We start from the raw sequence: 142,241 nt of genomic DNA on the forward strand, positions 1-142,241 counted from the left end.
TAAGCACCTCACCTTCAATCAATCAATGGTATTCACTGAGCGCTTACTGTGTGCAGAGCACTTTCCAGGCACTTGGGAGATCATAATACAACAGAGTCAGTAGGCACGTTTCCCTCCCAAATCCTCTCCAATCTATTCTTCACTCTTCAGGTCATGTTTCCCCACTACTCAAGAACCTCCAGTGGTTGCCCATCCATCTCCACATCAAACAGAATCTCCTCACCATGGGTTTTAAAGCACTCAATCACCTTGCCCACACCTCACCTCCCTACTCTCCTACTACAACCCAGCCCACACACTTTGATCCTCCAATGCTAACCTTCTTATTGTACCTCGATCTCGCCACCGCTCTCTCGCCCACGTCCTGCCTCTGGCCTGGAACGCCTTCCCTCTTCATATCCAAAAGACAATTATTCTCCCCCCACTTCAAAGCCTTATTGAAGACAAATCTAAGCCCTCTTTTCCTTTTCTTCAACTCCCTTCTGTGTCGCCCTGACTTGCTCTCTTTCTTCATCCCCCCCTCCCAGCTCCACAGCCCTTATGTACATATCTGTAATGTATTTATTTATATTGTCTGTCTCCCCTTCTAGACTGTAAGCTCATTGTGGGCAGGGAACGTGTTTGTTATATTGTTATAGCGTACTCTCCCCAGCGCTTAGTACAATCACCATCCCTCGGTCTCACCTATCCCACCGTCGACCCGTGGGCCACGTCCTCCTGCGGTCCTGGAATGCCCTCCCTCCTCACCTCCGACAATCCAATTCTCTTCCCCTCTTCAAATCCCTACTTAAAACTCACCTCCTCCAAGAGGCCTTCCCAGACTGAGCTCCCCCCTTTTTCCCTCTGCTCCCTCTATCCCCCCCTTCACCTCTCCGCAGCTAAACCCTCTTCTCCCCCCTTTCCCTCTCCTCCTCCCCCTCTCCCGTCCCACCCCCTCAGCACTGTACTCGTCCGCTCAACTGTATATATCTTCATCACCCTATTTATTTTGTTTAATGAGATGTACATCTATTTATTTGCCATTGTTTTTATGAGATGTTCTTCCCCTTGACTCTTTTGATTGCCATTGTTCTTGTCTGCCTGTCTTCCCCGATTAGACTGTAAGCCCGTCAAAGGGCAGGGACTGTCTCTATCTGTTGCTGATTTGTACATTCCAAGCGCTTAGTACAGTGCTCTGCACATAGTAAGCACTCAATAAATACTATTGAATGAATGAATACAATGCTCCGCACATTATAAGCATTCAGTAAATACAATTGACTGACTGACTCTCCTCCACCTAACTTTCCCAGTACTGTGGACAATACCATTCTCCCTACCTCTGAAGCCTGCAACCTTGGCATTATCCTTGATTCCTCCCTCACTGTCAACCCCCATATTCAGCCTGTCACTAAATTCTGTTGATGTTTCTTCCACAAGATTCCCAAGATCCACTGGTTCTTCTCAATCCAAATATCCACCACACTTGTTCGACATTTCCCACCTTGACTGGGGCATCAGCCTGCTTGCTGGTCTCTGCCTCTAGTCTCTCCCCATTCCAGGCCACATTTCACTGTTCTCTAGCAGCCTTTTGGCCACCGACCGCCGACTTTAGCGGCTTATTGGCCGCCGACCGCCGACTCATCCACGCCGAGACCACCCCCCTCTCCCGGGAAGCTGAGCCTTGTCATCGCCCGGACCCTTGGAGCCATTACCTCGTGGGCCCGGGATCTCTGCTCCCCTGGGGCTGAATCAACCACCACATGGACTCGGGAGCTCTCCTCCCAGGCGGTGGTTCCTTGGGCTGCCTGCCCCCCGTTTCCAGCCTAGCTCTTTAGCAGCCTTTTGGCCACCGACCGCCGACTTTAGCGGCTTTTTGGCCGCCGACCGCCGACTCATCCACGCCGAGACCACCCCCCCTCTCCCGGGAAGCTGAGCCTTGTCATCGCCCGGACCCTTGGAGCCATTACCTCGTGGGCTCGGGATCTCTGCTCCCCTGAGGCGCAGCCTCGGCCCGCCCGGCCCCTGCCCCGATTCCCGACAAGCCCCCCTTCGCCTACCGCTCGCTGACTCCTCTGCGCTTCCTCCCCCTCCACCGGGGAGCTGAGCCTCGGACCGCCCGGACCCGCGCCCGCCTCAGCCTTTCACAACCTGGATCTCCGCACCCCCGCTCTGGAACTCCGACACTACGGATCTTCACCCCCACAGACCCCCAGCCACCAGCTTCCAGTCCACCCCCCCCCCCGCCCCGCTCGGGCCCGGGGACATTGCGCTCCCCTTCTCGATCCTGGGGACATTGTGCTCCCCTTCTCGGCCCCAAGGACATTGTGTCCTCAGGGGACATTGTGCTCCCCAACCGCTCCCCCACTCTGCCTGAGGCGGCCATTTTGGGAAGGCCTCACTCCCTCTTCCCTCTTGAGGTGATTCATCTCTCCCGCCCCCGCCCCGGGCGACGACGTCCTTGTTCTCACCATGTTACCTTACCTTAGCCGCCGCCCACGGCCGCCACCCACCCCGGACAACCTCAGGGCCCCCCCGCCGCCACAGGGTTATTTGGTCATGAGCTCTGGGACTCTCTCGGCCGCTGGCCGCTTGATTTTGAGTCTGATCGGGTAGGGTCGGCTCGTCCCCCGACCCTGGTCATCGCCTGCTTATTAACACTATTGTAGTGTGCCTTACTGTAGCATGTTGCTATATTAGCGATCTCGCTTGTCATTGTTTATTGTCGTCAGACTTTGAATCTGATCAGGTCGCCCCTTAATCGAGTCTACCCCCGACCCTGATCATCACCCCTTTTATTAACACGACTATATTGTATCATACTGTATCATGTTGCTATATTAGCACTACTGTATTGTATCATACTGTATCATGTTGCTATATTACCGATTTCGTTTATTACTGTTTATTGTTGTCAGTGCTGCCACCCACCTCTCTGGCCTTGCCATGTCCCTCCTCCCCCCCTCCCCCCTCCCGCCCCTTCCTATCCTCCCCTTCCCCTCTCTCGCTCAGCTCTTTCCCGCTCTCTCCTCTGTCTCCTCCCCCCCTCCCCTCTCCCGCCCTAGAACCCCACTTTACCAGCGCTACCCCTCTTCCCCCTCCCCCTACTCTTCCCCCCACCAAACCCCCTCTTCACGCCCTCCCCCCTTCTCTCTTCCCCACCCATGCCCCATCCCAGTCCTCTTGTCCCACCGCCACCCCTCATCCCCCTCTCCTCGTCCAGGGCCCCGCCACCTCCTTCCCATCCAAACCCTCCCCTCCCCCCGCCCTTCCCCCCCTCCTCCCCTTGCACCCACAGCTACTTTCAAGTGTGGCCTCTGGAACCCCCGCTCTACTACAGGCAAGCTACCTTTCATCCATGACCTTTTCCTCTCCCGCTCTCTCCTCCTCCTCGCCCTTTCGGAAACGTGGCGCTCTCCCGAAGACACGGTCTCCGCCGCCGCTCTCTCCAGCAGAGGCCTCTCCTTCTCCCACTCCCCCAGACTCACCGGTAAGGGAGGAGGCGTCGGCTTCCTCCTCTCGCCCCGTTGCCGCTTCCGCACTATCCCTCCTCCCCCCTCCCTCTCCTTCCCCTCCGTCGAAGCCCATATCATTCGCCTCTACCACCCCCTCCAGTTACTTGTCGCCGTCATCTACCGCCCTCCCGGTCCCACCTCCGACTTCTTCAACCACCTTGACCCCTTTCTCACCTTCCTTCTCTCCTTCTCTCTGCCCACTCTGATCCTCAGAGACTTCAACATCCATACGGATGTACCCGACGACTCCTCTGCCGCCCGCCTGCTATCCCTCCTCGACTCTGCCGACCTCCTCCTCCACCATACCGCGCCCACTCACCATCTCGGTCACACCCTCGATCTCGTCATCTCCTACCGCTGCACTATCTCCTCCCTCACCGACTCTGAAATCCCTCTCTCTGACCATAACCTTCTCACCTGCCTCATCTCTCACACTCCCTCCCCCTGCAAATCTTCGCTACTGCCCCACAGAGACCTCCGCTCTCTCGATCCCATCCGTCTTTCCAATAGCATCTCTCCTCACCTTGCCGCCCTGTCCTCTCTTCCCACTCTCGATGATCGGGTCTCCGCTCTCAACTCCACCCTCTCTACTCATCTCGACTCTCTCGCCCCCCTTTCCCTCCGCCGCTCTCGCTCCACTAACCCACAGCCCTGGATCACCTCCTCCGTCCGTCTCCTACGCTCCTATGCTCGAGCTGCTGAGCGCTGCTGGCGAAAGTCCAAGCACCGAGCCGACCTCACACACTTCAAATTTATCCTTTCCTGCCTTAACTCTGCCCTCTCCTCCGCCAGGCAAAGCTTCTTCTCCTCCCTCATCGACACCCATGCCCGTCACCCCCGCCGATTGTTCCAGACCTTTAACTCTCTCCTTAGGCCCCCTGTTCCTCCCCCTCCCCCATCTCTCACCCCCAATGATCTGGCCACCTATTTCCTCACGAAAATCAACACGATCAGGTCTGAACTCCCCAAAGTCACCCCTCCGCCTCTCCCCTCCCCCCCACCGACCCCCTCCCCTACTTTCCCATCCTTCCCTGCAGTATCCTCAGAGGAGATCTCCTCCCTCCTCGCAAGTGCCACCCCCTCCACCTGCGCCTCGGACCCCATTCCCTCTCACCTTCTTAAAACCATCGCCCCTGCCCTCCTACCTTCCTTAACTTCTATTTTTAACCACTCAATCTCCAAGGGCTCCTTCCCCTCTGCCTTCAAACATGCCCACGTTTCCCCCATCCTAAAAAAACCCGCTCTTGACCCCACTTCCCCCTCCAGTTATCGTCCTATCTCCCTACTACCCTTCCTTTCCAAAATCCTAGAACGAGTCGTCCACAATCGAAACCTAGAATTCCTTAACTCCCATTCTCTCCTAGACCCCCTCCAATCTGGCTTCCGTCCCCTCCACTCTACCGAGACTGCTCTCTCTAAGGTCACCCATGACCTCCTTCTTGCCAAATCCAATGGCTCCTACTCCATTCTGATCCTCCTTGACCTCTCTGCTGCCTTTGACACTGTCGACCATCCCCTCCTCCTCCATACCTTATCTCACCTTGGCTTCACGGACTCTGTCCTCTCCTGGTTCTCCTCTTACCTCTCTGGCCGATCATTCTCGGTCTCCTTCGCTGGAGCCTCCTCCCCCTCCCATCCTTTAACTGTTGGAGTTCCTCAAGGGTCAGTTCTTGGCCCTCTTCTGTTCTCCATTTACACTCACTCCCTCGGTGAACTCATCCGCTCTCACGGCTTTGACTACCATCTCTACGCAGATGACACGCAGATCTACATCTCCGCCCCGTCCTCTCCCCCTCCCTTCAGGCTCGCATCTCCTCTTGACTCCAGGACGTTTCCACCTGGATGTCTGCCCTCCACCTAAACCTCAACATGAGCAAGACTGAGCTCCTCATCTTCCCTCCCAAACCCGGTCCTCTCCCAGACTTCTCTATCACCGTGGATGGCACGACCATCCTTCCCGTCTCTCAGGCCCGCAATCTCGGTGTCATCCTTGACTCGTCCCTCTCGTTCACCCCACACATCCTATCCGTTACCAAGACCTGCCGGTTTCACCTCTACAATATCGCCAAGATCCGCCCTTTCCTCTCCACCCAAATGGCTACCTTACTATTACGGGCTCTCGTTATATCCCGGCTAGACTACTGTGTCAGCCTTCTCTCTGACCTCCCTTCCTCCTCTCTCGCCCCGCTCCGGTCTATTCTTCACTCCGCTGCCCGGCTCATCTTCCTGCAGAAACGATCTGGGCATGTCACTCCCCTTCTTAAACAACTCCAGTGGTTGCCTATCGACCTCCGCTCCAAACAAAAACTCCTCACTCTAGGCTTCGAGGCTCTCCATCACCTTGCCCCTTCCTACCTCTCCTCCCTTCTCTCTTTCTACCGCCCACCCCGCACGCTCCACTCCTCTGCCGCCCACCTCCTCACCGTCCCTCGGTCTCGCCTATCCCGCCGTCGACCCTTGGGTCACGTCCTCCCGCGGTCCTGGAACGCCCTCCCTCCTCACCTCCGCCAAACTGATTCTCTTTCCCTCTTCAAAACCCTACTTAAAAATCACCTCCTCCAAGAGGCATTCCCAGACTGAGCTCCTCTTCCCCCTCTACTCCCTCTGCCATCCCCCCTTTACCTCTCCGCAGCTAAAGCCTCATTTTCCCCTTTTCCCTCTGCTCCTCCACCTCTCCCTTCCCATCCCCACAGCACTGTACTCGTCCACTCAACTGTATATATTTTCGTTACCCTATTTATTTTGTTAATGAATTGTACATCGCCTTGATTCTATTTAGTTGCCATTGTTTTTACGAGATGTTCTTCCCCTTGACGCTGTTTATTCCCATTGTTCTTGTCTGTCCGTCTCCCCCGATTAGACTGTAAGCCCGTCAAACGGCAGGGACTGTCTCTATCTGTTGCCGACTTGTTTATCCCAAGCGCTTAGTACAGTGCTCTGCACATAGTAAGCGCTCAATAAATACTATTGAATGAATATTGAATGAATGAACTGTTTCCCCAGATCATTATTCTAAAACGTCGGGTTGCATGCAACTCCCCACTCCTCAGGAACCTCCAATGATTATCTTTTCCGCTTCACACTAAGCAGAAATCCCTGACCACTGGCATTAAGGCACTCAACCATTTCTCTTCTTCCTACTTATCAACTTTTTCTCTCACTACACCCCATCTCTCACCCTTCAGTCCTTTCAAGCCAACCTACTCACTGTGCTTTATTCTCATCTCTTCCACTACTGATCTCTTGCTCACACCCTTCTCCCTTCTAGAAATCTCTTCTGTCAAATTTGCCAGATAATGATGTGTATATACCTATAATTCTATTTATTTATACTGGTGCTATTGATGCCTACTTGTTTTGTTTCATTTTGTTGTCTGTCTCCCCGCTTCTAGACTGTGAGCCCATTGTTGGGTAGGGATTGTCTCTGTTGCCGAATTGTACTTTCCAAGTGCTTAGTACAGTGCTGTGTACACAGTAAGGGCTCGACAAATACGATTGAATGAATGAATTCCCGGTGCCTGGCTCCAGAGGCGGAGCACTCTCCCACCCCCACCCCCAACACTGAGGTGTCCCCCAGCCCTGGCCCTAGTGGAGAGAGCACGGGCCTGGGAGTCAAAAGGACCTGGGTTCTAATCCTGCCTCCGCCACTCATCCACTGGGTGACCTTGGGGAAGTCATATCACTTCTCTGGTCCCCAGTTACCTCATCTGTGAAATGCGGATTACGACCGTGAGCCTCATGTGGGACATGGACTGCATCCAATCTGATTACCTTGGGCCTACCCCAGCATTAGAACAGTGCCTGGCATATAGTAGGTGCCTAACGAATACCATTTAAAATTTTTTTTAAACCCCACCCTATCCCAATTTGGGATTGACCCCAGCGCCCTGGGTTCCCCCAAACTCTGGGTATTAAGGGGGCTCCAAGATGGTGGAGCAGGCGGACCACGAGGTGGGAAAGGCCCGTTGGAGGAGGGACTAAGAGCGATGACTAGGTACCATTGGAGAACGAGGGATGCCAACTTCTGCTCAACTGCCGGTGAGAAGCCAAGGGGACCTGGCTGACAGAAAATCCCACCGCTCCGGTGAACTTGCACCACTCAGTGCCTGGACCGGTGCTCAAGTGCTGAGCCTTCCCGGGAGGGAGTGGAGTTCATTCATTCATTCATTCATTCATTCAATTGTATTTATTGGATGCTTATTGTGTGCAGAGCACTGTACTAAGCGCTTGGGAGTTGCAGGTCCCTGACTTGGAGCGAACTGTGGTCTTTGTAATTTACAGTCCCCCCCTCTATCCCGGCTCTGCCACTTGTCTGCTGTGTGACCTTGGGCAAGTGACTTCACTTCTCTGTGCCTCAGTTACCTCATCTGTTAAATGGGGACTGAGGCCATGAGCCCCACGTGGGACAGGGACTGTGTCCAACCTGATTTGCTTGTATCCACCCCAGTGCTTAGTACAGTGCCTGGCACTGTAAGTACTATGGTAAGTGCTTAACAAATACCATTATAATTAATCAATTAGATCGTAAACTTATTGTGGGCGGGGAACGTGTCCGTTCTGTTGTAGTCTCCCAAACGCTTAGTACAGTGCTCTAAACACAGTAAGCGCTCAATAAATATGACTGATTAACCAATTTATTGATTGATTGACAATGAATTTTTGAACTGGTTGGAATGCCAGAACACTGTACTGAGAGGTCTTGCTCAAGGAAGTATCTGTCCCTTTCTGATTTGCGAGGTTTATTTATGATTTGAAAAATACTCACCCTACTGCCTAATATGGACAGTAACTCATATAGAAGTCACAGAACCTGAAAGACCAAAGGCATAAATGCCTCACCAACCACAGGGAATTGAGTGTCAAGGTACGGATAATGTGAACAAAGAACAATTAAAATTCCAGTTTCTCTAATCCTTTTTTTAAATGGCATTTGTTAAGCACTCACTATATGCTAGGCACTGTACTAAGCGCTGGGTTAGATGCAAGGTAATCTGGTTGGACACATTCCAGGCCCAACATGGTGCTCACAGACTTAATCCCCATTTTACAGATGAGGTAACTGAAGCACAGAGAACTGAAGTGACTTGCCCAAGTCCATAAAGCAGACAAGTGGCAGAGTCAGAATCAAAACACACGTCCTTCTGACTCCCAGGCACATGCTCTATCCACTTGAGGCCACCCTGATTCTCTACCTTCCTGACCGTTTCTCGTTTCCTTCATTCTAGAGAATCTTTAAGACCTTCCTCACCATCTATTGACCTAACAATGACAACAATAATGATAATAATGATAGTATTTGTTGAGCACTTACTATGTGCCAAACACCACTAAGTGCTGGGGTAGAATCAATATATGCAGATCAGACACCGTCCCTGTCCCAATTGGGGCTCACAGTCTGAGAAAACTGGTGCACAGGGATTTTAAGTGACTTGACTGAGCGCACACAGGCAAGTGGCAGACTAGAACCCAAGTCCCTTGACTCCCAGGTCTATGCTCTTCTCCCTAGGCCGCACTGCTTCTCACAGTGTGAAGAAAACATTTTCTAAGGGGATTGGGAAAGGTTGAATGAGCAAAAATGTGTGAGAATTTACGAAAATGAGTTTCAAATGAATCCTTGGCCAAATCATTGTCTTTCTTGAAATCATATGGAAATAGAGTCCTTAGGGTTTCACAGGTCCTGAAATTATCTAATCCATCCCCCTTCCCACATAAAGGTCTTTTCCAGAAAAAATATTTGGGCATTTTTTTCTCAAAAACCCAAGTTGGTGAGAAAGCTCTGAAACTTCCTTAATAATGCATTTCAGAGACTCGCCACATTTAGAAAGTTATTTCTAAAGTCTAATATCTATTCCTCTGGTTACAATTTTAAACCACCCTTTCTGTCCTATCTACAATTATGAAACTTTACCAGCTTCCATCCTTTCCCATGACCTTCCCTTGCTCATATCATTCTTTGGGTGCTATTGTAATCTTTACTAGTATATTTTCATCCCTTCTCCTCCTAAACTTCTTTTCTGTCCTCCTTTCATTCTGTTTATTCATTTTTACTCTCTTCTATTGTGTCTCCATTTTGCCAGCTGCCTGGGAGTTGTTTTTTGTGGTATAAGAGAATGAATCCCATTGAATTGAACCTTGCTGCTTCCAGACCTGACCTGATCCTGTTCCTATCGCCTGTGGACGGCCAGATAATTCTTAGCTCCAGGTGTCATAAGAGTGCGGCCAAGTCAATCCCGGAGCTAGTGGAGTAGCCTTCTGGACTGTGAGCCCATTGTTGGGTAGGGATTGTCTCTATGTGTTGCCAAATTGTACTTTCCAGGTGATTAGTACAGTGCTCTGTACACAGTAATCGTTCAAAAATATGATTGAATGAATGAAATACAATTGAATAAATGAATGGCCAGAGCTTTCTTCCAGCTTCCAGACTTGGACGGAAAGATGTTCTAACCTTAAACTCTGGTAAATGTTGTGCATGCTCAGGATATATTTAGCATTTCCATAATGCTTACCACATACATTATAACCCTGGAATGGGTAAGGACTAAATGGGTTGCTGGCTCTCTAAATATATGAGCCATCCATTGAGGAATTTGGGGTCCTCGAAGGGCTTGTAAGAACAGCCTACGAGTGGTAATCCAATCAACGGAATCAACTTTTAAGGAAGACTTAAAGACTTCTAGAAATCTAAACTGACTAGGAGTTATTGAATTATTATTATTATGAAGATAGGAGAGAACAAAATGGGATTAAGAACACTAGAGGATTGGAAAATTTGACTATCCAGAGCAAGAAGTCATTTATACTGTTGCTACTTTGGAGGTAGATGAATTGTTCTTTTACTATGTCCATAATCTACATGGATATTTAACAATAATAATAATGATGATGATGGCATTTGTTAAGCACTTACTATGTGCAAAGCACTGTTCTAAGTGCTGGGGAGGATACAAGGTGATCAGGTTATCCCACGTGGGGCACAGTCTTAATCCCCATTTTACAGATGAGGTAACTGAGGCACGGAGAAGTTGTGACTTGCCCGAAATCACACAGATGACAAGTGACTGAGCCAGGATTTGAACCCATGACCTCTGACTCCCAAGTCCGTGCTCTTTCCACTGGGCCAAGTGCTTCTCTAAATCTACATCATATTCTAAGTACTGGGGAAAACACAGAGTTCTACACATCAATCAACCATATTTACTGAGCACTTACTGTGTGCAGGGCACTATAGTGAGCACTTGGGAGAGTACAAACAACAATATAAACAGACACATTCCCTGCCCACATACACAGACATTCATATAAATTAATAAATTACAGATATGTATATAAGTGCTGTGGGGAAAAGCCATCGACAGAACCGGAATTAGAACCCAGGTCCTCTGACTTCCAGGTCCGTGCTCTTCCCACTAGGCCACGCTGCTTCTGCTGCTTCTATGTATACTTTCATAATGCATATTTTCACCATGTCTTTAGAAGAGAACACCATTAGGGAACATTCTTCCTGCAACACACATCTGCCTGGAAAGAACACAATCTCAGAGAGAATGGTTATGTGAATGTGCATGGTGTCTGTCAAGCAGGTGTACTATACCACATTTTCCTTAATGTGGGGTTCATCAAGAACACGGCCCCCGAGTTATAAGAGAACGTAGTGTACTTGGTAAAGCACAGTGTGCAGTTTAAACAGCTTCTCACTATTCTGGGGCCAGGTACTTGGGGCGTCATGGCCACTGATCTGCCCCTCTTTCCCCTCCACCCCTCACCCTCCCAAGAATGCCTCCTATCAGAGTAGAGGGTGGGTGAAGTACAGAGCAGCTTTAAAAATATTTAAGAGGTTGAGGACTTCGCAGTTTTAGTACTGGGTGATGGGGAAGGGTTAGGGTTAGTTTTGATGTTTGAAAGCTATTTTTACATACCTGTATACTTGTCTTACTTCTCCCTCCCCACCCCCCCAAAAAACCCACACTAGATTGAAAGCTTTTTATGGGTGAGAACTGTCTTTAATTTTTTATAAATTCCCAAATGCTTAGAACAATGCTCTTAGAACAATTCAAGAAAGGCACAGTCCTGCCCTTTACAAGCTTATTATGATTCCCCATATCCCTTTATTCATAAGAACATATATGGCATTTCTGGGTCAGATGAATGATCCATCCAGTCTAGTATTCTATCTCTAACAGTGGCAACACAAGGCTTAAAGGAACTGTGTATTGGCTGTGTTCCTTGGCATTCATGCTAATGTTAAGGGATGTACCTCTTCCTCCTTGATTTTCTCTCTAGTAACCTATTATGTCCCTGGATTTATTCAATCCCCCTCTTGAACCTGCTGATATTTTCAGTTTGCACAATTTCCCGCAATAATGAATTCCATATGCTTACCTCCTGCTATGTCAACAACTAAGGCCAAGCTTACAAGAGTTTAATATCTGATAAAAGAGGACCGAGACATCCTTGATCATTACTAATGCTGTTACTGCCAAGTAGGCTTACTAAATTTGAGTGATAACCAATACCGCTTCCCTATTCTAAATCTAAAGGCCAGACATTAGTTACCTCTTCACTGAAAATGAAATCAAGGAGAATTGTTAACATACATCCTATTTAGTTTGAGCATCTGAAGTGTGCAGGTAGTATGCATTATTGCTTTTCTATTTACTAGATCTAATTTTCATTTTGCCATTCAATTGAATGATCCTTGGCAGGACCTTACCTTTCCAGTGCCTGTTTCCTCGTCGATACAAAAGTTAAATAAAAATGAGAGTGGAATGAACTATCCTTTACTGCCACAGAGACCTCTGGACTCCGGACCCTGTTCACCTTTCCCTCTTGAGCCTCCTACCAACCTTGCCCTCCCTCCTTACAGAAGTCCACACCCTCAACCATAACCTTCCCAACTCCCTAGCCCTCCTTTCCCTCGGTTGTTCTAGCACGAGCAACCTACTTAGACCTACGTTCCCTCCACAGTCCACTTCCTACACTCCTGCACTCTTGCAGCTGAGCACTGTTATAGAAATCCAGAAACCAGGCCAACTGCAGTCATTTCATATTTACTGCCCCGCCCCCAGCCTATCGCCTCCTGCAAAAACTCTGCCCTTTCTTCAGCTCCCTAACAGCGGCATACCATCCTCGTTGACTCCCACACAGACACCCACCAACTATTCTAGGCCGCTAACTCTCTCCTAAAACTCCTCTGTCCCCAACTCCTCCCTCTCTAACCCCTGACAATCTTTGTTAACTATGTGCTGGCAAATATATGTACAGTGAACTTCCCCAAGGCCCAGCCTCAGCATTTTAACCTTCTCCTACCCTGTCTCCACAATCTCCTCTTTTCCAGCTGTCAACAACTCATCTCCCACCTGGTCTTAAACTCTCATCCCTATCTCTACCTCTGTTTCTGACCCCATTCCCTGTTACCTCTTAAAAATACTTGTACTTGGAGCTATATCATCCTTTTAACCAACTCCAGGGCTCATGAACATATTTACACCCACCTTAGCACCCATGCATATGTGTCTTAATTCCTTTATTTTTGAGCTCTCTAGTTGTAAATATTTTTGTTTACCTGCCCTGTAAGCTCCTTGTGGGCTGGAAATGTCACTTTCATTATTCTGTGCTTCCCCAGTGCCTAGTACATTCACACACCAAGGGGGCACTCAATAAATGTTACTACCCTTTGCTTCCGTCCTTCTTCCTTCGCTTAACTTCAATCATCATTCTCTGATGGCTCCTTCTTCCCCTCTGCCTTCAAACACACTCAAGTCTCCCTACATTAAAAAAAAAGTTTTCTGGGTTCTCCACCCCTCCCCTCCAGTTATCATCCTATCTTCCTGCTCCCCTACAACTCCCTGAATGAATTGGATAAAGGACTGCCTTCAATTCCTCTCCACCAAATCTCTTATCGATCCACTACAATCCAGTTTTCGACCACTTCATTTAACTGAGACGATGCTTATCGAGGTCTCTGATGAGATTCTCTGGGTCAAATCCAACAGGCTCTACACTGTCCTAATCCTCCTTGACCTATTAGCTGCTTTCATTCATTCAATCGTATTTATTGAGCGCTTACTGTGTGCAAAGCACTGCACTGCTTTGACCCTGTTGACCATTCCCTCCTTCTTGAAACACTTTCAGACCTTGAATTTGCCATTGCAGAACTCACTTGCATGCTTTATCTGTACATTTATTTGTATATGCAAATATTTATTCTGTCACCCTGAGATAGTTGTACTATTTCCTGTTATATCCACGTTCTTCCTCTTGTATCCACTAGTTGTGAATAATTTTTATCTGGCTCCCTCACTAGGGTAAAATCTCCTCGAGAAGAGGATTTCTGTTTCTTGCTTCAGTCGTAGGCTCCCAAGCATTTAGTTCAGTAAATAGCATGGGTCGATCAACCCCAGGTCGATCGACGACTGACAGATCTGTAGGGGTAGAGGACTGTTATGGGGGAGCGAGGGGGCTGTGGATGAAGTAGTAGGTTGGAGGGTTCCGGTCAGAGAGTAGCAGGTTCAGAGTCGATGAGGTTTGAAATGACAGCTTGGGTGGGCTTCAGATGGTGAGCCGAGAAAACCATCGCCAAAGGACAGCACACCACGTGGGGCCACCCAAAGACGACTGCCGAGCGGGATCTTTCTAAGACGGCTGACAAGCCGGGGCAATGTCAGAGGATGGATGACACGGGCACACTGTCGGGGCAGGTGAGGGCAGCACCGGAGCCTACGTGACCCCATCCAGGTAGTACTGAGAAACCTCCCAGTCCCACAGGCATCTCTCTTCTTCTCCCTCCACTACCACAGCGTCCCGCTGCTGACCCCGGACCCCTACCTGGGTCGGGCCGAGTGGGACCACAGCTGGGAGCCTAATGAGATACCAGAACCGTGACACCTAGTGGAGTCCAGCCCCCCGCCGGCAGCATCTGCCCTAACTGGCTGCCAGGAGCAGCATGTTTGACTGGTGGCTTTGTGTCTCTCCCCGCCCCAGACTGTAAGCTCGTTGTGGGCAGGGAAGGTGTCTGTTTAGTGTTATGTTGTACTCTCCCAAGCGCTTAGCACAGCGCTCCGCCCACAGAAAGCACTCGATAAATACGAGCGAGTGAATGCGGAGGTGTGAATGGGGCTTAGGTAAGTGAGGTGGAGACTCGGGGAACTCACCCCCGACGGTTCCGATTTTGACCACTAAGTAGTTGGTAAGGACACCTATGATTATGGTCTTCATTAACCGCTTTCTGGGTGTGACAACGCTGGGGCAGATCCCAGATAATCAGATTTGACCCAGCCTCCGCCCCGCGAAGGGCTGACGATCCGAAAGAACGGGAAGGGTAGGTATCCCGACCTTTCCGTTCCGGAGTTATCTCGTTGGTAAAATGGGGCCGAGCCGGGACTAGAATCCGGTCCTCTTGACTCCCAGCCCCGGCCCTTTTCCGCTCGATTATACAAGACCCGATGTACGCAGTGAGGCGGAGTAGGCCGGAGCGCAAAGACCCGTTGTTGGGAAAAGTAGCGGTGGGGGTCGGTCAATTGGTAACGTGGGGTTGTAGTGGGTGGGAGAGGCTTCTCTTCTCCCCCTCCTTCCTCCCATCCCTCCCACGTCCTCTCCCCCTCCCTCCTCCCGTCCCTCTCTCGTCCTCTCCCCCGCTCTTTCCCGCTCTTTCTGGTGGCCCCGCCCCCTCCCCCCGGGCTCCCCCCAGGTATCCCGCCTGTCCTGCCACCCACTGCGCATGATCGGTCTCCCCCTCACAGACGGTTAACCCTCCCGGCGCAGTCATGCGGGGAGGACCGTCTCGGGGGCGGTGGGAGGCGCGGTCAAGGGCCTAATGGGGAACAACGGGAGGCGTGTAGCTAAAGGCCGAAGGGACCAAATGCGTTTCAGGCCGGAGCCGGGGGGTGATTCCGACACGGGCAGGAGGGGCGAGGAGGAGGAGAGGGCCGACTTGACTGACTGGCGACGTGCAAGGAGGGTCATCGACGCCCCCCGCCCCGCTTTGGCTCTATTCACACAAGCACCGCCTCTTCCTTTCCCCCCCGGCTGGGTCTCCTTCCCGTGTAGCGGGCGGTACGTCAGTGCACTTTGCCTCCCCGCAAGCACTCCGCCTCCTCCGTCGCTCCTCCCACCCTCCCCGGTACCTCTTGGACCGAAGGAGGCGGCTGTGGCCGAGGCGGCGGCGGCGGCGGTGGCGGCAGATCCCTCCTCAGCCATGGATCTGTGAGGTAGCACATGGCGGCCGCAGCAGCCATGAGCCTGCCTCCGACTCACACAACTCCCCCCTAGACGCCGCCGTCCGCCCGGCTCTGCCCGAAACAAGCAGCCCGCCCGCTTGCCCACTGCCGTCGCCGCGAAAATCTCCAGCTTCTTCCCCGGCCAGCCCAGCTTCCCCTCTACTGCCTCACTAGTCGCTCGCCCCCAGCAACTCCGAGGAGGGTGGGCGAGGGAGTGCCCGGTCCCCTTTAAGCCGCCGCCCGCCCTCCCGCCAATCGGGCCCGGGAAGCGAAGGGAAGCGGGGAGTGAGGAGCTCCGGCGAAGGCTCGCCGTCCCGAATCCGGCCTTACGATATCCCCGCAGCACCGTCACCATGGGAGTGCAGGGCTTCCAGGACTACATTGAGAAGCACTGCCCGAGCGCCGTAGTGCCCGTGGAGCTGCAGAAGCTGGCCCGGGGGAGTCTGGTGGGCGGCGGCCGCCAGCGGCCCCCCCAGACCCCGCTGCGCCTCCTCATTGATGCCGACAACTGCCTGCACCGCCTCTACGGCGGCTTCTACACGGACTGGGTGAGCGGTGGCCAGTGGAACCACATGCTGGGCTACCTGGCGGCCCTCGCCAAGGCTTGCTTCAACGGCAATATCGAGCTCTTCGTATTCTTCAACGGGGCCCTGGAGAAGGCCCGGCTGCACGAGTGGGTGAAACGTCAGGGCAACGAACGGCAGACGGCCCAGCAGATCGTCAGCCACGTCCAGAACAAGGGCACCCCGCCACCCAAAGTCTGGTTCCTGCCCCCCGTCTGCATGGCCCACTGCATCCGACTAGCTCTCATCCGCTTCCACATTAAGGTGAGGCACCCGCCCCCTCGTCCCCATTCTCGGTGGGGGACGCCGGGCCCCGGCAGCGGCACCCCCTTGGAGCCCCCGTTTCTTACGCCCCCTCTCCGAATCGACCCCCCTCCTTCGCTCCCGGGTATCCGCTGCCTTGGCATCAGAGCGCCCCCATCGCAGCCGTGGCATCAGTGCACCGTCTCTTCCTTCCTTTCCTTTCCTTCCCCCGCCTCCCCTGCCCCCCCTCCCTTCCCCCTTGCAACGCGCCCCTCATTCCTTGGCACCAGAGCGCCCTCTTCTCATCTCCCCTGGCATCGTTGCCCCGTCCGATTCTCCCACCCCGTGGCATCGACGTTTTCTCTTTCAACCCCGCCCGCCGCCTCCTTTCACTGTATTACGCCTCTCCAGCCCCCAACTGCTCCTTTCTAGGGAAATTCCCCGAACGAGTTGGAGATGCAGCGTCCTCAAATGTCCGGCCGAACGCAGTGACGGCGGCGCTTCTCCCCAATGTCCGCTTCATGTCTTTACCTAGTTTAGAGAGACGGAGGGAGGTTGGGGGTGGAAGAAATCACGCCCCTTCCTTTCCTTCTCAGATCCGCAAAATGTCGTCAAAATTGGCGGTGCTAGGGGAGGGGAGAGGAGAGGCTCAGCAAGTTCCCAGGCGATACGGCCTTTCTGTTCGAAACCATCGAAGTTTCCCCTCCTAGTAGGGCTAAGACGTGCTTTGGCCTACGGGACTTCTAAGAGTTGGTCCTGAAATGAAGCTACCCAGCTTCCTGAAAGATAGCAAGATAGTGTGTTTCTCGTAGGCGCCGAGATTGGTTTTCTCTCTCTCTCTCTCTCTCTTTTTTTTTTAAAGAACCCCAAACCCTCCCTGTCCTTCATCTCCGTATACTTTTTCTTTTTATTGCATTTGGTTCGTAAAGTACAGGTTTCGCCCGTAGCATTTTCGTTTGTGGCGAGGTCTTATTTTGTTGTAGCTCAAGCTTTGTTTTTTGTTCTCTTCGGGGGTGCCTTTTGAATCCACGTATTTTTTGACTTGAACGGGAGCCCTTACTAAGTAGTAAGTAAATCCCAGTTTAAAATCGACCACAGTGCAGCGTCATGTACAATTTTTTCTGCCCCCTCCCCCACTCCCCTCCATCTTGAAGAGATGGTCCGGCTTTCTGTGATATTTAGTAAATACTATGATCATTTCTTCAGGAATTTCGGTTGCTACATTACTATCATCAACAGGTTCCGTATTGATGAAAGAGGGTAATTTGTAATCCCGTCGAATGAAGTCACTTCCCAGGGCCAAAATGTAGACGCTACACCGAGATAAACTAAGGCTGATCATTTGTTGAGATGAGAATAAATGTCGAAGAACTTACTGTAGAATATTTGGAGTACAATATCGCTTCTGGTTTGCATTTTCAGCTAATGTAGTTTAAATTGAGTTTTCAAGATTAAAAAAAATTGATTTAGTGTTAAGACGTGTTTTTGTTACTCTTAGCAGTTGGCAATTCCATAAACACGTTTTACATGTTTGTGTCATTCCAGATACTTTGCTAATCCTTTCGGTTAAAATAACATCCAGGTAAAATGGTAGAATATTAATTTTATTTTCTTAGGTGAAAGAGGTTGTGGTGTATACTGCCAGGAATCATTTTGAAATCATGTACGCAAAAAAAGTATTATACAGTTCAGGCATACTTTTCCTGCACAGTTAAGTGACCTTCAGAGTTGTGCACCGTTCAGTAATCAGAGCTTAACATTATCAGGCTTCCTACTGTCCCTTTGGCAGATTACACCATAGCTGTAACTGGGCCAAAGGATAACTTTAGAAAGCAGGAGTTCTTGTAAAGATTATATGTAAATTCTAAGAGTTGGTTCTTTAAAAGAAAATTAGGTAGGCATATATATGCATATATAGATCTATGTATTTCTCTTTGTATATATACACACACACACACACACACACACACACACACACACACAGAGTCAATCTTGGGGTTTTTTTGTCGAGGTGAGGAATAAAAGAAAAGCCGTTCTTTATTTCTATTGAAACTTCTATTTAACTCGGTTTGGGGGAATCTTCACATTTCGGAATAACTGCTTCTATAAAATGCATGATGATAGTTCAGCCTACAGTGATAGAGGAAGTCCCTCCCCATGGTCATCTGTAATTGGTGAAAAAATGTTTTTTAAGTTTCTGGGTCGATGGTCGATGTTGGAAGGATTGATTGGTTTACAGATAGAGCAAATGTACAGTGTGGCTTTATTGTCACTGAATTGGCGTGAGTGTAGTTCTAATCTAGTAGGCTTATATTTTTTGGCTTTAAACCTGAAGCACCTAATAGATGTGATCTGCATACCTCTTAAATTAGAAATGTGCAGAAGCTAGTTTTACTCTAGCTGGGGCTTCAAAACGCAAGGACAATTTAACGTGATGTAGATTCCTTTTTTATGGTAGCAGCATTTTCCTTCTTTACCTCTCTCAGCCATTCATCTTTGTGTATATACTGCAAGAGTGCCCAGATGCATAACTTTAAACTTGCCAAATATGAGGCTCAATATGTCTAATGATTATAATTTTTAGGAATTCGCTTAGATCTGTTTCCCTCGACTGCCAAATACCAGAGAGTTTAGGAATTTGATCATGGTGTGACTTCAATTAGGAACAAAATTAAAAGGCTAATCTTACAGGTAAGTACAAAAAAATGATTAGCCTGCTCTCCCATAAGGTTATGGTTTTGTTTTGTTTTTTGTCTTTTCTAGCTGTCTGTCACAAATTGTTCCTGGCCTTAAGTAACCACCTGCAATGTTAGGCTAAGTGTCCTAATTACTAGATCCCTCTCTCCCCCCACTTAAAATATTCATTATCATTCATATATAGCTATTCAGGCCCACCCCACAGTACAACAGGTTTATATTTTTTGAAAATGTGGTTGTTTGGTAAATGGTTGTGTTGTGGGATAGGCTTGTTCATAGATTTACATGGAGTTATGGGCAGAGAACGTGTCTGCCGATTCTTTAGTATGATACTCTTCCGAGCACTTAATACACTGCTCTGCACATAGTAAGCAGGCAGTAGGTACCATTGATTGGTTTAGGTTCTCTTCCAGTACCAGCCTCAACGTGACAGCTAAGTCATACAGGTAAGTGAAAATTACACTTTCAGTCCTTCCCTGAGAAGCAGTGGAAAGAGCGTAGGCCTGGGAGTCTGAAAGGAAGGGAGTCAGAGGACCTGGGTTCTAATTCCGGCCGAGCAAGTTGTCCGCTTTGGGTCCTTAGGCAAGTCACTTCTCTGGGCCTCAGTTTTGTCATCTATAAAAATGGGGATTAATCATATTCCCTCCTAACCTAGACCGTGTGGTCATAACCTAGGCATACCCTAAGCCATGCAAATTTGAGTAGCTCTTGCAGAGTATGGTTTTCTACCCACTTTTAGAGGAAGTATTCTTTGATCTAATTGAAAAATTCACTTTTCATTGCCAGGAAAATTGTATTTGGTATATTAGTGGTATTTATTGAATGCTTACTGCAAGGCACTGTACTAAATGCTTGGGAAAGTAATAGTAATAATTATAATTGTGGTAGTAAGCGCTTACTATGTGCCAGGCACTGTTCTAAGCACTGGGGTAGATACAAGATAATTGGGTTGGACACAGTCCCTGTCCTGCATGGGGCTCATAGTCTTAATCCCCATTTTACACATTTAGGGAACTGAGGCATAGAGAAGTTAAGTGACTTGCCCAAGGTCACAGCAGACAAGGGGCAGTGCCAGGATTAGAACCCAGGTCCTTCTGACTCCCAGGCCTATGCTCGGTCCACTAGGCTAATAAGCAAACCCATGTTCTTTGCTTACAAGGAGTTTACCGTCTAAAAGGAAGCTACAGGCAACAATTTGTTGCCGAGGAATCAAACTAAAGCCATTATCTAGTTTTGTATGGCTTGCTTTGTCATAACTTTTTACTTTTTAATAGTAATCTAACTAGGAACCTGATAGTTGAATCTTATTTACCTTAAAATCTTAACAAAATTTAATTATCCATTTGCTCATGTATGAAATAATATTTGTTTTGCATTCGTAGGGCCAAGACAATTCCTTTTGAACTAAAGTCAATTAATGGCTAGAATGTAAATTTCTTGTTGGCAGGTAATGTGTCTTGTGGGAAGTAGCATGGTGTAGTGGATAGAGCACGGGCCTGGGAGTCAGAAGGTCATGAGTTTTAATCCCTGCTCTGCCAGTTGTCTGCTGGGGGGCCTTGGGCAAGTTAGTTCACTTCTCTGTGCCTCAGTTATCTCATCTGTAAAATGGGGATTAAGATCGTGAGCCTTATGCGGGACTGGGACTGTGTCCACATGATTTGCTTGTATCCACCCCAGCGCTTCCACTGGGAAGTGTCTGGGACATAGTAAGTCCTTAAGTCCTTAACAAATACCGTTATTGTTATGGTTCTATTGTACTTTCCAAGAGCTTACTATAGTATTTTGTATTCATTAGGTGTTCAAAATATACCATTATTACTTTTGAGCATCTACTGTGTGCAGAACACTCTAGTAAGCATTTGGAATTGAGAATCAAAAAAAAAAATCCCTGCCCTCAAGAGGTTTACAATCCATGAAGAAGTAATTTGAGACTTGTTTTTGTGGTTTAAATGGCTGTTTTTCTAAATGATTAAATGATTTTCTAATGAAAATTATTTTTGTTAGATGGTACACTTCCATGAAAAATTGATCTGGATTTTTTTTATTGGAAAGTAAGATTCAAGCATTCTATAAATTTTGTAAATATCATGTATACTTTAAGAAAATTGGAATTATTATTGAAAAATTGAAATTATTATTGAATTGACAGGGGTCTGCTTAGAGAAGTTCAAATGCTCCTGAACCCCATTTTGTAGTTAATGTATTCTGTTTGAATGACTTTTCTCACCCTTTGTGAAACATTTTTGAGGCATATTTACATTTTAAAATTGACTATTTATCCATAGCTTCATGTAATCATTACAGTTAATGAAATAAGCCCAAGTTTGCTGATTTTATTATAGATCCTCCCTTCGCTATACAATTTTCTCTTGCATAGCTTTTATTTAGGGCTCCAACATACATAATACTCTTCTCCTATATCAGGGGTTTCCCTGGAGGACAAGAACAAGGGGAATCTTGAATGCATAGATGTGGTTTGAGGTAGACGATTTTGGGTATTTTGAGCATTTTCACTAGGAAGTGAAATTTTACTTTGGATATTTCTCTTCCATATGTGCTTACCAAACAAGTTTTAGGAGGCATAGAACAGGTTTTCCATTATTACTAATCTTCAGAAAGTCCTATCAGAAACAGGTCTCTGCTTACATTCCTGGGAACTGTCCACACCCACAAAATGTATTGTATTAACTTGAGGAAAGTCCAAATGGTTGCCACCCTGGGAAATGATTAAGCATGTTTAGAAGGCCACAAAGAGTAAGATTCTTATGATCTGAAATCATGCTTCCAGTATGTGGATGTGCAATTGTATCAACTTTGGTGGGGGAACAGTCCCTGAGTGTTAAGATCCCCCAAAATGTACAGTGACCTTCTGATCTAATTCATGTATTTTAATTATTTTCAAATAAATCATCTTATTAATAGTTCATATTGTTGACTGAATTGGAATATGCACCTTATATATTTTGTCCTTATCAGAATTTGAATCCTTAAGTGCATTTATCTTCTCCCCTTTTAACAGAGTAGCTTAAATTCCTCCCATTTAGATTATATACTCCTTGAGGGCAGGGGTCATGTCTTTTTCTTCTATTGTAGTCTCCCAAGTGCTTAGTACAATGTTTTGCACACAGGTCTTCAGTGAAGCAGATAGATTATTCCTATTCCAGATAACTACTCTATAATAGCAAGTGGAATCCATTTGATTTGCTATTTTTCTGTTTGGTGCCATTTTAGGAAGGTCAAGCCTGTTTTGAAAATTATGGCTTTTTAATTTTTAACTCAAGACAATCATTTAAAAACACCCTAATCAAATTTAGGGGATGCTTTCATCCTGTTTAGATGTTGATGAGCCTGGGGGGAAAAAAGGAAGAAGCAAGTCACAATTTCAGCAAAGAATCATCCCTTGTTTAAAAAAAAAATAAAAACCCATTTCAAGTCAACTCATTCTATTAAAGGTATAGACAACCTTTGGAATGTGACAGAGGGTGGCATTCCAAGCCATTTTGCATGGCATGTGAGCCTTTGGCTACAGCTCAGCCTCTGCTGCCTACACCAATAGTTGATTTTGTGCCCTGTGTCACTTACCTGGACACCCCTGTCATTTCCCCTTTCCCTGTTCCTATCTCTGGCAGTAGGGCCACCAAGGAGTTCCAGGACACTGTCATGAATGGTAAAACTGCTTTGGCACAGGTGGTGGCTACATCACTTGTCCATCCACATGTGCCACTTCCTTTGTATCTTTCATGAATAAAAATTGAAAGTTTGCTCTGGTTATTAAATACTTCATGAATATACCATAACCCAATTTTGTCTGGTGCTGGGATAGATTCAAGATAAACAAATCAGATTAAATCCCACAAAGGGCTCCCAATCTAGGGGGAACAGCTATAGAAGAGAGAAATAAATTGTACCATATTACAGATAGTGGGAGCAGTTAAAATGCAAAAACAAAATTAAGGATAATGACAGGATGATGAATAGTACTTTTTTTTAATGGTATTTTAAACGCTTACTATATTGCCAGGCACTGTACCGAATGCTGGGGTAGATAATCAGGTTGTACACAGTCCATGTCCCACATGTTGATCACAGTCTTAATCACCATTTTACAGGTGAGGTAACTGAGGCACAGAGAAGTTAAGTGACTTGCCCAAGGTCATACAGCAGACAAATGGTGGAGCCAGAATTAGAACCCTGGCCCTTCTAACTCCCAGGCCTGTGCTACAATCCACCAGGCCACACTGCTATTGATAGGACTGTCCTGATGTTCCTTTCCACTCAAGCCCTAGTCTTTGTGCCAAATCACTGCAATCTCCCCTAGATTCTAATAGTTTTAAAAGCATAATGGCCTGGTCCGGGCTTCATTACATCAAGAGCGTATTTTTTTTTTTGTAGTCCAGAATTTTTGTTTAAGTACATTTGAATCTCTGTGACTTCTTTGGTTATTAAACTTTATGCAAGGTCATCTTTATTTTTAAAGATTATTTTTGCCCCTTGCCTCTAGGCTGAATAATTTTGCATTTTCAAAGGAAAAGAATTTTTTATTAAAGTCCTGACTTAAGCTGATGTTTAGATGAGTAATTGCCAGAATTGTTAGGGAAACGAACCCAAGATATGAAATTTATATTGGAGTAGAGTTACAATGTTTGTAACAAGTGGTCTTGGTTGGGAGTTTTAACCCCTAAATGAAGTTGTAAATTATGTGATTTCCAAGGAATCTTTGTCATTAAATCCTTTACTACACTGATATCTCTAGAGTACATTACTAAATCTTTTTAAGCTTGGTTAATTCTAAACTCCTTGAGGGCAGGGATCATGTCTGTAACTCTCTTGCACTGCATGTAAAAGTCCTTGGTAAATACTATTGATGATGATGTTTGCATTGGAACCCAATTTAAAAAGTGCCAGTGAAAATACCGTGATTTTTACAATAGGCCTGAATTGTATTGCTATGCCTTTATTGGCTGGCTTCTATAATTTTCATAACACCGGTGAAAACCCATGTTAGTGTCACCTGATCCTTACCATTGTGGCGATAAGTCGATTCAGATGTAGTTTTCTGATTTCTTTTCTTGATTTGCTTGACTGATGCTTTAGAGAAAAATGTTTCTTAATTTTGATCTTAACTTCGTGAAAGGTTTGGGGTTGAGGCATTGATCAGGGTCTTAAACTCATTATCCCTTTGTAGTTACTACGGCATCTGCCTCCTTGCTGACCTTCCTCCCTCCAGTCTCTCCCCACTTCAGTCCATACTTCACTCTGTTGCTTGGAAAATTTTCTAAAAAAAGTTCAGAATGTGTTTCTGTTTCCATCATTAGATATTTCCCCACTCTTCAAGAACCTCCAGTGGTTGCTCATCCACCTCTGTATCAAACAGAAACTCCTTTACCATCAGCTTTAAAGTACTCAGTCAGCTCGCCTTCTCCTATCTTACCTCTCCGATCTCCTACTACAGCCCAACTCACACATCTTGGCTCCTCTAGTGCCAGCTTACTCATTGTGCCCCAATCTCATCTATCTCGCTGCTGACCCCTCTTCCACATCTTTCCTCTGGTTTGGAACTCCCTCCCCCTCCTTAAACACCAGACCGCCATTCTTCCCACTTCAAAGCATTATTATTGGCATTTTTTATTAATGGTATTTAAGCACTATTTATTAAGTCACATCTCCTCCCAGAAGCCTTCCCTGATTTAGCCCTCTTTTCTCCAACTCCCTCTCCCTTTTATATCATCTACGTGCTTGAATCCATACCCTTTGGGCATTTGGTATTCACCTCACCCTCTGCCCCACAGCACCTAGTTACACATTTGTAAATTATTTATATTAATGTCTGTGTCCTCCTCTAGACTTTAAGCTCGTTGTGGGCAGGGAACATGTTTGGGAGGGAGAGTGACGTGCCCAGAGCGCTTTTGCGGGAGGATGAGTCGGGCAGCGGAGTGAAGAGTGGACTGGAGCGGGGAGAGAGAGGAGGAAGAGAGATCAGAGAGCGGGTTGACACAGTAATCTAGCCGGTATATTACCCTCCCAATCCTCACCTTCCCCTCTCCCGCCCAGATCTTTCCCGCTCTCTCCTCTGCCTCCTCCCCTCCTTCCCTCCCCTGCCCTAGAAACCCACTTTACCAGCGCCACCCCTCATCCCCCTCCCCTTGTGCTCCTCCCACCAAACCCCCTCCTCCCACCCCCTTCCCTTCTTTCTTCCCTGCCCACCCCCCATCCCAGTCCTCCTGTCCCACCACCACCACTCATCTCCCTCTCCCCACCCAGGTCCCCGCCATTTCATTCCCATCCAAACACTCTCTTTCCCCCGCTCCCTTCTCCCTCCCTCCTCCGCCCCCACAGCTGCTGTCAAGTGTGGCCTTTGGAATCCCCGCTCCATTATAGGTAAACTACCTTTCATCCTTGATGTTTTCCTATCCTGTCTTCTCCTCCTCCTCGCCCTTATGGGGACCTGGCTTACTCTTGAAGACACGGTCTCTTCTGCTGCTCTCTCCAGCGGAGGCCTCTCCTCCCACTCCCCTAGACTCTCCAGGAAAGGAGGAGACATAGGCTTCATTCTCGCACACCAATGCTGCTTCCGCACTATCCCTCCTCCCCCTCCCCTCTCCTTCCCCTCCTTTGAAGCCCATATTATTCGCCTCTACCACCCCCTCCATATTATTGTAGCTGTCATCTACCACCCCCCGGTCCCACCTCCAACTTCTTCAACCACCTTGACCCCTTTCTCACCTTCCTTCTCTCCTTCTCTCCTTCTCTCTGCACACTCTGATCCTCGGAGACTTCAACATCCACATGGATGTACCCGGTGACTCCTCTGCCAACCGCCTGCTATTACTCTTTGACCCTACCAACCTCCTGGTCCATTCACTCACGCACACTCACCAACTTGGTCACACCCTCGATCTCATCATCTCTTACCGCTGCAATATCACCACCTTCACCAATGCTGAAATCCCTCTCTCGGACCATAAGCTTCTCATCTGCCTCCTCTCTCACACTCTCTCCCCCTGCAAATCTGTATTACTCCCCCACAGAGACCTCCGCTCTCTTGATCCCATCCATCTCGCCCAAAGCAACTCACCCCACCTTGCCTCCATATCCTCTCTTCCCACTCTCGATGATCAGGTTACCGCTCTCAACTCCACCCTCTCTACTAATCTCAATTCACTCGCCCCCCCCCCCCCCCTTTCCCTCTGCCGCTCTCGCTCCACTAACCCGCAGTCCTGGATCTCTGTCTCTGTCTGCCTCCTTCACTCTTATGCTCGAGCTGCTGAGCGCTGCTGGCGAAGGTCCAAGCACCAAGCCAACCTTATTCACTTCAAATGTATCCTTTCCTGCCTTAACACTGCCCTCTCCTCTGCCAGGCAAAACTACTCTTCTTCCCACATTGATGCCCATGCCTGGCACCCCCGCCAATTGTTTCGGACTTTTAACTCCCTCCTCAGGCAACCTGTTCCTCCCCCTTCTACATCCCTCACCCCCAACAATCTGTTCACCTACTTCATCACGAAAATTAACACAATCAGGTCTGAGCTCTCCAAAGTGAACCCTGCCCCTTCTGCCTATTCTTGATTCTTTTTAGTTACCAACGTTTTTACGAGATGTTCTTCCCCTTGACTCTATTTATTGCCATTGTTCTTGTTCTGTCTGTCTCCCCCGATTAGACTATAAGCCCGTCAAACGGCAGGGACTGTCTCTATCTGTTGCCGACTTGTTCATTCCAAGCGCTTAGTACAGTGCTCTGCACATAGTAAGCACTCAATAAATACTATTGAATGAATGTCTACCAACTCTGCTGTACTCTCCCAAGCGTTTTATACAGTGCTCTGCACCCAGTAAGTGCTCAATAAATATCATTGAGAAAAATGACAGTGCTCTTCCATCCTAACTTGTGCTCTTCTCTGCTTGCCGCAGGTACTCGACTATCTCATCTCACCCTATTCATCACATGAGCTGAAAGCTACTGCACTATGTGCAAGCACAGAGAGCAACAGAGCTTCAGTTTTTTCATCATGTGGTGATAACATGGGTATCCCTAGAATGCCCTAATACTGAGCCAGTGGAATTGACAGGCCAGAAGTTGGTTCAAGAGCTTTAGGCCACTGGATGTTTGGAACTCTGACTTCGCTCCAATATTTTGTTGTATTCAGGCCTTTCCAAGATGGTTCTGCTTTTAAAGTTTTCCAGTGTGATGTCTTGAAAACTTTAAATCCTGATTAAAAAGCCATCATTTCCCACTTACCACCTAAGAGTTCTTCCTGTTTTTAGTAGCTAGTCCTTAAGTAATTATGAGGGTTTTACGGTACTCGACATTCAAGATTGTATGGGTTCTCTGGTACTGCTTTGGAAGAGCGTGTTAAAAGTTGAGTTTAGTCTGGGTTCCCCTGAATGTTTAATTTTGTTCAAAATGCTACTCCCATCATGAATTGATATTTTAATGACTTGGTGCTAATTATAGAATCCTAAGGCCATTCTAGTCCATCCAGTACCTTGGGACTGAATTGTACTGACATATTTTTAGAGAGGTTTTGAAAGGTTGGAGCATGCTGGATTATTGAAGGAAAGGTGAGGTTTCACTTGTCCTTAATGTGGGTAGTGTTTGCTCTTTGCTAGCTCAGAGGCAGAACCTAGTGGGGTTCTTTTTGCTCTGAGCCACCTAGCCCTTCATCCTTCTTGTTCTGGAGGATAGGAGTACTGCAACAGCCTTCTTGCTCACTTCCCTGCCTCCAGCCTCTCACCTCTCCAGTCCATACTTCACTGCTGCCTGGATCATTTTTTAGGAAATTATTCCATACAAACTCCTTCCTCAGAAGTACTTCCATCTCTGCATCAAGCAGAAACTTCTCACCATAGACTTTAAGGCACTCAATCAGCTCTTTCTCCTACCTATCTTTGCTCTTCTCCCCCTGCAACCCAACCCACACACTTTGCTCCTCTAACACCAACCACTTTAATAATGATGGCATTTGTTAAACGCTTACTATGTTCAAAGCACTGTTCTAAGTTTACCGTATCTTGAGTTCATCTCTTGCCGTCAACCCCTTGCTCACACCCTCCCTCCTTCCTGGAGCTCTCTTCCCCTTCATAAATTACAGGCCATCACTCTCCCCATCTTCAGAGCCCTGCTAAAGTCATGTCTCCTCCAAGAAACCATCCCTGACTCATCTCCTTACCAAGTTTTCCCTCCCCTCTGAGTCACCTATTCACTGTCAGTATTCCTTAAACATTTAGATATTCATCCTCCCCCCCCCCGCACCCCCCAACACTTATGCTTATGTGCACATCCTCATACTCTGTTGCTTTCCTTACCTGTAATTTATTTTATTTGTCTACCCCACTAGATGGTAAGCTTGAGGGCCGGGATCGTGGATTCATTCATTCAGTCGTATTTATTGAGGGCTTACTGTGTGCAGAGGACTGTACTAAGTGCTTGGAATGTACAATTCGGCAACAGATAGAGACAGTCCCTGCCCAACAATGGGTTTACAGTCTAAATGGGGGAGACAGACAACAAAACAAGTAGTCAGGCATCAATACCATCAAGAGAAATAGAATCATAGGTATATACACTTCATTAATAAAATAGAGAAATAATATATACAAATATGCACAAGTGCTGTGGGGAGGGGAAGGGGGAAGAGCAGAGGGAGGGAGTAGAGGGAATGGGGAGGGTAGGAGGGACACAGGGGAGGGAGGGCACAGTCTGGGAAGGCCTGGAGGAGGTGAGCTTTCAGTAGGGCTCTGAAGAGGGGAAGAGAGTTAGTTTGATGGAGGTGAGGAGGGAGGGCATTCCAGGTCAGTGGTAGGACATGGGCCAGGGGTCGACGGCAGGACAGGCAAGAATGAGGCACCGTGAGGAGATTAGCGGCAGAGGAGTCGAGGGTACAGGGTGGGCTGTAGGAGAGAAGAGAGGTGAGGTAGGAGGGGGCCAGGCGATGGAGAGCTTTGAAGCCAAGAGTGAGGAGTTTTTGTTTCATGCAAAGGTTGATAGGCAACCACTGGAGGTTTTTGAGGAGGAGAGTGACATGTCCAGAGCGTTTCTGTAGAAAGATGATCCAGGCAGCAGAATGAAATATAGACTGAAGTGGGGTGAGACAGGAGGATGGGAGATCAGAGAGGAGGCTGATGCAATAATCCAGTCGGGATATTATGAGAGCTTGTACCAGCAAGGTAGCAGTTTGGAAGGAGAGGAAAGGGCGGATCTTGGGATGTTGTGAAGGTGAGACCAGCAGGTTTTGGTGACGGATTGGATGTGTCGGGTGAATGAGAGAGCGGAGTCATGGATGACACCAAGGTTCATTCATTCATTCAATAGTATTTATTGAGGGCTTACTATGTGCAGAGCACCATACTAAGCGCTTGGAATGTACAAATTGGCAACAGATACAGTCCCTGCCCATTGATGGGTTTACAGTCTAATCGGGGGAGGTTGTGGTTGCGGGCCTGTGAGCCGGGAAGGATGGAAGGTGCTGTCCACAGTGACAGGGAAGTCAGGGAGAGGACAGGGTTTGGGAGGGAAGATAAGGAGCTCAGTGCCTATCGTGGGACAACCTGATTCCCCTGTGTCTACCCCAGCGCTTAGAACAGTGCTCGGCACATAGTAAGCGCTTAACAAATACCAACATCATCATTATCGTACTCTCCCAAGTGCTTAGGACAAAGCAGGCTCCCATGAAATACCATTGATAAAGAATACTCAGATGAAATCTCAGAACAAGATGCATGTTTGCTATGACAATGTCACTTATATGTGAAGGGGCTAATACTGTGCGTGCACCCTAGAAAACTCATATGTTGTAAATTTGATCTAATGTCAATGTTTATGGAAAGAAAAGGAAAACCTAGATCTTTGAACGTACTTTTAGTTGCCCTGAAAAAGGTAACAAATTGAAACCTATTGATATGATTTTCCTCTTTATTCCTGTTGAAGTAGTTTTGATATGTGATCTATTGAAATAACATGGCATTATGCCTGTCTAGCTGTATGGAAATGTACCCAGAAATTGAAACTGAGTGGGTAGTGGAATGGAAAAAGTAAACTTTCTGAAAACACTAACTATATTTCATTTGACATAAGTACACTTTTTTGCCCGATTCATAACAAGGTACTAACATGCTATTTAGGTCAATCAAAATAATTTCATTGTCTAGGAGAGTGGAGTTATTTTTCCTGTTAGTTTTTAACACCCTGTAAACTTTTTCAGTGGGTTAACTGTTCTCAACCTAGGCATTGTTGAATATTTGACAATCACTTCTTCCTAGTTATATTGCAACATGGTACAGAATCCTTTAGTTGTACCCTGAAGATAATTCAAATCTATGTTCCTTTAGGGCCTTCTTGTTTTAGCAGTAGGCTGCCTGTATTTGTTGTAAAACCTGTGCTACAGGTTGGGCTACTTTGCATCCAGGAGTTTTCAGATTCCTTTAAAAATGTGAATGTGTATATCATTTTTTCATTCAGTAACAGAGGAGAACATTATTCCTTAATACTACACTTGATTTTCTTCTTCCTTATAGGTTGCACAGAGCATTGAAGATCATCATCAAGAAGTAATTGCATTCTGCAGAGAAAATGGTTTTCATGGCTTGGTTGCATATGACTCCGATTATGCATTGTGCAACATCCCGTACTATTTCAGCGCCCATGCCCTAAAACTGAGCCGTAATGGGAAAAGTCTAACAACAAGCCAATATCTGATGCATGAAGTTGCCAAGCAACTGGACCTGAATCCAAACCGTTTTCCAATTTTTGCTGCTTTATTAGGTAGGTGACATAGTAAGAAGTTTATCCATATTAAGTAAGAGTTACTTTCTCTGACAGGTAAACTTTTACCTTTTCTTTATGCTAATACAACACTGTTTTTTTAATAAGGGAAAGCAAGTAGATGCATGCACTCTGATTAGCTACTATGCATGCATAGATGGCACTTTTAACTTCTTCTCAACTATTATTTGTCACATGCACCCCCAAACTGGAACAGATTTTCAATGATTATCATAACTTGCCTTTAAGCAATGCATAATCGTTCACTTCCGTTTTCACACCACTTTAGTCAATTGAAGAATAAGTGAAAATAGTATAACAACATGAGCATACTTAGTAAGCATGTTTACCTTGTTTTCATTCTGATAAGTAATAAATACAATTTAAGCACGTGTACCTTTTATATTGAATTTTTTATTGGGCTTTTGGTGGACAGTTTTACTTAACTGGAATTTATATGGGTGAGAAATATTGAGCATAATGTAATCTTTTTGCCTGCCTCCAAATTTTAGCATGAAACAATGAAATATATAGGTGCCCGATTTTATTTATTTGTTGTAATTTGCCATACTCTTGTACACTACTCTTTTGGACGAAGCAAATATCCTTATCTTCCCAAGCACTTTTTTAAGCACAGTTCATGTAGGTAAATGGCTACTTAATTTGCTGTATAGTACTCTCCCAAGCGCTAGTACAATACCCTGCACATAGTAAGTGCTCAATAAATACCATTGATTGAATACATTTTCTTCAGGCAGCCTTCCCTCCATACCTTAGCATTTCTGCTAGAATGTCATAGTGAAGCAGCGTGGCTCAGTGGAAAGAGCACGGGATTTGGAGTCAGAGGTCATGGGTTCGAATCCCAGCTCTGCCACTTTCAGCTGTGTGACTGTGGGCAAGTCACTTAACTTCTCTGTGCCTCAGTTACCTCATCTGTAAAATGGGGATTAAGACTGTGAGCCCCACGTGGGACAACCTGATTCTCCTGTGTCTACCCCAGCGCTTAGAACAGTGCCCTGCACATAATAAGCACTTAAATACCAACATTATTATTATTAAAGAATCTTTTGTTATGTGACGATCACATTATAGTAACAGTTGATTTGATGGGAATTATTGGTCTTGCGGGGGGAGCTGGTTGAAGCTACCACTGTGACGTTTTTGATCCAAATTCTTATATTATCATCTCCCACTATTAAGGTACTTTAGAAACTCACATTGCCATTTTACTGTATTAAATATTGGAAAATTGCAAAAACACAAAGTACTGTCTGGTACAGTGTGGTAAGGCTGAGTGGGAGGCTGGAAGAGTAGCAGTGCATGTGCCAACTTGTGCCTTGCGTTATGTCCAGAACAATCTCTTGTGGGAAGAACATTACCTAATACTTCCATCGTGATATAGCAGAAGTGACTGTATCTTCCTTGTTCACTTCTCAGATTCTTATAGACAGTTTGAAAAATGAATTGAAAACAGTATTATATAATAGGAAATTCCCACATAGCACTTTTGGCAAGCTGTGATTTGTAGTATTCGAACTGTGTGTACGTCTATATTATCAAATATATACATACACCCCAAATTTAAAGGTGATGCTTTTGATAGTGAATTTAATCCATCTGGGTAGATATGGCTGAAAAACATGTCCCATCATCCCTGTAGCTCTTTCCAGTCTGAATGTGAAGAGCGTGTCCTTTGTTGGGCTGATTATTTTGCTATTTCTGGGTCTGACATTGTTTTAGAGTCTGTCTCATTATCATTATTCACTGGAAGGCTTTGCTCAAAACAAGTATCCCATTCCTGATCGCCACCCATGAGGCTTAACCTCAGTTGTTTTCCAGCATCTCACAGCTATGCCACATCATTTGAGGATGTGCTTCACTATATATTTAGAATGTTTTCATCCACAATTGCCTCACTTCAGTACCTAGCTAGCTGCTAGGGCATCCTGCTGTCATCTCACATGTCTCACGCATTGAAGTGTTGTGATGAGCATTGCTTTGCTACTGACGGACTGTATTCCAGAACCTTGTGGGTTGTGTTCCTCGATTGCCATTTTGAAGTAAATAGCCCACAGGCCACACAACCAAAAACTTTCAACAGTACTAAACTGTTGATTGTATACATTTCAGAGTCATCACTGAGGTCTTTTTCTGTGCCTGCACACTATCCAACATAGTGTTGATCAACTTATAAATCAAAAAGCAAATCAAGAAGCCTAATATAACTTTTGGGAGTCTTCCAGAGTTGGGTACCAATGTGCCAGCAAATTTTTAGTCAAAATTGACGGTTTGCCAAAGCTTCTATTTGGCTTCAAGAACTGGATATACCACAAATGTCACACCTGATTTTTTTACTTTGAGCCATTTACAAAGAGTTTTCATTTTTAAGCATTATAGATTTTTTTGTAAACATGCAGTTTTGCAAAAACATGCCATAGCAACTTTTTTGTTTTTTTAAAAAATATTTGAGAATCTATATCATCCAATTTTGATTATATTTATTGATTAAAATTTTATGAGATACTTGATGCTTAAGATGTGCTAATAAGTTTTCCTTCAACTCAGAAATAGTTTTGATGAATCTGGATACCGTACAGACTTTAGAAAGTTCAAGTTGTGGGGTTTTTTTAATAGTATTTGTTAGGTGCTTACTAGATGCCAGACACTGTACTAAACCCTGGGGTAGATACAGGCCATTCAGGTTGGACACAGTCCATGTCCCACATGGGGCTTTCAGTCTTAATCCCCATTTTCCAGGTGAGGTAACTGAAGCCCAGAGAAATTAAGTGACTTGCCCAAGATCACACAGCAGACAAGTGGCAGAGCCGGCATCAGAACCTGGGTCTTCTGACTCCTAGGCCTGTGCTCTATCCGGTAGGCCATGCTGCTTCTCTAGTGTTGGAAACTTAAATAGGTTAACAACTTTGGAAGTTGTATTATTTCAGTTTTTGGCTTAAGCAACACTTGTTCATTGGATTTCTTTCTTGATAAATATCACATCTGAAATTTAATTCATCAATAGTTGAACATTTTAAAGCCAGGTTAATGATAATATGCCCTTTTGGTCTTGCTTTAGTGTTTTGAATTATTTTCAGTTTTCTTTGTTTAATTGAAACATCCAAAATGTTATTACGTTTAAGCATTTTGATGATTTGCTTTATATTGCTCAAACTTCAAGATACTTAGCTTAATTTTTCTATTTCGGGTGCCATTATACATTATATATTATACATTAAAATAGCCAGTATACAAAACTTATACTCTTATAAGCTTTTAAAGACCACATATGGAATATCTTAATAGTGTATGGATCTCTCCTCATTTTCTCTTTCATAAAACTAGTTTAGAAAAAATGTGTAAAGCTTCAGTTCCTGAAGAATTTGTAAAACTTGTTAAGCATACCTATGTACTGATAATTTATTCAAAAATTAATTTTGGCATTCTCATATGGCTAAAATCAATGTATCAATGGTTTTGAGCACTTACTGCGTGTGGAGCACTCTCTTAAACACTTGGGATAGTACAGTAAGACAGGGTTGGTAATCACGTTCCCTGCTCACCAGAAGCTTACAGTCTAGAGGGAAACTTTACTTTCTTCATCTCTGCTTTCATGCAAGTAGGAATAGACACAAGAGGACTTTAATTTTATTTTCATTACCATCTGCCACTAGTCATAACTTTTAAAGTTCTCATTGATTGCTTCTTGTTACTTAAATGCATTTTGGTTAGAAGGGTAAATCGTCTTCTCATAACTTCTAATTCTGAAAGAGTTTTAAAGCATATATTTGAATTAACTGAGGCTTGGCTTAGAAACTAATAATGATTGTCAATTAACATGATGGGTAGTATTTTTTTTTGGGGGGGGAAGAAGAGTAGTCCCCTCTAAACGATTACAATATCTTAAAAAATGCCCTCATGTAGTAATTTATAATGAAAATTGGCTTTCTTATGCATATTATATATTCTAGGTAATCACATTCTACCTGATGAAGATTTGGCTTCTTTTCATTGGAGTTTACTTGGTCCAGAACATCCACTAGCCTCACTTAAGGTACAATCTTTATTTCATTTCTAACACAATAAATAATAAATTGTTTACTTTTATGTCACTTTTAGTACTATATATTGTGAAAATAAATGTCATTTTAGAGAGGAAAACCTAGCTTTCCCTATTGAATGAGTACATTTTTATTATGAAAACAAATACATGGCAGAGGCGGGGTGGGGGGGAGAATAGATTCCATTTTTTGCCCTAAATTCCTAAAACTTTTGATGAACATTCCATATATTTTATTGCACATTTTATCTTTTGGGATTTCCCCTCGATTTTGAGGTTTTTCTTATTCCCTAACCTTGTACGACCACTGTTAATATAGAATCTAATTAACTTTTGATTCTAAGAAGGCACAAAACCTTTAAAAAAAAGTACGTTATCCTTGTGGAAATTTGATATCTTTTTCCGTGTTACAAGCTTAAATTTGGAATCTACCCTTCTAGCTAGAATTTGTTTTTAGTCAATGGCGACCTGAATCGCATCAAGATGTACTAGATAAAAGTAGAATGTATTTATATTTCATTTTTTGCTACCATATTCATCCCCCCGTTCCTTCCCTCCATCTGTTCCTCTTCCTTGCTAAAGCTTGGGATTATTAGCCTTTCAAAAAGGGTAAAGTTGCCTTTCAAAAAGGGCAAAGTTATCTTTCAAGAATAATTTTGAAAAGTCATTTTTACTGGAGGGCTTATTTTACTCATTTAAAAAATTATTATTTTGGGCTTTGTTCATCAGCCTTTAACAAAGAATATGAAAACTTTATAAATTACTGAATTTAGTTGGAGCTTGGGTTTCAGATGTCCTTTGTGTAGTACTAGAATCAAACAGCATTATCTTTTCTTGCCTGTTTCTACTCCTACTGTGTGATGCTGGTTAAACCAGCACATGCCCTACAAACAATGGGCTGTTTCATACCTAGCACTACATAAAGCAAGTAGGCAGTTTGGGATGTTGGTCGTTTATGGCCTGAAGAGCCAGCAGCACTTTTTCTGCAGCACCCTGGGTATCTGAGCAGCCCTATTCAGAAATGCCTTGCTCATCCCTAAAGAGAGAGGGGGACTAGGAAAATTGTCCTTAAAAGTTGCTTGCCTCACCCAAATTAAACTGGATTCCCTAGAAGGTCATGATTGGTGAGTTTTATATTTTGTGGTAAAAACAAATGGCATAAAAAATAACAAGAAGAAATGAGCGGCTCTTTTCAAGAACCATAAGGAAAGGGGGTAAAAGGAAAAGCGGTGTTAAAAAAAAAAAAAAAAAAGTACCGCAGACCAACATTCACAACCCAGCAAGGAACAGTCTTGATATAAGTGCAGTGTTGCCAGGACTGGTTCCCCTCGTTGGCCTTTTGAGACACAAATCTCTGTAGGTAAGTGTTACTGTCAGTGGTGCCTTCTTCAAGTGTGAAACATCTCCCTCCTGCCCCCCCCAAGCCCTTGGGCATTCTTTTTTTTATTACTATAATTTTTTAGTGATTATCTCAGATTCTTCTTTTCCATCTTATTTATTCTTTACACATATTGGCATGGACTCATCTTCTTCTAAGAGATAGACTCTCTGTGTTTAATGCCTGAAAAGCATTCCTCCTCTCTCTCTCTAAAATTGAAAAGCAGCATGGCTTAGTGGAGAGGACTTGGGAGTGAGGAGACTTGGGTTCTAATCCTGGCTCCACCACTTGCCTGCTGTGTGACCTTGGACAAGTCATTTAACTTCTCTGTGCCCAGTTTTCCTCATCTGTAAAAATGTGAGTAAGATACCTGTTCTCCCTTGCCTTTAGACTGTGAGCCCCATAAAGGACAGCCTATATTGTGTCTATCCCAGCACTTTATACAGTGCCTGGTGCATAAGAACCGTTTAACACATACCACAATCATTAGTAATGCTGAAAGAAAATACTTTCTGTACTTATTGAAAGTATAAGTTGAACGAATGACCAATATACAACTACAGTGTACACTGAGAGCAAGAACCGGACTGGCCATTAGTAGAATGTAGAATTTGTGTCGGCAAGCATATATTACCTGCTGTGTGGTGAAAAATGTAATCAGGTACCTTTTAAAAGTGAAAAGAACTCAAAGTTTTAAAGATGTCTATTTGAAGCCATATTATTATCAAATACACTTTTATGCACAAAAATAGATTAAGTGTACACTTGGAAAGTGAAATTGCAAAGAGCGTTTGTTTTTGAGTATCATATCACTTTATTGGTCACATTTTTCTGCTTAACTTTGTATTACAGAAGATCATTCTCTGGGTAGTAGGTATAGTAACATTTATTGAATGCCCATTTGGTGCAGTGCCCTGTACTAGGTACTTGGGAAGTACAGAATAATGAAGTGACAAGTCCCCTGTCCACAATAACTGAATTTTCTAATTACCAATGAAATATAAATTGGGGAAGCTTATTTTAAATGAATATTATTATATTACCGTCTCCATGTTCCTCCACTCTACCCCTCTCCGCTAATTCTCCCCACTTCCAAACTCTTTGCATTCTGCATATATCTGAGTTTCCAGGGTATTCACCAGGTGAGTCATGCTTGTGCTGTCATATAAGGTGATTGTCATATAGCCCTTCCTACCTTACCTCTCTGATTTCCTACTGCAACCCAGCCCGCACACTTCACTCCTCTAATGCCAACTTACTCACAATACCTTGTTCTTGTCTGTCTCTCTGTCGACCCCTCGCCCACATCTTGCCTCTGGCCTGGAATGCCCTTCCTCTTCATACTGACAGATGATCACTCTCCCCATCTTCAAAGACTTATTAAAAACACATCTCTTCCAAGAGCCCTTCCCCGACTAAGCCCTCGTCTTCTCTTCTCCTGCTCCCGTAGGCGTCGCCCTTGCACTTTGATTTGTACCGTTTATTCACCCCATAACCCTTAAGTACATATCTGTGATATATTTATTCATGTTAATGTCTATGTCTCCTTCTAGACTAAGCTCCTTGTGGGCCGGGAATGTGTCTATCCCTCTGTTATAGTATATTCTCCCAACCGCTTAGTATAGTAAGAGCTCAATAAATATGATTGATATTAGTTTTAGTCCTCAGAATACGATTTGTCCAAATATGTGTGCAAATCTATCGGAAGTTTGGCAGTTGTCCAGTTTTTGTCATAAAAGCTTTGAAACAGTTTGCAAAAATTCCCAATACCTGTTAGCATTGCCTTGGACTGAATAATGAATAAATGCACAGGCAACATAAACCCTTGGTGGATGATGAATGCCTAACAGATATAGAGTACTTTGAATAAAAATAACTCAAAAATTAAAAATGAGAAGCAGCGTGGCCTAAGGGATAGAGCATGGCCCTGGTAGTCAGGAGGACCTGTGTTCTAATCCCAGCTCCACTACTCGTCTGATGGGTGACCTTAGGCAAATCACTTAACTTCTTTGTGCTTCAGTTGCCTCATTTGTAAAATGGGGATTAAGACTGTGAGCCCCATGTGGGACATGGACTGTGACCAACTCAACTAGCTTGTGTCTACCCCAGTGCTTAGTACAGTGCCTGGTACATAGCGCATAACATACTTTTTTATGGTATTTCTTAAGTGCTTACTATGTGTCAAACACTAGGTTCTGGGGTAGGTACAAGTTGATTAGATTGGACACAGTCCCTGTCCCTCATGAGGCTCACAATTTAAGTAGGAGTGAGAACAGGTATTTAATCCCCGTTTTACAGATGTTAACCGAGGCAAAGAGAAGTTAAGTAACTTGCCCAGGGTCACACAGCAAGCAGTTGGCAGAGTGAGGATTAGAACCCAGGTCTGTGCTCTTTCCACTAGGCCATGCTGCTGATTTTTTTCTTTCTTTTTAAAGTCTGAAAGGTATCAGTAGGGCTCAAAATCAATATTGTCAAAACAAATACCTTGACAATCAGGCATCAAATAGTAACCCATTAAAAGGAAAGAATACACATTAAATTATAAGGATTTATGCAATACTAAAATAAGATTTGCTGTATCGACACAAGTATAGTAACAGTTTTGGGTGATAAAGTAGTGGATTTGTTTACTCTTACTAATTAGACTTTTCACCATAAGATAGTATAAAAATTTACTTAGCTAGGTTACTGTCTAATGAAAATCACAAATGAGAGACATTGATGAGAGGAATGAATCACTGGTATTTGATAAACTTGACATAATAAAGTTGTGTTTATTTTGTATAATTGAGGTGGTGTTAGCAGAGTATATGAGGACCATGAAGTATCCTCATAATGTTCTCGGTGATAGAGCTGTCTTGAGAGAATGAAGGCTGATTTGGTCCTCCTCACCTTGAGAGATATAGAGATACAGAACACGATGGCTAGGGAAAAACCTTATGGAATTGAAATAGTTGGGTTATGATGGAAGTTGGGCTAAGTTAAAAGAACTTTGAAGGGTTGAGAGAAGGTAGCCCTTCAGTCTAAGAGATGAAGAATGAGAAAAATAGAGTTAAAGTGTATCAGGAGGAAATCAGATAAGGCCCCCAGAATTTAGCGGCTATTAAACGTTGTAACGGGATATTAAGGAAAGTTGTGACATTTCTTTCTGAAGTTTTTGCAAAAAAGAAAAAAAGAAATTTGATTCCCATCTGTATGCAACTGTTCAGGTGTGTTCCTTTCTAAAGTAGATGAGTAGACTGTGCCCCTCTCCTATGAATCAATGCCTTAGCCTGGCAGGAGAGTTTGTGTACGCCAATGAAGCTTAGAGCTATGCCATTAAGAGATTCTCTCATCAGGGTTACCCATAATTGAAAGGTCTAAGCTGAAGTGTCAGACACAGTTGATTCACCTGTGCTGGGCAGCAGCAGCCTGGGAAAGAGTCAAAGGCGAATGATCAAGCGAGCAAAATGTTGATAAAAGACAACGGCAGACACTGAAGTTTTTATTGCTCAGAAGAAGGCAATATTAAACCACTTCCATTTTTTTTTCTTTTACCAAGAAAACTCTATGGATGATAATCCATAAAGTCACTATGAATCAGAAACAACTCAGTGGCATTTGATCATCTTGATCAGACTGTGCCCTGTCCAGTCCTTCAATATTTGACAAAATAGAAGATATGCAACTGATCAATCAGTACTATTTATTGAATATTCGTTCATTCAGGGGTATTTATTGAGTGCTTACTGTGTGCAGAGCACTGTACTAAGCGCTTGGGAGAGTACGATGCAACAATAGACACATTCCCTGCCCACAATGAGCTCATAGTCTAGAGGTGGGGAGACAGACATTAATCCAAATATACGTATGTAAGTGCTGTGGGGCTGGGAGGGGGGAAGAACAAAGGGAGCAAGTCAGGGCGACGCAGAAGGGAGTGGGAGGAGAGGAAATAGGCTTAATCTGGGAAGGCCTCTTGGAGGAGATGTGCCTAATATTTAATGTGTGTTCAGCACTGTACTAAGCACTTGGAAGAGTACAATAAAATTAGCAGACTTGATCTTTACCACCAAAGTTTTTATCTAAGCCTTTAAGGGGAAAGATGATTCTACCCATTGCATAGAAACTCTTCATCACTAATCAGAAGGTCATTTGCACTAGATACACAAAGGCACTGGATATTTGGAACGTACACTACAGGTGACCAAGGAACACTGTCATAACTCCTCAGTGAATAAAGTATATTATAAATGTTCAGAGTAGCAAAGATCTTAAGAGCAGACCTGGAAGAGATTGGCCTCTGTTTCTGTGCTTCCATGTTGGTATGAAAGGCTTGTTAAAAAGAAAATAAATTTATTTTTCAAGAGAAAAAACACAAGACAAGTTCCTTGTTTATCAATTTACTTTGATGGTGATCCTTGGCACCAGAGTGGATACACGCAGTTCTTTCGTAAATGGGAGACTCCCTCATCAGTTTCCTGGTATCTGTACTGGTTTGATTTTATTTTTTCTCTGTCTTTTTAAATTTGCCTAGGATAGCAGGAAGTGCTCTAGTGTTTGTCTGAACCTGCTCCTGCTGATGCCCTCCTGCCCCTCTCTTGCTGCTTGCACTTTAAGGCTTTAACTGTGTGACTTAAACATTTCCTTTAGATCAAAACCTGCCTTCCTTTGGCAGCAGTAGAGAGGAAGCAGGGTTGGTAAGTACTGGGTTCAAATTATCTTGAATTCTGAGTTGGGTCTGGATTTTTGTGGTTTTAATAAGTGCTTAGGGAATAGCTTCCTGGAGGTAGCCAGAGCATCCGTTTCCAGATGGTGTCCTCTTTAAAAAAGAAATAAGTCATTGGGCCATTAACACCTGGGGCATTCAACCATACTTCATTTTAAAAATTGTGAAGTTGGTAGCAGGTTTCTTTTGGTTTTTTTCCTCATCCAGCACTTAAACAATTATTGTCTCATTATTCCTTCCTCATTTCAATTACTTATTAGAGGTTCTCTTATCACATCATATTATTGGTAAAGTTAAGTATACAAAGGTATCTTCCACTGAATTTTCTTGATTATAGAAACCTAAGTGGCTTAAACTTTTTGTTAGTCTCTAATCAGCACTTAGTGAAAGTTTTAGAAATAGTACCTTTTCTGCAAGTATAGTTTCTTGTAACATTATTTTCCCAGCTACCTTATCAATTAATGTGGAATTGTTCACCTAACTTTTTTTATTTCCAATAACCCATTACCTGGTATCTTGCATTATATAATTACTAGGGATTCAGAGGAGAATGATTGGATTAGTGCATCCATTATTCCCATCCCAACTGTAGTTAGTGGAATTTTGAAAAAACTGTAGTAGGGATGAGTTAGCTTTGAATTCATTATCCTAACTACTTTTGGCCATATCCTCCTTCCTGTAACTAAGATTTTGAAACAACATTCATGGGGGTCTTACTTTTCATATATCCTCAGTCATGGCGCATGTAAAGGGATGACTTTTCCCATACAAATTGGCTTTCTCTGGCCATCAAAGGCTTTACTAATGGGTACTACACAAGTCTTACACACTTCAGAAAGTAGGATAATTAAGGTCACTCTGGAGTGCTGTAATTAGCATTCAGTTTGAAAAAGTTAAGCTGCTTTATTATTTGGTAATGGTTGGGGTTGGTAAAAGGATATATGCACTGAAAGGACTTAGGAGAATCCTCTTAGATAGAATACTTGTCTGCATTTTTAAGTTTATTGTCTTGGTAAGAGAAAAGCAAAAGGAAAGGTTGGAATAATTCTGAGTGCATCTCTTGGAATCTGCTGAAGAGAGGGTAGGAGCAGTGGCATGTTGTTACTTGTTCCTTCACTTAAGGGATCATTTCCCTTTTGTTTGAGACACCATAGCTGGAGGACATTTCCCCCATATAATGCAAGATATCATCCCTACATGGCTGAGGTTGACCTAGCAAGACTTCTTTTAGAATTGTATTTCATTCATTAGCATTTATTGAGCGCTTACTATGTGCAGAGCACCGTACTAAGCACTTGGAATGTACAATTCGGCAACAGAGAGAATCCCTGCCCATTGACGAGCTTACAGTCTAATCGGGGGAGACAGATGGACAAAAACAAGACAACTTAATCGCAATAAATAGAATCAAGGGGATGTACACCTCATTAACAAAATAAATAGGGTAAGAAAAATATATACAAATGAGCACATTGCTGAGGGGAGGGGAAGGGAGATGGGGAGGAGCAGGGGAAAGGGGGCTTACCTGAGGGGAGGTGAAGGGGGGGGTCAGAGAGGGAGCAGAGGGAAAAGGGGAAGCTCAGTCTGGGAAGGCCTCTTGGAGGAGGTGAGCTCTCAGGGCTTTGAAGAGGGGAAGAGAGTTAGTTTGGTAGAGGTGAGGAGGGAGGACATTCCAGGACAGCGGAAGGACGTGGGCCAGGGGTCGACAGCGGGATAGGCGTGAACGGGGGACGGTGAGGTGGTGAGCGGCAGAGGAGCGGAACGTGCGGGGTGGGCAGTAGAAAGAGAGAAGGGAGGAGGGGGCAAGGTGATGGAGAGCCTTGAAGCCCAGGGTGAGAAGTTTTTGTTTCGTTCGGAGGTTGATAGGCAACCACTGGAGGATTTTAAGGAGGGGAGTGACATGCGCAGAGCATTTCTGCAGGAAGATGATCCGGGCAGCAGAATGAAGAATAGACTGGAGCCAGGAGAGACAGGAGGAAGGGAGATCAGAGAGAATGCTGACACAGTAATCCAGCCGGGATATTATGAGAGCCTGTTCCAGTAAGATAGCCGTTTGGATGGAGAGGAAAGGGCGGATCTTGGCGATATAAAGGTGAGACCGGCAGGCCTTGGTGATTGGAATTTGCCATGTTATTACCAGTAAGATGGTAGAGCGAGCCTTGAAAGGAGAGATGCCTACTCATCTATATTGTACATGAAGTTGAGATCCTTAGTTCCAGTGGGACGAAGAGCTGAAGAAGGTTGTGGTGTAATGTGTATACATACAGATAGATATGTATTATAGCATATTCATTCTCATAGACCTAAAATGAGAGCGTGCATTATTGACTCATTCAGTAATTGACTACCTACTGTATAGACAGAGCACTGTACTCTGTGTTTGGGGAAGTACAGAAACATCATGTCTTAGTGGCAGTGGTGGAATAGAGTCAGGGGACCTGGTTTCTAATCCCAGCCTCACCATTTGCCTACTCTGTGACAACTTCTCTGTGCCTTAGTTTCTTCACTTGTGGATTAAATAAGGATTAAATACCTGTTCTTTCCTCTCCCTTAGACTGTGAGACCCCTATCTGGGACAGGGACTGTGTCTGACCTGATTATCTTGTAACTACCCCAGTGTTTAGTACAGTACTTGGCACATAATAAATGTTTAACAAATAATTAAATATGGTACTACTACAAATAATTATGATCTTTATACCACAATAATCTGGAGTACTGTAATGCCAAAGTTAGTTACCAGTAGTAGTAAAAGTAGAAGTTAAAATGCTGTGGGAGTATCCACCCCCATCTTCCCCATTGAGTTGCTACCTGTGTCTGAAACATTTGAAAATGTACACATCAGTTGTAGATAATGAAGGTGTTTTCCATCAATGGATATTAAGAATTAAGGATAGGGAACAATCCAGAATAAATCTGGCAGTGTTTGAGGTTCAGTGTCTTGATTTCATGTCTAACTCTTGTATCCAACTAATAACAAAGGAAGCAAATAAGATTTTAAACTAGCAGCTTTTAATAAAATCATGCCTCAAATTACTGAAGAAAATATGGTGAAGTGGTTAACCTCATATGAAAGTACTTGGTGATGTGTGTAAAAATTGTAAGTGCTAAGTACCTTCCTAAAATGAGTTCATACGTCTTAGCAGACATTATCTCAGTTCTTTTAACACCATTCCATTCCACTGGACCAACTTCAGGGCTTATAGTAATCCTTGCATGTTTGTGAAATCTTATTTTTAGAGTTCATTATGGTAACAGTTGTTAAAGGTATACTTACGCTGTCCAGAGCAACATTATTTTAGTAGTCAATGCCTAATAATAATGTATTTGTTAAGCACCTACTCTGTGCCAAGCCCTGTACTAAGTGCTGAGGTGGCTATGAAGTAATCAGGTTGGGCACAGTCCCTGTCCCACATGGGCAAAATGATCATTTTGTAAACATGTTTTGAAAGAGTGGGAAATGAGCAAATAAAGGAGTTATTATTTTTATTGTAGATAAAATCTTTAATTTGAAATAATTAGTGTTAAGTGCTAAACAGCACTGGGATGAGTACAGAATAATCAACTCAGACATAATGGCTGACCATTATGGGGCTCACAATCCAAAAGGGAGAAATAGGTGTTTTATGTCCATTTTACAGATGAGGAAACTGGTTAGTAAATAACATGTCCAAGGTCACAGAGCAGTAAAGTGGTGGAACTGTGGTAGAACTCAGGACTCCTGAATCCCAGTCCTGTTCCCTTTCCACTAGACTATGCTGCCTCTTAAATGAAAGCGACATAAAATACCTGAAATAGTTTTTCTTGCTACTTGAGACTTAGGACAGTGGGTTGTTAAACCTAGTTTGTAAACAGGCGGCATATTAGGTTGTCTTGATGGTATTTACTGAGCGCTTGGAAAGCACAACCGAAACACAAAACACATTCCCTATCTACAAGGAGCTCACACTCTAACAGGAGAGATGTAGAAATAGCGAATCATCTTCCTGGAGCATTTCTTCAAAAGTTTCCACTGGCTTCTTATATGTTCGTATCAAACAAAAACTCATAATTGACTTCAGTGCTCTCCATCATTTGGACCCACCTTACCTATCTGTTCCCTTCACCTGCTATTCCCTAACTTTGTCTTTCTTCCTCCCAAGCCAACCTTCTAGAAGCTGCATGGCATAAGGGATAGAGCAGGGGCCTGGGAGTAAGAAGGTCATGGGTTCTAATCCTGGCTCTGCCATTTATCTGCTGTTTGACCTTGGGCAAGACATTTCACTTCTCTGTACCTCAGTTACCTCATCTGTAAAATGGGGATTGAGACTGAGCCTCATGTGGGACAGGGACTGTGTCCAACCTGATTTGCCTGTATCCACCCCAGCGCTTAGTACAGTGCCCAACACATAGTAAGTGCTTAACCAGATACCATAGTTATTAGATATACTTTATTCTCAATTTCACACCTCCATTCCCTTGCTCATACTGTTCTCCCATCTTGGAACTCCCTCCCTCCCCGCCATCAATCAGATTGCAGCTGTCCTCACATTCAAAACCCTCCTGAAATTCCATCTTCTCGAACCATGCTTTTTCCCAATTGATTTCCCAGCACCCTGAGCTATATTTATTATCCCTTCAGTCAACTATGATATACATATATATATATATATATATATATATATATATATATATAGGTTATACATATATATATCTGTGCTTCCCAAGCTTCTAGTGCAGTACACTGAAGCAAGTTGTCAGTTAAGAAATGTACTCAAAAACTACTGAGAATGAAGATAAATCCAAGTTTGAGAGATGGTTGAAGGATTCATAGGAACCTGGGCTTTGATGAATAATTGGGAATGACTTGTTTGAGGAGGTGGGACTTTTAGGAGGCTTCTGAAAGGGTTGGTGGTTGGGTAATGAAGTGGGAAAATGACTTCCAGGCCCTGGAGACAATGTGAGAAAGGGGTCAGAGGTGGGCAAAATGAGAGTGGGGTACAATGAGGAGGTGGATTTGGAAGGTGCAAGGAGTGCTAGTAGGGGAAGAAGAATGTTTAGGAGGGAACATGACAAGTTCTGTTTGGGAGATGATGAGTTGGATGTGCCAGAGGGACATCCAAGTGGAGGTCTGCCTGAGGCGGAAGGATAATAGTAATAAGGTGGTATTTATTAAAAGTTTACTATGTGTCAAGCACTGTTCTAAGAGCTGGGGTAGATAAAAGCTAATCAGGTTGGATGGAGCCCCTGTCCCACATGGAGCTCACAGTCTTAATCACCATTTTCCAGATGAGGTAACTGAGGCACAGAGAAATTAAGTGACTTGCCCAAGGTCATAAAGCAGGCAAGTGGCAGAGCCGGGATTGGAACCCAGGTCCTTCTGACTCCCAGGCCCATGCTGTATCCACTAAACCTTGCTGCTTATTTGGTAGCAGAGAAGTCATGGCTGGAGAGAGAGATTTGTGAATCATCTGTGCAGAGATGGTAGCTGAAGCCTTAAAAGTGGATGAGTTCTTTAGGAAAGTGATTGTACCGGGAAAAGAACAAGGGCCCAGTTCAGAGCCTTGTGGGATACCTCCAGTTACGGTCTGAGAAGTAGAGGAGGGACCAGCAAAGAGATAGAGAAGGAGCAGTCAGAATAGTAAGAGGAGGATCAGGAGAGGACTGAATCAGCCAGACCAAGTCTAGTTTGTATTCTGAGGGTGTGTGTGTTGGGGGGGTCCACGGTGTCACGGTGGCCACAAGGTTGAGGAAGATTTGGACCGAGTAGAGTCCGTTGGACATGGCCATGAGGAGGCCATTCGTGGACTGGACTAGTGGGTCCAGAAGAGAGTTGGTGGGGAGGAAGTGAAGGCAGCTGGTGATGCAATCCTTTCTAAGAGTCTGGATAGGAAAAGAAGGGTGATAGCTGCAGGGCACTGTCCGATCCAGAGAATATGCTTTAATTATTTCCTGACCAGTAATGTACTAGTAGATTGGGTGTAATTGGACTAGACATATTCACCTCAGAGATCAGTCAATTTATTGAGTGCTTACTGTGTGCAGAGCATTGTACTAAGCGCTTGGGAGAAGTACAGTACAACGGACTTGGTTGACACATTTCCTGCCCGTGAGGAGCAGCCCAGAAAAGACTAAAGAGATGAAAAGCCTGACCTTCAAGTGTATGAAGGGATATTATAGAGAGGATGGTGTTCATCTGTTCTTTTCCACGGAGGACTCAATTAGAGGAAATGAGATTGGATTGCATCATGAGGAATTTGGATCGCATATAAGGAAGAATTTCTTGACACTGAAAGTGGTTAGATAGTGGAATAAATTGCAGAAGATCTTCGGGAACCTCCTTCCTTGGAGATTTTCATAAACAGGGTAGCCTTTTTCAGTCTCAATATAGTTCTTTGGACCTATAATATTATTTTGTGCAAGGTGTCCAGGATGAGTTCTCGCTTGGCTTGCCATGCTAGAACACATGGTGAGAGAGCTCCTCCTAAAAGACTGGCATTACTCCTCTTTTTACTACACTCTGTATCTTGGAAAGACTTGAAGTAACTCCATAGTCACAATATCTGTTAGGTAGGCTCATATATTTGGAAAGTTTGGAAAAGTCCCTCTAAAGTAATCCACAGCACTGTATTCTGGGCTTCCAGACCATGCTTCAAAGAGGAAAACTTTGCTATTACTAATAATTGTTTGATTCCGTGTTTACATAATCATTTATTTTTTTGTTTAGGTACGCGCACACCAGCTAGTTTTACCACCTTGCGATGTAGTGATCAAAGCCGTTGCTGACTACGTTCGTAATATTCAGGATACCACTAATTTGGATGCCATATCTAAAGATGTTTTTCAACATTCACAGGTAAAAGGGAGCTTACACAAGATATGAGGTTGGGCGTCTATGTAGAGGGTGAAATAGCACCACTTTTAATCATGACTGATTCTCTGAGAGTAGGAGTTGACTGTAAGCTCATTGCGGGCAGGGAATGTGTCTTAGCAATTCTATTGTACTCTTCTCCCCAGCAACTTAATGCAGTGGTCTGCATTGGGAAAGTGTGTGGTAAATATGATTGAGAGAAGATACTAAAATAAGGTTTTTAATTGTAGGTGATAAGTAGTATCTCTCTCTAAACTAGTTTTCTTCCAAGAGTTTGAGCACTTGGCAAATATTCTAGTTTAGTATTATCTAAGTTTCAAGTATAGAACAGAGACATAGCAATCAAGTTAATGATAGAGCTGCAAATAGAGTGTTCCTGGCTTCCACCTCCATACCAGTTCAGACTGGCTGTCTTAAAAAAGAATTAGTACGAGATTTAGTTTTTAGTTGCAGATTCAGTTGCTGAATTTTCTTTGCTGGGTGATCATTTAAATTTTCTTGCTCATGTGAAAAAAATCAATCCATGCTATTTATTGAGTGCCAACTCTGCAGAGCTCTGTATTAAATGCTTCGGAGAATATAATAATTAGGCACAACTGCCCAATACCATATACAATCACATTAAATGTGCTAGGTTTAAAAATGTTATGCCGTTGTACATGCCTGGAAGTATATTAATTTACAAAGGGCTTCCTACCTTTATTTCAGTCCAGAACAGATGACAAAGTCGCTCGATTTAAGAGAGCAGTTGGATATTATTCAGTGAATAGTAAACCTATGCCATTTCACCCACCACATTTCATAGGTAAGTAACAAAGATGTATTTACAGTAGTATTAATGTTGAAAGTTTAATGTGAGCTTTAGATTTCCTTTTGATTATTTCTCAGGCCACTCTTTCTGAACTTAATATTAATTGTTTCTATTCTATACAAATTAGCATCTGGAATTAGTTTCTCCAAATATAGTTAGGATCCCCTCCATTTCTACATGAAGATACTGAATGAAGCACATTGAATAGAATTGTCACTTTTCAAGTTATGTGAATTAAAGAAATACAGATTGCAACTGAATCAGTCAGTAGTATTTGAGTGTCTGCCATGACTGCACTAAGTGCTTGGGAATGTACAATAGAATTAATAGACACGATCCCTTCCCTCAAGGAGCCTTTCTAGTAAAAAGACAATAAATTACAGATATTCCCCTGACATTTGTGGATTATTATTTTTTGTTTGTTATCCATAGTAAGGCTGCATTGGGGGCAGTGGACCCTGGTCCCTGGTCCCCTCCTTCAGCCCTTGCATCTACTCTTTCTCTAGTTGCTAGCACCTGTGGCTGGCTTGTCTCCTTTCATCCCACCCTCCCCTAGGAAAGTTCAGACTGCCTAAATTCTACCGTAAACTCTCTAGTCTTTTAAGTGCAGCGGCCATTAGGCCCAGGTGATATTCTTGGTTTCACCTCATTGGGTGGGGGAGGTTTCTGTAATCAATTCCTTATGAATATAAAGGGATATTGTATAAGATGCCTTGGCTGTTTTAGTGTGACTTTTAAATGAAAAAAATTCAAGGGAAATTCCCAAGAAATATACCAGAAATAAAAACAAAAAATATAACAGAAAAGTGGGGAAAATTGACCCAGCAGAGGTCGGTCCAGTGTATTATTTTTAATTATTTCCTCTTTTGCCTCCTCTTCATGGAAAGAGCATGGCCTTGGGAGTCAGAGGACATGGGTTCTAATGCCGGCTCCGCCAGTTGTCCGCTGTGTGACCTTGGGCAAGTCACTTAACTTCTCTGTGCCTCGGTTCCCTCATCTGTAAAATGGGGATTAAGACTGTGAGCCCCATGTGGGACAACCTGATTACCTTGTGTCTACCCCAGTGCTTAGAACAGTGCTTGGCACATAGTACGCTATTAACAAATACCATTATCATTATTATCTGTTATGAACTACCTGGAAAATACTTATCCAAATTAACTTTACTTACTTTATATTACTTTAATATACCTTTTGTATATTATGATTTTTGTGTACTCTAGTAGAAATCAATCTGAGTTAACTTATTAAAGTATATAGAACAGAGCATCTTACAGTTTTGAAAGTCAACAGAAGTTACAGCTAAAGTTAGCCATGGCAATAATTGAAATCCGAAGATAATCTAAGAAGAGAACGAGTTCTCTCCCTTACCCCTTCTTTTCCATCTCCATATTACTGAGCTATTAACCAGTGTCAAAATTGACTGATTTAAGTTTCGCTTCCCATAGAGAAGCAGCATGGTGGAGTGGATAGAGCACGGGCCTGGAAGTCAGAAGGTCATGGGTTTTTATCCTGGCTTTGCCACTTGTTTTCTGTGTGATCTTGGGCAAGTTACTTCCTTCTCTGTGCCTCAGTTACTTCATCCATAAAATGGGGATTGAGACTGTGAGCCCCATGTGGGACAGGGACTTTGTCCAACCTGATTTGCTTGTATCCACCCCAGTGCTTAGTACATTGCCTGGCACATAGTAAGCGGTTAACACAACACCATAATAATTAATCCCTCCCTTCTCATGGGCAAGCAATTGGCCAAAAGGGATAAGAAAAAAAAAACCAGAGGGAAAAGAGGGAAAGCAGATAACATCCATAAACTGGATATAGTCAGGCATAAATGACAGAGTTGATTTTTCTGTTACCCAGGAAAGGATTGGCAACAGTCTTTTTAAAAATGTTGCTCTAAGTACCTAAGCAGTATACACTGTTTTTCCAATAAGAATATTGACTGAAGTTTGCAAACTTCTCCCCTATTTGCTTTCCCATATGAGTCCCTGTTTAAGTTCATGAGCCCTTTTCATTACCCCAAAATAATTGCCTACTCTTGCTTCTGGAAAACTCCCACCCCACTCGGCATCATTCCCTGGCTCTTAGAATCCCCAAGTAAACCATCAGACATTCCACTTTGGGAAATGTTTCTTTAGAAAAATGATGAACTTATGAAGCTGCTCTAATTTATACTGTAATAGGCTCTCCTGTTATATGATTTGTGGTTTTTTTTGTATTTTAATTAGTGTTGCTTTACATAGGCACAAGATTGTGCAAATCGCAAAGTTTTGGTCAAGCATTTTGTAGTAGCATTTTCTTGAACAGTCGGGCTAGTTTTTTCAGAGGTATTGTAGATCATTTTGTAGGTTGACACTAAAAACTATTGGTCTGCCTTTCCCAAGGGAACTTTTCCTCTTACAAAACAAGCTAATTTTGGATGTAGTTAACAGATGTAATTCAACCTTTTATTAGCTATACAATCTTTTTCCAAAGAAGTATTTCTTCACTGAGCCTGTGACCAAGATATCTGAGACAATGTGGTTTTTGGAAAGCTTGATCAGAATGAATTTCCAAACCACCCCAAATGTCCATTGGCCTAATGTGGGTGTATTGCCCTTGTTGTTAAACTATTACTCTGCAGCTTCCCTTGTTGGGGCCAGTGTTTCTTAAAAGGCTGAGACCTGATCAGTGATTTACTCATAAGTGGTCATGCTTTTTAGCTGTGACCACTGTTAGCAAGGCCTATTGTTGCTTTGAAGCTCTTCCTCTTGATTTGCACAGGCTGTATAAAATTTGCTCAAGGTGAGCCACTTGATTTTGAGAGCTGTATGCCAGATGTGTTCATTGCTGTTAGAGCTGTATAGCTTGACGTTGAGTGTCAAACTGCTCAAAAAACTAGATTTAACATCTGTAGCCGATTGGATTTGGAGCCATTTAAGAGGTTGACCATCATCATCTTGGTGATTTAGGCCACTTTGCTTCACTCTGTTGCTCTCCTCTAGGAGGGGCCCTCATTCTTGATTCACTTATTAACAGAGAAAGGTAAATAGTCAGTAGTATTGATTGAGCGCTTTCTGTGCATAGAGCACTGTACTTCACATTTGGGAGAGGACAATACAACCGAGCGTTAGACATGTTCTTGCCCACAAAGAGCTTACAAGTGAAAACTGAAACTCCACCAATTATCATGTTGGCTGTACCCAAAAGTATTCACTGTTGTTAGATTTAGTGCAAACGGGCTTGGAGGCAAAGGCAGCAGGAAGAATTTGACTAAACAGATCGAGCCAAAGGATATTAAAGCAGAGTTGTGCATTTGCCATTTTCTTCCCATCAAGAATTCTTCAGCAGACAATAGAAACCTATGCTCTTGAAAAAAATGGAGTAATGGTAATGGAGTTCCAGTTGCTTATTGTGCTATTTCTGATAGTCTTTCATTTAGTTCTTACCTTCTTGATGAATGGAAGAAGCAATGGTTTTCAGACTCTCTGTTACTGCATTTATACTTGGAGCTCCATGAAGCCTTGAGTGAGAGGAGAGACTGAAGATGTGTACTCTGAAATTCCATTTCCTGATTTTGGAAAATGAAATGTTTTTATTGAAAGACAAAATTTGTCTTAAATTTTTTTTTTGTTTAAGAAAACTGTAGCCTTTTCAAATACGTGGAACAGGGATTGTGTCTGACCTGATTAACTTGTATCTACCCCAGCACTTTGAACAGTGCTTTGCACATAGTAAGCGCTTAACAAATACCATAATTAGAATTAATTTTTTATCATCTTAGGTATCGTTGATTAGTAAATCAACTTATTGGTTAACTAGGTTCTACCCCTCTGAAATTTATAAATATTGAAACTGAATGGATCCATATTTTGCTGAATAAGAACATAGATACTGTGAAAGTGAAAAAATGTAGATCTTAAGAAAAAACAAAGCAAAGTAACTGAAATAGATAATTTAGAAGCGTTGTGGTTATTTAAAGCATAATGTTGGGGGATTGGGTGAAATGTGTACTGATGTGTACTACAAAACAAACCAAAAAAAAAAGTGACCAGGCAGGCCCTGCATAGCTAGCTGCAGAGTTATGGACAAGTGTCATCCTTTTAAACAACAGAAAGCTCATCCAACTGAGAACAGAAAAGCCTGTAAGGTGTAGAAAGACAAGGGCAAAGAAGAAATTAGATAGCTCAGAAATGAATTTGAAGAGCACTCTGCCAGGGATACCAAAACCAATAAATAACAAGAGGGTTTTAAAAATATAGCCAAAGCAGGAACCTGGTTAAGGAATCAGTGGAACCATGTCTCCCTCATCCTAAAAAAACCCTCTCTCGACCCCACTTCCCCTTCCAGTTATCGCCCTATCTCCCTACTACCCTTCCTTTCCAAAATCCTAGAACTTGTCGTCTACACTCGCTGTTTAGAATTCCTCCCATTCTCTCCTGGACCCCCTCCAATCTGGCTTCCGTCCCCTCCACTCTACCGAGACTGCTCTCTCTAAGGTCACCCGTGACCTTCTTGCCAAATCCAACAGCTCCTATTCCATTCTAATCCTCCTTGACCTCTCAGCTGCTTTTGACACTGTCGACCATCCCCTTCTCCTCCACACCTTATCTCACCTTGGCTTCACGGACTCCGTCCTCTCCTAGTTCTCCTCTTATCTCTCTGGCCGGTTATTCTCGGTCTCCTTCGCAGGCGCCTCCTCCCCCTCCCATCCTCTAACTGTTGGGTTTCCTCAAGGGTCAGTTCTTGGCCCTCTTCTGTTCTCCATTTACACTCACTCGGTGAACTCATTCTCTCTCACGTCTTAGATTACCATCTCTACGCAGATGACACCCAGATCTACATCTCTGCGCCTGTCCTCTCCCCCTCCCTTCAGGCTCGCATCTCCTCCTGCCTCCAGGACGTCTCCACCTGGATGTCTGCCCGCCACCTAAAACTCAACATGAGCAAAACTAAGCTCCTCATCTTCCCTCCCAAGCCTGGTCCTTTCCCAGACTTCCCTATTACCATGGATGGTACGACCATCCTTCCCGTCTCTCAGGCCCACAACCTCGATTTCATCTTTGACTCCTCTCTCTCGTTCACCCCACACATCCGATCCGTTACCAAGACCTGCCGGTCTCACCTTTATAATATCGCCAAGATCCGCCCTTTCCTCTCCACCCAAACGGCTACCTTACTGTTACAGGCTCTCGTAATATCCCGGCTAGAATACTGTGTCAGCTTTCTCTCTGATCTCCCTTCCCCCTCTCTCGCCCCGCTCCAGTATGTTCTTCACTCCGCTGCCCAGCTAATCTTCCTGCAGAAACGCTCTGGGCATGTCACTCCCCTTCTTAAAAACCTTCAGTGGTTGCCTATCAACCTCGGCTCCAAACAAAAACTCCTCACTCTAGGCTTCAAGGCTCTCCATCACCTTGCCCCTTCCTACCTCTCCTCCCTTATCTCTTTCTACTGCCCACCCTTCACGCTCTGCTCCTCTGCCGCCCACCTCCTCACCGTCCCTCAGTCCCGCCTATCCCGCTGTCGTCCCCTGGGCCATGTCCTCCTGCGGTCCTGCAATGCCCTCCCTCCTCACCTCAGACAATCTAATTCTCTTCCCCTCTTCAAATCCCTACTTAAAACTCACCTCCTCCAAGAGGCCTTCCCAGACTGAGTTCCTCTTCTCCCTCTGCTCTGTCTACCCCCCCCTTCACCTCTCCGCAGCTAAACCCTCTTCTACCCCCTTTCCCTCTGCTCCTCCCCCTCTCCCATCCCATCCCCTCAACACTGTACTCGTCCGCTCAACTGTATATATCTTCATCACCCTATTTATTTTGTTTAATGAGATGTACATCACCCTGATTCTATTTATTTGCCATTGTTTTTATGAGATGTTCTTCCCCTTGACGCTGTTTAGTGCCATTGTTCTTGTCTGTCCGTCTCCCCCGATTAGACTGTAAGCCCGTCAAAGGGCAGGGACTGTCTCTATCTGTTGCCAATTTGTACATTCCAAGCGCTTAGTACAGTGCTCTGCACATAGTAAGCGCTCAATAAATACTATTGAATGAATGAATGAATGAATTTGATGATCGGAGTGTAAAATTTGCACTCAAAGATAAAGAAATAGTCAAGAGGCTTAATTTTTTAGTGAGGTTTTAATCGAGAAATATATTTACAGATTGCCTCTGTCCAAGTTGTGTTGTAGTGTGTTAAATTATAATCCTCTGCAAACAATGATCCATTCAACCTCAAAAACTCCCTTCTGCCACTCTCCGACCATAGCCTTCTGATCCACCACCTCACCCACATCCCCTCTAATTTGATCCTAACCCACTACTGCGGCTACAGTCTCCTGGATCCATTCAGTCTATTCTAGGTTTTCCCATCCTTTTGGACTCCATGTCCCTAATCCCTTTCCATAATGCAAAGCTATGTACCCTCAACTCTTTCCTCCATCAGATGCAATTCTTTTGCCCCACAAATGCTGCCACTTCAGATTCATTCTGTCCTACTAGAATTCAGCTCTTGTTTTCCTACTCAACAACTGTTCTATTCCACCCTCTTTGACTCCCATGCCTACAGTCCACTGATTTTTGCAAACCTTTAACTCCCACTTGGATGCCTCCACCATCACCTAACTTCTGATGACCTAGTCAACAACTTTGCACTTTGCCACTCTACCGTCCTCTCCTCATCTCTCTCTTCCTTCTCTGCTGTTTATCAATAAGAAATCTCCCACCTGCTCTATAAATCTACCCTCTTTGGCCTATTCCTCTCATCTCCAAAAAGAACTAGCAAACACTCATCTCCCCTCCTTCACTGATATTTTCAACCCCTTGCTCTCTGAAGGCTCCATCCCTTCTGACTTGAAGTATGCTCAAGTCTCTGAAATAAAAAAGCCTTTTCTCAATTCCACAATCCTTTCCAGCTATCACCCTCCTCCCATTTATATCTGAACTCCTGGAATAGGTCATATACACCTGATGCCTTCATTTTTTGTCCACCAATTCATTCATTCATTCATTCAATAGTATTCATTGAGCACTTATGTGCAGAGCACTGTACTAAGCACTTGGAATGAACAAGTTGGCAACAGATAGAGACAGTCCCTGCCGTTTGACGGGCTTACGGTCTAATCGGGGGAGACAGACAGACAAGAACGATGGCAATAAATAGAGTCAAGGGGAAGAACATCTCGTAAAAACAATGGCAACTAAATAGAATCAAGGTGATGTACATTTCATTAACAAAATAAATAGGGTAATGAAAATATATACAGTTGAGCAGACGAGTACAGTGCTGAGGGGATGGGAAGGGAGAGGGGGAGGAGCAGAGGGAGATGGGGGGGGAAAAGAGGGTTAAGCTGCGGAGAGGTGAAGGGGGGTGGTAGAGGGAGTAGAGGGAGAAGAGGAGCTCAGTCTGGGAAGGCCTCTTGGAGGAGGTGAGTTTTAAGTAGGGTTTTGAAGAGGGGAAGAGAATCAGTTTGGCGGAGGTGAGGAGGGAGGGCGTTCCAGGACCGCGGGAGGACGTGACCCAGGGGTCGACGGCGGGATAAGTGAGACCGAGGGACGGTGAGGAGGTGGGCGGCAGAGGAGCGGAGCGTGCGGGGTGGGCGGTAGAAAGAGAGAAGGGAGGAGAGGTAGGAAGGGGCAAGGTGACATAGAGCCTTGAAGCCTAGAGTGAGGAGTTTTTGTTTGGAGCGGAGGTCGATAGGCAACCACTGGAGGTGTTTAAGAAGGGGAGTGGCATGCTCAGATCGTTTCTGCAGGAAGATGAGCCGGGCAGCGGAGTGAAGAATAGACTGGAGCGGGGCGAGAGAGGAGGAAGGGAGATCAGAGAGAAGGCTGACACAGTTCTTGACCTCCTAAATTAGATTTTCAATTCTTTGTCTATTGGGACTTCATCTCTTAAGGTCACCAATGACCTCCTTATAGCCAAATCCAACAGATTCTATTCTGTCCTAACTCTCCTTGACCTCTCAGCTGCCCCCACCCCCCCGCCTTTTTTTTTTGTATTTGTTAAGCACTTACTAGGTTCCAGACACTGTGTGCTGGGATAGATACAAGCTATTCAGGTTGGACAGAGTCCATGTCCCACATGGGTGGGGCTCGTGGTCTTAATCTCTGTTTTACAGATGAGGTAACTGAGGCACAGAGAAATGAAGTGACTTGCCCAAGGTCACACAGCAGATAAATGGTGGAGCCAGGATTGGGACAAACCCAGGTCCTTCTGCTTTCTAAGCCACACTGCTTCTCACTGTGGGCCACTCCCTCCTCTTTGAAATACTCTCAGGCCTTGATTTTGCTGACCCAATGCTCACCTGGTTTTGTTCCTATTGCTCTCCCCACTCCTGAGTTTCATTCATTGCCACCTCTTCCTCCTCCCAGTCCTTTACTGTGGATTCCCTGTCAGGATCTATTCTGAGTTCTCTACTCATCACTTCAGACTTACTGTTTTGGGGAGCTCATCTGCTCACATGGCTTTAGGTATAACCTGTATGCCAATCACTCCCAGATCTACATTTCAACTTGGGTGTCCTGCCAGCATCTTGAATCCAGCATGTCTAAAACTGAAATTCGAGTCAGTGCTAAGCACTTAGTACAGTGCTTTGCACTCAGTAAGTGCTCAATAAATATCATTGATTCATTCCCTCCAAAACACATTTCTCATAATTTTCCCATCTCACTTAATAACACCACCACTTCCCCGTAAAACTGTTTTCTACTCCCATTCTTCCCCAGAGATCTCTGATCATTAGACCCTTCCCTCTCTTTATGCTCAGACTCCCTACCCATCCTTTCCTCTCTTTATTCCCAGACTCCCTACACATTCTTCCCTTTTTTTATGCTCAAATCCACACACTCCTCTGTCAGACTCAAGTCACTCATGCCACTACTCTTCTGCTGATTTCACACCACCAACCCTCAGACCTAGATCCCTACTATTGATTGGCTGTGAGTGCATATGTATGTGGCCAGTTCAGAAGTGCTGAGGTGGTAGTTTACCCATTTCTCGGTAAATATTTTAATATGAAAAGGCTTTTTAGAATCATTTCCTATCTTCATGTACTTTGTCCAGCAAAGATAACAGTAAACCAGAAGTTGCCCAAGAGCTTTCTGAAGCAGCATGGCTTAGATAGAGCGTGGGCCTGAGAGTCAGAGGACCTAGGTTCTAATCCTGGCTCGGCCACTTTTCTGCTTTGTGACCTTGCGCAAGTCACTTCATTTCTCTGTACCTCAGTTACCTCATCTGTAAAATGGAGATTGAGATTGTGAGCCCCATGTGGGACAGGGACTGTGTCCAACCTCATTTGCTTGTATCCACTCCAGTGTTTAGTACAGTGCCTTGGCACATAGTAAGTGCTTTAAAAATATCACTATCATTATTATTATTTTTTAAAAAATATTCCTACTCCAGTTTGGAGAAATGAAACATCTAAAAGGTAGACTGGCTTAAGCCAAAGAACCACAGAAAGCTTTTGTACAGTATGTGTAATGACCAGTTCGGCCCAACCTTTTGATTGGCATTATCTTCCATATTCAGAGAGAAGAATACCAAAGTTTAAGGTATTTGAATTAAAACAAAGTACACATTTTTCTCCCCAAACATTATAAGGGAGGAGTTTGAAGCTTGTCTTAAAGTTCTAGATCACTCATTCTTCTATTCCTTGAGAACGATTAGCGTTTTAAATTAGTTTAAAAGCACACACATCATTAAATGGAGTGGTTAATTACATTGATTTACACAATGTGACATCATTAACAAAGTGTAGTTTGATGTCATAACTACTTTTAAACCACTGTCTTATTATTTAACTGTTCCTAATTGAACTTTTTGACTTATCCAAAAAAATTGATATTTTGTTACTATAGGTGAGTCCTTGCCTGTTTTGTTGCACAGAATCGTGACCCAAGAGCAGAATAAAAGGTCTCATTTATCATAAAACAATCACTTCAGTTATGACCATAAGTGCTAGCTCAGATGTCTGTTCCTTTTCCCTTTCTCAATCCTTAGAAAAATTCCTGTCTGTGTGTGTGTGTGTGTGTGTGTGTGTAAGAATGTATAATTGGGTTACTTAAAGCACATTAAAAAGTTGTAGGGTTTTTTTGATGCAAGAATTATTTTTCAGTTTCTGCTTTCTGTCTGCCTCTCACAGGCCTACCTTTTACAGCAAAAGCTTACTTCTCCAATAAGTATTTATAAAGGAAGGGAAATAAGAAACTGGTAGTGTTAATCTCCTTTCTGTAAGCCCTTGTATCTTTTCTGAGAAAAATACTCTTGTCATCAACAAGACAGACAGTGGCTCTGCATAGTTAAGCTTTAGTATGAGAACAAGATCTGATTTAGAAGAACATGTATAATACAGCACGAAAGCAGACTGCCTTATTCAGCATTTTGGTAGAAGATAGAGAAATTGAGTAATAAGATGGTCTTCTTTCAGTGTAGTTAGCAGTTACAGTCTTTTGATTTAATAATCTAAGGTTTTAGCTTTAAATATTGTTCAAGGAGAAAAATCACAATTTCTAAAAGCAAAATAAGAATGGAATTCAAGTTTGTCAAAAAAAAAAAGTCATATTTAAACTATATCATCTCAACAGAGATACAGAAATTGTTCATTTTCAGTTTAGTATTAGTGTTACGATTGTGATTATCATCCGATTTTTATCTGAAATGCTTAATTTTAATAGCCTCCCCCATACTGAAAAAACCTTTTCTTGATTCTAGAAAACATAGTTACTGGATATGGTGCCAGATGGACTGACATTGTTAGTTCATATTGGGATCGTTGTGTCTTAGAACATAGACTAAGATGGAAGTTTATATTTTTCTCTTGGGAAGTTTAGGGCATTTGCCTACAATATCTCAGTGTACCTCAACAAATGCCATAATAATACTAACAATACTAATGCTGTTGACTATAGTATTATTATTATTATTGTTGTTGTTGTTGTTATTCATTAAGCCCTTACTATGTGCCACACACCATGCTAAGTGCTTGAGTAGATACAAGATAATCAGGTCAGACACATTCCCTGACCCACATAGAACTTTGTCTTAAATAGTAGTGCCAGCAGGTGTAGAATCCTCATTTTATAGACGAGGAAACTGAGACAGAGTTGTGGCTTTCCTATCGTCACATAGCAGGCAAGTGGCAGAGCTGGGATTAGAACCCAGGCTCGTGCTCTTTCCACAAGGCCATGCTGCTTTTATATAAAAGGAGAGCAGTGTTAATCTAAAAGCATGAAAAATGTTGTGGCACTGTATGACTGTGCAGGAGTGATTGTGAGTTTAACATTAAAGAATAATATAAGGATTGTAAGCTCCTTTGAGGGCAGGGTCTTTCTCTTGTGGAAATCTTATTAGTCCTAAACTACTCATACTTTGGCCTTGTTTAAGAAAAGAAATTGCAATCATACCAATAAGTACTCGAATGTGTAGTTAAATTAGAAGTCTTTTAAAATTTCTGATTCATGTGATTTAGGACTAGAAAGAAATTTGTTAAATTTCTGGGGCTTCACATTTGTGGTTGGATTTTAAACCTTGTTAAACTTCTTGGGGAGGAAGTGGCCTAGCTGTTAAACAGGAAATTGGAATCCTAGGTTCTTTTTCTATCTCTGCAATTAACTTGTATGAACCTAGGCAAGAAGCAGTCATCTTCCCAATTTAGTTTGGAAAAAGTGACCTAGTTGGGATGCTGTAATATTAGAGAATGTTTTTAAAACACTTGAGGTGGGTAGATGAAAAATATAAATATAAAATGGTAGTTGGAATGATCCCAATAGTTATCTCTTTAAGGATTTTTAAAAGAGATTATTTTATCTAAAGCCAAAAATATGTTCCATTCAAGTAATTTGGAATTACCACAGGTGCCTTGTTAGGAGACAGACAGACACACACAAATAAATAAATAAAAGGGTCCCAGATACTTGGAGGTTAAGGCAAAACCCAAGAATTGAAAAATACTTTTGTGCATATTTTCACATTTTAAAATGCTATTTTTTCTAATCAGTCACTTTTAGCTATGCTTAATGCTACCACACCTGTACCATTGGTGAGCTCATACGTGATACTGATATAATTGTCTAAGATACCAGATGTGATATCTGTATTAAGTCTAGGTTGCAGATTACCAGGGCTTTGTAGTTCTTTTGATTGGTAAGGAGGTTAATGCCACATTGGCTTTCTACTCCTATCTAGCAGGTTTCCACAAAGGGCATGCTGGTCTCTTCAATTTATGTCTCTGAATCCTGTTCAGCTAAGCAGCATAGTATGCAGTGATTATTGTAATTGGTTCAATTAAATGTCAGCTTTCAGCTCTGAATTGCTTTTGATAAACCTTAAGTTTACACATAGGCTGATAACCATAGTTTTTTTTCAGTAATTGATCTTCAGTCCTTATCCAGTCCACAACACTGTACTGACTAAGTGGTTTATCATTTTTAGCATGACCTCTTGCATGGGCGCTCCTAGAGCGCAGTCACCTGTATATGAGCTCATGAATGACTCTCGGCAGGACTTTTGATGATGATAACCTATCGAACCTGAAGAATTTCCAAAGAGACCTGAAGCATTTTTCGAATAAAGGTGTTCACATTTGTTATGTCTTGAAGGATAGAATGTCTGGCCATCCTTAGCACTTCTGTACATATATCCACGTACTCTACTATTCACTTTATTCATCTATTCGTCTTCCCATACTCTTGCTTTTACCAGTTGTCTTTATCCTTCCTCCTACTCCCACCTTTTGTAAATACTTTGTGCCTTCGCTATTAGATGGTAATCGCCTTGAGGATGGCAAGGTGCACTATACTCTGCCAAGCTCTCAATACACAGTGGTTGGTTCCCAACAAAGCAAATTGATGATCTTAATACCACCCTTTCTACTGAACTCACTCGCTCCCGTATCCCTTCGTTGGTCTCTTACCACTACCCCACAGTCCTGGATCACCTCCGCAGTCTGCCTGCTTCACTCTTGTACATGACCTGCGGAGCACTGCTGGTGGAAATCAAGATATCAGTCTGACTTCACCCTCTTCAAGTGTATCCTTGCGTGCTTTAACTCTGCCCTCTCCTCTGCCTGGCAAAATGATTTCTCTGTCCTTATTGACACCCATGCCCATTGCCCTTGCCAGTTGTTCCAGATGTTTAACTTCCTCCTCAAATCCTTTGTTCCCCTGCCTCCCCCATCCCTTGCCCCTAATGTCCTGGCCACCTACTTAATTGAAGAAATTGACTATTAGATGTGATCTCCCTAAAATCTCCCCTGCCCCTTCCCAAGCCCTCTCCACTCTTGCCCCTTTAACTTTCCCATCTTTCCCAGCAGTATCTCTAGAAGAGATATCCTGCCTTTTCTCAAAATCCACCCCTTCCACCAGCACATCCAACCCCATTTCTTCACACCTTCTCAAAACACTTGCCCCCTCCATACTTCCTTCTCTCACTGTGGGCAGGAAATGTCTGTTATATTGTTATATTCTCCCAAGCACTTAGCACAGTGATCTGCACCCAGTAAGCACTTAATAAATACAGTTAGCTGATTGACAGCAGGCACTCCATAAATACTTTCAATTAATTGGTCAAGTATGGCTACTTAAAGTAGTCTCAGCTTGAGGGAACCTGTCCTGCAACCCTGCTTTATTACAGTTCCATAAGGCTCCTTCAACTCTGGCACACCACACCACTGTGGAGCATCATTAGGATCTTGGTGAACTTCTCAGAGCAGCCAAACTTGCTGAGTAGTTGCCACAGCTCAGGTCTCTAGGTGATATCAAATGCTAATATTTTTAGGTGACTGAATATAATAGTCTAAATGATAATCATTGTGGTATTTATTGTGCCAAGAACTGTACTAAGTTCTGGGGTAAATACCAAATAATGAGGTCAGATATAGTCTCTAGCCCACATGGGACTCACGGTCTAAGTAGGGAAGGATCACAGTTATATAAGCCCAAATTTATAAATGAGGGAACTGAGCCACAGAGCAGTCAAGTGATTTGCCCGACGTTTCATACACTGGACCATGCTGCTTTGTTGATTTCTGAACTTTTATGGCAAAGATCAGTACTACAATTTTGCCATCTAAAGCCTCATTGTGACTGCATTGAACATTGATAGGAATGCAGTCCAATAACTGGTTGAGAAGAATCCTGGTAAACCTTGCCAGCAGTAGGACATGTAAGGTGCCTTGATAGCTTCCATAGACTTCTAGCTTCTCAAAAATGTTGTTTGTAGTTGCTCCTTAGAAACTTTGTCACATAATTTTTGGTGTTCCACATGCTGAGGAAAATTTTGTGCAAAAGTATGACTACATCCCTCCTTGCTTGTATATCTTGCCAGTATGTCATCTGATCTGGAAGTATTATTACCAGTCTTTATGACACTGGCTGTTGTAAAGGCCATCTTTTCATATGCTATTGGGTCCTCTCTATTGGTCTTAGAGAGAGAGAGAGAAAAAAAGAAAAAGAAGACTATTAACTCGAGCAGGGCCAGAAGTACATGGAGGGCAGTTTGGAGCCAAGTCAAACTGAGCCGGCTCCCCACTGTTTGGGGCAAGGAAGCTGGGGTCGTGTCCATGGTGTGCAGTATAAGTATATACTGTATATTTACCTGTATATATGCATGCACACACATATAAACAACGCACACACATACACACCAGGTGGGTTGGAGAGAGACCGGGGAGTCAAGGGCATAGGGAGCTAGGTTTGGGGTGCACAGGGGTCAAGAAAGTCCCTAGGAATAGTGTGGGGAGGAGAGAGACCGGGGCAGGCGGATAGTGGAGAACAACCTACAAAAGTAATTTTTACTTAACTGTTGGACTCAGTTGTCATATCAGGGCTGGTTCTGGAAGAGAACCTAACTAATCGCATGTAGGACTATGGGAAAACAAATACCATGATGTGACCATTCACTACACAGCCACATATTTGAGGAACATATTACGGATGTATCTTGGGCCGTACCTCTATTTGCTTTATGAGGTTGAAGTAAGCTGACCACCAGCGAGGGGAACACTAGAAGAAAAATTGAAATGGCATGAAGCACAACTTCAAACAATAGGAAATAGATGTAGACTCCTGGGAGACTGTACTGGCAGGACAAGCTACTAGTCTGTAGTAACTAGCATTTTGCTCAAGGAGGGCCTCCCTATTTGTGTCAAAGCTAATCATTCCAGATGCTGCTGCTGCTAGAAGTGATGCTGCAGCCTGCAAGTTAAAGGATAGCATTTGTGTGCAATTGCAGAAGCAACTACTGATTGTACATTGGTCTTTCCAGACAAGTCCACACATACAAACATACAAAAGATGGTGTCACCTAACACTTGAAGACAGGGCTGTTTGTTCTCCTGTATTATATGTCATTTTACCCTTAGCCACTCCTGCCATGTTTTTCCTCCGCTTGAATTCCACATTACATAAAGCACGATAAAATTATTGGTTGTTCCCTTTCATAATATGACTTGTAAATTCTCTCCTGCCTTTTCTCAGCTTTTCCATTTATTGGTCCTCAGTTTTTTCATGCAGTTTCCTCTGAGTCAACTCAATTTAGAACAGTTGCTGTTCTTTATAATGCTAACCATTGGTAGTTGGAAGGAGAAAATGACTGGCAAATGGTCTATAAATGGCTAATGATTTTATAAATTGAATCTTGTGGAGTGATGTCAGATTCCCGGTCCATTGGCCTAGCTGTTCCTATAAAGAATGTGAAAGCTTACATTGTAAACTTGAGCAAGTTCAAAAGAACCTTTATGATTAACTCCAGAAAAACAATGTACAGTAATTCCCAAGTAATGTCATCCTTTAGATTAGATCCCTGCCAGACAAGGAAGAAGTTTGTTTTAGTTGAAGTGTCATCAAACTTTAAAGATGCCTCCTAATAGTTGCTCTAAGAATTCAGGAGGAATTACAGGTTTTGTTTTCTTTGGTTAAAGTAATTCACCTGCATTTTGGTTAATGGTAAATGAATTAAATATGAATACTGAAGATGCTAAAGAGAAGGAATGCCAAAGGCAGAATGGAGCAGAGAATAGAGGAAAAAATGATGTAGGAAAAAATGTTGTTTAAAGTAACACAAACGAGGTATTAAAGCTGAAGAATAGCAGAAATAAAGAAACCATTTAAATGGATCCTGTAAAAGCAGAAAATATTCTTCAAATTAGAGTATGTGAGAGTGATGGAATAGAGAATCTGAAAAAGCTGAAAGGTGTTATTGATGCAAATTTTTCTAAATCTCAGTAAAAGGTTATAGCAAGGATAGTCACAGATCCCAAATAACACATGGAATTCCCAACCATGTCCTCTGTCTGCTGAAATGAGGGGATGTATGGAAAGTGTGGGAGGAGCAGTGAAAGAAGATAGAAGGAACCTTAATTGAACAAGTCTGATCTGGAGAGAAGAATCAGAGCAGGGGAAGGCCAAGAAAGGAGGCTCTGGGACATGGGATAGGAAAGGTGGAGAAGTGGTGACCCAAAGGCAGAGGAAGGAGAGGGGCAAAGATCTGGTTTAATCCCCAACATGCCAAGCTACACAAACCCATCAGCCATTCCAGCACAAATTTTTTTTTTACACCCATTCCCTGCCCTTGTGTATATATGTTTATCCAATTATCTATATTCAATTACTGATTTTGATTTTCATCTGTCAATACTTTTATTATTTTCCCAAGCACTTACTGCAGTGCTGTATACTCAATAAATACCATTGATTGATTGATTAATTTATGTCTTCCTCTGTTCGAGTGTAAACATTTTGGTGGGAAAGCATCAGTTTTGTGTTATATACTCCCCAGGGCTCAGTACAGTGCATTGCACCGAGTTTGCTCTCAATTAATAGTATTACCACTGCTGCTACTCATGGGAACTGTAGAGAAGGAGGATGCCCCCAGGACAATAACTAGTACTGGGGGAAAAAGTTTGAAAAGGGGCAAAATAGAATTGCTGACAAGCAGCGAGAGAGAGCTTATCTCTAAGTTCCCTGTGAATTCTGCCTTTAACCTGTATTTTGTTCAAATGGTAGATGCTTAAATGATGCTTACATTTTTGGTAATTTTTTTTTTTAGTGCACTGTGAAAGTAAATGCTCCCCTTCTCACTTTTGTCTTTTCCTTTTCTCCCAATACTGATGAAGCAGCCCGACCAAATCAATTTGGAATGCCTGGGATAGTGCCACCGTATATTCCTCAGATGCTTAACATTCCACAGGCCTCAATACATGCAAAATCTGGGGTAAATATTCATAATCCTGTTGATGATCTGAGTTTCTAGTTCTTGGAAAACTATAATGTACAAACCCTGATCTTAACAATCACATATGCATGAACTTATTTTAATTTATAAAACAAGTGAGTTTTCAGACTCCAGTGAAAGTTGTTTTCTGAAAGCAATAGGTTATTATTATGCGTAAAATTTTTAAAAAAGTAAATCTTTTTGCAAGGTAGCAAGCATGTAAATTAAGAATTGCCCAGGGCCTCCAAACTGCATTTTACTCTGTCTTTGTGAAATGTGTCCTCTATTTTAGGTTCAACAAATGTCTAACCCAGGTGTTGTTCTGGGTCAGGGTCCATACCCATATAGCCTCTCTGAGCCGGCCATCACTTTGGAAACAAGTGGAAAAAATTTGTCTGAGCAGAACAACTACAGTAACATTCCTCATGAAGGAAAGCATACTCCACTGTATGAGAGATCCTCCCCAATAAATCTAGCTCAGAGTGGCAGCCCCAACCATGTGGATTCAACCTATTTTCATGCCTCTTCTACATCATCTTCCTCAGATAACGACGAAGGCAATGGAGGAGCTGCAAAGTAAGTAATGCATTTTATGCTCTTTGTCGAATAGAAGCTTATGAGCTGGAGAACCTTGTTTAGAAATTGCAAAAGCATAATTATATGTTGAAGAGTGCTTCGTGCTCTCGATAGGAAAGGCATTATATCAGTTAGAGGTATTATGTGCCCCAATTCACTTTGTTCTGTTAATTATTTTCAACACTGATTTTCCTGTTTTGTTTGAGGTGAGTATTTGTCCACTAGGCAGCATGGCCTAGTGGAAAGAATGTGGGACTGGGAGTCAGGAGACCTGAGTTCTAGTCCCATTCTGCCACTGGCCTGCTGTGTGACTTTGGGCAAGTCACTTAATCTCTCTGTGCCCCAATTTCCTCATCTGTGAAATAGGGATAAGAGACCTGCTCTCACTACCTCTTAGATTGGGAGCCTTGTGTGGTTCAGGGACTTGGTTTGAGCTGTTTGTTTTGTGTCTACTTCAGTGCTTAGCACATAGGGAGTGCTTAATAAATCCCACTTCTAATAAACAAATGGGGGGGAATCTCATAGCTATCCTTTACAATTGTAAATAAAATGTATGATCAGTGATCTTTGCAAGTATTCTGACTCTTTATTAGACTACCTTTCTCTTCTTCCCTTCATCCTTCACTAGTAAAAGCAGGCCCCCTAAAAGTTAAGAAATAGCTTAATAGTGGGAAATTACCCCATAAAATAAAAATTTCTACAATTATTTATCATTTTAAAAAACAAATAGAAGGCTAATCTTGTAAACTTTTCAGGGCATCACAAAATACAGATAACATCCATGATTCTCAGGGGATAATTATCTAGTTTGTGGATTATCCAGGCCCTTAGCTTCTCATCTTTCTAGCTTCCTGCCTCTTGGCTATTGGGCTACTTATGGATTTAAAAGTAGATTAGCTTGCAGCTCTGGCAAGATTTGGTGGCAGATGAAGTTGAAATTTTTGTTTTTCCATTACTATGTTTTTCCTGTCTCGTTACTCAAGATTTGACTATTACAAAAGAGCGCATTGCAAGGTACAAGGGGCATTAAGGTGGATACGCAGAACTAAGCCTCACATATAAGCATGAAATTGCTAATATAGCATAGAGGTGTTCACCTGGGAGAGAATTTTTTTAGGCCCCCTGGTTAAGGTGCTGTCTCATACCCAGCTAGACTTTAGGCTCCTTGTGGGCCGGTAGCTTGTCCTCTGTTGAACCCTCCCAAGCACTTAATACAGTGCTCTGCTCGTAGTAGATGCTCAGTAAATGTGATAGACTGATGTCCCCAGATCCCCTGCTGGTTTAAAACAAATTTTAATTGAAATGGTTGCTAAAGCATGTAGGTTTCTGAGGCTTAAGAGATCAGCATTCCATTCCAGAGACATTGCTGTTCTCACATCAATGAGAGCACTTTTTATCAATTCCTTTTGATGCATTTTTAGAATACCTGTTTTCAGAGGTTTTTAAAAAAATTATTAAAAGAGTTCCAGGCAAGACAGGAAAAGGAAAGTGGTATTTATCCCTATTTTAAGAGTTGGCGAATCCTAGACCAGTGTTCTCTTGTGGTGTCTCACTTAAAAATAAATAAATAAATAAATAAAAATCAGTGGGCATGTTGGAATCAGAACCACAGCCTGCTGGCTAGTCACAGTGTCAGTTGTGCTGCCTGTCTTAAAAGGGAAAGCATGGGGATCTATCTAAATAGCCTATATAAAGTTGATGTGTCCCAGCAAGACTCCAACTTTGCATTTCACCTATACTTTGTCACTGGGTTATTTTTATTCTCAGATGCGGTACTTTATTGTGTAGATAGAGTATTTGCCTTTAAAGAAAAAAAACCCTCATTTTATATGAGCTTTTTCACATTGATATTTTCAAAATGTGAATATTAAAGCCAAAGGCAATGCACTTTCATGTGCCTGCACTAATAAAAGGGAGTTTCAGTGTGTTCAATAGAGTCATGGGATGATAGGTATACCACCTCATACCCATTCACCTGCCATCCACTAAGTTTTTGTTGTGGTTCTGCTGCAAAGGGTTGCAGCCTGAACCAACATGCAGCCACATTACCAGGATAGGAAAAAGGAGAGTGGGATGGGTTTGGACAATGTGTCGCACATGATCACCAGATATACACAATTACTGCCCCTACGTTTCCTCACCTTCAATTCCGTATTATCCTCTTGTCGCCCCCACTTCTGCTTTTACTACCTCTGCACCTACTGGGTAGGAGAGGCTATTTGGAAGCATATGCCAGAGTAGAGCCAAAATCCCCTGCACTGACCCTAGGGAAAACCCTATGATAATTCTAAGGAAGCGGTCACTTTAGGCTGCTTCTCTCATCCTGTACTGAGACAGTTCCATCAACGCCATATACTGGCCATATGCAACATCAAGTGGCAGCAGAGGATCACAAACAACGATGCCCTGGTTCAAAGTTAATCTGCTAGCACTGAAGGTGGTTCTGGGTGGGGCATAGGAGAAGAATGGATGTCAGCAGGATACCCAGACAGTTTCTGGGTACTGGTGAGCTGAAATTGGGCAGCCCAAATCAAAGGGGGCAAAGAATGTTTTATGAGTGCAATAAAGTGAAACTTCAGATAATATGGCCTCGTGGCTGAAAATTGGAACACAGGCCTCCATGGTGTGCTGCAATCAAGAAAGGAGCAGCTCTTCTTGAGCAGAAATTCTTGAGAGAAACGTGAAACCAGGAAGTGAAAGCAAGAATGGCACCACGCACTACAATCAAACATGAAATCACAACAAAGGATAATCTTGTAGCTGGGATTGCATGTCCTGTAGTGGCTTTCAGCCACACACCCAAGCATCCATAGATGAACCTCCCCATCAGTAGCATTGTCTTAGAGTAAGAAGGGCATTTATACCTACGTATGCTGAAATCATAGTAGAGAACTTCTCTGTTTTGATCTTGGCCATGATTTTTCCTTTTCAAGTTCCCCTGTCTGTTCTTCCCCCCAACCCCGGCCCTTTTTTTTTTTAAGTATGTTTGGTGTGTGCTCTCTCTTTTTTAAAAAACAAAATGATCAGGGAGCATAAAACTCTGCTGTCTTCCTTGCCAGACTTGGAAGATTCTCTGAAACGTTGGTCATGATATATTTACCTGTCTCCAAGAGTCAGAAATAAGTTTTTACTCCCATGTGATAAAATGTCTGACCCAGAATTACTCACCGTTCCTCACTTGTAAATGAAAACACGCAACATATTTTCATTCTTTCCTTCTCTTTTTCCCTTTCTCCTCCACCCTCCCTGTCTCCTTTTATCCTAACCCTGCTTCAGTTATGTTAGGAAAAGAGAGAGCAAGAGATGACTTAAAAGCCTTAGGGGGTGCTTTGTAGCTAAACAGTACTTTGAGCTCCAAGGAGTTCTTTCAGCTTCATGACAACTACCTTGGAACTAAATTGAAACCAAAGATGTATTATGTATTTTTTGTAGAGATTTTTGCTCTGTTATTTCCTAAAGATATCACCTATGTGAAAGGCCTATTGATCTACTTTTCCTGGAATTTTACCTTATTTCAGATTATATGCTTATATTGTTCCAGAGGCTTTATAGTTATTCTCAAAATCAATTGAAAAAACTCTTTAGGACCTGTAGTTAATCCTCAGTTTCAAGGTTATCACTGCAGGCACTTTGAACTTTTACTGTGCTTTTAAAATTACTGTTTATACATATTTTTTCTTGATTTAATAAGTCTCCTGGTCAACCTCTTTGTGGATTCCATAAAGAGGGAAAAACCCAAAGAAAAATTTAACTTCTTGTGCATTTTTTGTATTTCACCTATATATTGTGGTATGTTTTATTTTGTAATTGTATAAAGCAAGGACTATGACTTGTTCCAAAAAGCTCATTGTCATGAAAATACTCTTTGTGTTTTTACTTTTTGTAGTGATGCTTTAAAATATAATCCATTTTATCTTTACAACATCCCTGTCAGGTAGAAAGGGGCAATTATCCTGAGCCATACCAAGGTTAAATGACTTGCCCAAGGCCCCATAATCAGTGATCATGTGAGCTTTGATCTACTGACTTACACTCCTGTGCCTTTTCCAATAAATCCAACTCAGCAAGTTAATTCTGCTAGGCTCAAACATTGTTAGTTATCTACTTCTGGAGTCTCTTATTTCCCTCAACGTTCAGTAAATAAAATGCACTTCTCTTTTAGACTCCTTTTTGTTAGATTGTAGGGGGAGCCAAACTGGGCTATGATCTGCATGAGCGTTAGAAAAACTCACGGCCTATGAAGCAAGGAAAAGATGTTCTTCCAGAGACCCTGTGCATGAGTCCTGCTTTTTTGGCTTCTGAAAAAGTGGGAGCATACAAGCAACTTCAGCCACATATCCTGCTCCCCCTGAAGTCTTTTCCTTATTCTAATCTGTACTTACCTTAAGGCTGTTGTCCATATGAATCTTTCCCTGATGTCAGCTACCAATAGCCAGTAGCATGTAGAAGTTGATGAGTGTCCTTGGCCATCCTCCTCCCACCCTGGCTAGGCTGCACAGCTAAATTGTAGATGCCTGAGCTTTGGTCCCCACATCCTCCCAACAGCATTTATGGTTTTGCAATACCACTAACCCTAAAAACCAGGTGTGGGCAGAAGACACTGTGGCCTGGGCTGCCAGAAACACTGGCTGTGTTGTTTGGAGAGGTGGATCTACATATATAGACACATATACAGATGAGGTATGACAGACATGCACACATGGCCAATATAGCCACATACTCAGAAATAGGGACTGTCACACAGGGTTCCAGATGCTCCCAATATGGGGAAAGGGAACAGAGAATTGTTTCTGGGTACAAGTCAGAGGAAGAAAGATAGGAAGGGGAAACAGAAAAGGAGACTTATTCCGGTGTGTTGGATCGTTCTTGGCACAGAGTAAGCCCTTTAACAACTGTCATCTTTTATTAATGGTTTTGCTCATATGTTCTAAAAATGAGCTATAATTCACTGACCTGAATATTCAGAATGTTCTTGTATAAAGAATGATACCTCTAGTTGGTTGGTAGTTGGTTTCTCTGATTTCATATATTTTTCCAAGGCTGTATGTGTTTATACATACATATGCACAGCATAACTTATTTTCTCAGGACAGCATTCGGAATAAAATGTCTTCAAAACAAAGAACAACTCTACCATAATGATACAGTCCAGTACTAATGAGTTTCTCAGCAGAAACATGCTATTTGGGTGTGATTAACATCTGCTGTGCTAAATTATCAACCTTTATAGTCAGTACTTGCCAAAGCAGTACAGCATCAGGAAATGAGGACTTGTCCTAGCCTACCTGAAATGGGTTGAAATGATTTGCTGCAGGAGAGGGGTGCCAACAGCCACTGACAAGTAATGCGGAAATGGAATTCCTATAATATGCAGCTTCAGAGTTTTCCCAACAAGATTGGGAGGGTTTTTTTAAGGAAGTGACAATGTTTGTTTTCTAAAAACCTGTTGGATTCCCAGCCTCACCTGTGTATGAGCACCTCTGGGAAAGAGGAAGATGAGCTGCAGAGAGAGTGTTGTTTCTGTCGAGTCCCCTCCCCGCCTATCTAGTGAGCATCTCCACCTCAGTATCCAGAGAAGCCTGCCATACAAGCCCTCGTAGGCTCACCAGGCAGCTACCCATCTCTCTTCATCAGACAGAAACTTAACCATTGGTTTAAAGGCTCCATTAAGAGCCTTTTGATCCATCCAAGTTCGCCTAACCGAACCCTGCTCTCAACACTTCAGTCACCAACCCGCATGCCTGGAACCCCTCCCCTCCAATGAGTCTGCCTTACTACAGCTCTCCCTGTCTTCAAAAATCCTCCTGGCATCCCACTTCCTCCAGGAGGCCTTCCCTGATTCATTTTAACATAGAAGCAGTGTGATCTAGTAGGTAAAGCACGGGCTAGGAGTCAGAAGGACTTGGGCTCTAATCCCAGCTCCACCAGTTATCTCTGCTATGTGACTGTGGGCAAGTCATTTAACTTCTCTGAGCCTCAGTGACCTCATCCATAAAATGGGGATTCAGACTGTGAGCCCTATATGGAACATGGACTGTGTCCAACCTGATTAGCTTGTATCTAGCTCAGCACTTAGTACAGTGACTGGCACATAGAAAACACCTAACAAATTGCATGAAAAAAGTCATGTCAACCCAGTAAGTTCCTTGGGAACACAGATAACCCCATTGTACTTTGTCACGCACTTAGGGTTCTGCACACATGATTGATTGGTGTTCCTTGAGGAACCCTAACTACCACTTTTTGGCTAAAGAGCAAGTGTAGATGACAGTTCCTTCTGAATGGGAACTCAACACTCGAGCTCTGCACTATTCAGGGAGCTGTAGCTACAGATAATGCATGCGTGGAGAGAGCTGGGGTTGTCAGCTCCCCTTCATCCCTGCGGTGCAGTGGAAATCTCACAACTCTGTCCCCTAGCCTCTATGGGTAAATGCTACAGGAAAGTGTTGGGGTACATACAGGAGAACAGTGGTGAGTCAAGGAATGAGGAAGGACCCAAAAGAAAGGATAAGTGAATTCCTGCCATCAGCTTCTAGAAAAGCAAGAGAGACTTAAAAATCCAAGAAGGCAAGCACGAATAATCTGGGGGAGTGTCTGGAGTAGGGGACCCAGTTGGGCAGCACAGTGATTGTCTGCTCTCCCCTCGGAAGCAAGAGGCAGCGTTAGAGGATTTGTCTCCACTGCAGGACTGGGCTGAAGTTGCACCCTAAATTCTGAAGTTAGAATCCCAAACTGCAGGAGTCCTAAAGAACAGATCCTTCAATATCCAACCCACTCAACACTGTCAGGGTCCCTAAATGTCCTACTTGGTAGAAATGACAAAAATGACTCCTGGACCAAACATGTAGCCCACCAACATTTACAGTGGAAATTCAGTGTTAAGAAAGGACCCCCAAAAAAGGGTAGGCCAGGTATTTTCTGAGCTAAGGTCATACATCCAGCTCTTTAGTGCATTGTTATGTTCTTGCAGAGATCCCCGTGTTAAAGGAAAGTCACATTGAAATACTCATCTGGAATGACACTGTGTGCGTGCTTGTGCACAGCTGTTTCTCCCAGCAGTGTCTCTTGCTGGGCCCAGGCAGATGCATATTGTCAGAAGAGCATACCCTAATTCTGTCACATTTTATCCAGACGTTTAGTGAAAACACATATTCTGGCCGAACCAAGTGTATTTTTAAGTTTTCAGTTTGCGTGTTTAAAATCTCAGTAGCATTGCAGGAATAGCTGAATGGGGGTAAGAACTGTCCTTGACCTCTTCTGGGAGAAGTATCTGGCCGTTGGTATCAACTGCTTGACCTCTTCTGGGAGGAATATCTGGCAGTTAGTACCAACTGCCAGGCTTCTTTCTGACCCTTCTCCCCATGTCTACCTCCTCGCCACAATTCCCTTCAGCCTTCTGAGACTCACTGGGTCGGGTTTCTCATGCCAAAGAGAACTCAGCTGCTACTAGGGGAGTCCATTAAAGCGGTGGGTTCACTGAAGACTCAGAGGCACTTAGCTACCTCCAGAATATGATCTCTGCCCTTTCCTCCATGCTTCCAAAGATGTTATCTGGCCTTATTAGGAGTAAGGTTTGGGTGTGAGACCTTTCTCCCTGTACATGATGGAAGAGGCAGATAAGTATTGAGGCTGAGCTAATAAGGACAAGAATAGAATGAGAGTGAATAGAGCATAGAATGAGTCTCAACCTGTCAACTGGCCAGTAGTTTTGATGGGCCAGACATTGCCAGAGCAAAATAGAAAGTTTGTGTAGCACTCTTACGCTGGTAACCTCAGTTTTTCATTCCACTGAGTGGCTCAAAAATTGGATCCTGTTATATATTCAGAGTCCTTGTATCTTGATAACTTTGTAAATATTCCAGGTATATTATGTAAATCATAGCAATTAAACAATATAATTTTTTCATTTTCTGTTATTTTGTATGAATAAGCCTATGGTGCACTGTTTTAAATTTGTGCCAATTCAAGGCATTGCCTAATTCGTTCAGTCGTATTTATTGAGCGCTTACTGTGTGCAGAGCACTGTTTGAGATTTCAGCTGTCTACGGTCAGCATAGTAATGTCATAAAAATATCTCATAGATCTAGTTTGAGACTGAGCCCTATCCACATATAATTTATATTTGATATTCTTTGGAGGAGGTCAGTGTGATCCCTTCAACCACTTTTCTGGAACATCTGCTGAACCCAGCTGTTTCTGAAATCTGGTAGACCTCAGCTCAACCTCCACTGACCACCAGTCCTACCTTCCTTATTGTGCCAAGACAGTACGGCCTTATTTTTTTCCTTCCTTAGCATAGAGGGGGAGCCAGCGGAGGAAGAGATTTGCATGCACACTCCCAGCACCATTTCTGAATTAGTCTGGGAGTTTGGGGTCCTGGTCAGGAAAATGGGACTGAGTTCTGGTGACCTCATTTACTCACTTGCAAAGGTCCAAAGTAACCAGACATTCAATTTTAAAGGCACTGGATTACTGGGTAAATGCATTTGTACTTAAAAACTACAACCAGTTATTAAAGAAGTAAAACCTTGTAATCTAGGCTTAATGATCATGTTTAACTGAAAGCAAAAAACATTTAGGGGGCCAGAAGTATTAGGCATTTTTATTTGGTTCAATCTGACAGTGAAGCAAGGTGACTAAAATGCTTTCTGACTAGTCGAAGTTCTAGTCGAAATGACTTAGCCAGAAAAAACTAGCTTGCCTCAACTGTGAGTGAGCTTTGCTTCCAAACAGGAGTAACGTTTACGTTACCTTCCTCTACCCTTGCATTTTGCTATCATTAATGATCCCTGTTCTTCCATCTTAAATCCCCAAAGGAACATTAGCACACCCTGAAGAGAAGCAGTGGTGAGGAAAGTATCCTTCCTCCACTCCCTCCCTTATTTTTAGGTAGAAAATCACCACCTGTGGCAGCTCCTTGTGCTGACTCTTGCTTTGCTACCAGTTATCTCACCTCTTTTGAAGAGGGTTGAGAAGATTTTGAAGGGAGAGGGGACCGATGGCAATCTTACTGCGAGCAGTGTCGTGGGAAACGCATGCATCCTGCTTCACCCTCAGCCCTCGTGTTCCATCCTGAGCCATAGAAACATCCCCCATGCAAAGACATAATATAATGCCTCTATGCTGGGCAGTCGCCGGACGGCGATGGGCTCAAACACGTTCTCCTGCCCCTCCCCGATTATGTCTGCCCAGGGATGCTTACATGAACATAAATCAGCCCTTTTTTCCCCTACACAGTGGGCAGGGTCAGGCTCAATATATTTTCATCATGAGAGAAATGCTAAGCAGAACAGAAATACAATTTTAAAGGTAAGAAATGTCTGGATATTAAAAATAAAAGCAGAAGGACATCTTTCACCATATCAGTGACACAGAGTTCTAACTGAAGCTTCACTCTAAACTAAAACTCTGAAGCAAAGTTTGTACTGCTGTTTTCAAAAGAATATTTTCTCTTGGGTCCCAAAACTCAGAAATCTAGTTACACTCTTAAGAAATACTACTGTTGCAGGTAATTGTCAGTGAAGGTACTGAAAACCATTCATAATTCTCTCCATTGATATTGCCCCCATTCCAGTATGCCTATTGGATGTAGTAGAGTAAGAAAAAATCCTATTAAATTGGTTTTTAAATTACAGCCCATTGTTTGACCGAAATAGGACTTTTATCAAGTTATAATTTTATAGAGGATTTTAAAATGAGAGCTGTTGTAGATAAAAATCAAACTTTCTTAGGCTGCATGGTCATATACATTTTGTACTAATAATCTTCTTTTTGTATTTAGTCATGTCAGGGGGAACAAAGTTAGCTGGGAGAAGACAGGAAACCAGTCAGAAAATCAAGCTCGTGGAGATTCAGGAGACCAATTTAAGGTAGCCCAACCAGAATATTTTTTAAAAATCAAAAGATCTGAATCATTTGCATCATATGTATTAGTAATCTATTTAAAGAGAAGATGCACCGTTTTTTTTCCTCAAAGTATCAATCAGTAATATAGCAGTTGGCAAGAAAAGCTTTTCTTCTCTCCTCATTCCTTCCTGTGTCCCACAAGGCCCACCTGCTCTGATCATTCTGTTATACGAATGAAGAGCTGCTCAGTGGTTGCTTCTACCCTTCTTCCTTTATGTTTATGGAATCCTTTGAAGAAATGGAATTTTTGTGGATTATTGATACGAGCATGCTCTCTTACACTGTCTCTTTGTCAGCTCTAAAATCCCCTTTTGGTTTGGCTCCCGTGTAATGGCAGTGCTCCTGCCAGTCCTCCAGATTCGGGGCCATAGCATACCCTGCAAAACTGCCCCCAGATATGCGGGGTTTGGGAGCTTCCTGGAGCTGTGAGATGGGGGATGGAGAAGGTCTCAGAGCCATGGGATGGGGGTAAACCGTCCCCAGGAGCCACCTGGTGCCATGGTAAGCCTCTGGATCCTGGTGAGTCAAAGATTTGAAAGGATTCCAAACCATTGTTAATGATCGGCAATGCAGATAAGGCACCCATTGCCACCCGGGTATATCCCCACTTGTTTAGGGGAATGGATCAGAGTTGTGGCGTGCTGGCCAGGTGGGGATATTTTACCTTTCAAGGTTGACTGAGATCTAAACATAACTTTCTAACTAGAACAGAATATCAGTAGGTCATCACTTAATGCTGTTACATTTCAACTGCTTAATTGCTGTCGCTAATGATGATATTGAAAAGCACCTTAATAATAACCTGTTTGTTTGGCACCTATATGTCAAAACATTTTCCCTTGTATTATCTCATTGTAATACTCGCAACATCCCTTTGAGGTATTACCCCTATTTTACAGATGGGAGAATTGAGGCACAGAGCATTGAAATGATTTGCCCAAGTTCACAAAGCCAGTGGTTGAGTTTGGATATTATGGAATTTGAACCGAGGGGGCAAAAGCGTAGATGAGAACATTTTAGATGCTTTTTTAAAAAGTCCTTATGCATGTCTACTGTACAAATTTAAGGCAATGTATTTTTTTTTCCTTTTCCTTCATACGTTACCTTGCAGGCTGAAGGTTCCTCTATTGCCTCTTCAGGAAGCCAGGCAGCTGAAGCTAAAGGGAACCCAGCCAATACTGCACAAATCCCATGCCTATTGTCAATGCCCACCAGGAATCATATGGATATTACCACGCCTCCATTACCTCCTGTAGCTCCTGAAGTCTTGAGAGTGGCGGAACATAGGCATAAGAAGGGGTTGATGTATCCCTACATCTTTCATATCCTAACTAAGGTATTATCTAAACTGTAGTCTGTCACTAGAGTAGGTGGTTTTATGGACAACTATACTTTTTCCATTACTTCCTAAAGGCATCAACAGAATGTATGCTGAAAGTAACTTAATCAAAGAGCGAAACTCTGTTTTCCTGGTGAACGAATGGAATCGACAGTATGAAATGCCAACCTTCCCCTTCCTGAATATCGTAAAGCAGCTGTAGACCACTCCATTTACTGGTGGTGTGAGCAGAAAGTTATTCTTCCATATAGTTTAACGGTATCACGATCACAAGCATCATTTTCTGATTTCTTGGGGTTTAACAGATGTTTTCACATTTTCAAATTTTCTACACCACATTGATGTACTGTGCTTGAGGTATGATATTTTAATGGCTTTCTGATACAGAATCAATATAGGAATTTTTAGAAATACCTGAATTTCCGACTTTTGGAAACTTATGCCCCGTGTACTTTTGTACGTTCATTTCATTGCTTGATAAGAATGGTTTTTGTGATTTAAGTGCAAGAAATGGATTCTTGCGGTGTTTCAACATCAATGGTAAACATGTGGCAAATTAGGAAATATAAGTTTCTTTTCACCCAAATGAAGAATTTTGAGTTATGAGTAGCCTGCCAAATAGCCTGCCTGAGTACATATTCGGAATGTAAAAGTATTTTGAAGGAATTTTAATTTTAGATCTTTGTGCTTTTAAATTTCATCATTAACTTTGAACATTAGTTTTCTTCATATAGGAATATACGTTCCTAGGTCCTCAATACAAAAAAATCTAAGCGACTAAACATGTCATGAAGATTTGATTTGTGAGTAATGTGTAACATCAAGAGATTGTACTATAGGAACATTGCTATTCAACAGCATTTGTGCTCCTGGACCTCACAAAATCAAGAAATTGCTGCTCTTTCTGTATTTTTAATCCCATTTGAAATCTATATGCGACTATTATAGTAGATGAATGGAAAAAAATGCGCCTATTCCTCGAAGTTGCTCGTAGGAAAGGCAACTTTTCAAAGTGCTGATTCACCATTCCTGCTTAATTTTTAAATCTAGAAGGATGTTTAGACTAGTGCCGTTCATTTTTTTTTAGCTACCCACCAACTGTTCCTTTAATTGCAATTGCCTTGAGTATCACCAGTTCATTAGACATCATATATGTGTGTGTGCACACACATGTATACATGTATATATATGTAATATTGGTATGTGCAATGCCCTTTTAAGATGAAAGGTTTTTAAACTTCAATTTCCTTTGAAAAAGAGAAGTCTAAGATTGTTTTGAAAGCTATTATGTCTTATACGCATAAGACATATCTATTTATTATATATGCTCTCTAAAAAAGGAGATAGCCAACTCTTCACTATATACTCTTGGAGACATCAGTTTCTTTCCAGCCTCCAAGTTGTATCAGATTAATCAGTTAAGCACATTGTGCACTCAAGTGTTATACCATGTCCAAGTGTGTTGCTTAAACCAGCAAAGGAACTTAATGTCAATTGATTATGCTGTTTTCTGTGAGTTATGTAATGCCCTATTTCTAAAATTATTTTGGTAAGGCACTTTTTAGATGAGATAAAGCAAGCTATCTTTCATTTTCTAAAGGGATCTATTTGTGGAAAAATTCTTGATTTAAAGAAGGGTATTTACCAGAATGACCACCTCAAATAAATGATTTTCAAAGCAGTCTAACACATGCCAAACCAATCAAATGTGTTTTTAAAAGAGGGTTATAAGAGCTCACCATATGGTTTACATAACCAGCTGCCCAAGAATAAATTCAAATTTTATACAAATAGCATTTTATCCCACAATACTGGAGAAGCCTTACTGCTAAAAATGTGAAATTTAGGAATAACTGAGAGAAAAATTGTATTTGGGAAGAAATAATAGCATATTTCACAATACATTCAATATACACATATAGAATATGCATACATAAACTATTTCACAATACATTCAGAGAAGCAGCTTGGCCTAGTGGAAAGCACAGGCCTGGGAGTCAGAGGATCTGGGTTCTAATCCCATCTCTGCCACCTACATTCTGTGTGACCTTGGGCAAGTCACTTAACTTCCCTGTGCTTCAGTTCCCTCATCTGCAAAATGGGGGTTCAATACCTGTTCTCCCTCCTACTTGGACTGTGCACCCCATGTGGGACCCGCCGTCTTGTTCTACCCCAGCCCTTGACACATAGTAAGCACTTATCAAATACCACAATTATTGTACAGTATGCAATGAAAATGGCAGGCTTTTCCTCTTCAATTATAGTATGGCATAAATAAACTAGAAAATATGCTAACTTGTTTAATTGCTGAAATGTGAAAACGCTGTAGCTAAACACCAAGAAGTTTGGGTGAATAGGAAGGGGCTGGAGCATCTGGTTGGTAAGTGGGCCAGGCACGTTATTCCCTCTTCTCCTTTTTCCCCTCTTGTGCAGTCAGAGAGCAATGTCTCTGTTGTTGGGAATACTGGCATGTCTGGATCTAATTGACCAGCAGGGGCTGAATACACTCTGCAACCAGTTGCTCATGGTGACTATACCCTGATTATCAGTCAGTGGTATTTATTGAGTGCTTACTGTGTACAGAGTACTGTACTAAGTGCTTGGGAGAGTATGACACACTCGGTAGACACATTCCCTGCCCAATCACACTCCAATTAGCGCTATTCATATTTGAAAAATGGTACCCTGATAGAATTTGAGGGCTACATGGTACTCTTGATGGGCCCATTTCTTTTGGTAGTAAGCGCTCAATAAACACGGTTGATTGATTGCTATTACTAATTTTTGTGCATCAAGGTTGAATGGTTTTCAGCTAAAAGAGCAATAACTGATACAGTATTGATAGTATACATACAGATATAATCCTAGAAAACATAATAGAAATTAGGTCCACAAAACTAATAAAGAGCATGATTAAAATGCACAGTTATGATTTTTCAGAGAATTTGTCTTAAGGAGGTCATTTTTAATGCAGGGATAATTTGTGATAGGAGGGAATAGCTAAATAGACTGCAAGTCAGAACTTCTCAGGAAGCCCAGAATTAAACACTCAATTTCCTAAAGTAAACAAAGTTTAAAATGATTTGTACAATAACATATATTAATAATATTTCTAATATTTTAGTTGATCATAATATTTCCTCCCATTTCTGAATTCTTTTTGGAACTGTTTCTGAAATTTTAAAATTCTGTGGCTTAGTTCTTAAATTGTTTACAGCTATTACAAAGACTAGTAATCAGCTACATGGATTTTTAATAGGTGACAGCTTATTTTAAGATTTCAGAACGTTTTCAATCGCAAATTTTTAAACAAACTCTTATTTAATATTGATTCATTTTCAAATTATTTCATTCAAATAAGGATGGAAATGTTTTAAAGCAGGATTATACCGTATATTTCTGTACCCTTTGTAAATTCAAAATGAAAAATGTGCAATATTATTCTGCTTTCTTCCATGCAAAGGGTGAAATCAAAATTGCTGTTTCTATTGAAGATGAAGCCAACAAAGACCTGCCTCCTGCTGCTCTGCTTTATAGGCCAGTTCGTCAGTATGTTTACGGAGTCCTGTTTAGTTTGGCAGAAAGCAGAAAGAAAACTGAAAGACTTGCTTTTAGAAAGAACAGACTTCCACCAGAATGTATGTACTGTAAAATCCATTGTTTGTTTTCTTCAGTACCTCATGATCTTTTGTGCATTTTCACAAGTTTTAGAAGAGATTACTCAATTAACAGTTAGGTTCTAGTATTATAACATGACATTTTAAAAGGGCCAAAGTGCCAGATTTAATGGTTTGTAGGAAATAATGCAAGAGTAATGGGCTTTTTATTTGACTATATGATTTTTAAGGCAATTTTATGAATATAAGCCCAAAAATGTGAAATTTGTAGTTTGAAGTGCGTGGACATGATAAATGCATTTTCTGGTGTTTGATTTCCCTGTCTTTTTTTTTCAATCCAGTGTATTAGGACTCGATGTATATTTTTTTCCATGTGAGCTGGAAAATGCCTATTTTTAAAAAAATGATCAAGGGGAAAGTGACTGCTATTATCCTGGTTACTTAATTTTGTGATATTTTAAGGTGTGTCCCTCCATAAAGCTTTGAAGTAATAGCAAATATTAACACAATCATAGTCATTTTCCCTAGTTGTGCTTGTAATTTGTGTACAGTCCAGTGATTGAGAGACACCATTTTGATGGGAGACAGGATGAGACAGGAAAGTGTTTCATGAAGTGCTGATTTTAATCATGAGTCATTAACATTTTCCATCCCTTGATTGCCATGAGGCCACTCCATTCCAGGAATTTAATTTGCTAGTGTCTATGGATTTTAAGGCTGTTGAGTGTAAAACACAAATAAGATGACTAGAAAATAGACTATTTTAAAATCTATCAGCATGAACTGAAAACAAAATATTTTGTTCATAAATAGTACATGAGGTTATTTGGTAAGAGTCTGAGGTTCTCTAACATAAATGTGCTTAGTATTTGATTTATAACCTGAAAGGGGAGGGGAATGTTTTTTAAACTTGGGCTTTAAACTCTCAAAATTCTTGGAAACTCTAGGAAGCAGTTTCATTTTTTACCTAAATACATTGTAAGGTAGTAAATGGAATATGGATGTGACATTGTTGAGGCCCCGAACTTCATTAATTGCCTTTATTTTGGTAAAACTTGTAATTCTGAAGGCTTTTTTGTTTTTACTGGCTATATATCACTGCCCTTCGGATTCAAAATTAATTTTACAGATTAAGATCACTGTCCAACCGAAAAGAATGGTGTGAATAGTTAAATATTATTCCTAGGTTTGTGGCTCAGCCAAATTAGCTCTGTGGCTGCCTCTATACGTTTGCTCAGAAAAAAAGGTCTTTCCATTTTTATTGCTGATGCCACGTTTGTCTTCTGCTGTGTTTGTTCCCTAGCTTCATTCCCCAGACTTCATCATTAAAAGTCGTCCTCCAACACTTCCCTGAAGTGTGTCTTCTTCCAAACCCTAGGTGTAAACTGCTCCTTTTAGTTCACCGTGCAGGTGCTGCTTTGGTATTGTACTGCTATCTGTTCTACAAATGTGAGGTTGTTTTGCAGCCAAAGCCTGACTGCATCCTGGACAGTGAAGGATGTTAGAGGCCTCAATATTGGGATTTAAATAGATTCTTGAATGAGGGGCCCATAATGGACTTTGAGTGTCAGTGAGGGTGACTCTCAAACTTTTTCTCTAAGTGTCTTTTCGTGCCACTGTTGGAGGCAGAATATTGAGTCGGATGAACTATATTAATCTGACCCAGAATGTCATGTCCTGTGGTGTTCATAAGTAACACTTAGGAAACTATTCAAAAGACCAAATATGACATCAGTAGCTAATTCAGAGTTGTACAACTAGAGGGTTGACCAGACCACCATTCTGTAGACCATTACTCTTTAGTTGGATCTGAGGCCACATTCAATGACAGCTTAGTCTTGTTTTGCCAGTGAAAATCTTTGTCTCCATGTAGTTTTTATGGTAAAGGTTAATATGTTGTCTTGACGTTTTGGGGCTTATTGTCCAAACATAGTGGTGCACCAATTCTGAAATATGATTTATAATTTGGCATTCCATCCTAATGTGACCCTCAATGTATGCCAGCACACATTAGGACTTGAAGGGTAAATATCTTAATGAAATATCTTAATGGCAACCCTCTCTGCCATTAGATATAGCTCTTATTAAGCACTTCCTCTACCACTTCCTTCCACAGTTCCTGCTGGGAATCCCAAACTTGAACTGGAGCTCTTTGAGCTCGACTTTGCCAGGTTAGAGCAAACTCTGAAGGGATCCCTAAAACTGAGGAGTTGGGTGACTGTAATGTTTCCCCACTGATGGTTCAGAAAGTGGGGCTTACCTGCCTGGACAGGATGACCATGGGGAGGTGAATACTGGTAGGTAGATTCCCAAAAGGGCTAACTGGAGTGTGAATACCCAGCCTGTCAAGGTAGGGAGAGGGATTCATGGATTGCTTCCTTTCCTTTCCTGGCCTGAAGTAAGACTTAACTGAGTTGAATCAAAGCTATCCTGAAAGTTGTGGGATTTTCTATAGGAGAGGAGTTGCTTCTGCTGCAGTTAAAGAATTGTGGAAGGGAGGAAGCTGACTTGTAGAAAGACCCCTGTAAGGGCAGGGTGTGAGACATACTTGGGTGGTCCCAGGTCTTTCAAGAAATTACATTTTGAAGCTTTATAGCGCTGAATCTTCCAGGCTCTTATCATCATGGGCTGACGAGGCCACACACCTTCAGCAACTGGTTAATGGTTCAGTTCTCTGCCAGTGCTCCAGAAGTGAAAGATATCCTGTTGCTCTTAAGCCAGTAAGTCTTACAAGTTAGATGCCCACTTACAATGGAGCCGTGATTACTTGCTCTATAATTTAGACTTGATTGTAGCTGAAACGTGCCAGAATTTAGTTATGCTATACATGTATTACTTTTCAAGTTTTTCATGTTTAATAAAAGAATATCAGAACAGTGCATTTAGTCCCAACTGCTTTTACCCTTATTGTTGAATTGCACTTTCCAAGAGCTTAGTACAGTGCTCTGCACACAGTAAGCGCCCAATAAATATGATTAAATGAATGAATGAATGTTGCTAAACATGAACAGATAAGTAAAATACATGGTAAACTGGGAAGAAATTTGAAGCCGATGTTGTTTAAGCACTGTAAGCACTCATGAACAGCAATTGTAATAATGATAACAGTAATAATTGTGATATTTATTAAGTGCTTACTATGTGCCAGGCACTGTACTAAGCACCAGAGTGGAAACAGGCTACTCAGGTTGGACACAGTCCCTGTCCTACATTCATTCATTCATTCAATAGTATTCATTGAGCGCTTACTATGTGCAGAGCACTGTACTAAGCGCTTGGAATGTACAAATCAGCAACAGATACAGTCCCTGCCCATTGACGGGCTTACAGTCTAATCGTGGGAGACAGACAAAAACAGTAGCAATAAATAGAATCAAGGGGATGTACATCTCATTAAAACAATAGCAATAAATAGAATTAAGGGAATGTACATCTCATTGACAAAATAAATAGGGTAATAAAAATATATACAAATGAGCAGACGAGCACAGTGCTGAGCGGAGGGGAAGGGAGGGGGGAGGAGCAGAGGGAAATGGGGGGAAAGGGGGCTTAGCTGAGGGGAGGTGAAGGGGGGGTGGGTAGAGAGGCAGCAGAGGGAAAAGGGGAAGCTCAGTCTGGGAAAGCCTCTTGGAGGAGGTGAGCTCTCAGTAGGGCTTTGAAGAGGGGAAGAGAATTAGTTTGGCCGAGGTGAGGAGGGAGGGCATTCCAGGACAGCGGGAGGACGTGGCCCAGCAGTCGACGACGGGATAGGCGAGAACAGGGGACGGTGAGGAGGTGGGCGGCAGAGGAGCGGAGCGTGCGGGGTGGGCAGTGGAAAGAGAGAAGGGAGGAGAGGTAAGAGGGGGCAATGTGATGGAGAGCCTTGTAGCCTAGAGTGAGAGGTTTTTGTTTCGTGCGGAGGTTGATAGGCAACCACTGGAGGTTTTTAAGAAGGGGAGTGACATGACCAGGGTGTTTCTGCAGGAAGATGAGCCGGGCAGCGGAATGAAGAATAGACTGGAACGGGGAGAGACAGGAGGGAGGGAGATCAGAGAGAAGGCTGACACAATAATCCAGCCGGGATATTATGAGAGCCTGTACCAGTAAGATAGCCGTTTGGGTGGAGAGGAAAGGGCGGATCTTGGCGATATTATAAAGGTGAGACCGGCAGGCCTTAGTGACGGATTGGATGTGTGGAGTGAATGAGAGAGCTGAGTCAAAGATGACACCGAGGTTGTGGGCTTGAGAGATGGGAAGGGTGGTCATACCATCCACAGTGATAGGGAAGTCAGGAAGAGGACAGGGCTTGGGAGGGAAGATAAGGAGCTCAGTTTTGGACATGTTGAGTTTTAGGTGGCGAGCAGACATCCAGGTAGAGACGTCCTAGAGGCAGGAGGAGATGCGAGCCTGAAGGGAGGGGGAGAGGACAGGGGCAGAGATGTAGATTTGTATGTCTGGAGGATGTCCTCCTACAAGGAGCTCAGAGTCTTAATCCCCATTTTACAGATGAGATAACTGAGACAAAGAGAAGTTGAATGACTTGCCCAAGGTCACACAGCAGGCAAATAGAGTTAGGATTAGAATCCAGGTCCTACTGACTCCCAGGCCTGTGCTCTGTCCACTAGGCCACACTACTACAATTTTCAAAAGTTTTTCATCTCTCGTATTCACTGAGAGCTACCAGGATCTCCTACTTTCCTGTGCGCTCAAACATACACTTAAACATTGATAGCTGCTTGGGATTGCAGCCAGGGTTACCAACTTTCGATTTTGTATGTAACGGTGAAGTTAGGGTGGAGCTTTAAGTGGGTGTGGTGTCCAGGAAGCACGATTTGGAGGGAGTGTGGTTTCCACGTACCCAAGTCCCCAACCTGACCTTCAGTCGGGGCTCAAAAAGCCCTGCCCTGTCATGTTGATCCTGCTCAGTCCCTGCTAGGCTCCACCCGGTCCGCTCCCCTGACCTGCTCTGTCATTCTGTCTTCTATCTACTCATTCCATTGTATTTTCCTAAGTGCTTGTTAGAGTGCTAGGCATATGGTAGACACTTAATAAATACTGATGGTTGATTAATTCGTCATTGCCAGGGTTGGGGGAGGAAAACCAGAATCCATTTCTCCAGAACGTGTCTCCTTTCCAGCCAGCGTTCAAAAGAAGAAATCTAATCCAGCTTCTTTGAGGATTGGAGGAGGGGTGGAGGTCAGGTGCCCTTCCCTCTGTTCCAACACTCCTTGACAATATTATCAGTGCTTAGTACAGTTTCTGGCACATAGTAAGCGCTTAACAAATATCACTATGATTATTTCCTCCCCACCACGTCCCCAATGATCCTCAACCATCCCTACTCCCATCCTCCTGGTCCTCACTCGCTGCTTTGTATTCCTCCTGCTCCCAGACCCCCAGCACGCTCGATCCCTTGTTTTCCTGACATAAAGTCAGGATTAGAAGGATCTGATTCTAATCCTGGCTCCACCACTTTTCTGCTGTGTGACCTTGAGCAAGTTACCTAACTTCTCTGGGCCTCAGTTACCTCATCTGTAAAATGGGGATTAATAATAATAATAATAATAATAACGGTATTTGTTAAGCGCTTACTATGTGCTAGGCACTGGGGTAGATACAGGGTAATCAGGTTGTCCCATGTGGGGCTCACAGTCGTACTTCCCATTTTACAGATGAGGTATCTGAGGCCCAGAGAAGTTAAGTGACTTGCCCAAGATCACACAGCAGACAAGTGGCGGAGCTGGGATTAAAACCCACATCCTCTGACTCCCAAGCCCATGCTCTTGCCACTAGGCCATGCTGCTCCTAGTTAATACTGTGAGCCCCATGTACGATATGCACTCTGTCCAACTCTGATTAGCTCATATCCACACCAGCGCTTAGTACAATGACTGGTACATAATGAATGCCTTACAAATACCATAAAAAAATTAAATAAAAAGAACATGTGCCTGAGACTCAGAGGACCTGGTTTCCAGTTCTGGCTCTGCCACTTGCCTGCTGTGTGGCCTTGGGTAATTCACTTAACTTCTCTGTGCCTCAGTATCCTCATCTGTCAAATGTGGGTTGAGTATCTGTTATCCTTCCTCCGCATAGAACAGGGAATGTTTCTGACCTGATCATCTTGTATTTACCCCAGTGCTTAGAGCAGTACTTTGCTCCTAGTAAGCACTTAGCAAATACCTCAACAACTTATCTGTGGGGATTTTGACCTTAGAGCACCGTGAAGTGCAGTTTGTATATGCACTTGATTCTGTGATCTTTGGACATTTGATTTTCGCCCCATCCCCAATCCCAAAGCATTTATGTACATATCTTTAAATTGAATAATATAAGTTATTCATTGATATTAATGTCTGCCTCCCCCTCTAGACTGTAAGCTTGTTATAGGCAGGGAACCTAATTCTGTCATATTGTACTCTCCTAAATGCTTAGTACAGTGCCCTGTACATAGTAAGCACTCAATAAACATGATTAATTGATTGAAGTGAGAACCTCACTTTAATCCTATCAAAGGTGGTTGGTAGCAGTCTTGTCAACTCATTTAAAGAATTCCTTCAGCGAGCTCCTGAAGATTTGGAGGTGTAAGAGCTTGAGGGCTAGTCTGCCATCTGGGCCCAGAGGTAGGCATAATTTGGGCTGGAGGGTCACTTAATGAGTGCCAGAATGCTCCTGAGGATCATACACATAAAATATGTTGTACCCATTTCCTCCCAGTACATGAGCAAGAGATCAGCGGCAGGTGAATCTTGAGAACAAGACCCAATGAGTAAATTGGCTGAAGAGGTGACTTGGGAGTATAGTGGGCAGAAGAGCAAGGATAAGTAGCAAGCTGGTTGAGCTGATTGAATGCTTTAAAGCTGATGGTCAGGAGTTTCTGTTTGATACAGAAAGGGATGTCTAACCACTGGGGGGTTTTGAGTAGAGTCCTGGGCAGAATGATATTTTAGAAAATTATCCAGGCAGAGTGAAATATCAACTGGAGTAGTCAAGCCAGGATATAAAAAGCGTCTGGACCAGCATAGTGGCCGTTTGGTTGGAGAGGAAAGGGCAGATACTGAAAATATTGTGGAGCAAGCATCAGAAAGATTTGGCAACAGACTGTATAAGGGGGTTGAAAGAGTGGGAGGCCTTAAAGGTAATCTCAAAGTACTAGGCTTGAGAGACTGAGAGGATAGTGGTGGTGTCACCTGTGATGGGAAAGTTTGGAGGGAAATTGAGGAGCTCAGTTTTAGATATGTTGATCATGAGGTGCTGGTAGGGCATCCATGTAAAGATATATTGGGAGGGTGGAGATGTGAGATTTACTACATCAAAATCACCTGCACTAATCCTCCTAGCTAATGTGCATGAAAATTCAAAGATCATTACAAGTGTTTTTTCACAGTCATTTAGCTTTTACTGTAATTTTTTTGGAGGTTATTCCAGTTTTATTTATATTGTATTTTTATCGGGTAATTTTTTATGCTCAGTTTCATTTCACAAGAACTTGAAAAACTGTAGCATAATTCCAGGCATTCTGTGGGTACTGAATAAATGGTATTCATATGAATGAATAAGAAATGCTTTTGGAGGAGGCCTGCTGAATTTTTACTGCAGAATGCTTAACTATTGAGGATTACTATTTCCTTCCAACAAAGCCTTTGTACTTGAGTAATCATTCTTTTATTCATGCTATAGAAAAAATATGAAAGGAAAATGGAAAAGTATGGGAGGTGAGTAATAAAACCTCATTTGCACATGCTGTTATATCATGAATCCCTATTTACTGTGTTGGCTAAATATTGTATTTATGTGAGTACAGATGGGTTTCCCAGAATTCTGGCCTAAAGGTTGAAAAAAGAAAATTAATATTACTACATGTTAATGCACTAGGGTACTAGATGGCAAAGATTTAAGTTTCCTGATTTGAGCATCTGCACTAACAAATTTGCCTTTTAATTTAAAGGGAAATGGGAAAAATAACTCTCAAAGAAATTCTGTTTGCAACACTATCTGCTGGAGGGTTCATCAGAAAATTACCCCATTCCAGAATGCTTAGAAAAAGCAAGTGGAAAATATGGAGAGTATTGTAGCAGGCAGAGTAGATTTTTTTTTTTACAGTGTAAGTTCCTCTAGACTGCAAGTTCCTGGTGGGCAGGAAACGTGTCTACAAACTCTGTGGTACTGTACTCTCCCTAGAACTTAATACAGTGCTCTGCACACAATGAGCACTCTATAAATACCATTGATTGATTGATTAAAATCACATCTCCAAGAGGCTTTCCCCGACTAAGCTCTCACCACCCCTAATCCCTTTCCATCTGTGTTGCCTATGCACTTGGATCTGTACCCTGTAAACACTTGATATTCATCCCATCCTTATGTACGTATCGGCAATTTGTTTTAATGTCTGTCTCCCCCTGTAGACTGTAAGTTCCTTATGGGCAGGGACTGTGTCCACCAACTCTGTCTATCGAACTCTCCCAAGCTCTTAGCACAGTGCTCTGGACACAGGAAGCGCTCAGTAAATGCCATTGAAACAAAGGGATAGCTGAACTATTTAAATAATAGGGTTTTGACTTCTGGATAAACAATGCAAGGTATAAGAAATCCATCAAGGAAGATGATACTCATTTTAGCTTTAAGAATCATTAGAGTATTACCCAAACTTTTTAGGTGCACCTAAAACCATTTTCTTCTGAGCTAGAGAAGCAACGTGGCTTAGTGGAAAGAGCACAACTTGGGAGTCAGAGGACGTGGGTTCTCATCCCAGCTCCGCCACTTGTCTGCTGTGTGACCTTGGGCAAGCCACTTAACTTCTCTGTGCCTCAGTTCCCCCATCTGTAAAATGGGGATTAAGACTATGAGCCCACATGGGACAACGTGATTACCTCCATAGATCTGTCCCATAGAGCTGGCAGGCAAACTATCCAAGTGTCAAAAGATATTACTAATTAGTAAGACCAACTAGATCAGGATAGAAAAATATGAAAATCTTAGGGGCAAGATTTCCCATCATTCCAAATATAACAAAATCCTGAGTGCTTAGGCTGCTGCTTTACAGCTCTTTTTCTTCTGTAATTTCCTTTCTTCACCCATTTACTCCCTCCCCCTTTTTTATTCCCCTTTCTCATTCCTCTGCTGGTCTGAGCACTTGTTATATCTCAGTGTGACTACTGCATCAGCCTTCTCACTTTTCTCCCTGCCTCCAGTTCCTCCCCTCTCCAGTCCATACTTCTACTTGCTTCCCAGATCATTTTCTCAAATGTCATTCTGTCCATTTATTCCCCACTCCTCAAAAGCCTCAAATGGCTACCTGTTTTTCTTCTCATTGAGCCAAAATCCCTGACCATTGGTTTTGAGGTACTCCATCAACAATCTTCCTCCTACTTACCACTGTCTCCTCCCAGCTCGCACTCTTGGTTCCTCTCCAGCTGTCTAACTCAATATGCCTGTTTTCTTCCCTCCCACAGATGACCTTGCATATACCTTCCCCCTGCCTGGAACTCCCTCCCCATTCAAATCCATCAGACCACTGCTCTCCCCATCTTCAAAGACCCTTCTGAAATAACATCTCCTCCAGGAAGCTTTCCCTGGTTAATTTCTCTTCCCCCCAGTGTATATCCCCCATCTACCTACCCGGCACTTGTGCCTACCTAAGTACTTAAATATTCACAAGCTGTCTTTGTACCTATGTATATATCTTAGATACCCTATTATTTAAGCACTGTCTCATGTACGTATCCCATTTTCTTTCTTCTTCCTCTCTGTAATTGATTTTAATGTCTATCTCCCCCTCTAGATTTTAAGATTGCTGAGGGCATTTGGACTTTTTCCACTCTGGGCTTTGATCTTTTATTGCTTAACCAGATGCAGTATGGAGCTGTTAATCTGACAAAATCAAATTCCGTTTATGTGAATGGGTTGTTTTAAACTCCTTGTGGGCAGGGGCCATGTCTACCAAATATGTTATATTGTACTCCCCCAAAGCTTAGTACAGTGCTCTGCACACAGTAAGTGCTCAATAAATACCATTGATTGATTGATTGATGTGGTCTATCAAAATGTGTTGGTATATCCCAAAAGAAATAAAGCCAGGATTTTAGATGTCCACTCTTATATGAATCACATACTGTTAAAGGTTGTTAATTTTCTGAAACACATTCTGTGACTTGGTTTAGGAAAAAAATCATCATCTTGTTTTTGGATTAGGGAACATCAAACTTAAGTGATTTAGAGTGTGAACCCAGTGGGCAAGGGACCTGTATTGTATAGCCCTTAGCTTGCATTTGGCATTTGATAAATGCAATAACACCTGTGTGTGTAGATGTGTATACATCTGTATATGTATATGTAGACGCTTTTGTGTAATTTGATTGTAAGGGCTGGACACATTAAGTGTTTATACATAAAAACAGACATGTTTCAGTATGACAAAAAGGAATTTGCCAAATGATAGCTAAGTAGCAAAATGCAAACACTGTACTAATTTTATCCGTGGCTGTTTGGTCTTGTGAAAGTACTTACGGTCTGCTTTAAATGAAATGGCGATAAATACTGTTCATATTTAATAAGTCCCTTCAGCAGGAAAAATAGCCTGAGGTAGATATTTAATCCATTAAATATTACCTCATTTTCTCTGTGTGTTTATGTACTGGCCATGTTACATCTCACATTTTTTTCAAAAGTATCTTAATTTTCATTGCAAAATACATTAAACTGGTATAAATCTGAGAGAATGATAATTTTCAAAACATTTCCTGATTTTTTTATGTGTTCTGTCTTCAGTATGCCCCTCATTTGTAGTTCATCCATTCCTGTAATAGTCAAACAAACTTTGTTGTCAATATTTTCTTTTTGTAAATCCTATTACATTTCAGCATTAATGTCCTGAGTTTCAAATTAGAACTCTAGCATCATTATAGTTTTCCCACCACCACCAGAAAGATTTACAACTGCAGAGTCACCTAATTTATGTCAGACAGCCAAATTCAATCTTCTATACACTTAGAACTGGTCTATCTGGCCATCTAACTGACTTTCTCACTATGTTTAAATGACTTATTTTTTGTATTTGTGAAAAATGTACACATGATATCATCAAAGGCTTAAGCTAATTGAGATTTTGAGGTGCTTTTAAGTCATTTTGAAGTGATGTGATTTAACATCAACTTTTTTTCCTAGTAGGGGACTGGACTTATAGTTTATCTAAAGTTGAAAATCTGTGTTTTTGTTATAGGAATAATTAACTGACCTAATATGCTCTTTTCATTTTGAATATATGTATTACTGTTGTTTTATACCAACGTAGACCTTTTCTTCATTTTGAAGCGATGTTAAAGAAATGTAATATTTATCTGGTGCTTGGAGTTTGTAAATTAATTTTATATGGAAAAGATTGTGGTGTAGAATTTGAGTACACATGGGTAGATTAGTAGTATTGGATTGTGTTATTAGGACTACGTATGACTAAGTAAATTGCTCAGTCAGTGTTTGCCTCTTGTAACGGCAAATGGGAAAAGATGATAATAACTGTATGTTAAATGATTTGCGGTCCTTAGATGAAAGTATAACAAATATCAAGTGTTTATTTCTCTAATTCTAATGAAACTACAAACAGGAAAGGGGAATGAAATCAACTAAATTAGGGTAGTATCCCATAGCTTAATATATCTTTTTTTCCCCCCAAAGCCTTTTCAGTAATGCACACATTGTGATTGTACTGTCATGCCTTGTTTACACATAAATATAGTAAAATGAAGAGAGTTGACTTGCCCAAGAAGAAACAGAAAATTGATGGCAGAGCTTAAATTAGAAACTGTTTCCATCTTCCAGGCCAGGCAGTTCCTAGAAGTCATTGGCTTTCCTGGAAGTAGTAATTTGGTTTGATTGAAGAAAAACAATCTGCCGTTGAGTATTCAGAAACTCATGCACTAACAAATTCTATGTAATTTATATAGCTCATCTGAAGCTAAGGTGCAAATGAAATAGTCACCTGGGATTCATTGTTTACTAAGAGTTCTAAGAAATTATTTCTTTTGAAAATGTAAAAAGCAAAAAATAATTAGAACAGCTTTTTTATTAACACAACCATTTTTATGGTTAAAAAGATACCCAACTGAATAGGGCCATCTTGAAAAGATGTTATTAATTCACAAAGCAGGTATTTAAATATTTTTCCTTAATTTCTTTATTCTGTAGTTTCACCAGTAATCATTAAAGAATGGGCTGCTTATAAAGGAAAATCCCCCCAGACTCCAGAACTAGTGGAAGCACTTGCTTTCAGAGAATGGACTTGCCCCAACCTGAAGAAACTGTGGCTGGGGAAAGCAGTAGAAGATAAGAATCGAAGAATGAGAGCATTTTTGGCCTGTATGAGATCAGATACACCAGCAATGCTCAATCCAACTAATGTGCCCACTCACCTCATGGTGCTCTGCTGTGTATTACGGTAAGTCGTACAGTAAGCTTTGCTACAACTGAGTAAGCGGGAGAAATTGCTCACAGATGTGGATGTAGGAAAGGCCTGTGTGGGATAGACGATGCCTACTGCCCAGCGGCATCCCCTCTTGAGCAGACATTTGTTCTTTGCCACTGGCACCCTCCCAACTTTCATCCTTTTTTCAGTTAACGGGGCACCATTTATTTTTTTTTAACCTCTGTGCACTTTTCTCTTCTCCTCTGATGACTGTTGAAAAGCTTACCACAGGCCCGCCTCGGGTATTCAGCCTCCATGGCTGTCCCCCTTCTCGTTCCTCTCCCCCCCACCCCCATTCCACATGATGCTGTCATACCATGCTGTACTCACAACATTATGTAATAATGCCATGCACAACATTTTGCAAAAGATTATTTCCCTGCTGCCCTTCAACTGAGCGTCCTGGGCAGCTTGGCTTCCCAAGGTATTCCTCACAAATAGATCACTTCCATCTTGCTGCCATCTTTGAGAAGGTTAGCAGATTTGAGAACGGCCGGGTGGCCTGGGGATGTTAGGAGGAACCAAATGCCCATTGATTGTGTTTCTGTGTTTACTCTGCCTGGATCAGAAGTCACTGACAAACTAATTTGGAATAACCATAGTTTTATGCTATGTTTTTCACCGGCTGTCCCACCTTTTCCAAAACAACTGTATACCTGTGAGCTCCAGCCTTCATCAGAAGTACCCTCCCACTCCCAATAACATACCTATACCTCCTAACCATCATTTCTATCATGCCCCTCTCCCCACAACCCCCCTCCAGAAATACTCCGTAGAGCCTGCTGTGACTTGCTGTCCTGCCCTTCTTCTCCCAGTTCCCATTATCTGTCCCCATTGTCCATCACAGTAGCTCTACCCCTATCTTCCTTTGAAGTATGCCCAGGGGTTCTGGAAGTTTGGAAACTCTGCTCCAAGGTATGCAGAGTAACAAATATTCTTCCATAGGATTTTTGTGGACCAGCCGTCAAACAATAATAACTGCATTTCTGGTCAATTTAACTACACTCTAGGTATATGGTGCAGTGGCCAGGAGTCCGGATACTGCGTCGCCAGGAGCTTGATGCCTTCCTGGCTCAGGCGTTGTCTCCCAAACTTTATGAGCCTGATCAACTACAGGAACTCAAGGTAATTCAAAAGTCAAATTTCATATCCTGGAGATGATTTTCTCCACATATAATATCCCATGGCTCATGTTCTCTCAAGGCAGCCCTAGCTAGTACAATGACCTGTCCTAATTCTCCTTGGCCTTTCTGTTGCCCTCGACCTGGTTGACCATCCTCTCCTTCTGGAAACTCTACCTTGCCTTGGATGTGCAGACCCAGTGCTCACTTGGTTTTCATTCCACCACTGCAACTGTTTCTTCTTAGTTTCCTTTGCTGACTCTTCTCCTCACCTTTTAGCAGTGACTGTCCCACAAGTCTTAATTCCTGGTCCTCTATTCTTCTTACTGGATCTCTTAGGATGCTCATCTGCTCTTGGCTTCAACTCCCACCCCTAAGCAGATGATTTCTAAATCTTCATATCTATCCCTAACCTTTACAGTGCTCTGCACACAGTAAGTGCTAAATAAATACTGTTGAATGAATGAATATTTCTATGTGCCTTCAGGACATCCCCTTTTGGATGACTTGTCGGAGCCTTGAACTTCAGTTCTGTATGTTCGAAAGTGCATCCTACAGTTTTTCCTCCTAAGTCCTCTCTTCTTCCTTGCCTTGCCATAAGTAGGTCTTAGTTGCTTAGTCTTTTACCTTGCTTTGTAGAGGTCTTCCTCATAAACCTTAAACAGTGGGTTTTATTTTTCCTTTTCTCATTCCCCAAATCATATCCCTTTCCATTTTAGTGCTTTACCTGCAGATCTTTAATCTGCTCCTTGCAAACATAAAAGATGGTTCCTTTTTCACTCCTTTTAGAGGATTTTTAGTAGGAATGCGTTTAATGCTTTATATATTGTCTGCTCTTTACCTACACCTAATGCTCAGTACATTGCTCATTTACCCAAAATTTGCTTTTTTTGCTGTTGGAGTGAACTTAATTATCCTGTGCTGAGACCTTTACATCCGTAATTTGTAGTCACTAGGCTTTTTGCTCAGGTTCATTTTCTAAAGCAAGAATTCCAGCTGGATTTTTCCTTTTTGATCAGAACTGTTTCTTTATGTGACATAAATTTGCATAACACATATAAAGATATTTTGAACTTGGAGTTGGGGGATAACAACTGCAATTACTCTTTGTGTTCTCTGTCAACTTTCTCTGCCTCCCTCCTCATCACAATCAGTATCATCATCATCAAAACCATTTATTCAGCACCTACTATGTGCAAAGCACTGTTTTAGGAGCACTGTTCACCACCGGTGCCTATTTTAATAGTATTGTATTGTTTACAACAGTATGGTGCCATCTCCCAAGTCTATTTTTATGTTTCTCTCATATAGATTTTTTGCATCAATATTGACGTTCTACTAATAGTCTATTGAGTATACCCACAAGTAACTTTTTTTGCATTTATCTATTATTCCCTTTGTGGATCGACAGCTAGGGTATATTTTTCAAATGAACTTATATTCCTAACTTGTGATTTTTGTTCTTTTGAGCTTTTCAACATTGGAATGAACTATAATATGCATCTTTTTGTTGTTATTTAAGATAATAATGTTGCATATTATAAGTACTATTACTAATAATATAATGGTAATTGTTAAAGTGCTTACTGTGTGTTAAGAACTGTTCTAATTACAGGTTGGACACAGTTCCTATCCCACATGGGGGCTCAGAGGCTAAATAGGACTTTAAGTACTTCTTGTTCCATAGATGGTTAGGACTTGGTCTTTAAAGACACTATTTGCCGGGTAAGGAAACAGAAAAAGCAGAATGCAGGGGGTCTTACAAGAAAATGTCCTTTTTTGCAGGTTAAAGGGTCTGTCTCTGTCAACTTGAAAAGCAGTTGGCTTAGTGGAAAGAGCATGAACCTGGGATTCAGAAGGACTCGGGTTCTAATCCAGATCTGCCCCATCCCTGCTCCATGACCTTGGGCAAGTCACATAACTTCTGTGCCAGAGTTACGTCACGTAAAATGGGGATTAAAGCTGTGAGCCCCATGTGGGACACGGATTAGGTCCAACCTGATTATCTTTTATCTACCCCAACGATTAGTATGGTGCCTGGCACATAGTAAGCTCTTAATAAATGCCATTATTTAAAAAAAAAACTTGAGAATTTTCGATGGACTACAGTGATAGTCGCTTTTGAAATTTACAGACTAACTTGAACAGTTCTAGTTTTGAATAGCTGGGTCCCTCTAGTCTACAAGCTCCCTCTATTCATTCATTCATTCAATAGTATTTATTGAGCGCTTACTATGTGCAGAGCACTGTACTAAGCGCTTGGGATGAACAAGTCGGCAACAGATAGAGACAGTCCCTGCCGTTTGACGGGCTTACAGTCTAATCGGGGGAGACGGACAGACAAGAACAATGGCACTAAACAGCGTCAAGGGGAAGAACATCTCGTAAAAACAATGGCAACTAAATAGAATCAAGGCGATGTACAATTCATTAACAAAATAAATAGGGTAACGAAAATATATACAGTTGAGCGGACGGGTACAGTGCTGTGGGGATGGGAAGGGAGAGGTGGAGGAGCAGAGGGAAAAGGGGAAAATGAGGCTTTAGCTGCGGAGAGGTAAAGGGGGGATGGCAGAGGGAGTAGAGGGGGAAGAGGAGCTCAGTCTGGGAAGGCCTCTTGGAGGAGGTGATTTTTAAGTAAGGTTTTGAAGAGGGAAAGAGAATCAGTTTGGCGGAGGTGAGGAGGGAGGGCGTTCCAGGACCGCGGGAGGACGTGACCCAGGGGTCGACGGCGGGATAGGCGAGACCGAGGGACGGCGAGGAGGTGGGCGGCAGAGGAGCGGAGCGTGCGGGGTGGGCGGTAGAAAGAGAGAAGGGAGGAGAGGTAGGAAGGGGCAAGGTGATGGAGAGCCTTGAAGCCTAGAGTGAGGAGTTTTTGTTTGGAGCGGAGGTCGATAGGCAACCACTGGAGTTGTTTAAGAAGGGGAGTGACATGCCCAGATCGTTTCTGCAGGAAGATGAGCCGGGCAGCGGAGTGAAGAATAGACCGGAGCGGGGCGAGAGAGGAGGAAGGGAGGTCAGAGAGAAGGCTGACACAGTAGTCTAGCCGGAATATAACGAGAGCCCGTAATAGTAAGGTAGCCGTTTGGGTGGAGAGGAAAGGGCGGATCTTGGCGATATTGTAGAGGTGAAACTGGCAGGTCTTGGTAACGGATAGGATGTGTGGGGTGAACGAGAGGGACGAGTCAAGGATGACACCGAGATTGCGGGCCTGCGGGACGGGAAGGATGGTCGTGCCATCCACGGTGATGGAGAAGTCTGGGAGCGGACCGGGCTTGGGAGGGAAGATGAGGAGCTCAGTCTTGCTCATGTTGAGTTTTAGGTGGCGGGCCGACATCCAGGTGGAGACGTCCCGGAGGCAGGAGGAGATGCGAGCCTGAAGGGAGGGGGAGAGGACAGGGGCGGAGATGTAGATCTGCGTGTCATCTGCGTAGAGATGGTAGTCAAAGCCGTGAGAGCGGATGAGTTCACCGAGGGAGTGAGTGTAAATGGAGAACAGAAGAGGGCCAAGAACTGACCCTTGAGGAACTCCAACAGTTAAAGGATGGGAGGGGGAGGAGGCTCCAGCGTAGGAGACCGAGAATGATCGGCCAGAGAGGTAAGAGGAGAACCAGGAGAGGACAGAGTCCGTGAAGCCAAGGTGAGATAAGGTATGGAGGAGGAGGGGATGGTCGACAGTGTCAAAGGCAGCAGAGAGGTCAAGGAGGATCAGAATGGAGTAGGAGCCATTGGATTTGGCAAGAAGGAGGTCATGGGTGACCTTAGAGAGAGCAGTCTCGGTAGAGTGGAGGGGACGGAAGCCAGATCGGAGGGGGTCTAGGAGAGAATGGGAGTTAAGGAATTCTAGGCATCGATTGTAGACGACTCGTTCTAAGATTTTGGAAAGGAAGGGTAGTAGGGAGATAGGACGATAACTGGAGGGGGAAGTGGGGTCAAGAGCGGGTTTTTTAGGATGGGGGAGACGTGGGCGTGTTTGAAGGCAGAGGGGAAGGAGCCCTTGGAGATTGAGTGGTTAAAAATAGAAGTTAAGGAAGGGAGGAGGGCAGGGGCGATGGTTTTAAGAAGGTGAGAGGGAATGGGGTCCGAGGCGCAGGTGGAGGGGGTGGCACTTGCGAGGAGGGAGGAGATCTCCTCTGAGGATACTGCAGGGAAGGATGGGAAAGTAGGGGAGGGGGTTGTTGGGGGGGAGGGGAGAGGCGGAGGGGTGACTTTGGGGAGCTCAGACCTGATCGTGTTGATTTTCGTGAGGAAATAGGTGGCCAGATCATTAGGGGTGAGAGATGGGGGAGGGGTAAACTTGTTGTGAACAGGGAACGTGTCTACCAACTCTGTTGTATTGTACTCTCACTGTGCTCTGCATACAGTAAGTACTCAATAAATACCATTGATTGATTATTTCATGCTCTCTATGTGCCAAAGCACTGTGCTAAGTACTGGGGTAGATGCATGATAGGCAGATCAGGCACAGTACCTATATCACATGGAGCTCACAATCTAAGAGGTAGGGAGATGAAGGGATTTTCTCCCCATTTCACAGGGGAGGAAACAGAGACAGAGAATTGAAGTGACTTGCCCAGAGTCACACAGCAGGCCAGTGGCAGTGCTGGAAGTAGAATCCAATTCTCGTGATTCCCAGTCCCATGGGTTTTTCACTGGGCCAGGCTGTTTCCCCATGAAACTGTAGCACACTCTTGCCAGGAGTCCTGCAACTTCCCTTTTGAGTTCCTTCAGCATTCTCATGTGGATGCCATCTGTGTTCCTCGTGATCAGTTTGGTCCAAAATAACTTGTGCGGTCATTGTAATTTGATCCAGTTCCTCTGGACTTTCTGTTTTAAGAAACATTTTGCTCATAAGATTCTACCATCTTCCTTAGCGAAGACTGAATTAAAATCACTTTAGCTTTTCAGCTATCTCCCTTTCATCCCTGAGTGCACTTTTTAACTCAAGATCATCAAAGGGCCACACTGAGTCCCTAGCCAACTTTCTGCTTTTGAAATATTTGAAAAAATATGTTGCTCTTGGCTCTGGCATTCCTTGCAAAGCATTCTTCAAATTCTATTTTGGCCCACCTCATTTTCTCTTTGTATATATCTGACCTGAAACTCTTTCCGGACTTTTCTGTTCTCACTTGGGTAAACTTTCTGTTTTCCAAAGGTGAGTTTTTCTTCTGATAACTCATTTATTCTGTGAATTATCCATGCATGATTCCTTGTTGACAATCTGGCATTTTTATTCTGTGTGATACATTTTCCCTGGGCCACTAAAATCGTGTGTTTTAACAATCTCTGGGCTTCTAGGAGGTCACTTGTTATGAGCTTCCTCTTTCAGCTTTTTAACAAAATTCTACATTTTTTCAGGTTCCACATTATCTTTTCTAGCCATAACAAGCAAAGAGGTAATGTTAGGACTACACTTAGCTCAGAAGTTACTAGTTCATTCTGTAGATCAGAGCAGTTACGATCTAGTTAGAGACCATAGCAAATATTAAAAACACTTTCCCTGTCCTCTACTTCTGTGTTTATTCACCTAAGTGAACGTTCTACTTGCCTTTCATTGAGTAGGAGATTTGTTTTACCCTGATTTATATCAATTGATTTGCCATTCATTGCCTGTTAATTCATTACCTTTTCACTTCTTTCTTGAACCTCCCTGTAGGTCTTCCTTTTTTCTAGCCGCCACTGTTTCCGCTGATGACTTACATGAAATGATTTTACTTTGAAATGCTTTCAACTGTGACCTATATTTTATGGTGTTTGTAATTAAAAGGAGTAGTACTCAATGCCCCGTTCCTTCTAATTGGTTGTGCAAAGGATTAGCACATCCAATTGGAAAGGGAAAAGGGTGAAAACTTGTACCTCTTCTGAAATTAATTATAAGGCTGTTTGCATAGTATGTGTTGAATGCACTCCTGAACAGATGACATTTCAGGCCAGAACCAGTACAGGAATCATACTCTGAAACGTCATCAAGTTGAACATGTACATTTATAGTTTTAGCACTAAGCTGCCCTCCCATCAGTTCAGCTCCCTTGTCCCAAGTGAGAGACACTTGTCTGTAAGAACTGGAAACCTGTGAGGTCAGAAGGAGTTTTGAGTAGCTCTCTGATGTTGCTGAAGCAGAGGAAAAGTGGGTTTCTTTGCTGTGAAGTCCTCCTCTTTAGATGAAGTACTTTTTGTGCTGTCTCTATAGGGAGGTTTGGGAGATTCTTAGCTAAAGTGGAGTTTGTGGGTGTGGTTTTTTATCATAGAGAACCTGAATTTTTTTTTAACTGATATTCCTGTCTTTCCCCTCTCAATAATTGTGGTATTACGTGCTTACTATATGTCAAGAACTGTACTAAGTGGTAGGGTAGATATAAGGTAATCAGTTCAGACATTGTCCCTGTCCCACATTGGGTTCACAGTGTAAAATGGAGGGAAAACAGGTATTGAATCCCCATTTTACAGAGGTAGAAACCAAGGCACAGAGAAGTTAAGTGACTTGCCTAAGGTCCCACAGCAGGCAAAAGATACAGCCAGGATTAGAACCCAGGTCCTCTAACTCCTTGGCCTGGGCCGTTTCCACTGGGCCATGCTGCTTCACCTACTGTTATTAAAATATATCTTAGCTTTTCACACCACCTTTTCTCTGAAGAATTCAAAGCACCAACCTGAATGATCTCAGCAATGTTGTGGAGCAGGTAGTGTGGGAGCTGTACATGTAATCATTTATTCTGATCTCACTGTTTGTAAAACATTATGTCCGCCTCCCCCCGTTAGAGTATAAGTTCCTTGTGGACAAATCCTACCTGGGTTAACGGCATAGGGAACCTGAAATTCACAAGAGAGTCAATTCAATTTTGTTCGGACCCTCTTTTCTCTGCAACGAAGGATGTTTAGAGAATCCCCTACCATATGACTATTTAATTCAGTATACACAGATTTAATCCAATGAAGTGAACAGGATCAACCAATCAATCAGTCGTATTTATTGAGTGCTTATTGTGTAAAAGTACAATAGACAGTTACTGAGCACTTAGAACTTGTTCTCCCATTAATGTTATAGAGCAGGTATTTTAGTAGATGAAAAATGAAAACCAGTCTTGAAAATCGTGCTGATACCCATTTTGAGCATAGAGTTATTTCTGCATTTGATTGATGTAATTCAGATACTATGAAAGTAAACCACAAATCATTGCTTGAAAATTGTTCCTAGAAAGTAATTCTGGTACTATCCCATGAAACTAGAAGGAAAAGATAAATGTTTTCGGGTACCAGGAACATTTAGCGCAGAACAAAGATTTTCCTTTCCTTTTTTACTGGTTATTTTTTATTCCCCGACATCCAGGTGAATTTTCTTTATCTTCCGCTCCATCACTCTTTCCCTCCGCCCATATTTAAAAATACTTCAATCGTTTGGTGGCCGATTCGTAGGTCAAATGTTAGGAGGCAGGTATTTGAAAGAAAGCATCCTTAAACTAACAGAAATACAGTGCAAATGTATAGAAGTAAATATGCGATTTTAAAAGATTCATGCTCTAACATTTAGGGTGTTTGTTATTCCAAAAACTTTTTGGTTGTCATTTTGCTAAATCATTTAAAAATGCATGTAATTTTTAAGAACAAAAAAATTCATTAATTACAGCATGAAATAGTATTCAGGTAGTCTTTAAGCTATTCATCTTTGCAACCACTGATCTTAATTTAGTACAGGACTATTTTTCCTTGTGGGATTTACTCTTACTTTAAAGCAATTTCACTTAAGGTGAACTTTTGATCCTCAGAGAGCCAGCCCAAAAGAGCTTAGGGGAGGAGAGGCAGGATGGCCAATAAGAAATTAGAGAGCTCTTCCCTGAGGCTAGTTCTCTCTCTGTCCCTTCTTCTTCTTCCAGAGAAGAGCATGCACAAGAGTTTCTGATAACCAGCAAGCATTCTTGATGTATTAATGGTAGTAGATATCTAATATATTCATTTCATAAGCTCATTGTTCTAACCATTTTTTCATGAATATTCTCTTTCGTATGACATAATTGGGTACATTACATTACAAACCCTTAGGAAAATGACGTAGTTCAGAACCTTTTGTAGTACTAATCTATTTCTGTTTTCAATCCAGGGTATATTATATCATGATTTTTTTTTTTCTGGAATTGGGGGCTGGGGTAGGGGTGTAACATACTAGTCCATGGAAATTCCCTAATTTTTTTTTTTCTTAAACTTACGAAGATTGAAAACCTAGATCCCCGAGGAATTCAGCTGTCAGCTCTGTTTATGAGTGGTGTGGATATGGCACTCTTCGCAAATGATGCTTGTGGTCAGCCAATCCCTTGGGAGCACTGCTGTCCTTGGATGTATTTTGATGGAAAACTTTTCCAGACCAAACTTATCAAAGCAAGCCGAGAAAAAGTTCCACTCATTGACCTCTGTGATGGTCAGGTATGTAATTAGAAGTGTAGTGTTCTGAGATGCCTATAAATCGTACAGATGTTTTTGTTTCTTTTGCTTTGTAGTTTTTGCTGTCATGCTCTAAAATAAATAAATTGTACTTTAGATTAATCTGTCCCCTCCCCCCATTTTTTTTTGCAAAACTGCATTAGAGTTTGTAAACCAGCCTAATTGCAGATATTTTAGCACAATTGACATTATAAGCCTAAATGAATTCCATGTTGATCAGACACTGCCAGAATTTTGAAAGCAGGGTAACTAATGTTGACAGAGGGTATTGGAGACAGATCTGGACCCCTGATTCTAAGAAGGGAAGAAAATGGTGAGCTTTGTCAATATGAAGACATTTGCGACCAATGCCTCATTTATTTCCTTTGATATGATAATACCTCTATTTCATATGGAATTGTAAAATGTGACTATGGGCTTATAATTCATATATTTAGGTGGCTTCATTTCAATGTACCAAGGAATTTTGGTACATGAAATAGTCTTTATTAGGGATTTCCTTTTCCTTAGTTTCATTATAAACTTTTTTTGTGGGGGGGGGTCTGAAAGACACCTTGAACAAACTTGGGAGCTTACATTTCTAAATGTTCTAAAAGAACTGAAATTTACAATTTATCTGACCTTGAAGATTTCTTGCAGATCTATGAAAAAAAAAATGTAACCATGACTCAGCTGATCAATTTTGTAGAGAAGGAGATGGATATATTGTGTTTTTTTTATTTCAGTGTTCCACATAGGCTCAAACATTTGCTTAGTCCAAATGTAGAATTTAAATAACATTGTCCACTTGGCTTTATTTTTAGGCTGAGCAGGCTGCCAAGGTTGAAAAGATGCGTCAGAGCATCCTGGAAGGGTTAAATTTCTCCAGGCAGAATCATCCGCTCCCTTTCCCGCCTCCTCCTGCCATGCCTTTCTACCCAGGTTCTATGTATCCTCGACACTTCGGGCCAGTCCCACCACCTCAGGGCAGGGGTAGAGGCTTTGCAGGTAAGCGTATGTGGTCTCAAATGCATAAATGAAATTATTTGCAGTTACTGAAATATCTTTAGGCTGATTGCAGATTGTCACAAGCTCAGAAAAAGTGGTTGAAATGAGATATGGATCGTTCTAGAATTCTGCCAGTTGCGGTTGTATATGTTGGAGTACGTGTGTATTTAAATATTGTGTATGTTAATTACTGAATACCTAGGTGGATATAATAGAAAAAATATCTAAAAAGCTTACAGACATTTTAAACTTTGGCTGAAACCAAGCTATCAGTCCTTTATTTCCAAATCAAGACCAAAGCCAACTTTCCAGTTTGGTGTAACTGTTAGCTTTTTCTAGAGACAATCCAAATTCCAGGGATTCTTTTTAGACTTCTGTGGTGCTCAAATGAGGTGCTCTCTGGGAGGACTTTGTGATGAATGTCCTTCAGTTTGAAGACGACGCTGCTGACGATGAGCTTGTATCAATGAGTCACACTGAGGCTCTCTTGCCCTACAGAGTGATACACAGATAACGGTAATACTTCAGCTAAGGCTCCAGCGTCACACTGGAATGCCTAGTCTTCTTTAATCTCTTAGCACAGTGATGACAAGCCAACTTTGAACGTCAGTCTTTTGTTTTCAAATAACTAATGTTAAGAAATTTCGGTTCGCTATGACTTCAGGCAAAACACAGCAGTGGCTTCTCTCAAGGGAAAAACACTCCCTTATTCCTAGTCCCCTCATGGCTTTTCCCCTGTTTCTCTTTACCCCGGGTCTAACAGGAGTCTATGGCTTTGGAGGCCCTTATGGGGAAACAGTAGCAACAGGCGCTTACCGTGCCTTCCGGGTGGCGACAGCACCAGGACCCTGTGGAGCCTTCTCGGGCAATGACAACAACAGGACTAGCAAGTTACAGGGCGGTAATTATACCCAAACCCTCTTCTTAGAGCTTCTGGCAACAGCTTTCTTCACGCCACAATCTGATGGCTCCCAACTGACTCCCAAATTTTCTGCTTCTTACTTAACTTGCTTCAACTGCCACATTTTCTATAAACTTTCCTCCCTTTAGGTCCTTGTGACACCATTCCCTCAATGTTGCACTATCCCAAAACCTCTTTCTTCAGGTCTCCTACAACAACCTGACTCCAGCCAGTCTTTGCCTTGTAGCATAAACTCTTGGTTTGTTCTCATTCAAATGATTTTAAAATGCGTTTAGCTCTCTTAGCCAAGAGGTAATGTCTGGATAAGTAAGGGAATGATATGGGCTGTCGTCATTTTGATGTATTAAATGTCATTTTCTCCAACTAGAGGTGGGTAATTTGCCACAGAAAGTTTTAATGTCGAGGTAGAATTATTAGTATGAAAACTTACTAATTATTTTGCAAGAGTGTGTTATAGTAGAGTTTTGAGTTCACATATATGGAGATTCTATTATAAAAGGTCCCATTCTCTTCTATGATGAGATTGTAATGGGTCATGAAAATCTGAATTCTCTGTGAGCTCGTGGTGGGTAGGGATTCTGTCTTTATTGCTCTGTTGTATTTTCCCAAGTGCTTAGAACAGTGCTCTGCCCACAGGATGCGTTCAATAGATAATACGATTGAATGAATGACTATCAAAACAGTGTTCTGCTGCAGAATTTGCTGATTTTGTAGATTTTTAAACTGTTTCATTTTTAGGAGTTTTGTGGTAAGGCAATTTAATTTATTGGACAGATTGACTTGTGTTGAAACCAAAGATTTAGTTTTTCACACATGAAGGCAAGTGCTTAATATAGTGCTCTGCACACAGTATCAGGCAATCATATTTACTGAGTGCTTACTGTGTGCAGAACATGGTACTAAGCTCTCGGGAGAGTACAGTGTAACAGAGCTGGAAGACACATTCCGTGCCCACGGCGAGCTTATGGTCTAAAAGGGGAGGCAGACATTGCTATAAATACTAAATTACAGATACTCTACATAAATGCTGTGGGGCTGAGGATGTGATGAATAAAGGGTGCAAATCCAAGGGCAGCAAGCACTCAGTAAATACCACTGATTGATTGATTGATTATAATTAGCACACACAGAGAATTCCTAACTCTTCCTTGCGCTCTCAGTATATTTTTTCCCAGACTAATTTAGTTGTATATTTACCCAGTATAGTTGTACAACCTTCTAGGAGTGAACTTGCAAGATTCGAATATCTAAGTAGTGAATAAGTCCTTTAGGTATTCAAACAGTTAAGATTTTGGACTTTTGTTCTTAGCATTGTTGATATTGAGTACCAAAATATGAATAGCCCTGCCTCTCAAAGAATTCCCACCTATTTTTAGAAAGTAATGGGTTCTTGAGGATGTGTTTTGTTATATAGATTTTATGACTGTTATTGTTTGACCTGGAAGGGGCGGGAGTTTACGTGGAATAAATAAGGGAAAAAATATAGAACTACTATTGTGTAGGACATGCCTAGGTGGACCTATTAAATAAAGCATTTATTTTAAGATGCCACTATCCATATGATCATATGATCATTTTTTATTTTTTTTTTAATCATTTATCATGAAGAACTGATCATTTGATATTCCATCAAAGAATAAGGGTTAAAAATACTTGAAAATGGCAAAGAAAATGCATTGGAAAGTAATGTGAATGATTAACCTGCTTCGTTATGGTTGCATAATTGATTTCTTTCTGATGTTGAACATAGCGTATAATGTAATAATAGTAATAATGATACTTATTAAGCGCTTACTATGTTGCAAACACTGTTCTAAGCACTGGGGCAGATACAAGATAGGTTAGACACACAGTAGAGAGACCCCCAAAATCAAACCAAGAAGTTTGGTTTATAGCACGGTTTGATAGTAATTCTCCTCTTTCCCTGAAGTATCTTTAATTCTGAGATTGTAAAGATTTTGCTTTTCCCCCATTTTGCAGGAGTCCAGCCTATTCCTTCTCAGGGAGGAAAACTTGAAATAGCTGGGACTGTTGTTGGCCACTGGGCAGGAAGCAGGCGAGGACGGGGAGGACGAGGACCTTTCCCACTTCAGGTAGTTTCTGTTGGTGGACCAGCAAGAGGGTAAGTGCAGTGTAAGCCACCTCTTCCTTTATTAATGTAGGTCACTTACTGATTGAAATCTTGAATTTAATGAAATCCCAAATTAATTGAGAAATATTTTAAAATATTTTATTGATATTCATATATATTTTAAACCTCCTGATGCATAGAAATTAGTTGGAAATTGTAACTGTGTTCAGATCCAGTCTCATCCATACCTTTTTAAATGAATTAACTCTACTCTTTATCTCTCGCTTATAAGCTGGAACAGGTTTAGGAACTCCTTCAAGTAGAAATGGTGGAATAAATCAGATTTGATCCATCAAGTAGCATTTCTGTTGTTGCTAAGACATCTCAACTGTATATATCTTCATTACCCTATTTATTTTGTTAATGAGATGTACATCACCCTGATTCTATTTATTTGCTATTGTTTTAATCAGATGCTCTTCCCCTCGTTTCTATTTATTGCCATTGTTCTTGTCTGTCTGTCTCCCCCTATTAGACTGTAAGCCCGTCATAGGGCAGGGACTGTCTCTATCTGTTACCGATTTGTATATTCCAAGCGCTCAGTACAGTGCTCTGCACATAGTAAGCGCTCAATAAATACTATTGAATAAATGAATGAATGTTAACTAGTTTTTCTTTAATAATAATAATAATAATAATGATGGTATTTGTTAAGCACTTATTAAGTGCCAAGCACTGTTCTAAGCACTGGGCTAAATACAAGATAATCAGATTGTCCCATGGGGGGCTCACAGTCTCAATCTCCATTTTACAGATGAGGTAACTGAGGCACAGAGGAGTTAAGTGACTTGCCCAAGGTCACACAGCTGACAAGTGGTGGAGCTGGGATTAGAACCCACGACCTCTGATTCCCAAGCCAGTGCTCTTGCCATTAGGCCATGCTGCTCCTCAAGAATAGATATATAGAGTTCACATTGAAGTGATTTCTAATTCAATTCAATTCCAAAGGTAGCCTTTAATACAAAAAAGTCCTTGTTAAATCACTAACCAGTGATACATTATATATTTGTAGAAACAGAAAATGGGGTGCTTCAACGAATTTAATATTCCCAAATTCAATGATTTCGGAAATGGTTCCTTATTTTGTTTTTTTCTTTTAGTAGGTAGCCAGCTATTCCTGTGCTAGATAATGGCAATAAATACAATTAGATATAATTTCTGGTCATTGAACTTATTATCTCAGTTTATTTTTATAATATTCTTAGAAATGTCCATAAATTGCTTAAATGGGTTTGTTCTTGTCTTTTTTATACTCTTAGACGTCCAAGGGGCGTTATTTCCACCCCAGTGATTAGAACATTTGGAAGAGGTGGAAGGTACTACGGGAGAGGCTATAAAAACCAGGGAGCAATTCAGGTAATACTGTTTTCTTTCTTGCAATCCCAAGTGAACTTTAATTTCTCAGGCCAGAATTGTGCATACTGGTCTTGAGAAAAGGGGGAGATTGGAGTCCTTCCATAACTGCAATGGCATGGTTGTTTCTATTTACTGTAATGATTAGAGCATCACAACATTAAGGACATGTGTCTTTTTGCAGCTCTAAAATACTTCTAGTAGGGGTTAAAGAGGAAAGTTGAAGTGCTTCTAAAGATGAGTTTGTACAACTTCAAGCAAGTAATTTTTTCACAATTAAGAAGTGTGACTTGAGGATTTTCAAGTCATATTCTCTCTCTCTGGCCTATTTTGTCTAGCTTAGGCCATATCTCCTCTAGAAGAACCCAAAGGGAAAACAGGACAGACATCTCTCAAAACAAACCTTGATCCAGTTGGCCTGGGCACAATTCATGATGAAGGGAATTGTAAGAACAATTTCAAAGAGATGCCAGTTCCTCCTTGTTTCATCTCCAAAGCTAATAATAAATGAGCACACTATCACATTTTGAGATACTCCACTTACTCAGCATCTGGGGAAGGAGTGCACTCTTGTGGCTCATGGAGGAAATTTATATTCGGAGGACCAGCATGCATTCCAGGCCCGTTTAAAGGAGTGCGGTTAGTTCTTCTGTTGCACAGGTTTTCATTAAAGCATTTTGAACAGAACACTGTTAAGGAATTGCACATCACTCTAGCTAGAATGTGATGCAGTGTCCAAAGAAGCAGCTTTGTGCATGCACACAGCATCAGTCGAACCAGTAGAATGGTAGCGCTAGTTTTCGAGTGCAAGATTTTCAGCTACACAACCCCTGCATTTTAAACAAACTTACTGTATTGTATCCTTCTATCTTCCCTTTGCTTTCCAACTCCTCCATTTTAAATTCTGTAATTTGGGGGTCTGTGACAAAGAACGTAGGTATGTTGGATTTTTAAAATTCCTCTAGTATTATAAGCATAAAAAGAAAACCAGGTAGTAGTGTAATAAAAAGGCAAACTCACCACAAATAATTGCAGATTTCAAAACAGTTGTCTGTAAGAATTACCATGAGATAACTGAAAAATGGTAATCCTAAATGGACAGTGAAAGTCCTGGCAATGTTAACCACTTCCAAACCTCTGAATTTAGTAAGGACTGTGAATATGGAAATACTTTTTCATTGCAATCCTTTATTTCCCAGGTGATCTCAGTATGATCTGCATTCTGTAGAGGTTTCTATCAATTTTGCTTCATGCAATAAGTCTGACCCTTCTTCATTCCTTCATTCATTCTTCATTTGAGAAGCAGCTTGGCTCAGTGGAAAGAGCCCGGGCTTGGGAGTCAGAGGTCATGGGTTTCTAATATTGGCTCTGCCACTTGTCAGCTGTGTGACCTTGGGCAAGTCACTTAACTTCTCTGTGCCTCAATTACCTCATCTGTAAAATGGGGATGAAGGCTGTGAGCCCTACGTGAGACAACCTGATTACCTTATATCTACGCCAGCGCTTAGAACAGTGCTTGGCACATAGTAAGCACTTAAAAAATACCAACATTATTATTCCAGCCTTGCTCTGACAAGAAGCATCCTTATTATGGAAAAATTAAGTTAGGTCAAATAGCAATGTCGTAATGGTTTTTTGAGTGCTGAAATTCACCTTGCATAGTCATTATACAGGTACCCCCCGCCCACCACCACAGATTTAAAGCCCATCTTCTCTGTTTAAGCCAGGGTCTTGGGAGGAAGTCAACCCAGTTGGGGCTGGATAGAAGGGGTAGAGATCTAGTTCAGACTTAGGTAACCCTATCTCTCCGGCCCCAATTCTATCCTGCTTTTGGAAGAAATGGAGAAAGCCTCTTTGAACCGCTTCCTGGATACAAACTGGAAGTTAGCCTCTTTGCTTTATCCTTAATCATCACAGACTCACAGTGAGGTAGAAGGGTCTGATTAAGTCCACTTAAGGTCTCTGCCCCATGTGTCTCACCCCAATTCTGTGCTGCTTTTGAATGAAGCAGAGAAATGCCCCACTTCCCAATGGCAGAGGAGAAAGTTGAATGGCTACCACTAAAGCCAGAACTTTAGCTCCATCACTAGCTAAGATGTTGTGATTAAAAAATTGTGCATCGGTTTTCAACAAAGCAGTTGAACCTTGAAAAATGCTTGAAGAACATGACCCTGATAGAGGAGTTCAAAGTTGGGCAGAGATGTTCAGTAGGACTTAGCCTATAAAAAGATGCTTTATGAAGACAAGAAGGGATTTTTCATCCTAAAGTGGACAGATCTGTTACTACTATAAAGTTGATAAGCAACTAACAGTCAGTAGAGCAAGCTTCTGCCTCTGCAGCTTCCTGCAAAGACTAATAGTCTTATTATTTAGTTAATGTTGTGATGGTATGCTTTTATATATTTTAATAGAGAATAAATAATAGTTCAGAGATGCTCAGTGTGTTACAAAAAATCACATGGAGAGGAATTTCACGTTATTTTTTTCCAGAAGTTGTGAAAAAACATGTCCCGGTAAATAATACATAAGTCTCTGAGGAAACATTTCCCCTAATATGTTCATGATGTTTCCATGTTTTCAAGGAGCATTATGGCCATGCCCATATACATATTATATCAGTAGGATTATAAAATGAAGTTGAAGATTTTAATGCTTTTCTCACCAGATAATGTTCTTAGAACATTGGGTAAATTTCATTGGCTATTAAATTTGTTAGTAATTGAGAGGTGTGACCACTGAGATGAAAATGAGTCTCTCTCATTACCACCTCTCTCAGACCTAAATACATCTTTTTGGGAAAATCATTTGGTAGAGCTAATTTGCAAATTAGAAAATCTTGGTCATTTTTGGTTTCTAGCTATGGAAAAAAGTACGTGATATTTTTCAGAAACTGGTTTTGAATAAAAAGTGGTGGGGAGAAGGATGTATCTCTAAAAATGGTTTACTAATATGATATGCATTAAGTATCTTACAAGTTTCACTGTGAGAGTTCTTGAATTGAAATGAGCTTATATTAGAAGGATAGTAAAAATTTGTAAGTTAAGCTAATTCTGAAATCCCATATAGACTTTAATTCATTTGTAGTTATGCCAGACTGCTTCAAGTGAAGTGTTTTCTTTCTGAAGCCTAATGAACTGAAGATAGTGACAGGGGTTAGTGGAGGAAAGAAGTGGAAAGAAGGAGGCCAGTCTGATCTCTTCACCACAAGTGAGAAAGAGTTCTCAGTCTTCCCTGAAAGAAATGGAGCAAAAGACTCTCCATTTGATGGGGAAATTACTTGTATCTCTAGTCGTGAAAGAGAGAAATTTGGACAAAATAAGCATTTAGTAATCCAAATTGAAATCTTTTGGTTTAAATCAGTGTGGATCTCTTTATTGTCAGAGTTAACGAAAGTCTCCTCTGTTCATCTCACTAGCTTCGATCAATCAGAAATCAAGTTTTCTTTATCACAAAGTAGAAATTCAGTAGTAAAATTTTTCCCTTTTTTGATCCAACTGTAACCATCTCTGCAGGTTAATCAATGGGCTATTAATATAAAGTATTTGTTCTTTTTTCCCACTCCTTTCCTCCCCTTTTCCAGGATGGCTCCACAGTATATACTCTGTCAGTAATGTTACTTCCATAACTAAGATCCCCTTGATTTCAACAATGATTTTTGATCATTTTAAGTCCTGCAAGACCTGACTCTGAAATACTAGCCTACCCAATATATTACTAAAAATAAAATCACTGCATGGAGTGTGGTGTGATAAGCATTTATATTTGTCTCCAGAGACTTCTTTTAAGAATAGTTGAATCATTTTACTTTAAAGTAGAGCAAAAATAATTGATAGCCACAAAACTAATCTGCCATAATTATTTATTTTCAAGATGCCTCCTGCACATCCCCAGCATTCCACAGAACAGTTTGAAGACCACTGCCTCATTTGTATGTTGAATTCTCTGCATAAAAGAAATGTTTTCGTCTATACCTTCTGAGAGATATTAAAATATTTGTTGCGCATTGAGCCCAGTTCTCCCAGGACTTGAAGTTCCTCCCTGGAAGTAAATTAAACATTTCAGAAGGAGCATTAGCTTTCTCAAAATATAAGAGACCTACTTCTAGTGAGCTTAATAATTAATGTTCCACCCCAAGCAAGTAAATATAGATGACCTGCTGTTGGTCCAGAGGAAAGAGCAGAATTCGGACAATCAGGAAACCTGGCTTGTTCTGATCCTATCTCTGCCAGCAGGGGAATGCCTGCTGGGGCTATGCCTAGGCAGACAGGCCCAGCAGGAATCCCGAAAAAGAACTCGGGCCACGAAAACAGTAGAAGCTGTCAAAGAACTGCCGGCTGGGTCGTGGTGCCGTGGCACAGATTGGCACTGTTCTGCAGTTGTTTTGATCTCAGATGGGTCCAGCCTGTCAGGACCCTTTGCATGAACTTCACCATGTTCACCCCTGCTCACCTATTTGCTCGTTGCATTCCATGCCCCAGCAGAAACAACGACTGGCTAGGGCGAGAGTGCACCGTTCGTTTGAACCACTAGTACTATAATCAATTCGTTCACCCTGGTTCTTGGCCCTGAAGCCTAAGAATTGGGACCCATCCATCATTCTCGATGGGAGATGCCTCAAGGACCTGGAGAACTGAGCTCCTTAAAGTGTTCCTCGATACTCCATTAGACTTAGAGATTGTTGTGGTACCGGGAACCGCTAGAGTAGACTGCAAATGAAACAGCCTTCAAGAACTGAAAATGTGCTCCAACAACACTCTAGAAACTTGTAGAGGTTTATTCTGTCAATTCCATCACAGGAATTGAGGAAAGAACTCCCAGTATAGGCCCCTGAAAGCCTCAGCCATGTTGGTTTGAGCTTTTTAGAATTTTCATAGATTAATTTGTAGATTGTATTTTTTTTAAGGGGATGAGGAATGCCATTTTATAAATCAACTAAAATGAAAGGACAGCCAGTGTTAGCCAGTTGCCTGATATTCAATCATCAATAGATTGTCCGATCATTGACAATCTATTCCTTAACCCCAAATTTTAGCTTTTAGGCCTTATCTGACCCAAATAAGGACAGTTGAATATTGAGTCTGTTGATTGTTGAATTCAAGTTTTGGCAACTGTTGATGATGAGGTCGTACGTATCTGGTTTTAGGTGATTTGTTGTTCAAGTAATCATTCGATAGTATTTATTGAGCGCTTACTTTGTGCAGAGCACGGTACTAAGCTCTTTGGAGAGTACAAAATAACAATAAACAGACACATTCCCTGCCAGCAATGAGCTTACAGAACAATGGAGTAGGGAAGGAATTCATTCATTCATTCATTCAATAGTATTTATTGAGCGCTTACTATGTGCAGAGCACTGTACTAAGCGCTTGGGATGAACAAGTCGGCAACAGATAGAGACAGTCCCTGCCGTTTGATGGGCTTACAGTCTAATCGGGGGAGATGGACAGACAAGGAATGAGAAGGGTTGATTGAGTCAGTTGTTTTAAAATGTTTATTTTTTAGTGCAGCGAGGCTTAGTGGAAATAAGACGGGCTTGGGAGTCAGAGGTTGTGGGTTCTAGTCCCGGCTCTGCCACTTGTCAGCTGTGTGACTTTGGGCAAGTGACTTCACTTCTCTGGGCCTCAGTGACCTCATCTGTAAAATGGGGATTAAGACTGTGAGCCCCATGTGGGACAACCTGATGACCTTGTATCTACCCCAGCGCTTAGAACAGTGCTTGGCACATAGTAAGCGCTTAACAAATACCAACATTATTATTAGTGCAGTGGGCCACCCTTATTGAACTTTTGCATGGTTTACTGTCAGGTTTTTAGAGTGGCCAGGGTTTCTTGGGGAAAGGTACTATCTACATGCCAGATAGTGTGTTTAGGTGGCCTTTTCAGGATGGCCAGCAAGATACTCTTCTGTAAATGAATGTGTGTATATATATAAATAATATATGTTATATTGTATATTATTATATTATTTTATATTATATTATTATAACATATAAATAATTAATATAAATATATAGGTATATATATATTTGCCCAGGGTGTAAGTGTGTAAGAAGCAGCACAGTGTAGTGGATGGAGCACAGGCTTGGGACTCAGAAGGTCTTGAGTTCTAATCCCTGCTCTGCCACTTGTCTGCTGTGTGACCTTGGGTAAGTCATTTCACTTCCTCTGTTCCTGAGTTACCTCATCCATAAAATGAGGATTAAGACTTTGAGCCCCATGTGGGATAGGGGCTGTGTCCAACCTGATTTGGTTGTATCCACCCCAATGCTTAGTACAGTGCCTGGCACATAGTAAGCACTTAATAAATACCACAACTTAAAAGGCTGGAGCAGAATTATACATCCCCTCCACACTGTGTACACACAAAGACTGTCCCTTGTTATGCTGAAATGTTTGCTGTGTGCAGCACCCAGATCATTTCCATTTTGGCTTTATTGTCTTACAATCCTCTTGAGCCAAATAAACTGGCCTATCTATGAGCTTTCAACTGTGTTGCCACATTTTCCACAGTGGCACTCTACTGCATCCTTCAGGTACTTCCTTTCTCCTTCTTGTTAATGTCAGGCAATGTAATATCCTAGATGAAAGCTAGAAAACAAGTGTAACAAGCAGACCATCTTGGAGCATGGCAGGCAAGAATTTAAGAAGGCAAAAATGAAAACTGTCACCTTGGAGGTTTGGCAGCTACTTTTCAAAGCAATGGTTCTGTTTTCAGTATGAACTTGGAGTGTATCAGGTGACAGTCCAGCACTCTGCTTCATGTATGGCTGCCATTCATCTTCAGGTCCTCTGTCAGACTGTGATTGTCAGTGAGATGTCATTATTATAGAAGCAACATGGCTTAGTGGAAAGAACCTGGACTTGGGAGTCAGAGGTCATGAGTTCGAGTCCCAGTTCTGCCACTTGTCAGCTGTGTGACTGTGGGCAAGTCACTTAACTTCTCTGTGCCTCAGTTACCTCATCTGTAAAATGGGGATTAACTGTGAGCCTCACCTGGGACAACCTGATGACCCTGTATCTTCCCCAGCACTTAGAACAGTGCTCTGCACATAGTAAGCGCTTAACACATACCAACATTATTATTACATTATTATTTAGGGTATAGGCGCATCTAGAATATCTTGCATTTGGTAGGCGGGAGATATTGTTGATTTGTGGCACAACTGCTCAGTAAGAGAAGATGATTGCAGTTGTTTACTCATCCCATGTGGTTCAAAGCCAGTTTTCATTCAGTATTTGGGCATCTCTACCAATTCAAATGTCAACGTCTCCCATAAGAATCAGTTACGGTCTTCTGGTGAGCCTACTTGGGTGTGGGTGGGAAAGTTGCTATTTTTTAGGAACAGCTGTCCTATCCCCTTTCCCCAGTCAGGATGAGCCATGCATATGTAAGTAGGATCTCTCAGAAGCCTATATTGCTGCTGTGTCTTAAAAGTTACCAAATGACTAAGATGCCTTGGGTGGTCTCAATTAGGATAGGGTAAAAGGTTTCCCGTTATTAGTTGCACAAATACTTGAGTTGTTTTTCCAAGAGTGGTGTTGAGCTTGGCCATCCATACTCCCTCTCCCAGTCTCCCAAAAGGTTAGTTATGGTAAAGGTTCGGTCTGTGGAACAGAATATTTCACTGTGTTCTCATGCATTGGGCAAAGGTTTCATGGGAGCAGGGCAGTGAGTGATCCAAGATTAAAGGAAAGAACAAAGCAGGAATGGGAGAGAAAGACATTCAGAGATAGAGACAGGCAGTCATGGAAAGCCGTGCACAGGTAAGGGTGACAGACCAACAAATCAGTCAATCAGTGGTATTTATTGAGCGCTTACTGTGTGCAGAGCACTGTACTAAGTGTTTGGGAGAGCACAATACAACAGAGTTGGTAGACAAATTCCCTGTCTACAAGGAGCTACAGTCTAGAGGGGGAGACAAACATTGATATGAATAAATAAGTAGTAAATAGGTAAAAAAGTAATAAATAAGAGATAAATGAATAAATAAATGCAGCCTACACATTTATGTTCTCTGCACATGCCCAAGCTCACCCAAATGAACTTCCACTGAAGTCAGTAGCCAGCATCAGGAGAAAGGAGAGTGCGGCATTGCTGCTGCCGGGGATTACCCCTGGGCTTTCTGGTACAGTGGAAACCACATGCAGAATGCTGCGTGCCCAAAATAAAGAGTGAAACCTTGAAAACCCAAGAGAGTAGCTTCCAGCAGCACAGCACCTCTATACCGTTGTATGGTTCAGTCAAGGCTGGAGATGGGTTGCCTCCCTCCCTTCTCCCTCTCCTATTTCCTTGCTGCCTCTGTGGCTCGGTACAACCTGCCAGTGAGCCATGAGTTTGATATGTCTAGTTTAGTGCACTGGCTGGATTTAGAGACCAACTGTGGAAGGAGAAAGAGAGGAATCAAAAATGATACTAAGGTCGTGAAGTGGTTATCAGTGCTGCGAAAGTTAGAAAGAGGAGAAGGATCAGGAGAGAAATACGGTTTCACTTTAAAACCTTTCCTAAAACAGGCTCATTGTACAAGATGCCACCCCAGCTGTTTTTTCCCAGAATCACGAGAAATGATCATTTTTTAGCTAGATCATTACTACCAATGTAGAAGTAATTCTATTAATTACTGGGCCCACTCCCACCAGTGCCTAAAATTACTCCTGGTCGTTTTCATTTCAAATTTTGTTTACCAAAAAGAGAGAGATTCAATTTGAATTTAACACCAACTGGATGAGCAGAAATGGGAACTGCCTCTTCAAGATTAATTATTTGAGAGGTAAAAACATTTAATTTGAATGTTAGCTTTGTTCTTTTTGACCGTGATGGACAAAAATTGCCTCACTTAATGAAACGCCTCTATTTTTCTACGTTACGTGACCTCTAAGGCATTTTAATTAGGTAAGCATGTGAGATGACGTGTATACAAAATAAATTGTTTCATTTCTCCAAGTTGAACTGAAAAAGGCGTCAAGTACTCTTGAATTCATACTGTGGTAAGATTTAAATTCTTGCTCTTGGGTAGATGTCAGAGTCAATTGATTGCAGTCTATTACTTCTATTGAGAAAGAAGATATCTGTTATTAGTTTCCTCATCTATAAAATGGGGATTACATTCTACTCCCTTCCTGCTTCGACGGTGAGCCCCAAGTGGGACAAGAGACTGCATTCAACCTGAGTAGCTTGTATCTACCCCAGCGCTTAGTACAGTGCTCAGCACATAGTAAACGTTTAACAAATACCTTTTAAAAAAAAAGATGCCAATTTGATAGTTTTCACTAATGCGGGGAGTAATATTTTTCTTCTCATTTGTCTTTTCTAAAATAGGGTAAACCTCCTTATGCTGCTTCAGCAGAAGAAGTGGCCAAAGAACTTAAGTCAAAATCAGAGGAGTCTAAATCCTCAGTTGTGTCTTCAGATGGATCCCTGGCTGAAAATGGAGTGGTGAATGAGGAGAAACCAGCCTCCCAGGTGAATGGGAATACAGGAGACGTCAGGGCTTCCAACCAGTCTGAAAGTGCCTTGAATAATGACTCTAAAATGTGCAATACAAATCCTCACTTAAATGCACTAAATGCAGACAGTATTTGCCATAAAGATGAGACTCTGGAGGCAGCTGTCTTAAAAAAAGAAGAGTAAACTTATTTTTTATAGAGGGTGAAGGATGTTGGAAGGGTCAGGATTAGGAATATCTGGAAAGAAAGAGAGCCTACAGTTATGTACATTTTTTCCTTTCCGTAAGAGAAAAATGAGGACTTTGGAAATTCGGATCCCTCTTTGATGTCACAGATTTAAGCAACACATTTTTAGTTTTAACCAGTTGTAGTCAAAATGCTACAATAAACAAAAAAGAAAAAAAATGAAGAGCATTTGACTCCCGCACTTAAAATAAAAGTATACATAAAGTTTAACTTTAAACTGGTTATGACAAAAGCTTGTAGTTTTGTTTCTTGAAATATACAAATTTTGGCAGTTGTTAAGTATATATAGCTTAAAATATAATTTTTAGTATTTGGCACCATATGTATGCCGTTATATTTGATTTTGCATTACGTGTCACAACAAAGCTTCCTTTAAGGCTTTAATTTCATGATTTTGAAAAAATGGCACAACCACAGTTTTTCTTTCTTAAATTACATCACTGTTAATGTGGTTTTTTTGTGTTAAAATGTGCAAACTATTGACAATAAAAGTAATAGAGTAACATTGCCGTTTTGCTGATTTTAACTATACAGTACATCTTACATACTTTACAAGCAAGTTAAATGGAGATAAACTTGAAATCATAGATGCTAATGATCTTTCAAAACAAACACAATGCGTTCTGAAACTTTGTGATTAATACCATGCATCTGTGACCAATGAGCTATGTGGTTTTGAATTGGATGTAGACCATTAGTACTACTATTTGAGCTAAACTTCTGCATGGTTCATAATTTTTAAAGTGTGTAGTTAATATTATGCATGTTATTGTCCTTTCTTCCATTCTTACAAGTACTGTGCCCATTTGCAAAACCGAAAAAGCTAATAATCAGTAATAGTCCTATAAAAGATGTTAACTATGTTTAGTCATTGATTGATCTTGCTCTAATCTTAAAATTTTGTGGTTATGGACCTCTGTTGCATTTAATCTAAAACTTAAAAAAAAAATTATCTAGCCGTTTTGAATATCAACGTTACCCTGGTGTACTCATTGCTGTATGCGTTACTGTTCTCTGTTGCTACTTTATGCCTTCATATTAGCAAATATGAAATTCTGTGAAAAACAAAAAAAAGCTTCAATCTTCAAAAACTACCCCCTTCTGTAGCAAGAAACAAATTGCTTGTTCTTGAGAACTTTCCCATCAAGAATTTAGTAGGAGCAAATATACCTGTATCATTTTGATGTTTTTGTTAGTGTTTCCAAACTTTAATGTACTTCAAAATCAAAATTGTTTCTTTATATTCGTTTTCATCTAATTTTCCTGATGCTCTTCATCACACATTAGTGATCAGAAATGAGGTGTAATTCCCCATTCCCTGCCCGCAAGAGCTAAGTAGGTATCTTAATGTAAGTTGAAGGGAGTTCTGCCCCACTCTTGGATTGTGCAAGAATGAACTACTGTTGGGTTTGATGGATTGTAGATGGATTGTGGTGTGGTGTATTTTGAAGGCTATTGAATGCAACTTACAATGCTTAATAAAAATCTTTATTCTTTTAGTATAAAATACGGTGTGCATTTTAATCAGCTGTTTACACAATTCTGCCATGTAGATGACCCTCAGTTCCCCCGCCCCTCAAGTCTCCCAGACACATCTGAGAGAAGCGTATTGAGCAGGTACAGCGCTGGCAGCAGCACAGGCGACTGCAATCCGTGAAGTGATATTCCACTGGAAACCACTTAAACTTTCTTACGGCCCAGAATAAGGGAAGGAGTGGGAGAAGATTTGTTTTCCCCTCTGTGTTGTCGTAGCACCCTTGGGAGCCTGAGCCGGAAAATTGGCCTCGTCTATCAGGTAGATTTTCTAAAAATTTTCGACAGACAGAAAGAAGTAACCATCTGGTTGAGTTTTGATATATTATCCAGTTCTGCGGCTTTCCATTCAGTGAATGGTACTGGAGTTCTTGGATCGAAGTCTCGAAAGAGAATTTCACAGAGCGGCTTAAATTTCAGGAGGTTTCAAGAAAACATGTATAAAAGTCTGACACAATCCTGGCAGTAGGGCTATCAAGATGGAAATGTGGCAATTGGAAAATAGCACCTCTAATCCAAATATCTTCTAGATCAAATCCACTCCATCTTTGTGTCTATTGTTTTCCTTTACCTTTTCCCAATATTAAGCCGACTGAGGGTAGGCCGAAACAGGTCATTCAGTTACACAAATACAGTGGTCCTCTAAAGACTACAGTTCCTAGGAGAGAGTTTGTTATTGGCCACGAGGGGATGGATTCCAACACAGTGCACACTTTTTTAAAGCCACAATACTGGTTGCAGGGTATTTTATGTCATTGGTGTAAAGCAAGAACAATTGTCCTGGTGAACACGTATTTCTGTTTAGGTGGCTGACCTTTGAGGTTGTAGGGTGTGTGGCCAATGTGTTGGAAATCCGGGGTGCTCAAACTGTATGTGTGAGGGAATAATGAAAGGAGCCGGCGGATGGGGGCGGGGCAGTAAAGGCTAGCACCCCGGTGGTGAATGAAGCACAAAAGGCAGGATGATGAGATCAGGACCATTTCTGGCAACAGTGGAGAAGGACAAATGGACTGCAAGGAGAACAAGATGATCCAGTCATCTCCAGAAAGAGCGTTGAAACCACGGACACGAGGACAAAAGGAGTGCCGGGGAACACTTGAAAGTCACGATCGAGGAGTGATGAGGAGACCCACCCCCCTCTGGACATTCAGGGGAGTTTTCAAGCACAGAGTAAAACATTCAGATGTGAAGCTGGTGAGCAAGAGACTCGTTTTTGTCATCATCATGATCATCATCATAAGTATTTGTTAAGTGCCAAGCACTGGGACAGATATTACAATAGAAGCAGATTGGACCCAATCTGTGTCCCACGTGGGTCTCACGGTCTAATGGGGAGGGAGAGCAGATATTCCCCACTTTACAGCTGAGGAAACCGAGGCCCAAAGAAGTTAAATGACTTGCCCGAGAGCACACAGCAGGCAAATGGAGGAGCCAGGATTAGAACCCAGGTGAGGAACTACTCTTACAAGACTTACTTTATGAAGAGTGACTAGTTTTAACTGAGTGTGAATGAAGACATGATGAACTCTGCCGTGGCATAATTTATAAATAAATTCATGTGTTCTCTACACTATTACATTACAGGAATTTTTCCAGGAGGGAGTATCTTATTTACGTGTTGTGTGTTTTGTTCTCTTTTTATTCAGATTTTATTTTTGATAAATTTTTTAAAGAAATCGACCCAAAGCAACCAATTTGATAAGAAATGCTCTTTGGCACTATTTGCATTCCTTTTCATTCATTCATTCATTCAATCGTATTTATTGAGCGCTTACTGTGTGCAGAGCACTGTACTAAGCGCTTGGAAAGTACAATTCAGCAATGAGGAGAGACAATCCTGCCCACATCGGGTCCTTTTCCTACGCTTGTTCATGTGTAAGGCCACCAGTCAGGTTAACTGGTATTTTGACGTCTTTAAAGGGCTGGTTGGCTGATCTTCATCAACAGATATTTATTGTACACTGCATGCATAACACGCCCAGCTACTCTTCATTGTACAGTACATCATGGACTGATTGACACAGTGCCCTGTAGATGTTTCACTGCACAAATGCTGCATCCCTGCCCACCTATTCATTTAGTATACTCTGTGCCCCAGCGGGGATGTGGCTGGCAAGAAAGAAAGAGTATGAGTGATGCTGCCCAAACCACTAGCCCTGTCACCAATTCCTTGGCACGGGTTCTCAGCCCCGAAGTCTCTGTGCCTGGACCGAGGCTCTCCCGTTGTTCACTGAGGGAGACGACGACGTCATCGTCATCTGCTGTGACCCTGCTCCTTCAAGGTAATGTTCCACCATTGTTACAAGTCTGCTTTCTTAAAATTGAATTCCCAATGCTGCATTGCCTGGATAAATTCATTTAAAGATTCGGCTTGGACAATGGGCTTTAAGTAAATTTTTGAATTTTTAAATTGCATTTTTAAAATCTGATTATGAAAATTCTCGAGTCATTCCAAAATGAACAACTTCTGGAAACCTATTTATCAAGCAGTGAAAAGATTCAAATTAAGCTTGCAGCAGAATGTAAGGCATTCCTCAAATGGACAGATCCAGTTTTTACTTTTACATTGCTCAGCCTTTGGGGGTTTAAAGTTCTAAACATGGTGGTAGGAGAGCACATGGTTATGGCCTAAATATAGCTAACTCATATTACTAAGGCACATTAACAATTTTTTATGGTATTAATTAAGCGCTTACTATGTGCCAGGCACAGTACTAAGGGCTGGGGTAGGTAAAAGCTAACTGGGTTGGACGCAGGGGGTTCACAGTCTTAATCCCCATTTTAAGTGATTTCCCCAAGGCCACACAGCAGACAAGTGGCGGAGCCAGGATTAGAACCTAGGTCCTTATAACTCCCAGGCCCATGCTCTATTCTTTAGGCCACACTGCTTCTTAAGTGCTTACTATATGCCAGGTACTTTACTAAATGCTGGGATGGATCCAAGCAAATCGGGTTGGACACAGTTCCTATCCCACATGGGGCTCACAGTCTTAATCCCCATTTTGCAGATAAGATATCTGAGGCACAGAGAAGTTGTGACTATCTGGTGTTAACTGGGCTTATTCTGAATTGTCGTGGGAAGAGTTTCTAGTTTGTGGACTAGCCATCTTTCTATTCTTTGACTCGACCTTTGGCTATCCTATGAGACTTAAAAGCTAATTTAGCAGTTCATGAGTTCTTTTAAATTTTATCAGTCCTTATCAACATCATTTATTGAGTATCCTCTGTGGGCAGGGCACTTTACTAGCCTCCATTATGGTGGGGGGAGTTGAAACCTTTGGCTAAAGGGAGGTTTGGGGTTATCTGTGTTTTTTCATTTCTAATTAGAGTGAATAATTAGTCTATTCCAAGGCTAAGAAAAGTGAAATCCATAAATGGGAGCAGCCCCATCTGAGATGACTGGTTGTTATCTTAAAATCTACCATAAACATCTGCTTTTTGTGTATTCTCTTTGTTTTAAAAGAATTGATCCTTATGATTAGCTGAGAATAATTAGGGAGAGAATTCTATAAATCAGAGGCTTTCAGTGGGGGTTTGTGAATCCTCAGGGATACAGCCATTTAAGGCAGACAATGGGAGCTTAGTATTCAGTGGTAGGAGCAGGTGATAAGAGATTGCCTTCCTTAATAACAAACTATCTGCTACTCCTCTCTGCTTCCATAGAGGCCCAGCTCAGCTCCGGTGAGTATTTTTTCGGCATGAGAATGGAAGTGTGTGGAGGTGGGGGTTATCTAGGAGAGAAGAGGGGGACATAAAGAGGAGGAAGTACCTAATGGAGGGTTGGGGGTGCTACTTCAGATGGAATCTTGAGACCTTAGGGCTGAGTTAAACTAGTTGAAGTAAGTATTTAGTCTTGGGTAAGTATTTAGTCTTTTGTCTTGGTAAATCCTACCTCCCAGTCCGAAGAATTTGGCAGGTTAATAAAATAGAGTAAAACCAGTCATTCTAAATGTCATTCTGGCATGTGTGACATCTGCTTCTCCTGGAGATACGGGTTTATGCATCTTGTAATTCATTCATTCGGTCGTATTTATTGAGCACTACTGTGTGCAGAGCACTGTACTGAGTGCTTGGGAGAGTATAATATAACAATAAACACATATTTCATGCCCACAATGAGCTTATCTGCACAAATGTGCATACCTGTGTATAGGTGCCAGCTTTTTACTTTGAAAGGATGGACTTTAGGGGAGTCGGGCACGAGAACTGGAAAAGGGCAGTCTTCGAGAGCTAACAGTCCAGGATGTCTTGTCAGAGGCCTGGGAAGGGTGAGGCTGGGAATCCAGCTCAAAAGCTGTGAAGATGATTATCCCTGGGCATGTGGCATCTATGGAACCTTATAAAAACATAAGAATGCTGGATACTCTTGAAAAGCGAGATTAAAAATCAGGGTGGAATACTATGCTGCCAGAATTTAGGAGGTGGCAAAAAAAAAAAGGTATTTTTACAGTGCTTCACCTTATGAAGTCTACAGGTCACTGATTACTATCTGCAGTATTTCCCAATCCTTTATTTTTTTATGTTATTTTATTTCCAGGTAATACGATAAATGTAGCTGTGCTTTGATTAGAGAGTATCTGTATCCTCACTGGTTTTGGTCTCTGCTTTCTGGGAAATTGAAATTTCCCATGAACATATTCCAGAGACATAATATCCTAATTGAATTAAGCGTTTTAGTAAGTAGGAAATCAGCAAGGTAAGGTGGAAGGAGAGACCTGAGTGCCTTAAAGCAGCATGGCTCAGTGGAAAGAGCATGGGCTTTGGAGTCAGAGGTCATGAGTTCGAATCCCAGCTCTGCCACTTGTCAGCTGTGTGACTCTGGGCAAGTCACTTAACTTCTCTGGGCCTCAGTTACCTCATCTGTAAAATGGGGATTAAGATTGTGAGCCCCATGTGGGACAACCTGATTCCCCTGTGTCTCCCCCAGCGCTTAGAACAGTGCTCTGCACATAGTAAGCGCTTAACAAATACCAACATTATTATTAAAGGAGTTTCTCTTTGATGTGGGGAGACATGGAGAAGCAGTGTGGCTTAGTGGAAAGAGCATGGAGTCAGGGATTGTGGGTTCTATTCCCGGTGTGGCCACTTGTCTGCTGTGTGACCTTGGGCAAGTCACTTGACTTCTCTGTGCCTCAATTACCTCATCTGTAAAATGGGGACTAAGACTGTGAGCCCCACATAGGATGACCTGATTACTTTGTATCTACCTCAGTGCTTAGAACAGTGCTTGGCACATAGTAAGTGCTTAACAAATACCATAATTATTATTATTATTATTATTATGGATTGAAAGTTATTTTAGAAAATATTTTAGAGTTGGGAGAGTCAGGAGGCAGGAAGGTCAGCAAGGGGGCTGATGGGGAAAAGAGGGTTTGGGTGGGAAGGTGAGTTCTTGGGTTGTGTATTAAGGTTTCTCTGATGCAAGCTGATAGATAACCTGAGTCATTTTCAGGTTTATTGTTAGTACCTACCATTTTGCAGATTAAGCAAAAAAGTAAATAACCATTCTCACCTTTTCTTGTATCTACCCCAGCGCTTAGGACAGTGCTTGGCACACAGTAAGCACTTAAATACCGTTATCATTATTATTAGTATTATTATTTCTTTTGAGTAGTCATCCAGAGCAGTCATAAGCAAATGGCCACTCGTATGTGATTCATCCAAGGACTTTGGAAGGTGCTCATTCATTCAATCGTATTTATTGAGCATTTACTGTGTGCAGAGCACTGTACTAAGCACTTAAACTAGAAGTAGTTGAGCTGGAAGAGTTTCCCAGAAATTTGGAAACAGTCTAACACCCGTTTTCAGGACTCTTGTTGCAGTCCTAGACATGTCGAAACATTTAAGCACCAACATAGCATTGAGTTTCAGACAAGATTGAAGGTCTACAGAGCAGTTGTGGTGTCCCAATATTGACAAAGCCTATTGATGATGAAACGTTCAGGGCCTGGTCCTGTTGGCAGTGAAATTGTAGTCAAAGGGAACTGAAGGGGCAGGCGAGGGAAGGGAAATACATGCATTTACCTGAATCCTTTGGGAGATTGGAATATTTGGGGAGGATAAGAAGACCAGACAATCAGCAAGCTGGGAAGTGCTCATAAAAGCAGAAATGAAAGGATGCAGCTTTCTCTTCCTAGCTTTTCTGGATAGACTAGACATGCCCACGTCTCCCCCATCCTAAAAAAAACCGCTCTTGACCCCACTTCCCCCTCCAGTTATCGCCCTATCTCCCTACTACCCTTCCTTTCCAAAATCCTAGAACAAGTCGTCTACAATGGATGCTTAGAATTCCTTAACTCCCATTCTCTCCTAGACCCCCTCCAATCTGGCTTTCGTCCCCTCCACTCTACCGAGACTGCTCTCTCTAAGGTCACCCATGACCTCCTTCTTGCCAAATCCAATGGCTCCTACTCCATTCTAATCCTCCTTGACCTCTCTGCTGCCTTTGACACTGTCGACAATCCCCTCCTCCTCCATACCTTATCTCACCTTGGCTTCACGGACTCCGTCCTCTCCTGGTTCTCCTCTTACCTCTCTGGCCAGTCATTCTCGGTCTCCTTTGCTGGCACCTCCTCCCCCTCCCATCCTTTAACTGTTGGAGTTCCTCAAGGGTCAGTTCTTGGCCCTCTTCTGTTCTCCATTTATACTCACTCCCTTGGTGAACTCATTCGTTCTCACGGCTTTGACTACCATCTCTACGCAGATGACACACAGATCTACATCTCCGCCCCTGTCCTCTCCCCCTCCCTTCAGGCTCGCATCTCCTCCTGCCTCCAGGATGTCTCCACCTGGATGTCGGCCCGCCACCTAAAACTCAACATGAGCAAGACTGAGCTCCTCATCTTCCCTCCCAAACCCGGTCCTCTCCCAGACTTCCCTATCACCGTGGATGGCACGACCATCCTTCCCATCTCTCAGGCCCGCAATCTCGGTGTCATCCTTGACTCGTCTCTCTCGTTCACCCCACGCATCCTATCCGTTACCAAGACCTGCCGGTTTCACCTTTACAATATCGCCAAGATCCGCCCTTTCCTCTCCACCCAAACGGCTACCTTACTGCTATGGGCTCTCGTTATATCCCGGCTAGACTACTGTGTCAGCCTTCTCTCTGACCTCCCTTCCTCCTCTCTCGCCCCACTCCAGTCTATTCTTCACTCCGCTGCCCGGCTCATCTTCCTGCAGAAACGATCTGAACATGTCACTCCCCTTCTTAAACAACTCCAGTGGTTGCCCATCAACCTCCACTCCAAACAAAAACTCCTCCACTCTAGGCTTTAAGGCTCTACATCACCTTGCCCCTTCCTATCTCTCCTCCCTTCTCTCTTTCTACCACCCACCCCGCACGCTCCGCTCCTCCGCTGCCCACCTCCTCACCGTCCCCCGGTCTCGCCTATCCCACCGTCGACCCCTGGGCCACGTCCTCCCGCGGTCCTGGAACGCCCTCCCTCCTCACCTCCGCCAAACTGATTCTCTTCCCCTCTTCAAAACCCTACTTAAAACTCACCTCCTCCAAGAGGCCTTCCCAGACTGAGCTCCTCTTCTCCCTCTACTCCCTCTACCACTCCCCCTTCACCTCTCTGCATCTTAACCCTCTTTTCCCCCCATTTCCCTCTGCTCCTCCCCCTCTCCCTTCCCATCCCCTCAGCACTGTACTCGTCTGCTCAACTGTATATATTTTCATTACCCTATTTATTTTGTTAATGAAATGTACATCGCCTTGATTCTATTTAGTTGCCATTGTTTTTACGAGATGTTTTTCCCCTTGACTCTGTTTATTGCCATCATTTTTGTCTGCCCGTCTCCCCTGAAATTAGACTGTAAGCCCGTCAAACGGCAGGGACTGTATCTGTTGCCGACTTGTTCATTCCAAGTGCTTAGTACAGTGCTCTGCACATAGTAAGCGCTCAATAAATACTATTGAATGAATGAATGAATGAATATGACTATGACTAGACTATGGGCCTGGGAGTCAGAAGGACCTGGGTTCTAATTGAAGGCTCCACCACTTGTCTGCTGTGTGACCTTTTATTGCTCTATTGTACTTTCCAAGCGCTTAGTACAGTGCTCTGCACACAGTAAGCTCTCAACAAATACGATTGAATGAATTAATGACCTTGGGCATTTCACTTAACCTCTCTATGCCTCAGTTACCTCATCTGTAAAGTGGGGATTAAGGCTGCGAGCCCCATGTGGGATGGGGACTGTATCCAACCTGATTAGCTTGTATCTAACCCCAGCAATTATACAGTGTCTGGCACATAGTAAATACTTATCAGATGCTATTTTTTAGGGTGGAGCGGGGGTGGGGGGGTGCATAGAGGAGCTCTGATGTGCAACTTCCTCAGAACCCCTGGTGAATTGTTGAGTAATTTGCGCTGGCCCAAGAAAGATTGTGTACTTTAAGAACTGTGTGTATTTATACTAGTTTGTGTATTGAAGTCTGTATAATTAGTAGAGTGTAAGCATTCAGAACTAGTCTGTCCCCCTCTGTCTCTCATATATAATGAAAACAAAATTCTCTGCCTAAGATTACTGGGAATCATGAAGGAGGCAACCATGATCATCTCTAAGGTTTCTCCACTTTTAACCCTGGGAGAGCAGTTTTCACAGAATGCCACGTGGACTATAATTTACAGCTGCGTGGTATGGAGTCAGGATCTAATGAAACACTTTAAAGAGCTCAGAATCGAACATATATGGCTTTAAGATCTGGGTGCACCACAGACTTCACATCAAATTTTTTGAAGTTTCAACAAGTGCACCTGTGAAAATACTTAACATCAGGTGGCAAGAAGGTATTCCAGATCAGGCATTGAAACAATGCTAATTTTAATGCAGCTTTGTTAGATGAAACCTGTAAGGAGAAGGAATGACAGCAGAATGACCAAGGAGCTGGTGATTGGTGAACTCCAGTAGGGGGCAGACTAAGCAAAGTGGGCAGAAGAAATATTTTAAAGATTCCCTCTGAAGCAGCATCTCAATTAATGTAGCGTAATGGAAGTCTGCTTGAAGCCTGTCGTGGCCTGCAGATCATCTTGGAGTGGCCCTCTTAAAGCAGTAGCTTTGGGAAGATCATGGATAGCAATAAGGAGAATTGAAATCAGCACAAAATGGGATATATTTGTACTTGTCTTTCATACTCAAAGAAGACCCATTTGGATAAAACACCAAGGAAGTGGCAGAAAAAAACCATTAGCCTGTGTCTCCAAGTGTTTAAAGCTACTCCCTGGTCATAAATTGGGCTCTCTAGTGGACTGTTTAATGCCTTGTTGTAGGTTCAAAGTATGTAGCAACCTAAAAAATGGGCCTTAAGAGGGCTGACAGAGTGAATCAATCGATCAGTAGTATGTATTGAGCGCTTACTGTGTGCAGAACACTGTACTAATTGCTTGAAGTGCTTGCCACTACAGCCAGCAACTTTGGCATTGAGAGAAGAAGGCTCATTTGAAGAAAATGAGAGTAAATTGATTGAATTTAGCGGCTAATTAAAATTTTTAATCAAGCATACTAAAAAGGGACAACAAATTGCAAGACTTGGAGAAGCTGGGCTAGTGGTGGGAGGCGTGAGACAGCATAGAAATAAATACAATTTAACTCACAAAACTCTAGTTGTAGCTTTTAAAACAAACCTAAATCCAAACTCCAGAAAATCGGGGATTTTGAATACTGGCAAGAAAAATCTTTAGGGAAAAGTAAAATGTTACTTATACTCAATTTTAGTTATGTCAGGACAATGTAATGCTACGTACCCAATGGCTAATTCTGATTCCAATGGCATTATGCTACATCTTCTTCTAGATAAGAAAGTGAATCATGAGGAGAAATTCTACTCTTCTAGCCACATCTTCCTACTGACTTTTGCTTTTATTTTGTATATTGAATATTTGTTCTTGTCCTTTATGCTGTTTTTTAAATGTACTGGTATTTCATTGTTAGCAGTGTGTCTGACTCCAGTCCTCTTCCCCGGCCTCCGTGCCCCATCTACATTTATAGATTGTGAGCCCCGTGCAGGACAGGATCCTTGTCTAATTATCATCTGTATACTGTTTCCCAGTGCTTATTCCAGGACTCTGCACACAGTAAATGCTTAATACTAGTACTACTATTATAAGACAGGTTTTCCTGGACTGGAACTTATCCTAAATTTCATTCCATGGGAAAGCAATTTTCAATTGCACAGACTCCAAACAGTACCAGCTTCCAAAAGAGCTATAACAAGAAAAGACAGATACTATTAGGGAGCTTCTCCAACTAAATGGCATTGCAAGAGAAGCAGTGCGGTCTAGTGGGTAGAACACAGGCCTGGGAGTCAGCAGGACCTGGGTTCTAATCCCGGCTCCAGGTGGCTCAGTGGAAAGAGCACGGGCTTGGGAGGCAGAGGTCACGGGTTCTAATCCCAGCTCCGCCACTTGTCAGCTGTGTGACTTTGGGTAAGTCACTTAACTTCTCTGGGCCTCACTTACCTCATCTGTAAAATGGGCATTAAGACTGTGAGCCCCACATGGGACAACCTGATCACCTTGTATCCCCCTCAGCATTTAGAACAGTGCTTCGCACATAATAAGCACTTAACAAATACCATTATTATTATTATTATTATTATCATTATTATCTCTGTGCCTCATTTACCTCATCTGTAAAATGGGGATTAAGACTGGGAGCCCCATGTGGGACAGGGACTGTGTCCAAGCTAATAAGCTTGTATTTACCCCACATAGTAAGTGCTTAACAAATGCCTTTTTTTTTTTTTAATAAAAAAGCTTGAACCAGTACTGGATCAGGAATTGGGTCTGGGGCCAACACTAGGGAAAAAATTAAATAGAGGGTATGTCCTCTTTTTACCCGGCAGAGGTGAAGGGGGCAGAGAGCCTGAGGGGAGTCACATTTAATGTCTATCTCACACTCTGGTCTGTAAAATTATTATGGGCAGGGAACGTGTGTCTGCAGATTCTTCTGTAGTATACTGCCCCAAGCACTTAGTACTGGGCTCTGAACATAGTAAGTGCTCAGTAAATACCATTGATTGATTGATCAAGGGAAGCAAAGGTTGCAGGAAGCCCTTGGAAATGGATGCTTGAATCCAGAGTGAGAAGCTTCAGCAAAGAAATGTGTTAGGGATTCTGAGACTAGTGAATTCTGGGATGGGGAAGATTGCAATTTACAGTGGCATTTGGTTATATTCTCTCTTTGCATTGTATTGATGCTTCTTAGAATTGATTGGTCCCATGCTTGATCCACCTGGACTTTTCTACGGAATTTTCAAAGCTCCCTTCGATTGGAAGAAAATACTGCTTTTGTTGGCTAAGAAACCTGTTCCCTCCCTGTGTGCTGCAGTTTTTGGAACCACTCGCATCTTTTAAATAACAGTACTATTAGTTGATTAATAAAAGCATCTAGAGAAGTAGATAATCCCCAGCAGCCGGGACCAGCAACAGTGTCACAATCCTGCGGTAGCCCAAGTTTGTTAAACTATGTAAAATTGGCATATTTTAGCTGGGGAGCACACAGTGAAGTCCTGGACCTCGGGTGTTGAGAATAGTCAGGCCTGGGACAGATGAACATTTGCCCTGAAGGAGCGGTTCAGACCAAGCATCTGTGAGATGCCTAGTGGAAAGAGCACAGGACGGGGGACCAGGAGGCCTTCTTTCTAATCCAGGTTCCTCCTGCCTGCAGTGACCTTGGGCAAGTAACTTGACTTCTCTGGGCTTCCATTTCCTATAGAATGGGGCTTAAATACCTGTTTTCCCTCCCTGTTAAACTGTTAGCCCCATGTGGGACTGGGACTGTGCCCAATCTGATTGTATTGTGCCTAACCCAGTGCTGAGCATAGTGCTTGGCACATAGTATTTAGCAAATGCTATTATTGATCAGCTCTCTTCATCCTTTTCTTCCACTACAGTCGACCTTGCGTTCTTTTTTTGCCTCATGTTAACCTACTCATCATACCTTGTTCTCATCTCCCTTGCCTCTGACCTCTTGCTCACACCCTTTCCCCCGGCCTGAAGTCTTCTCCCCCTTCAAGGCTGCCAGACCACAACCATCTCCGTCTTCACAGCCTTCCCCAATTTAGTTTCTCACCGCTCCCCGGAGTTGCATTCCCTAACTACCACATCTGGGGACTCACAACCCACTGTAGCACTTACGTATGTATCAACTTGCATGGCCTAGTATCCTGTGAGCCCCACGTGGGACAATCCGATTCCCCTGTGTCTACCCCAGCGCTTAGAACGGTGCTCGGCACATAGTAAGCGCTTAACAAACACCAACATTATTATTATTATCACTAATTGACAAATGATATTTATTCAATGCTTACTGTGGGCAGAGCCATGTACTGAGCGCATGGGAAAGTACAGTTCAACAGAGTTGGTAGGTACGATCCCTGCAGGTCTATTTTCTCCTTCTTCCTCCTGTTTGTAAGCGCTCAATCAATGTGATTGAATACGATTGAATGAATGAATAAATGAATAAATTATTTCAGTGTCTATTTCCCCTTCTAGATTGTATGTCTCTAGAGGCCAGGAATCATATCTACTTACTTTACTATCGTAAGTGCTTAGAGCAGTACTCTGCACTCAGGTGTGTAATAAATGCTTTTGATTGATTGAATGAATGAATGAATGAATCATTCCTGATGTGTTGGTCTCCAGTCCCTTCTCCTACTTACATCCTTAAACTGTGAACACCCGAAGGGACAGGGGCCATGTCTAATTCTCACTTGTGTATCCTTTTCTAGCACTTAGTGCCGTGCTCTGCACACAGTGCTTAATAATTACTATTATTGCTTCTACTCTTTTGGCTCTGACTCCTGCCTCAATCAGTCGATGGTACTTTTTGAGCGCTTACTGTGTCCAGAGAGCTCTCTCCCTGTCTCCTGCTTGGAACTTTCTCCCCCTCGTCAAAGCCATTCTGAAATCCCATGGAAACCAGGAAACTTTGCCCTGGTTAGTTTTTCTTCTCCTGGGTTACAGCCTCCCAACTATAATCTCAGCACTTTGGCATTCACCATCTCCTGGCTCACTTTCATGTATATTAATTTACACACTCTTCTAATTAGGCACATCTTCTACCTCTGTAAATTATTGTGTCTCTCTCCTCCATTAGCTCTTAAGATCCCTGTGGCTAAGGGTTGTGTGTTTGACATCTATTGTATTCTATCAAGAGTTTAGCACAGTACTCTGCATACAGTTGGTGCTCAGTAAATATAATTGATGTCAAGGAAGATAACCATGACACAATTCCTGGAAGCAGCCTTTGGTTCCACTGTTTCAGGGAGTATTCTGGGATGGGTGGGTATTAGTGAGCCCCAATAATGGCATTTATTAATAATAATAATAATAATGGAATTTGTAAGCACTTACTATGTGCCGAGCACTGTTCTAAGTGCTGGGGTAGATACAGGATAATCAGGTTGTCCCACGTGAGGCTCACAGTCTTAATCCCCATTTTCCAGATGAGGGAACTGCGGCACCGAGAAATGAAGTGACTTGCCCAATTTATTGTGTTCCTAAGTGCCTTTTTTTAGAGCTGTACTTGCTACTAAGCAGTTTTTACTTGGTTAAAGGAATATCTACTGAGAAAATCACTTCTGCATTGTTGTTTAGCATGAATATGAATGGAGCCATTTTGGTTCTGGATTACCAGTTCTTTTGTGATTTTTCTCCAGAGCAGCTGAGGTTGTCTTGGCTGGCCAAGGTTAGATTAGAGGTTCCGTATCTGCCATGTTTATTTAAATGTGGTATATTTCACTGGTTAGTTTTCGGTAGACAGTTTATCCCGTTCTTCAAGGTAAGGATTAGCTCTGATTCCTTTTTTTTATTTTTTTTCTTGCAGCTCTTCTCAATCCAAGTTTGTAAGTAGCTGTTCACCTTAGGTAAGTAATAATTATAACTGGGTACTGTAGTATTGAATGCTGATGATATTTTTTCATCTATGTATACCCTGACAGGAGAGCCAGCTGGAAAAATATTGTAGTTTTGGTAAATGCTGGTACTCGTATTACTTAGCAGTGTTTAATCTATAATTCATATTTCATTGGTGCTGTGAAAATAACTAATCAGCCTTGACCCAAATAGTTCACTGAGACAGAACCAAGGTGTTTCTTCAGAGTGCAGTCTGGTGTGTGCCTTGTGTCCTGGGGTAAAGAAGTAGACAGGTCCCTGGAATTGGCTGTAGTGTTACACTCCCCGGGGGGGCCAGGTTAGGAGAAGGTAGGGTAGTGCTGGGCTGGGGGAAAGGGCAGAACCCATTATCCAATAGCTACTTTAATTACAGAAAGGATAATGAATTAAAAAAACAAAACCTTTCTGTGTGCATTAGCACATATGCAGATTCTATTTTTCTTTTTCTTCCATGCTATTTTGGGTTTCAGATTGGTTTATCTTTTGTCTTTTGGTTTATTTTATTTTTCACTGTTTTTTGCAATAAAATGAAAAAAAGCCCTTCTATTTCTAAATAAAGCCAATTGACTGCTATATTCAATGATAACTTCTACGCAATGGGTGAGGGCCGGGCTGGATTCAAAATTTGGTCACTGAAGCATGGAAAAACCAATCTCTCTCCCATCCCTCCCGCCCCCCCCCCCCCCCCACACGCTCTTTCTCTCTCTTCATCTCTCTCTTTCTCTTTTGTCAGATGAAGGGCATGAACCAGGGGTAGGAGGTGGGAAAGTCAGGAAGAAGACACAGAGGTGAGACCTGCTCTTCAAATGGTATGTGCCAATGACATCATTGTCATTACATGACCCCCCTTGTGTACATTGAGCTTTCCACGAGTCTTCATTATGTCACTCTGCTACATAACGCATAACTGGGACCCCTGAGCTGGCCAAGCTGGGGTTAAGATAGGCAGATGGCCCTTCCATGTGGGACCCCAATGTGGAGAGAGTGGGAACCGCTAGGCATTTTAAACAAGTGACCAGAAATCTTGATTTGGGTGAGCCAAGCTCCACTTTGGGTTGGGGTGGTGGCAACGTCAGCAGCAGTAGCACCGGATGTCAACAGATTAGGGAAGCTGTGGCTGATTCGGTGCCATCATCACCATCCTATGTCACCAGCACCACCATGCTCCCACCGTCATTCCCGTGACGGCACAGCAATAGACGGTCTTGACATGCCCATGGTGTGGTCAAGGCCGTGGGTTCCACAATGCTCTTTTCAGCCACAACTGCGCCCATATATCTGTAATTTTAGATCCCTGTAATTTTATTTATCTCTATTTATGTCTGTCTCCCCCTCTAGACAGTAAGCTCGTTATGGGCAGGGAAACTGACTTTTATATTGTTTTATTGTACTCTCCAAAGTGCTTAATACAGCACTCCTCACACAATAAGCGCTCAATAAATACGATTGAATGAATGACTCACTGATTTACTGACCATAGTTAAACTTCACCACCAATGTTTGAGTATGAAATAATGATTATGGTACTTGTTAAGTGCTTACTATGTGCCAAGCACTGTTCTAAGCACTGGGGTAGATACAAGTTGATCAGGTTGGACACAGTCCCTGTCCCACATGGGCTCACACTCTTAATCCCCATTTTATAGAAGCCCAGAGAAGTGAAGTGACTTGCCCAGGGTCACACAGCAGACAAGTGACAGAGCTGGGATTAGAACCCAGTTCCTTCTGACCAGGCCAGTGCTCTTTCTGGTAAGTCACGCTGATTAGACAGCCATCTCTCTATCTCTGTCTGTCTATCTCCACCAGTGCCCAGGCAACAGAAATTACAGAGAAAATAAAAGTGACTTCTCCTTACCTCTGCTACTCTTCCCTACCCTGCCTCTGCTGTGAATCTAGTGCTCAGGCTCCCGTAGCTACTCGTCTCCTCACTGATACTGCTGTTCCTTGATAGACGCAGGGACATCTTAGTTGACCTCTGCACAGCAGGGAGCTGCTAGTGTACCACTACTAAGGACATCATCCTGGCAAGTAGCCAGTTTGGTGTGTCAGCATGTACATAAATGGGTGGCTATTTCTGTGGCATGTGATTATGTCCGTTCATCTGCTGCCCTCCTGTGTCTTTTTCTGCTCTCCACCCCCCTTCTGTCTTTGTGTCTTTTTCTATTTATCTGTCTCTCTCATTTATCCCTCTTGCCTTTTTAGGCATGCCCTCTGGAGGCTCCACCCCATTTTGAGCCCCAGGAAATGTGGCGGTTATTTTTATTGCAGTGGTGGTTGTCATTATGGCATTTATTAAGTTCTGGGGTAAATACACGAGGAACAATTTAGACGTATGTCCACGAAGGACAATCTTATTGAGATAAGACAGTCCCTCTGGACTGTAAGCTTGTTATGGGCAGGGAACGTGTCTACCAACTCTGTTATGGTGTACTCTCCCAAGCGCTAGTGCAGTGCTTTGCACACAATAAGCGCTCAATAAATATGATTGATTGAAAAGACAGGCGTATGGACCAAGAAGATTAAATTCTGAGTAGTATTTATTGAGCACTGTACTAAATGCTTAGGAAAGTACAATAGAATAAGTAGACACGATCCTTGCCCTCAACAGTGACAAAGAACATTAAGATTGAATTAAAAAGTCACATTCCATATAAATAACCTTCAAATATGTAGCAAAAATAGTCACTGCTCAGAATCGTCACTGCTCGAGGCAGTTAGTCCCCAGCAGCAACCTTCCCAGAGTTTTAAATGTTATTACAGACTTTATTCCAGCAGTGTTGGGAGGAAGGATGGAGGCAGGCCCAGCCCTTGGGAAGTTCCCCAACAGAGCTCTCAGCTTCTAGTCTTTCCGGGACCCCAGCCATGTGGAGATCAGTTTCTGCTCACCCTCCTATCCTGTGGGGATAGGGCTTCACTCCCACCCTTGCTCAATCAGGTTAAACAAATGTTAATTAGTGAACAGTTCCTGATGGTGTAAAACGGGGAAACCTTGGAACATCAAAACTCCATTTCCACATTGTATTTGCTTTTTTTAAATCTAGATTTTATGTTTGATTTGTCCACATGAATAACCAGATATATTTTAGCCTATTGATTGTGGCACTGTTTGTGTTGCCTTTGTAATTGTGGTTAGAGATTTTGTGAACTCTTTGAGTTGTCTACTGGAATAATGCAGAAAGGATGTTGGTTAGCAGAGGCTCCCGTACTTGTGTGAATGCACATCAAGGGTTTCTGATCAAGCTCGTCTAATTTGTGTTCCGCCCGCCCCCACTCACCCCTCAAGGAGTTTCAGGTCCACCTGGTGGGAGGGTCTGGGAAAGACCTGATCCTCCTGCCTCTACTTGACCTACTCCCTCTAGCCGCCTTTACCTCTGTTTCTGCCACTGCCATTTTCTAATAATGTTGGTATTTGTTAAGCGCTTACTATGTGCAGAGCACTGTTCTAAGCGCTGGGGTAGACACAGGGGAATCAGGTTGTCCCACGTGGGGCTCACAGTCTTAATCCCCATTTTACAGATGAGGTAACTGAGGCACAGAGAAGTTAAGTGACTTGCCCACAGTCACACAGCTGACAAGTGGCAGAGCTGGGATTCGAACTCATGACCTCGGACTCCAAAGCCCGTACTCTTTCCACTGAGCCACGCTGCTTCTCAATCAAAGGTAGAAGGGTAACCAGTGGAAGTTCTTGAGGAGTGGGGGAAAATGGCCTGAACGCTTTTGTAGAAAAATGACCTGAGCAGCATAGTGGAGTACCGACTGGAATGGGGAGAGACAGGAGGCAGAGTGGTCAGCAAGGAGGCTGATACAGTAGTCAAGATAGACTAGGATAAGTGCCGATATCAGCATAGGAGCAGTTTGGATGGCTAGGAAAGGATGGATTTCACCGATGACGTGAAAGTAGAACTGACAGGATTTGGTGACAGGTTGAGTATGTGGGTTGATTGAGAGATGAGTTGAGGGTAATGCCAAGGTTACAGGCTTGTGAGATGGAAGCTGGTATTGTTGTCTACAGTCATGGTAAAATTACGGGGTGGGGGATTTGGGTGAAAAGATGAGGAGGTCTGTTTTAGACATGTGTTGGTAAGATATCCAAGTAATGATATCCTGAAGGCAGGAGGAAATACAAGACTGCTTAGGAGAAAGATCAGGGCTGGAGAGGTAGATTTGGGGATCATCTGCATAGAGATGGCAGTTGAATCTTTGGGAGCGATAAGTTCAAGGGAATAGGGGTAGAGAGAGAATAGAAGGGGACTCAGAACTGAGCTCTGAGGGACTCCCTCTTGTTAAGGGGCGGGAGACAGAGGAGGAGCCCACAAAAGAGACTGAGAAGGAGCAGCCAGAGAGATAGGCAATAGATCGGCCTTCACTTGGAATCTACCCCCTACCCCTAACAGGGAGAAGAATGTGAGCCCCGGAACACCTTCAGGGATTTATATTAATGTCTGTCTCCCCCTCTAGACTGTAAGCTTGTTGTGGGCAGGGAACACGTCTACCAACTCTGTTGTACTGAACTCTCCCAAACACTTGGTACAGTGTTCAGCACATAGTAAACACTCAATAAATACCATTGATGATCATGATCATGATCATGATGATGAAGTACAGGGGGGCCTGGAGGGGGAGGTACTATATCCAAAGAAAGGTGGCTTGAACCAGATTTGCTTTCATCTGTTACCTTGTTAATAATGTATTAAATATTGTAATACCTGTAGGCCTTCAGAGAGGCACCTGGGGTTCAGTAACAGGGACTTGAGGATCAGTGAATAGATTGCCCCCCAAATCTACACTAGAAGACTGGGAATACTGGAGGGCTTTAGGACCCAGCAGAGGCTGACTGGAGACCAAGCTTGCCCAAAGTGTCCGCTGTGGCTCTTTCCTTGGGGATTTACAGCCGAAAACTCCCTTTAACGTCACAAGTAAAGTAAATCACTAGTTACTGTGCCATTCCTTTCCTATATTAAGGAAAACTTCGGAAGCATCCTCCTGAGCATATGTGTAATCATTAGGGAATCTTCACTTTCATTTTTCTAACCTCATTAGCTGTTGGTGCTTTTACCCTCTCTCTCTGCCTTCTCTATATTTTTATTATTATGAAATCTTTGTTCTTCCTTCTACTCCCACTATTTGTAAATAATTTGTGTCTGCCTCACTCTCCCATTAAATTGTAAAACCCTCAAGAGCATAGATGTCCTCCATTGTTCTTTCCCAAGGGTTTCGTACAATGTTCTGCACACAGTAGGCTCTCAATAAATATGATTATCTGATTGATGAAGCATTATATATGCTTGGTGCTTAGCCACTTTAGTCCATTACGAATGTATTAATCTGTGCTGGATGTTAAATTACACTAATATATGTTTGAAAACATTTTTTAGTATTGGGCAATTAATTTATGCTGACCTCCGTCTGAGAGGCACACAAATACAAGCTGAAGCAGACTTTCCCATTTCCTTGGAAACAGAAGGCGGTTTTAGTTCAGTTTTCTGACCAATTGATAAGCTGAAGAAACCCGAGGGTGATCCTTTATAGAGTGGCAAACTTGGTCAATTACTCCCTTATGGAGAAGATATTGGCAGTGCAGTTTCTCTGAACCCTTTGTGTAAATTCTATGTTAATCTCTTTGGAAAATAGCTTCAACCAGTAAATTGCAGCCTTTATTAAACACCTACTGAGTGCAGAACACTATACTAGGCCCTTATGAAATTACTTGAGGAGTAAAAGACACTGCAGGAGCTTTCAGATACAGGTTGCTCCTAATCTGACCAGTAAACAATCTCTCCTTCCAGTCTGTCCTGGGCCTTTCCCTTAGACTGTGAGCTCCATGTGAGACAGGGACTATGAATGACTGAATTGTCTTGTATATATCCCAGTGCATAGTGCGGTGCTTGCATAATCATAATCAGCACCTAACAAACACCACATTATTAGTTTTATGGGCCTTCCAGAAGGGCTTTCCTCAAGCCCTCTGTAGATTAGGCAAAACCCCCATTCCAGGCACCACTGACCCTTAGATAACTAGCAACCCCAATTCTCATGCTTGCTGGACAGCAAGGCTTACACTATACCTATTTTTGTTGCCTATCATCTCCTAAAAATGATAGTTACCGTAACCAAACGACACCTTAAAATCAGCCACATCAGTGACACAGAGAAGCATCGTGGCTTAGAGGATAGAACTCTGGTCTGGGAATCACAAGAACCTGGGTTCTAATCCCGGCTCTGCCGCCTGTCTGCTGTGTGACCTTGGGCAAGTCTCTTAACTTCTCTGCGCCTCGGTTTCTTCACCTGTGAAATGGAGATTAAGACTGCGAGCCCCACGTGGGACAGGAACTGTTTCCAACCTGATTATCTTGTACCTAACCCAGGACCTATAAGGGTGCGTGGCCCGTAGTAAGCATGTAGCAAATGCCATAAAAAAAAAAAGCACACACACAGAGCCAGTCTACTAGTGTTGTCATCCATGGTTCAAGTCTTCGAACCAAGAAAGGCATTTGACAGCAGTAAATTCAGCAGTTTAGACTACCAACTCTCCCCACCTCTAAGAGTGAGGGCAGACAAAGATAAAGGGACTGATAAAGTTCACTAGCTGCTCTCCTTTAAGGTAACCCTGCACGGTGTTGCTGGGTTAAGGCTTGGCCCACAGCAGGAAGGGTAAGTTAATGACCCATTTTATGCATGTTCAGAGCTCATCTTCTAATATGGAGATGCTGATTTGGAGAAAACAGCAATAAATCAGTCAGTGTTGTTGAGTACATACCATGGACAGAAGACTGTACTAAGTGTTTGGGAGAGTAAATAATAATAATGATGATAGTATTTGTTAAGTGCTTACTATGTGCCAAGCACTGTTCTAAGCTCTGGGGTAGATACAAGGTAATCAGGTTGTCCCACGTGGGGCTCACGGTCTTAATCCCCATTTTAGATGAGGTAGCTGAGGCACAGAGAAATCAAGTGACTTGCCCGAAGTCACACAGCTGACAAGTGGCAGAGCCAGGATTAGAACCCATGACCGCTGACTCCCAAGCCCGTGCTCTTGCTGCTTCTCTAAGCCCGCTGCTTCTCTACAGTACAATAGAGTAGGTAGACATGATCCCTGCCCTCAAGGAGTTTACAGTCTAGCCAGGGAGACAGACATGAAAATAAATTACAAGATTACAAGTAGGGTAGTCACATGTAATGAAGTCATTTTAAAATCTTTTTTTCCTTACAACAGTTTTGTGGGGTGAGATTAAAAGAACATTATGAAAGAGAGAGGAGTTAAAAAAGTCTTGGCCAGAGCAGCTTACTGCTTTTGTGACAGTCTGGAGGTCCTTGAAGGATGGAGAAAGACATTGGTGGAATTTGGGAAAGTGTCTCTTAAATGCAGAGCGGGGGAAGACGAAAAGAGGATGGCACATAGTCGCCGCGGCTGGGGTGATCTCTTTCTGTTTTTCTGCCCCTCCTGCTGCTATGGAAGGATTTCTCGACACTTCAGGGTAGAGGTTCTTAGAATGTGTTATTTTCAGAAAAAGAGTGAGGAGGGTGGCCGAGAGGAAGATATGTTCCAGGCTAAATCTGACTTCATTTTTATGAGGGGAATGGACATAGAAGAGACTGGAGCTTATGTCGTTCTTGCTCACACACAGTCTAATAACAAATATGTTGCCTGGCCCCAAGCTAGGGCCTGCCTTGCATAACTGGATCCTGGGCCAGGACTGTTTAGGTTCTGGATGACAATTATTTGAATGAATTCCTGAAAGTACTCCTGTTAGGAGGGGCTTGTTTTCATGTGAAAAGGGACAAGTGTTGGTGCAGAAGGGAGTAGGGGCGCATTTGTGATCATATTCTTTTGCCACCGAAGCTTACTGATTGAAGCTATTGGCTAATGAGATTAGCAGAGAATTTAAGCAAAGTGTTCTGGGGAGCTGTACACCAGCTGCAGAGGCCTCAAACATTGTAAACTTCATTTCCACAAGGGAGTAATCGGCCGACTTTGCCGCTTTCCCCCCTCCACCACCACCCGCCGCCCCCCACTCCACTCCACTCTCCCAAGCCCTCCTCGCCTAACAAAATCAGCATTAGCACAGTCTGTTAGCTAACTTAAGAGGGGAGGGGGGCGGGGTGAAGCCTCTGCTCTTGACCCTGTTCCAAAAGCAGTTTCTTGCATAGGTTAAGCCTCTTTGTAGTAACTCTGTGACCCTCTGTAAAAAAGGCAGAATTAAAGTTCAGGTTGAGCCCGTCATTTTTCTGCGGGGAAGGGGGGGTGGGGGGAGGGTGGAGCTGCCCTGACCATATAGGGTATTTTGATAGGTGCTGGAGAAACCTTGTGTTTGTGAATTTGGGCTGGCTGTGTGGGGCTGTTT

The 142,241-nt window shown here is 42.5% G+C and overlaps 1 protein-coding gene across 5 annotated transcripts; it reads left to right on the top strand.

Annotated features, from left to right (window-relative positions):
* The first annotated feature begins 15,690 nt into the window (after positions 1-15,690).
* Positions 15,691-119,972, top strand: FAM120A (family with sequence similarity 120A). Of its 5 annotated transcripts, none has more exons than XM_029051013.2 (19): positions 15,691-16,536; positions 30,724-30,970; positions 34,939-35,021; positions 47,817-47,945; positions 48,669-48,765; positions 65,855-65,952; positions 66,245-66,528; positions 76,310-76,397; positions 77,546-77,770; positions 81,237-81,411; positions 93,553-93,802; positions 94,840-94,954; positions 103,156-103,365; positions 104,187-104,370; positions 105,134-105,271; positions 107,273-107,414; positions 108,683-108,779; positions 112,647-112,704; positions 118,092-119,972. In XM_029051013.2, exons 1-19 carry the CDS (start codon positions 16,063-16,065, stop codon positions 118,094-118,096), a joined length of 3,099 nt encoding a protein of 1,032 aa, XP_028906846.1. In that variant the 5' UTR covers positions 15,691-16,062; the 3' UTR covers positions 118,097-119,972. The 5 variants fall into 5 exon arrangements, with proteins under 5 accessions (XP_028906846.1, XP_028906845.1, XP_028906843.1 ...); XM_029051014.2 differs by lacking the exons at positions 15,691-16,536; positions 112,647-112,704 and adding exons at positions 17,427-17,581; positions 19,100-19,206; XM_029051010.2 differs by lacking the exon at positions 112,647-112,704 and having other exon boundaries at positions 16,063-16,536.
* The last annotated feature ends 22,269 nt before the right edge of the window (positions 119,973-142,241 follow it).

This window comes from Ornithorhynchus anatinus, chromosome X1 (genome assembly GCF_004115215.2).
Source record: "Ornithorhynchus anatinus isolate Pmale09 chromosome X1, mOrnAna1.pri.v4, whole genome shotgun sequence".
Lineage (NCBI taxonomy): Eukaryota > Metazoa > Chordata > Mammalia > Monotremata > Ornithorhynchidae > Ornithorhynchus > Ornithorhynchus anatinus.

What these genes read in the sequence shown, in the direction of transcription:
- FAM120A (XM_029051010.2), top strand. Translation starts at nt 16,063, where the DNA reads ATGGGAGTGCAGGGCTTCCAGGACTACATTGAGAAGCACTGCCCGAGC. An exon ending in CAATACATGCAAAATCTGGG is followed by an intron (nt 65,953 to 66,244) that starts GTAAATATTCAT and finishes CCTCTATTTTAG; the next exon opens with GTTCAACAAATGTCTAACCC. An exon ending in GAACAGACTTCCACCAGAAT is followed by an intron (nt 81,412 to 93,552) that starts GTATGTACTGTA and finishes TTTATTCTGTAG; the next exon opens with TTTCACCAGTAATCATTAAA.